This window comes from Drosophila gunungcola, unplaced genomic scaffold (genome assembly GCF_025200985.1).
Source record: "Drosophila gunungcola strain Sukarami unplaced genomic scaffold, Dgunungcola_SK_2 000136F, whole genome shotgun sequence".
Taxonomy (NCBI): domain Eukaryota; kingdom Metazoa; phylum Arthropoda; class Insecta; order Diptera; family Drosophilidae; genus Drosophila; species Drosophila gunungcola.
The window spans coordinates 16,516-155,488 of NW_026453297.1; the positions used below are offsets into that span (position 1 = coordinate 16,516).

General features: G+C 40.4%; 18 protein-coding genes and 1 pseudogene across 48 annotated transcripts in view; 10 read left to right on the plus strand and 9 right to left on the minus strand.

The window, feature by feature from the left end:
* LOC128265587 (uncharacterized) overlaps positions 1–6,900 on the plus strand; it is a 15,781-nt gene extending 8,881 nt beyond the window's left edge. For all 3 annotated transcript variants that reach the window (XM_053001699.1, XM_053001700.1, XM_053001701.1), the window contains 5 exons: positions 2,557–2,818; positions 2,879–3,036; positions 3,440–3,729; positions 3,797–4,833; positions 6,078–6,900. In XM_053001699.1, coding sequence (XP_052857659.1) covers positions 2,557–2,818; positions 2,879–3,036; positions 3,440–3,729; positions 3,797–4,833; positions 6,078–6,574 — 2,244 coding nt within the window. In that variant the 3' untranslated portion in view covers positions 6,575–6,900. The remainder of the gene's footprint in view (positions 1–2,556; positions 2,819–2,878; positions 3,037–3,439; positions 3,730–3,796; positions 4,834–6,077) is intronic.
* A 3,491-nt stretch (positions 6,901–10,391) lies between these two features.
* On the plus strand, positions 10,392–18,994 carry LOC128265588 (uncharacterized). 4 transcript variants are annotated; one of them, XM_053001705.1, is made up of 5 exons: positions 10,392–10,523; positions 15,716–16,102; positions 16,705–17,082; positions 17,146–17,305; positions 17,939–18,994. In XM_053001705.1, exons 2-5 carry the CDS (start codon positions 15,938–15,940, stop codon positions 18,646–18,648), a joined length of 1,413 nt encoding a protein of 470 aa, XP_052857665.1. In that variant the 5' UTR covers positions 10,392–10,523; positions 15,716–15,937; the 3' UTR covers positions 18,649–18,994. The 4 variants fall into 4 exon arrangements, with proteins under 4 accessions (XP_052857665.1, XP_052857663.1, XP_052857662.1 ...); XM_053001703.1 differs by having other exon boundaries at positions 10,413–10,603; XM_053001702.1 differs by having other exon boundaries at positions 10,413–10,587.
* Positions 18,995–19,477: 483 nt separating this feature from the next.
* Positions 19,478–34,512, minus strand: LOC128265568 (E3 ubiquitin-protein ligase highwire). The gene is made up of 13 exons (XM_053001656.1): positions 33,987–34,512; positions 30,003–31,116; positions 29,280–29,666; positions 27,577–28,696; positions 26,073–26,781; positions 25,864–26,003; positions 25,239–25,807; positions 23,807–24,860; positions 23,055–23,336; positions 20,385–22,992; positions 20,179–20,326; positions 19,682–19,784; positions 19,478–19,617 (listed from the first exon to the last, which is right to left on the minus strand). Exons 1-13 carry the CDS (start codon positions 34,055–34,057, stop codon positions 19,478–19,480), a joined length of 8,445 nt encoding a protein of 2,814 aa, XP_052857616.1. The 5' UTR covers positions 34,058–34,512.
* Positions 34,513–35,060: 548 nt separating this feature from the next.
* On the plus strand, positions 35,061–35,796 carry LOC128265572 (NADH dehydrogenase [ubiquinone] 1 beta subcomplex subunit 7). The gene is made up of 2 exons (XM_053001661.1): positions 35,061–35,215; positions 35,281–35,796. The coding sequence occupies exon 2, from the start codon at positions 35,282–35,284 to the stop codon at positions 35,633–35,635; it is 354 nt and encodes a 117-aa protein (XP_052857621.1). The 5' UTR covers positions 35,061–35,215; position 35,281; the 3' UTR covers positions 35,636–35,796.
* Positions 35,797–36,671: 875 nt separating this feature from the next.
* Positions 36,672–37,942, minus strand: LOC128265571 (transmembrane emp24 domain-containing protein 5). The gene is made up of 2 exons (XM_053001660.1): positions 37,818–37,942; positions 36,672–37,752 (listed from the first exon to the last, which is right to left on the minus strand). Exons 1-2 carry the CDS (start codon positions 37,824–37,826, stop codon positions 37,030–37,032), a joined length of 732 nt encoding a protein of 243 aa, XP_052857620.1. The 5' UTR covers positions 37,827–37,942; the 3' UTR covers positions 36,672–37,029.
* Positions 37,943–39,169: 1,227 nt separating this feature from the next.
* LOC128265576 (patatin-like phospholipase domain-containing protein 2) lies at positions 39,170–42,211 on the plus strand. Its single transcript, XM_053001670.1, has 2 exons — positions 39,170–39,834; positions 40,929–42,211. The coding sequence occupies exons 1-2, from the start codon at positions 39,370–39,372 to the stop codon at positions 41,982–41,984; spliced, it is 1,521 nt and encodes a 506-aa protein (XP_052857630.1). The 5' UTR covers positions 39,170–39,369; the 3' UTR covers positions 41,985–42,211.
* A 3,337-nt stretch (positions 42,212–45,548) lies between these two features.
* On the minus strand, positions 45,549–50,498 carry LOC128265565 (lipid storage droplets surface-binding protein 2). Of its 4 annotated transcripts, XM_053001654.1 has the most exons (5): positions 50,042–50,498; positions 48,084–48,521; positions 47,398–47,448; positions 46,833–47,014; positions 46,430–46,712 (listed from the first exon to the last, which is right to left on the minus strand). In XM_053001654.1, exons 1-5 carry the CDS (start codon positions 50,238–50,240, stop codon positions 46,569–46,571), a joined length of 1,014 nt encoding a protein of 337 aa, XP_052857614.1. In that variant the 5' UTR covers positions 50,241–50,498; the 3' UTR covers positions 46,430–46,568. The 4 variants fall into 4 exon arrangements, with proteins under 4 accessions (XP_052857612.1, XP_052857613.1, XP_052857614.1 ...); XM_053001652.1 differs by lacking the exon at positions 46,833–47,014 and having other exon boundaries at positions 45,549–46,712; XM_053001655.1 differs by lacking the exon at positions 47,398–47,448.
* Positions 50,499–55,891: 5,393 nt separating this feature from the next.
* On the plus strand, positions 55,892–58,084 carry LOC128265574 (microsomal glutathione S-transferase 1). The gene is made up of 2 exons (XM_053001664.1): positions 55,892–56,499; positions 57,627–58,084. Exons 1-2 carry the CDS (start codon positions 56,249–56,251, stop codon positions 57,877–57,879), a joined length of 504 nt encoding a protein of 167 aa, XP_052857624.1. The 5' UTR covers positions 55,892–56,248; the 3' UTR covers positions 57,880–58,084.
* A 517-nt stretch (positions 58,085–58,601) lies between these two features.
* On the plus strand, positions 58,602–59,967 carry LOC128265573 (microsomal glutathione S-transferase 1). Of its 2 annotated transcripts, XM_053001662.1 has the most exons (4): positions 58,602–58,943; positions 59,011–59,046; positions 59,141–59,220; positions 59,681–59,967. In XM_053001662.1, exons 1-4 carry the CDS (start codon positions 58,767–58,769, stop codon positions 59,931–59,933), a joined length of 546 nt encoding a protein of 181 aa, XP_052857622.1. In that variant the 5' UTR covers positions 58,602–58,766; the 3' UTR covers positions 59,934–59,967. The 2 variants fall into 2 exon arrangements, with proteins under 2 accessions (XP_052857622.1, XP_052857623.1); XM_053001663.1 differs by lacking the exon at positions 59,011–59,046 and having other exon boundaries at positions 58,641–58,943.
* A 678-nt stretch (positions 59,968–60,645) lies between these two features.
* Positions 60,646–61,326, minus strand: LOC128265575 (cytochrome c oxidase copper chaperone). Of its 3 annotated transcripts, none has more exons than XM_053001668.1 (3): positions 61,223–61,326; positions 60,969–61,153; positions 60,646–60,887 (listed from the first exon to the last, which is right to left on the minus strand). In XM_053001668.1, the coding sequence occupies exons 2-3, from the start codon at positions 61,124–61,126 to the stop codon at positions 60,803–60,805; spliced, it is 243 nt and encodes an 80-aa protein (XP_052857628.1). In that variant the 5' UTR covers positions 61,127–61,153; positions 61,223–61,326; the 3' UTR covers positions 60,646–60,802. The 3 variants fall into 3 exon arrangements, with proteins under 3 accessions (XP_052857628.1, XP_052857629.1, XP_052857625.1); XM_053001669.1 differs by having other exon boundaries at positions 61,219–61,325; XM_053001665.1 differs by having other exon boundaries at positions 60,969–61,156; positions 61,223–61,316.
* A 666-nt stretch (positions 61,327–61,992) lies between these two features.
* LOC128265584 (translation machinery-associated protein 16 homolog) lies at positions 61,993–63,145 on the minus strand. Its single transcript, XM_053001690.1, is given in 4 exon segments — positions 61,993–62,526; positions 62,528–62,575; positions 62,644–62,728; positions 63,084–63,145. Coding segments are annotated over 4 exon segments (699 nt in total). The 3' UTR covers positions 61,993–62,022.
* LOC128265577 (lipoamide acyltransferase component of branched-chain alpha-keto acid dehydrogenase complex, mitochondrial) lies at positions 63,066–65,718 on the plus strand. Its single transcript, XM_053001671.1, has 4 exons — positions 63,066–63,242; positions 63,891–64,574; positions 64,637–65,035; positions 65,094–65,718. Exons 1-4 carry the CDS (start codon positions 63,171–63,173, stop codon positions 65,325–65,327), a joined length of 1,389 nt encoding a protein of 462 aa, XP_052857631.1. The 5' UTR covers positions 63,066–63,170; the 3' UTR covers positions 65,328–65,718.
* Positions 65,719–67,244: 1,526 nt separating this feature from the next.
* LOC128265578 (MAP kinase-activating death domain protein) lies at positions 67,245–92,618 on the plus strand. 15 transcript variants are annotated; one of them, XM_053001672.1, is made up of 22 exons: positions 67,246–67,525; positions 71,580–71,717; positions 72,283–72,704; positions 72,954–73,521; positions 73,964–74,325; positions 74,432–74,558; positions 76,353–76,385; positions 76,951–77,045; positions 77,471–78,614; positions 78,687–78,890; positions 79,106–79,156; positions 79,767–80,136; positions 80,209–80,594; positions 80,782–81,267; positions 81,676–81,771; positions 82,083–82,340; positions 82,471–82,710; positions 82,772–83,044; positions 83,110–83,277; positions 89,668–89,740; positions 89,818–89,864; positions 91,081–92,618. In XM_053001672.1, the coding sequence occupies exons 2-22, from the start codon at positions 71,595–71,597 to the stop codon at positions 92,059–92,061; spliced, it is 6,507 nt and encodes a 2,168-aa protein (XP_052857632.1). In that variant the 5' UTR covers positions 67,246–67,525; positions 71,580–71,594; the 3' UTR covers positions 92,062–92,618. The 15 variants fall into 15 exon arrangements, 14 of the variants coding, with proteins under 14 accessions (XP_052857646.1, XP_052857632.1, XP_052857633.1 ...); XM_053001673.1 differs by having other exon boundaries at positions 72,978–73,521; XM_053001675.1 differs by having other exon boundaries at positions 72,987–73,521.
* On the minus strand, positions 74,590–76,325 carry LOC128265582 (uncharacterized). The gene has a single exon (XM_053001689.1). The coding sequence runs from the start codon at positions 75,250–75,252 to the stop codon at positions 74,803–74,805; it is 450 nt and encodes a 149-aa protein (XP_052857649.1). The 5' UTR covers positions 75,253–76,325; the 3' UTR covers positions 74,590–74,802.
* Positions 92,619–94,247: 1,629 nt separating the features above from the next.
* LOC128265581 (probable cytochrome P450 4s3) lies at positions 94,248–98,423 on the minus strand. The gene is made up of 4 exons (XM_053001688.1): positions 98,081–98,423; positions 96,856–97,309; positions 95,655–96,379; positions 94,248–94,589 (listed from the first exon to the last, which is right to left on the minus strand). Exons 1-4 carry the CDS (start codon positions 98,229–98,231, stop codon positions 94,414–94,416), a joined length of 1,506 nt encoding a protein of 501 aa, XP_052857648.1. The 5' UTR covers positions 98,232–98,423; the 3' UTR covers positions 94,248–94,413.
* Positions 98,424–108,314: 9,891 nt separating this feature from the next.
* LOC128265580 (calpain-D) lies at positions 108,315–116,954 on the minus strand. The gene is given in 10 exon segments (XM_053001687.1): positions 108,315–108,963; positions 109,032–109,174; positions 109,245–109,511; positions 109,579–110,085; positions 110,154–111,796; positions 111,854–112,185; positions 112,726–113,701; positions 114,810–115,441; positions 116,388–116,524; positions 116,527–116,954. Coding segments are annotated over 10 exon segments (4,935 nt in total). The 5' UTR covers positions 116,647–116,954; the 3' UTR covers positions 108,315–108,785.
* Positions 116,955–118,601: 1,647 nt separating this feature from the next.
* LOC128265570 (probable ATP-dependent RNA helicase DDX10) lies at positions 118,602–121,305 on the plus strand. Its single transcript, XM_053001659.1, has 2 exons — positions 118,602–119,083; positions 119,138–121,305. Exons 1-2 carry the CDS (start codon positions 118,697–118,699, stop codon positions 121,235–121,237), a joined length of 2,487 nt encoding a protein of 828 aa, XP_052857619.1. The 5' UTR covers positions 118,602–118,696; the 3' UTR covers positions 121,238–121,305.
* Positions 121,306–124,198: 2,893 nt separating this feature from the next.
* On the plus strand, positions 124,199–124,453 carry LOC128265567 (drosomycin-like; annotated as a pseudogene).
* A 2,269-nt stretch (positions 124,454–126,722) lies between these two features.
* LOC128265564 (rho GTPase-activating protein 190) overlaps positions 126,723–138,973 on the minus strand; it is a 14,481-nt gene continuing 2,230 nt past the window's right edge. Inside the window, exons 2-16 of one of the 6 annotated variants that reach the window (XM_053001647.1) lie at positions 137,342–138,634; positions 136,359–137,041; positions 135,014–135,596; positions 134,642–134,820; positions 134,335–134,577; positions 134,201–134,269; positions 133,587–133,712; positions 132,079–132,123; positions 130,696–131,193; positions 129,570–129,800; positions 129,168–129,220; positions 128,716–129,109; positions 128,515–128,646; positions 128,313–128,457; positions 126,723–128,246 (exon numbers count right to left, since the gene is read on the minus strand). In XM_053001647.1, the coding sequence (XP_052857607.1) occupies positions 128,048–128,246; positions 128,313–128,457; positions 128,515–128,646; positions 128,716–129,109; positions 129,168–129,220; positions 129,570–129,800; positions 130,696–131,193; positions 132,079–132,123; positions 133,587–133,712; positions 134,201–134,269; positions 134,335–134,577; positions 134,642–134,820; positions 135,014–135,596; positions 136,359–137,041; positions 137,342–138,624 (4,863 nt within the window). In that variant the 5' untranslated portion in view covers positions 138,625–138,634 and the 3' untranslated portion in view covers positions 126,723–128,047. Of the gene's footprint in view, positions 128,247–128,312; positions 128,458–128,514; positions 128,647–128,715; positions 129,110–129,167; positions 129,221–129,560; positions 129,801–130,695; positions 131,194–132,078; positions 132,124–133,586; positions 133,713–134,200; positions 134,270–134,334; positions 134,578–134,641; positions 134,821–135,013; positions 135,597–136,358; positions 137,042–137,341; positions 138,635–138,973 lie in introns of all 6 variants that reach the window. The other 5 variants (XM_053001646.1, XM_053001648.1, XM_053001650.1 and 2 more) reach the window with 5 other exon arrangements.

Consider the following 138,973-nt stretch of genomic DNA (forward strand, 5'->3'; position numbering starts at 1 on the left):
AACCGAAGCTCTAAATACACTTTAAAGTATTAACAGCGGATCGTTTCAATCATAGAATTCCTTCTTATAGAATCTATTTTATAGAGTTGCCTGATCATACAAAATTCGTAGAAAACTGTGATGAAGATATGCACCAAAAGATAAGATAACTTTACTTGATATTTGACAAAATGACCATTTGAAATTAGGCCAACAGAAAAAAGAAAACCCGAAGCCCTTATACCTAGTACACTTTAAACTATTAAGATAAATCAATTTCTAGGGAAACGGTTATCATAACATTATCAAATCATTATAACATATAGAAATCTTCTATGGCGGCTAATTTATGTCGTTTTCTGATCATACAAAACTCTTTGAAAACCATGATGTATACATTTAATTTAATAACTAAGAGATAAGAAAAGATTGACTATTGTTACTACTCTAAATTTGCAAAAAAAAATGGTTTGTGCAAGCGGAAAAACTATAAAAAACAGTGACTAGTAAAGGAAAAAAATGGTGAGGTGCCTATATCAAAGGCACGTAGGCACTTACACCCCCAAAGGGTGATTAACCATTAAAAATATAAATAAACAGTATTTAAAAATGCAACTCAAAGCAAAAGAGCACTTAAATTCAACACCAGAATGTACGGTAGTGCCCTTGAGTTATAGCGTTTATTGATAAGCGATTACCTTGCAGAACTCCAAGAATGTCGAAACGTGAACTTACAAGAACTACAATAAATACTGATTAAATTACTTAATTACTTAAATCTTATACATCCCATCAAGTGAATATCAATTTCCGATTTAGCTTTTTTCGCTCAGTAATAAACACAATTATAATTTCAATTCATTGACTGAATTTCATTGATATTATTTCGTTTCATTTATTTATATTTTTGCTTGTATGCCACACTATTAGTATGTGAATTCCTTTTTTATTTATACTATAAGCAATATAAACTACTTAGTAATTGTATGATTTATTGAACATTTTGTTTTTTGTAGTAAGTATTTCACCAGCCTTTGCAATTGCAGCAACAGAATTGAAAATCCGAACTTTTCTGTAAATTAACTCCAGTCTCTGGCGATAAGAATATTGAAACTGGACAGACTGAATCAAGTGTGAGTCAGTCACAAATCAAACAAAATTGGAAAAAAAGGAGCCAGATATATTACGCTGTCCAAAAGCAAACAATCTGCTTTAAAGCGATAAACCAAAGGGCGATTCATCAATATTGTTGATGATATACATAATTTTATAAAGAAATTACCGCAAGGATGAAGCACAAGTACGTGTGCAATACTTTTATTTGAATTTTCTAATTTCAAACATCGTACTGATCTTGGGAAAAAGCTTTAAACTTTTGTTTTCTGATCCCAAAATAATTATCTGTTAAAAACAAAAGAGTTACTTAAAAATGATCTACGTTTATCCAAACTCTGCTGTATTTTCTTGTCAAAATCTCTGAGGCTCTGGGATATCTTGAGATTTGCTCTGCTTTCCATTAACAATTCGTAGGGCCACGGTAATCCAGATTCATTAACGCAATGAGGAAAATCTTGGGCACTTCAACGTGATCAGCAACAAGATCATCAGCATCGTTAGCGACCGTATGTCGTGGACATCCCAGCTCGTCATCCAGCCAGCACTTTGAGTTGCAACTATTTTCACTTAATTTAATGAGAAAATTGCACCCTCGGGTGATGGTTCGAGTTTGAGTTCGAGTTCCAGTTGGGGTTCTTCAATGGAGCAATGAACGTTGCGGTCAAGTTGCCGTTGTTGTCGTCGTTGTCGTCTGATGTTGCTGCTGTTTGCGTTGTTGTTGTTGTTGCTGTTGCTGTTGCTGCTGCAGCAGCTCCTATTGTTGTTGTCGCAGACACTGCGTTTAAAAATATCACAAGAGTGAGGGATACAGACCGCAAGAAATGTAAGTCAAGCGTCAAAGCCCCCCGGCAACAGCAACTCCACAGCAGCAATATAAACAACAACAAAAAAGAAGGAAAAGAAAGAAAAGAAAGAAAGAAAGAGGTTGCAACTGCGGCAAGTGTCTGGCAACTCCCAGTTTCCCTCTAAAAAAAACCAAAAATTGCTTAACAGCCTATGAATTTCTGAGTCATTTGTGCCAAAAGAAGTGCTAAATAACTTGAAATATGTATATTTCTTCAAAACCGCACACCATTGCAAATTGCACTAAGTTTCTACTTTAGAAATTGCTTTTTCTGTCGTCTGGAGTTTTAAATAAAATTGGAATGTAACTTGTGAAGAGTGTCATTAATAAAAGGTTTTTGTAAACTTTAACTATTGTGATAGTTAATTAAATTAATAGAAAATAATATATAAAATGAAACTGCTAACTTTCAGCTCAATTGACACTGATACCTAAAAAGTATTATTTATTTCATTTTCAATGATACCTAGTATTATTCTTTGCAATTATCATGTATAATAAATATAATAATTTAATAAATATATGTTTCCTTAGTTTAAGCCTCCAGTAGTTGGTCTTAAAAATAAGCTCTTTCCCATTTTCTTATTTGGTTCTCTATTTCTGTGTACCGCCAACAGCTGTCGAGCGTTTTTAACAATAAATACGCGGTGCCGCTAAACATCAAGTACATAGAGGTGCGACTGACGGCCGGCACCCAGTTCGTCCTGCATGAGAACCTGTTCCAGGACAACCAGGTCAACTACTTCGGCGTGATCGGAGTGAAGGATAACGATCAGGTGGAGATGACCAGCAATGCCTTTTTCCACAACAAAGGCGGCTATCCGAGCATCGAGATTAGCAAGGTGTCGTCGGTGTTTCTCCAAGATAAATTCCTGCCAGGTAAGTTAGAGACTCACTTCACCCGTGGAGCAAAGCAGGAATTAACCAGTAAAATCTCAGGTGCGGAATTCAAGCTGCTGGTGGATGACGTCGATAAGCTGGTGGTGTTCCCCAATGCCTTCCAAATGACCAATTTGGACTGCACCCTCAGAAGGATCAGGCATCTGGAGCTGATGAAGAACGCCTTTAATCCCGGCGGTGCCACGTATGGGATAAATGTGAGTGCTTTGCAACTATTGATTATGCGCGTTAGTCATAGAAATGTTATGAAAGTATCACTGTCTGTCCGTATGAACGTCGAGATCTTGAAAAATTTACCATACAACTCACATAAGTCTGCAAGGACATGGTTATTGAGTATATGCTTATTCGGTCTATATCTATTGAGATACCAAAAATTTTCCAAATTGAACAATTATTTTCGAAATTATAATAAAATATTTATTGTATGTTTTGGGCAGCAGACGACGCTTTCGCCTTTAAGGTTTGTCGCGCCATCTACCGGATTCATTTTCATTTGAAATTGGTTAACAGAGTAAAGGGTATATAAAAGTCGGAACACTCGACTATTGCGTTTCTTCTTGTTTTTGTACTTTACTCAACTAAATATCGATTGTGCAGCTTCGCGTGGAGAATTCTACAATCGATCAGCTGGGCATCTTTGGCGTGTCCATGAGCAAGGTGAGCCTAGTGGGCTGCCACATCGGCAGGATCATGAGCAACGCCTTCGATGTGACCAGCATTAAGGAGCTGTTCATCGATGATTGCGACATTGCGGTTATCGAGTCCCAGGCGCTGACCAACAAGCTGCACAGTGATAAGGTGGCCATTCTGAGCACGGTTATCGGTACAATTGAGGGCCAGGCGATCAGCCAAAGCGGCATTACCACCATGATTATGTCAGGGAACACGTGAGTTGACTTGGGGTTTTGTTAGCCATAGTGTATCATGTTAATCCTTATGCTTTCCCCCTTTCAGAATCAACAAGATCTGTTCGAATGGCATTCAAATAGTGGCCGTGAACCTCTTCATTCGCAACAACACAATGCGCCACTTGGAGCCCAATTGGCTGAGTGTCGGCCAGGCCGATCAAGTGGCCATCGAGGACAATAGCTTCGATAACTATGGCCGCTGTGAGCTGAACATTGGCTCCTCGAACTGCAGTTTTCGCAACAATAAACTGCAACATCCGCAGGCGGGCAGCCTGAATTTCACGTGCCGCGTTCACCAGGTGCGCGTGGGTCGCGAGTGCACCTGCGACAAGTCCTGGCTATCGGCTCTGACCGATCACGATCTGGAGTCGGAGGTGATGTGCCAGGTGGCGGAACGGCATGGTGGATGCTTCAATGCCACTAGCACAGATCTGCGGCGATTTGTGAATGAGGCATGCGGTGGAAATGCGACGATGCGCGAGTGCATCGCTGGTCAGTGGCATGCAAAGTCGGCCAGCGATCAGTTGAGCGGCACCAGCAAATACCACATCACCTGGATAGCCTGTCTGATTGCGGGCGTTACCCTGGCGATTGTCCTGGTTGTGGGCGTGGTCTTCAGATGCTGGCACTCCAGTGGTGGTGGACGAAATAGCAACGACATTTGCCTGATTGCCGAGGACATTCGCGAACAGTTGCAGCAGAGGGCCAGTGTGCTGAAGGTTGGCGATGGCACACGGAACTCCATCATGAAACTTATAAATGGGCAGTTCAGCAAGGAGGTCTGTCATACGAGGATCATGTCATTCCTGGGGGACCTGAAGCACAAATCGCCGGAGATTGAGGCACTGCTGTTCCAGCACATTGCCCAGTGTCACATGAATCCGCCGACGGGCGATGGCTACGGGCCAGGTGCTGGTCCAACCTCACCCAGCGCACCCAGTCCGAATCCCAGTGAGGGCGGCTTCGACGAGGAGCCCGTCTACCAGGAGCCCGATCAACAGCGTCCACTCATCTGCGGCGAGTACTCATCGCCGCCGCACCATCTTGTCGAGAATCCGTACTCGGAGCCGTTTAATGCAACGAGTAAGTACGGCGGCCAGGACTGCAACAGCAATAGCCGTAATGGCCGGGAATCGGATGGGTATTCTGGCCAACTCCGGCCCCTCCTTCCACAACCCAATCGAATGTCTTAGTTGTTTTGGGTGTAGGGTTTGTATCTAACTTGTACATATTTAACCCCACAAAAAAAAAACTATTATGTGTGCTAGCGGATATTAGTTATTTTATTTATCAAAGTATTTATTATTTCACTACTGGAATCCCGGGATCAGTCAACTTGGACACAATAAAGCATCCAATCGCAGTTCCGAAATAAAAAAAAAACTGAAAAAAAAGAGTTCTATATGATCGAAGACTTTCCAAATTCAAACAACACAAGATTAACTGGATCCACTCGCATCTACACATATAATTAATTTTATAAAGCGTTTCTTTAGGCTTGTGACACACTCCATAGCAGATCCTTTTAGAGTCAAAGTGACATTTACATACTATCAAACTAAGAACTGATAGTATATCCATGCTAAATCAAGAACTACGGGACCATGTGCAATCAAATCCTTATAGTTCAGCACAAATAAGATCCAATGGGAAGTGCATACTTTTCAAATAAGAAAAGTGCACTTAAGATCTACATACGATCTGAGTAAGATTTAAATATGATCAATTTACGTGCCACTTAAGATCCATCCTTGTAAGACCCACTTGAGATCCAATTACGATCCAATAGACAACCATTTTACATTTTTTTTTTGCAAGTTTTTTTTTCACTTCAACTACGCACATGCACGTAGATTTGGCACCAAAAATTATTGTATACCCACCCACAATTAAGACACACAAACACACACAATTTCGCTGGCAGGCGTCGATCCACAAACACAAAGGCAAAATGGCAAAATCCACAAGTGCGGAACGCATTAACCCACAAAGGTACTAAAAAACAAACGTAGTTAATTATTTCCCGCAACCCTACAAACATGGTGATGGATTCTCTCTCTCTATTTCTATACAAAAGTCTTTGGTGATGTACCTATTTGTAATTTGTGACTGTATCTGTAATTGTAACTAACTTAGATATACTCCGTTAATTTACTGATTAACTGTGCAACTAGTTAGATAATCGGGTTGTAAAATCGTTTATAAAGGCATCTAAAAGTAAAGGTGTACATGAAAAATACATTGTTGCGTACTTTTAGACACTTTTATAGGTGATTTCAAACCATTTAGTTTTAAATAATCATTATTTATTGTTGTTCTTTTTTCAGATGCGAACGACATGCCACCGCCATATCAATATGCCACGCCCATGCGCATTCTCACGCCCCCACAGCAACTGCAACAGCCATCGACGATGGCCAATTATGCCACGCCCGTGTGGCGGTCCACGCCGAGTGCCACGCCCACCAGTCGACCGCCTTCGGGGTCACAGGGTCAGCAGGGGTCAGCCACAGCGCCAAGGGCAGTCAAGGATCTGAGGCAAGCTCTCCAGAATTCCCCACAATTCCATCCCAATCAGCTGACCTCAGCGCGCAACCAAAGACAGATCCTGCAGAACCTGCCGGTCCAACCGCCGCCCTACAGTCACAGTCACGGTCACGGTCAAAGGTCACAGGTCAGGGGTCAGCGGAGGCGCAGCTTCGAGTGCCTCGACGGCGCCGCCAGCCTGGCGGCCATGGAGCACATGGACTCCGGTTCGGATCACTCCGGCGGCAGCGATGTGACTGTCCAAATTGCCGATGTGATCGACTATGCGGATGCCTAAAAGTATGCAGAAAGTATAACATATATATATACTCCTATATATATATATATATCTGCCACAACTGTCACACCTGCCACCCAAAAAAAAAAAAAAAAAACTTTGAAAAAAAGAGGAAAACACCAGCCAGCAGCAGCGCCCAAAACAAAAACGATAAAACTTTGTGATATTCAAACATTTTCTCTGGATTTGCGAACGAATGGAGAAGATCTACATTTATGTAGTTATAGCTAGAGAGAAACAATCGAGAGGAGCGGCGTCAACCGCCAATAACATAAGCTAGTTTAAGTTGATTTAAATAAACGAGTCCTTCCAGACCGCTCGACTGACTTATTGTGTCCTGATCTCATTTATTTTGGCAGTTTTAATTACTGATAAATTGAATCCATATGCTGATTATTATGGATCGTCATCCAAGAAAATGAATCCCTATAAAATCTAGATTTTGTTATGTCAATTGATCTAAACTAACCCCGATTGATTTTGAAAAATTAATTTAACTTTCATGTTTCGCATTATTTATAAACAATTACATCTTCATTTTTTGCGAAAGTTGGTGAAAAACCAGCATTTATAGCTGTGAATAGCAATAAATTGAAAATTTTATGAAGAGTTCAACAAGGTAAGACATTCCAAATTTCAAGCAAAAATTTGTTGGAAACACCGATTTGTTGCAGTTTTTTTTTTTTTGCCTTTTCCAGTCTTCGCAAGAAATTCATATATTTTTCGAGAGCTTTTTCATATAACTTGGCCATTAAATTGAATTGGTCACTTATCTTATTAAGTAGATTTTATTTTGAAATTCTATAACATACTTTTACACACCAAAAATATTATTTCAAGCAATCTTCATATAGCAAAAGCTTAAATAAAAAAAAACAAGCGATGGATCCCATTTCTCTGATTTCTATCGACAGGGTGGCATATTAAATGGCAAATTTCTCAGTTGAGGCAACAAAACACTTGCGTATGAGACATAAATATTAATCGCTATTGGCTTACACAGCTGTTTTGTGTATGGCTGCCATAAACAAAACAAAAATAATATTAAAGTCCAGAGAGACAAAGCTATAGCAAAATGCCAGGCGGGTGTGCTGAAATTGCATTTTGAAATGTTGTATAACTTGATTTGCAAGCGCGATCGTCGAGCTGTTTTTGTTGCAAATTAAATGTTGTTGCTTCAGCGACTGCCATGCAAATGCGTTCTAAAAGCCTTTTCGAGTTATTAATGTGCATATATGGTCAGTAAGTCAGGCAGGCGCTCAGTCAGTTAGATCACTTGGCTCACATCTCCCTGCAGGGGCAAATCAATCGGGACACTGGGAGAAAATATGGCTCCCAAGCTAGGTAGTTATAATCAGTTCTAGTTGATGACAGACTATCTATTTGGGTATTTTAGGATTATAAGTATATACGAATTTTACAATAGAAAAAAAATATGAAAATAAAATATTGAATCCTCTGGAACTGAACTCATTTCGAGCATAAAAACGTTATATGATCATGTTTAGTTCCTAATTTTAATTTAACAAGCATTGAAAATTGACTATTTTTTTTCGTAGTGCATTTTAAACGAAATGATTTTACGAAAAGCAGCACAAGTCAGTTGAATTGGAATATTTATGACCTATGTAAGTACGTCCTGTCTCTCTATAGATATATCCAAGGTAAATGGCGTGCTTATCGACGCTTTTAAAAATAATCACTCAAATGTCCATAAATATGAAATGCTCAATTTGCCACTCAATTATTTCAGCGATAAGAATAAGTTCACCTTTCAGAAGGTTCCAGAAAAAGCAAAAGTTTGAAATTACAACTTTTCTTATGTAACTAATACCCATTAGTTTTTCGAGTTGTGGTGACATGGAGTTTATAGTTTTTTATAGAGATTACAGTAATTGAAATTGCAACTGATACTAGTTATTACCTCAAGATGTATTGGTATGGAGACTGTAAAACTAATTTAAATCATAATACAGTAATATTTTTAGGGATTTTTAAGGGAATGAAAAGAAAAGATATAAGTTTCTATTGTCTTATAATGTTGGGTGGTCGGAAATGCAATTGCTTTCGGCATACAGAAGCTGAAAATATTTTCGGGATCTGAAGAGGTTTCCCAGGGGCTACGATAAGACCGAATGATCTGAAGAGCCTCCACATAAGATTTTCACATGTTTACATAGCTGTGCCGGCGATCGGCTCTTAACAAGCCCACCGCTAAGTGCTCCATGTTTGCGTTTGGCCCGGAGTAAATTTGATTTGATTTGTGTTGATCTACTGTCCACCTCCTCCTCCTCCTCCTCTTTATCTCCCTTCTCTCTTCTTTTATCTTCTCTTTTCTAGCGCCTCCTTCTTCCCTTTCTCCTCGTTTTTGCGGGGGCTTTTTTAAGCGGCAAGTGTCAAGCGATGCGTGGCATCGTTCAATTAAGCGCCGCGCAAGCAATTTAAACTCAGATTCATATTCCTTCTCATATTCAACTTCAACTTGACATACACTAAGCAAAACCAAAAGGGCAAATACAGAGAAAAAAATTGTGTGCTTTTTATAAATACATATATTTTAGAACAAATTATTAATTGTGTATTTTTAAAAACTTTAAAGAGCAATCACAATTTATTTTACATTTCAAATATGCATTCAACAGTATAAGTATTTGTGGTTTAATATCAAAAGCTTATAATGAAGTTCGACTTATATAAGACCTTTTTTTATAAGGATTATTTTGTAAAGATCAATGCGAATTTTACTTCAAATTTATTTTGAGTCTACATCATTTTGAATTTAAATTTTAATTTATTTTAAGTGCTCTGTTTCAAAATATACATATTTATAATATGCTAAGCATTGTTATTTGTAATCGAGGTAAATTAAAGTTTGTATTTCAAAAATGTATCTGAATAATACTTAACACCAATTCTTGGTTTTTCATTGTTGACTATAACAACATAAAAATGATCAATTTAAATACATGACATAAAATTACACTCTAATTATAATTTTTTTTCGTATGCAGCAAATGGAGGCGAAAAATTCTTCACCTTTTTTGTACTTTTCTCTTTTTAGTTTTGTGTTTCTTGAGCTTGCGATCGTTTGAGAGACGCTGCCGCTAAATCGCCGTAGCCAAACTGGCGCTCGTTCAACTCAAAATCGCGCGAGAAGAGAGCAGAGAGCACGCCAAAAGAGAGAACCCAACAGTGATGCCAGGTATGGTACGAAAAAAAAACGCTAGAACGTAAAAGAGTCTAGGTTCAAAATTTTGTAAGCATTACGTATACGACTATTTGTACACAAATTGCGCATACGACTAGTTACAAAATTTGTATTTTAATATGCATTTTATGTTAAATAATTATATTCTTATTTCCGTTTTGTTTATTGAAAAATCAAAAGAGTTAGAAATACAAATTTCAAAATAAAAATATCAATTCTGTGAATTATACAAATTTTCATTTAAACCCAATATTAGTTTTAAATATCATATTTTAAAAAAAGTTCAACACAACAAAATGTAAAACAAATTTTATTCTATATACTAAACGACTTTAGGACTTGAACTTGAATCCTTATAGAAGCAAATGTGCTTCAGAAAGCACTAATTCAAAACCTTACTTATAAATTTATCTAGTATGCAACAACATATTTTTAATCCGAAAGTCTGTTCGATTCGCTACGCAAGTTCTTTTTTTGCCAGTTCTTTTAGACACCTTTATTACTGATTCTAATGGATTTAAGGCTAGAACTGAAGCTGAACGCTCAGCACTTACTACCGCTCTGCCGCCGTTTGCCGCTCGTGGCGGAGATTGGAAGTGGAGATTGAGATTGGCGGCTGGTGTTTAGCGCTCGGCGGTTTGGCGCTCAGTTTGTCATTTGCACGCGCTTACGCCGGTTGGCCGACCAACAAAAACAAGGCTACAGAACCGAACCGTCTGACCGCTCGCGTGTTTCAATTTGGTGCGCTGATTTCACTGCTAATATAAATAAATGCGAATATTTACTTGGGCAATTTACGGCTAAGGTTCGCTTAAATATATGTATATACATTTTTTTTTGTTTATAGACTGTGTCTATATTTTTCATATGTGTCAAAATCTGCGTGTGTTTATGTGTGTGCTGGAACCGCCATAAAGTTCAAAGTAATAAAAAAAATAAAACGGGAGAGAAGGAAAAATTTGTTTGCGTTTGCAAAAATGCCGAGAAAAGCTAAAAAAGAACTCAAACAAACAGAGAAGAAGAATTCTTTTCTCTCTTAGTTCTTTTCTCCATTTTTCTTCTCGGTGGTGATCATGATCACCAGCCCACGCATCAAAACCAAACAAACAAAACAGAAACAAATTAAAGCTACAAACAAGAATTTAACATCTCTCTATATGTTGCAATTTGAATTTATTTTTTTGCAATTCCCCCGGGTTAGTCTTAATTAGCAGTGTTTATTTGTGAACAAAACGCCCCCTTGTTAAATAAAAAAAAAATAAATACAAATTGGCAGACACCTTGCCATATATCCAGATTCATTATGTCCGCCGCTCGTCATCATCGTATTTTGATATTTCAAGGTTAAATGACGACGGAGAAAAGCAAACGTGAAATAAAAATCTGTTTTTAGTTTGTTTTTGCCATAAAAACTTTTTCTGATTGGCTGAAACTCCTAAGCTGAATTGGTTTAAAAAAATATGTTATTATTGAGTGTTGTTTCAAATTTCAAAACTCAAAATTTCCTAAAACTCTTTTTATATTATCTAATTGGTAAGATTCAAGATATTTGAACAAAGAGGATCAAAACCTAACTCGAGTGTTTTAACATTAAAATGTTGGAAAAGTATATCACATTAATCCATTTTTTTATTGTGTTCATATATAAAACTCGTAAAAATTTCATGGAAATAGAGTCTAAGACGTCATAAACCTTATCTTTCTCAAAATGGTTTTTCATTCCACCATTTCAGAACTATTCTCAGAACTTTTTGTTTAGCTCGAAGGTCTAATAACTCAAATTTAGCTAAATTGAAAACTAAAGGAAACTTACAGCCAACAGGGCCAAAGTCAAAGCTATTAAATGTTCAACGGAAACCAAAACAAACTGCACGAATTTCAAGTAGTAGAAAGCAAAGAGCAGCAGCTCAACAGGCTAAAAACATTAACCCCGTCAAGTGCCCTCAGCATTCTACCACTACTTTTTCGCTTTTAAAGTGGTTGGACCTTTGGCTAAATGAGCTTTTGCGGTAGACTCGCTTTTAACAATTATTTTAACGAGCTTCGGAAGAAAGTCGGTGACAATTGTGCAGCCGATAAGATTTGCTTAATTTCTGGAAAGCCTGCAGTTAATTGCTATCTTTCAAAAGAAATCAGACCTTTCGAGAGACAACATGACCAAGAAAATTTAAAGATTTTTCTAAAAATTTGTTAACTGAGAAAATATCAACGAGAAAATAATTTGCATATACTCAGATTAACGAAGAATATTCTAAGAATGTTTTTTAATTTTTATCAAAATGGTCAAATATTTAAGAAAATTGTATCTTTTTTAATCTTTGACTGAAAATTAAAAAAAAGAAAAAATCGCTTAGAATTGTGAATCTTTGCTATAAACGACAATTATATCTTTATAGATTTAACAATTGGAGCTAAGCTTAATAGATAATTTTCAATATTTACATCTTATCCATTATTTTTCTTGATATCGATAAATCATTAAGATAGTTAATTTAACTTTAACCCTTAAATTTTCACCATGACTAATTCCCAACTAACTCTCGGTCCAAAATACTTCAGTTAGTCATTAAGTTTCCATGCCGTGTAAGCTGCATGGAGTAATGCGAAAACACTTGGTAACCAAATACACATGTGTCATCCTGCAAGAATTGAGTCAAATTGTGTGGCAATCGCTCGACTTTCTGACTCATTTACAATCTTATCGCAATCGATAAAAACAGTGATAAGATAATGCTTTTAACCCGATCCGACAGCATGCAACGATATTTTACTCAGTTCACTGGGGCATTGCAATTGCAGCCTTTCGATTCGCTTAGTTGTCTTTGATTTAATTCAAGTCAATGGTTACAAGTCCATGAAATGTGCTAATTATTGTTCGCACAAATTCCAAAAATTCCAAAATGCATACATATATGCATTTGTAAAGCTTTGTTTGCGAAATAATCGAAACATTGCCCAAGTCTCAAGTGGTTTAAATGTTTCGTTAAGCTTTAGCTTTAATATTGCCAACATTTATAAAAAATAATATTCGGATTAATTAATAGTGAGTAAGAGTTTTATACTGTAAAACACAATATTTATCAAGCAAAACAGAGCACATACTTTAAGAAAATATTTAAACATTTTACCATTCTTAGCTATAGAAACGTAACCATATTATCCACTTCTTTAAATACTTTCAAAATTATGGAAGTTAAGAGTGCTGGCTAAATAATTTATAGAATTTTAAAGATATATAAGGCTATGTGCCAGTATTGACATCATAATGGACGCCTAACTGGACAATTCGGGGGGCTTTAAAGCAGATTGAGCCTCTAGTTCTGAATCCACGGATTTGACATGCGTGTATGCCACTTTTTTACTTGACAGGAAATGCAATTGCGCTTTAATTTAATTTCCTAAGCCCAAGTGCACTCAATGAACACCACTTGATTTAATAGGAATTACCCCAAAGGGTTGAAAACAGCGTCTGCGACACATCCGCAATTTTGAGGCCCCGACCCATGATGTATAAATAATGTACTTTTACAAGTCTTAGATTATTTAAGGATGACTTTATTAATTTATTTACCCTGTTAAGAACAGATAAGATAGGATCCCTAGGAAGTGCACCAAGTCACTTTGTTAAGTTCTTAGTTCAAGTATAAAAATACCGTCCATATACATATATACCCTTGCAGCTATTGCAAAAACTAAATATTCTTGAAAACATTAAAATTATGATTTACTGGCGTATATTTTTAAAAACATTGATGAGTTGGAGCTTAATTATTCGATAGTTGCTATGGCAGCTATATGATATCGTTTTCCGATTTTAATAAAATTAAAAGCGTAATTCTGAACTGTCAAAAAATTAAACAATCCAAAAGAATTTCTAAAAATATAAAAATTAAAAAAGTTACATTTTTAAATTTTTAATATTTTTATTGTTCCCATGGGAGCTTTATGTTATAGTCGTCCGATTTTGATGAAATTTAAACCGTAATTCTGAAATATTTAACCATTACCATATGTCGAAGAACTAAAATTTTTGTATCTTTTTTCCGATTGTTCCTATGGGAGCTATATGCTATAGTCGTCCGATCCGGATCGTTCCGGATAGAAATAGAAAGACAACTTTTGGGAAAGTTTCATGCAGATAGCTTTAAAACTGAGAGACTAGAAAAGTTGAAAGTTAAACAACTTAATTTAGAAAATCAGCGAACTTTTTAAGAGTGTTTGCCACCAAACTTTTCAGAAAGCGTACATTTATATGATGTTAAATCGTGTATAAGGTAATTTCCGGATAAAGCTTCGTGAAATACTTGGCATAAATGTATGTGATGGCAAACTTGGAGACTCTGGAATGCCCATTCGTGCCGGTTATTCGAATTCCTCGACTCGTGTGCAAATATTTTAACAGTCGCCACTTGAGATGGCAAGTTGACTCTGGCGCTGACTAAATTTCCTCTCGCTCAAATTGAGTTCTATAAACAAATGGAAATGGAAATGGCCGTAAACAAATAACAAAGCATAATTGCTTATGTTCGGGCTACCAGACCCACCAGACATGGTCTCCAATTCCAGGGCCAAAATGAGACCTCCGAATTCAATTAACAGCCATCGTGATTGGAGGGCAGGAGAAAACTACTGGTGAAGTGATCACAATTGGAGAGGGTGTTGTGATTCAATTAGAGCCTCGTTCACTTCCCCGGCTTGAAAATCGTTGTTGGGCAATAACGTTAGCTGATTATGATCGACACTCTCAACTGTCCAAAGTAGTTGGACGATGCTTCGCCTCGAGATCGCCAATCGATCACTCAGTTTTGGGACAGCTTGAATTTCTTGTCTCAGTTTTGCAACATTATTTCTCATAGAACTGGGAACTATTACCGAAACTATTATAAAAGCTATAGTATTACACACAATACTTGTAATTTTTTCATTTACCAATTAGAATCATGACATTTTTTACGAATTTCATTAAACCTTTACATTCTTTTCATTTGTCAAGCAATAAAAATAAAAGAATTTTTTAAAAACAAATCAGCATTTTATTGATTTGCAAAACATTTCTGAATTGTTTTCTTTTTTTAATTATTACCATACTATACTATAATATTCAAAACTTACGTTTGTGATAAAAAAAAAGGATCATCGTTAGATTAAGAACTGGCAATTGAAATCTTTTCGAGATGGAGATCATTTTTTCATTTTTTGAATGAATGTATTTAAGCGACCGAAGAAATCGCGAAAAGAACTACGATTTTAATAAGAGCCCGCCAGCAAATTTATACTGGCGTTTTACCTTGGTCTCTTAACATTGAGTATAACTTTCCTATCAAACTATTATGAAAGCTTGCAAAGGAAATGAGTCTTTTTGAAAAGTTTCATCCAAGTAGTTTATTACTACTTCACTGCGTTGCAAGCTTTCTAGTGAAATTATAATAATCCCTTTGCAAAAGTTCTGTAAAGTTTTTTAAGGATTACATTACTTTACTAGTAACTAGTATATTATGTCTCCACGACTGGTAAAAAAAAACTTTTACCTCGATTCACAGAGTTTTCACAGAAAAGTCTTGTAGAGAAAATACAATTTTTTTTTGCTTTTTCATCTCGCACAACTAAAAATAAAATTATCATAGGACTATTTGCCATAAATTATATATTATATTAAATATCAATAAATAAGTATAGTTATAGGAATCTTGAGTTCATTCAGGTAGGTACTTTGAGTTAGAACAGTTATAGAAAAGCTACCCGTATTATCTGCTGTAAAGAGGGAAAAATTGAGCTCAGTTGTGGGGTGACAAGCCAAAAGCACACACACACACACACACACACACACACACACACACACACACACAGCACAGCAGCACAGCAATTTGACACACAACCGCAAACACACAACTTAAACTCATACAACCAAATGTGTACATGAATATACTATGTAGATAAGAAACACCTTCAAAGATAAGGCTGAAACGAATCGGACTTTATCAGCATTTCCACGGAACGCTTACGGCGGAGAGCAGTGCAAAACGGAACGGATGGTAAACACAACTGAAAAGTCAACGTAGAGTGGACCGGAGAATAGGCGGAAAGAAGAGAGCGAGCGGAGAAACATAGTTTAATATGAGTGAATAATTAGCCATAGGCGGATCAGTCGAGAAACCATGCGGAATATCAGAAATCTCAAGGATCCCACGGCATGGACATGGCTCCTCCTGCCCCTCCTGTCCCCCCTGCTCCTCCTCCACTCCGTCCAGGCGGATCTGACAAAGGTGACTTGTCGGGAGTATGGAACCACCATTACCTGCGATTGTAACAACTCCGACCAGGTGAGTCACCCTACAGGCAAAATAATTAATGTTTACATTCGGTTTTTCTAATCTAAACAATGAAATCATAACCGTTTTTTAAAGCAAACATATTCTATGACCTCATCATTCCATTTTCAAAAAATTCAAAAAAAAATTTAAAAACTTGTATTTTAAATTAAATGCATTCATCTGAAAAATCTGAAAAGGATATGACAAATACTTCTAATACTTCTACGTATGATAAATAATTTGAAGAGAAAGGTGGTACACCTTATATTCATCATTAAGAGATATAGTTATTAAATAAATAAATTATGTATTTTTCTGATAATTTAGCAGATTAGTTATGCAGATTATTAAGTCTTTTTTTTTTTCTTTCTTGGCAATCAAAAGCCCTTTTATTTACTTTGTTTTGTAATTATTTAAAAACAAATGTTATACACAATATTTTCATCAGTAAGGAGGTATAATTTTAAAGCTAATTATCAAATTGAGCAGATTTGTTTTACATATCCCTAAAACTATTTTTTAAAGAAAATTTTCCTCTAGCCTTTATAAACCCATTCCCTTTTTATTAAATTGTTTTTTACATCATTTAATTAAACTTTTTTTATTTTCAGCCTATGGTTTTACCGCTCCTGCATGGAAGCGTCTACCTGGTGGAGATCCGCAATTGTCGCGACCTTGTGGTGGAGGCCAATCGGCTGGCGGACACTGTGGGCCTGCGAAAGGTGACCTTCCGCCAGGTGGGTCAGCTGGTGCTCCGGGAACACGCTCTGAGTGTGCCCCGCTATGCCAGCAACAAGGCCCTGATTGTGGAGTTCGAGCAGACGAACCTCCAGCTGATCGAGTCGCATGCCATCAACGGCAACATCGAGGAGATCTCGTTCGTGGGCGGACGGATCGAGCTGATGAAGCCCTTCGGGTTCACCACCACCAAGGACAGTGCCATATTGCTCAAATTCGACGGGGTCACCATTCAGCGCATTGAAAGTCAGGTGAGCCAAACGATACGACTTCACAGTATTCAAGGATTACTTATCCCCATATACTATTTCCAGGCCTTTAAGAAGTTTGCCGTGGAACAAATGACCATCGCCAACTGCCAATTTCTGGGTGATCTGCCCACGCGGGCTTTCTACGAACTGGAGGTGACCAACGAGCTGAGTCTGCGAGGCAATCACTTCCAGGAGGTTCACTCCCATGCCTTCTCCTTCAAACGTAAGCGTATATTGATTTTTGGTTCTAAAAGTGAATTATCGATTTTGTTTAGTCTTATAAATTTATCGATATTTTTTAAGTAAACCTTTTTTTAAACTCATTGACACGAAATAAACCTAAGATTGGCCCTAAAACAACCGACACTTTAAACTTTTTGGTTTTTTAAAGTAAAATCGGACAATCTTTAGAAAGCCCTTAAAATCTTTTTGTTATTTATAATACTATTGAAAACATTTTAATTAATTTTATGGTTGTCAGTCTAGGAAATAGTTGATTTAATCAAAATACTTTATATTTATTTACAATAGTTTCTGTTGAAATTGTAATTTATTTAACTATTTGACAAACTATGTAAGTTTTGAAAACTAAAATAGTTACTAAAGCATACTAAAGTCCTTAATTGATAAGGACTCGGCAACATTTGCCCACTTTAAGGGATAGTTTTTGCCTTTATCTAGTTCTTTTTATATATTATTTTCAATATTATCAAATCCAGTTATCTCCTTAAGATTTCGTTTATATTGCCTTGCCTTTGCCTATGACTTTTGTTATATTGTCAATTTAGTTCAATCAGCTTCCAGAAATTTTATTGATGACTCAGTAATACGACCCTTTTGCCTAACTCTCTTGCAGTTGTTTCCAAGTTGAGTCTGAGCGACAACCACTTTGTGTCCGTGGACGGCGAGTGGTTGGAGGCCCAAATACGGGATGCGGTCTCCATTCGAGGCAACGACTTCGGGGCCACCAGTGAGATTGCCTTCCGCAGCCTCACCGTCCATCGATCGTATCAACTGAGTGAGCACTTGGAGCTCCGCTTCCACAACAACAGCCTGCGAAGCTCTCGTCCAGGAGCTGATCCCCGTGCCGATGGTGCAGGAGTACCTCAGGTGGCACCTCAACCCCTGCGTTTCGACGACAGATTCAACCTGAACATCCGGGATCTTCGATATGACAATTCCTGGAACTGTGAGCAGCTGGACAGTAATGTTGAGCCAGCACTGCCACGGGCGGACTTCTTTCGAGCGCACAGTGATCAGTTGTTGTTCCATCCACCCGACTATGTCACCCAGTCCGGCGGAGAACGACAACTCCAGCCGTACAAGCCACTGCGAACACTAATCACTGACCAGTGTCGCCAGCGGAGCTACCTGGCCTACATAATCTCGGGAAGTGTGCTCCTGGGATTGTTCATACTCCTGCTGATACTCCTGCTCTGGTGGCGAGTGGTGCAAAGACGACGACGCCGCAAACTGGACGTAGTGCAGCCGGAACCGCGCACTTACAAGGAGACTCAGATCGTATACCAAATCGAGAATGCTGGCCTGCTAAAGACTGATTTGTAGATGTCAAGGAAAGACACTGGGAGGAGGTCTACTCAGAGATCCCTCCCAGAAACACACAACCCACAGAGACACAGAGCTGAATGAAGCTAGAGGAGCGGGTGGAGCACCACCACCCATCATACAAAACCACCAATGCGTGACCTTTCGCTGTACCAAAACAATAGCCTACATATTTAGTCGTTAATAATCGTATTCTATAATTATGCTTAAAGTCGTAATGTTTGTCAGCTTTTAAGATGCCCATGTAAATAGTCGCATGTAGGCTGGGATCTTGCCCAGAAATATCCAGGTGGGTTTGCCATATCCCACCAAATACTTATATGGAATAAATCATTCTAAAGCCAAACGGGGTGTTTGTATTTTATGAGGTTCATATTTATACTAAAGATTTTATTTATAATTTTGGGTGCAAGTATGTAAATAGCTTAAATATTTAAAAAGTGCAAAGAATATTCCTGGATTTATATAGCTTTAGAACTTTTCTCTAAACAAATTTTCTGAATTTTCAATTAATGAATAGTTTTTAAAAAATACAAAACAAAGTTTACAAAAAAAGATGACAAGCTAAAATTGTGTATATGGAAGATTTGGCTATATTTACAAAGTTTGCATGCAATATTTCCAGAAATTGAACACACATACATATGTTTACAAAATCCAAAAGCCTTTGAGGAAATGTCTTGCAAAGGTTTATTGAAGATTTTGTTATAACTAATGAGACCTATTGATCCGGTATTTTTTTGACGTGGCCATTCTAACAAAACACTATATATGATTTGTTTTGGACATCAGTTTCCTAAACAATATGAAGAATAGTAAGTTGAAAAACTCACCCGATGGGCAAATACGATTCCAGAGCCTGATGCACGGTCAACTGGGGTTCGGATAGGGCAAATCCCTTAGAGAGCAGGGTGTGATGGGTGTTGATGGTCTCCTCGATGCCGCTCATGTCCTCCACATCCTTGTCATCTGATGTTTTAAATAGGACATTTAGAGTATATGCTTTAATTACAGTAAAATTTAAATTATTTACCTGGCAGATTGAGTTCCTTCTTCATGAGATTGGCACTGCACATGCCGGCCAAGTAGGCCAACTCCTGTTCCAATCGAATGAGACACGAGTTGCTGGCATTGATCTGAGCGAGATGGAAAAGCATGGATTAGAAAGAGAAGGGATTATTAATGTAAACAGTTTTTGGGGAGTACCTAAATACTTATAACTAGGTACGTATCTAGGTAATCAAATATCGTACCTATAACCATAACTAAATAAACAAATTTATGGCTACCTTCTTAACTTTACTAGGTACATACTTATTTGTATGTACCCAAGAAAATGCTAAGCTGGGAACTTAGGTTTGGACATATTTATTTTTTTATTTATTTATTTTTTTATTTAGAAACCTAAAAACTGGTGTACCTTGTGCATTAACTAGGTATTAATTTTTGAAAATACCTGGTACCTTACCTAAGTACAACAAACGAGTATCTTTTCCAACAGTCTTTATGCATCACCAGGGGAATACTTACCGATGTGGGGTTGTCGTAGCCCACCACCAGACACTTGAAGCCATAGCGATTGTTGTGCGGATCCTGGGCGTAAAGTGAGGCCGTCTCCAAGGAGAATTCCACACAGTTGCCGGGCAGAATGAGAACATTGTGGAGCCAGGTGGAGGCTCTACAAGATTAGACCTTTATTTAACATCACATTCAATTGAAAATGTATTTCCACTTACGTGTTGAACTTCTTGACCACAATCCACTCCCTGTCATTGGGATCCTGGCTGCGCAGCGGAGGCATGGAACTGGCAGCCGTTGCGGATCCTGGTGCGTTTCCGCCACCCGGACTGCGACAGCAACTGGCCATGGTCAGCTGGACACTGGCGGATCGCTGGTGGGAGCTAGGTGGTGCTGTGGCTACGCCACCTCCCGCAGTGCGTCTCCTGTCCGCCCCAGCACCATGTGCATAGTTATCTGCCTGCTCCAGATAGTCGTCCACATGCGGAACAGACTGTGCCTGCTGCGAAGCCGGACGCATGGGAATCGAGAGGAGCAGGTAGTCCTCCAGTTGGGCAGTGCCACACTGCGGATCAAACTCGATGGTGAGCCACTGGACGCAGGGCGGGAATTCCACGCGATAGCTACTGATGCTGGCACTGCGATAGGGGTGCTCACTCTCCACCAGGCAGTAGTGGTTGCTTGTGGTGCTGCTGCTGCTGCTCGAATTGGACCCCGAACTGGAGTTCTGTGGCGCGAAGATGGCAGGCTCCGGCTGACGCTGGTCCTTGGACACATGCAGCTGATTCAGGGCAGCTATGTGCGGCAGGATCTCCTTGATCAGGCCGAGAATCTGGACGGAGCTCTTGGGATCACTGCAGGCCAGATTGGCAATGTGTGCATAGACCAGGGGCAATAGCGTATGGAACATATTGGAGGCGGACAGATTGAAGACCTCCAGCAGCTGCACGGCGGCCACTTGGCTGCCCACGGCACCCACACCGCCGGATTCACCGGCTATACTGGCTCCACCGCCGCCGCCGCCACCAAGAGGAGCAGCCGGAGCAGCAGAAGCAGCCGCTATGCCGGCCACCTCCAGGGGAGCCTCCTCCGAATCGGAATGCACGGTCACGGTTTGTTGCACCGGCAGCTCGGCTACCTCAAAGTCCGTGGTCCTCTCGTTCCCATTTATCGGCACACTGTGGCTTTGAACTTGGCTCTGGCTCTGGCTCTGACTCTGGCCATTCCTCAAATCTGCCGACTCCTCCACTTCGGTGGCTCCAATCTCGATTTCCATCTCGAAGGGGTTCGTTGATCGCTTGTCAAACTTAAGTGTCTCCATGAGGCCCTTCGAGAAGGACTCGATGCGTTTGCCCAAATCCCTGGCGGTGGACAGCTGCGGATCCCCTGCAGCAGGCAGCTGGGCCGCTGTCCTCGAGTTATTCGCCCAATTGATGTCCATGTGCTCCTCGATGGGTGTGATATTGTGCTCCGAATCGATGGTCTGCGTGTGATTGGAACTATTGTCCGAGGGCGAGCACGAGGCGGCCATGGCATTGCGTGCCAGGATCAATAGTTCGGTACATTTTTTGGTTATATCAGCGGCGATTTGTAGGGCCGTATCGCGGGTGGAGACCTCATGGGGGCCCAGAAGCATCAGGCGCTCCTCCATGTGATTGGCCACATTCGAGCCATCTGTACCTCCTCGTCCACCACTGGCCGCATTTCCGTCCTGTTTCATGGGTGTGCTGTAGTACAGGATGCACGGCAATTGACCCCTGGCCGGAGTGGTGCCATTGAAGCTCAGATCGCAGGCATAGAAGTGGAACTGGGCGCCACATGGTCCTCGGACGGTCGACATTCCGGCATCGCCGCTGCAGGTGCGAGCTCCCTGGGAGCACAGCCTCAAAGCGTAGCGGGCGTTCTCCTTAATATGCACCGGATGGTCGAACTTGATCTCCGCCAGATCGTTGTGCACCGCCTCCTGGTCGTAGCTCCCCGACACCGACTCCAAAGTCTCCCACTTGTGCTGCGGCTGCAAGTCCGCCGTATTGTCGTACAGCAACTCCAACTGATAGTCGTAGCTCCCGGATCCCGAGTAAACCATGGCGCCAGCTATGGCCACACCAGGTCGATCCACGGCGAAGGCGATGGCGTCGGGTCCAAAGTTACCCGTGTTCCAGGTGCGGCTCACATCGCAGCGGGCGAACCGAGCTCCGGTCGAATGGAGCGTTCTGGGCGGCATGAACAGTTTGTCGAATTCCCCCATGGCCGTTTGGTAGACGATCTCGGCCAGAACTCTGGCCAGCAGATGGCAACAGTTGTCGATTAGTCCCTGATTGACGCACTCCTTGCCACCTCCGGGATAACTGCGACCCAGACTACCCAAGCTTCGGCTGTAAATAGCCTCGATGCGGGAGCGTATGGGACTGGCAATGATGTCCAGCAGTCGCACCAGCACATCCTTGAATGTCCACGAGTTACTCAGGAAGTCGCTCTTCTCCTGCTGTGTCCGGTATATCATTTGCTCCACCAGCACGGGATACGGATGGGCGTCCGTGGAGGAGAGCATGGGCAGGCCGGAGTTGTCGCTGGGACTGATGATCGACTGGCGTTCGTTCCCGGCCGCACTGAGCAGCGAAAAGGTGGCCCTGAGCTTCACCGATGGCGAGCACAAGCCCGCCAGGATCGCACTGAGCAGGCGGGAGTGCAGTGCTCCACGATCCATCTGGGCGAGCAGATCACACAGGCAGTTCCACTTCAACGAGGAGGTCGGATAGAAGGCATCGAAGCAAGCCACAAAGCTCAGGTGACACTCGTCCAGGATCTCCAGCGAGAGATCGTAGCCTGTCAGAGAAACAATGGATCATAAGTGAATGGTTTAAACACCATCAGGAATAAAGACTCACCCTCATCCGTGGCTATGTCCTTGAAGATGTCGTCACAAAAGATTCCAATGAGCAGGGCCCGAACATTGCCAATGCACTCGGCCAGCTGGATGTTCTCCATGTTGGTCTTTCGGGTCACAGGAGTTCCGCTTCCGGTTGCCGCCGCCGCAGAAGCCGAAGATGTGGATGGTACGCCTCCGCTGCCGCCACTGCTGATCATTGCCGGGGCCACCGATGGCGATGGGTCACCAAAGTACTTGGCCATCACGGCTGCATTGCCCACAACGCGGGGGGCATTCTTGTCTGTTGGGTGAAGTTTTGAGGATTGCATTAGTATAAAACAGCTAAACAATTTCAAAATAAACAATCGGGTTTTGGGTGGCGCCCTCTGTCGAACTGCGGGGTCAACTCTACAGGCTAAGAGCTCCGTTTTTCAAATATGCTGTGACGTCATAATTAAAACTTTCCTAATAACTTTTTAAGTAATGGTTCGATTTTAAAATTTGTTGGTGTGTCGCTAGATATTGCACAAATGAATAAATACAGCTCATTAACTGACCTCTGCCATGCCTCAGAGTGACATTTTGTGACTTTTGTGATTTGTGGGCGTTAGGGTGGGCGTGGCCAAATTTATAAATAAACTTAAGGAGTGTTAAATCACAAATTTCTAAGTCTTATTTGAACAGGCAGGCAGGCAGACATAGCAAGACCGACTCGGCTATTAATCTTAATCAAAAATATATATACTTTACCTGATATTGGAAAAAACTCACCTTTATTCGTCTTGGCCTGGATCTTGGAGAGGGTGGAGGAGGCCACCAAGCCACTGCCATGGGCTGCATTGGAGCCTCCATTCGCCACCAGCGATGTGGAGGAGCTCCGCTGGGGGTAAATCTCGTTGGTGTACTTGCGCAGCAGGCGCAGACATGACTTGATCACATAGCCGAGGTACTGCAGCGACTGCTGCAGCTGCAGTGGCCTGGAGCGATCCCGCTCCTCGCGCAGCTGCAGCTTGAAGCAGTCCCAGGACCAGCTGAGCAGCACCACCAGACTCTCGAAGCACTCCCGACTCACGCTGTTGGCAAATGCCCGCGAAATTCGCTGCACCGGATCGGCGTCCATCTGCGCCGGCGTCTGCTTGCAATCCTGGGTGACCAGGCGGTACAGGATGGCCGGTATCTGGCCAGAATTGACGTCGGTGCCGTTATTGGCCTTCTTGCTGGACTTGAACGAGAAGACCACCTGATCCTCGGTCGTCACGGAGGCCTGGCCGCAGGATCCGCAATCGGAGGAGGGACCTGCGATGCGGGCCCACACCAGGTACCATCTACCAGCCACCGCACTAACCGGTTTGGGCAGTAGGATATGGTGCTTGCTCCTGGCGCCACACTCGTACGGCACCTCCTTGGTCTCGCTGATCAAGATGCCCTCCTTCTCGTAGCCTCCCCCGTCGCCGCCCAAGTCGAAGAGCTTCAACTTGCAGCTGTACTCCCCTCGTCCGCCGAACATCCCGAAGCCGCAGATCACGATATCCGTGTCCGCCGAGAAGCGTATGGCCTCCACGCTGTGCCCGGAGTAGCCCCATCCGCCGCCGAAGTTATCGAAGCGGCTGACCACCTGGAATTCCCCGGCCTGCGTCTCCGCCGACTGTTGCGTTTGCTTAAGCAGCGGCTGCTCAAAGCATCCGGGTATGTTGTCCTGGGCCGATGTGAGAATGTCCAGGCAGGCCAGTAAATTCAAAGAGGCCTGCGAGCGGGCCACTCGGGAATCCACTCGATCCGGCAAGGATAGTTCCGGTGAGAGCAATGATCGATAAGTGGTCGAGTTCTGAAAGAAATCAGGAGGTTATTAGAGTCACCAAAATACAATAAAAAAAACAAATAATACAAAAAAATATAAGAAAAAGATTAGGATAAACAAAACTAAATAAGATGTAATAAACCATAAAATCATCATCACTTAAACTAATAGAAATAAAATAGAAATATTTAACAGAAAATATAATTAAGTAAATAAATCCAGTGAATAATTTTAGGTTTCAGATTTTAATTAAAGTCTGCTTCCTATTTAATATTGTCTTTTGTTAATGTTCAGTAAGATATGATATTATAAGTGAAATTATAAGATACCAAACTTCACAGGCCAGGGAACAGTGAAGCAAGGAAATAAATAAATAAATAATGTGGTTCTAAACTAGTAACCCACCGCATCGCTCTCGTTGATGTCACTGGCCACCACATTGTGGCAGCGCAACTTCCGAGCAGCGCCATCGAAAACCCACAGGACATTGTAGGTGGGATCCATGGTGAAGGCCAGTTGTGGAGGCGATGGAATGGCCTCCGGGGAACTGGCTCCCTGCTTGCCAACGCGACGTGGTCGTGGCCCAGATCCCGCTGATCCCGGTGTGCCAGGAGGTGCTGATACTGTGGCCGCAGTGGAAGATCCCACCGGATCCGGTGGCTGCTCCTCGAAGATCTGGTTGCGTGCCTCATGCATGCTCCGCGACATCTGCTCATTGATGGGCACCCCAGCCGTGGCCGTGCCCGTCAAGGCCGTCAGAAGCGAGGAGGTGGACGAGGTGGCATGTGCCGGTGAATCCGCCACCGGGGTCACAGCCACATCCACATTGGAGTTTATCTCCGGCTGAAGTTGCTCCGGCTGTGCCTGCATTAGTTGCACGAAATTGGTTTGTCCGCGGTAATGTGCCGTGCAACTTCCATCCCGGCGATTTATGGAGAGCGTGTGAAAGGACAACGGAATGCTGGGAATGAGCACTGTTTTGGGTACAGGATTAGCATTGGAACAGAATAGACTCCCCAAAACCACTTACATATCGTCTTCTTGTTGGCCACCACATGCATTTTGGGCAGCATTTGCGCTGTGATCAGGGATTCGTCTATCTTAATGAAGGTCTGATCTCCGTTGGCGCCAATCCAGGTCACCTTTTTGCCATAGCAGGGACCCAGGCCACTAGATGATGCAAATACATAACGATTAGTGATGACTATATGCTACTATTCCAGCAGAATGTGCCCTTACAATACAGCTCCGGGTGAGCAGTTCCAGAGGAACTTTTGACGTTGGGTGAGCACTGGCATTAGCGGCGGCATCTCCTTGGAGCCACTGGGCTGGGCGACGGTGGCCGGGGACTGGGATCGTTCCGGTCCGGGCATTCCCAGCGGTGCCACTGTCGGCGATCCTCCTGATCCTCCTGCGCCATCGGATCCCACGCCCACCGGCGAATCATCCTCCTGGGGCGGTGGCTTCAGGCCATAATCACTGGGCAGCCGGCCCAGTTGTCCCTTCTGGTAGTTGCCGAATGTGTAAACCATTCCCTTGGACGTCAGCAGCACAGTGTGATTGCTCCCGGCGGCCACTTGACTGATGGCTCCGGACACCTGGACACGAACTGGTCCGCTCACCGGCTGCAGATCTCCGCTGCCCAACTGTCCGTACTGATTGCTCCCGAACGTGTAGACCTCACCGGCTAGAGTCAGCACCACGGTGTGGTGCAATCCACAGGCCACCTGCACCACCGGCGATGAGCTGGTCAGCTGCAGCAGCTGCGGTGCCAGTGGAGCCACTCGCGGTGGGTCCTTGTCCAGGTCAGTGGGCGTGGCAGCACCCCCGCCAGCGGCTCCCGTCTCCAGTTCGCCCTTGCGCTCCTTGCGACGCATGATGAGGGTTTTGGAGCGCTGCTGGCGCTGTTGCACATCACTTGGCGGCGGCTTTAGCTCTGTTTTGGCTTCTAAAAAATATAAAATGGTAGATCAAGTAAATATCCCATAAAATAATTAATTCATTAAATCACAGCCTAAAAAAATGGTACAAAACACTATACTTAGAAATAAAATGTCAGCTTATTCAGCTTTAAAAAAGCAAATCCTTCTTTTCTATACTCTACATTAAACCCAGAAACTAATTCTGATTCGCCTTTAACAAAAGATTAGAAGGTTAGAAAACATATATTACATATATACAGCTGCGGTCTTAATAATATTAGTTTTTTAGCTGTGAAAAAATGGTAAATAAAATTTGTTCAGAAAAAACTTTTTTTTTTATATTTTCGGATTGATTAATGAGAAAAATTAAAAAAATCCTCATTTCAAATAAGAATATTTAAAAATATTTAAAAAACATTTTAATTTAAAAAAAATTATTTTATAATATTTTAAAAAAAAGTTTGTTAGATTACCAAATTAAATTCTGTTAAGGGTATCATCAGTGAATTTTTACGAATTTTAAAAGTTTTTTAATTTCCTTGATCTAATTAAAACAATATTATACTTTTTTGTCATCTAATTTTTTTAGTTAAATATAAATTAACATATCTTAAAGTATTTGTTTCTTTGATCACTTTACTACTACTATTATTTGACCACTTTAATTAAAGAACTAAAATAATATAAAATATGTTTTTAGTTTTGTATCTCACCTTTTTAATCAATAAATAAAGCAAAATAGGTTAAAAGATTTTTGAGCACTTTACATTGTTTGACTACCATTTTTTTGACCGCAACTGTACAATATATATCACACTCACCATCGCTATCCTGGAGGGCAATGCAGGCGGCGCACAGTCCACACTTGGCACAGCCCGCATCTCCGTGTCCACAGGGACATATGCTGCCCGCCAAACGCTGATCCAGTGGGACATTCAGGGCGGAGACACAGCTGATATTGTAGCCAGTGCACTCCCGACAGATGACGCACACCCGGCACAGACCCTGCACCAGGTTGTGGTCATCGTAGTCGCACAGCGTGGAGAAGTCCAGCTTCAGGCGCTTGTCCAGTGGCAGCAGGGATGCAAAACAGGCGGCGGCCGTGGAGGATGAGGCAAATGGGGGCACATCCTTCACCGGCTGCAACTTGTTGAATATCCTGCCGCACTGACCCTTGTTGTTCAGTCCGAACGAGAACAGCTGTCCCTTGGCATTGAGGGCCACACAATGCGCCTTGCCTAGCGCCACCTTAGTCACATGCTGATCCAACAGTTCACTCACAAAGCCCATGGCATCGCAGTGGGCCGTATCCTTGCCGTACATTATAAGTTTGCCGGTTTTCGTAACAAATGCGGAGGTGCCATTGTTGCAGGCGGCATGCACCACCACATGGCCATCGATCTTGGTCATCTTCTTCGGCTTAACCGCCTTCGGTTGCCTCCGATTCTTGCTGCTATCACCGTCTTCCCCTCGGCGAGCTGTTCCCGCAAAGAAGACGGTTCCATCATCGTTGACGAGGAGCGCATGGATGCCATCGTGTCCCACGGCCACATGGACTATACTCGCCGCCTTGGAGATGACCAGTTCGGTGAGTTTCAGAGTCGGCGTCCGACCCACACACTTGAGTCCCAAGGCAGCTGATTTTCCATAATAGTACACCCGGCCATTGCTGGCCCGCACCAGCCCGAATTCCTTGCCACAGGCGATGCCCATCACATCCACATCCGCATCTCTACATGGAGCCGGTAGCTTTGGCTCAAAGCTATTGTGGGCCGATTGGATGCGCTGAATCTGATACTGGTTGAGCAGCTCATCCTCGAAGGCGGCGTAGCCCAGCGTGCGGAACTTCTTGCGGGCCAACTGAAGGGGCAGCTCGAAGGGCGGCGGGTCAATGTTGTAGCTATTGTGGTACAGGTTTAGCTTCTTCACCACCAGTGTGTCCTGTTTGAAATAGTGAACAAAATAATCATTAATAAATGTTTGTGGGATACGTTGGGAAGTTTAAAAATAATGTTTGACAGTTAAAAATAGTTTAAGAGGCTTGAAGTCACTTTTAAAAGAATATAAAACAATGCTAAGATGTATATGTTCAATACTAAAGTTATTTTCAACAGTTAAAAACGTTTAAAAAATAATGTCAATTGACAAAATTAAATTTTGTAGTCCTTTTGGAGAGGTTTTAAATAAACAAAAACATTTATGGTCTTTATTACGATTACAAATGTTCAAATGTGTAAACCTGTGGGTGTAAAAAATACTACATTTTTTAAAAAATTTAAAATCATAAAACGATAAATCATAAAATTAAAATATAAAAAAAACCACAGAAAAGTCAGGTTAAAATAAAAAGTGTTTGAAAAGAGCCAAAGCCTTAAGAATAAATAATAAGCCATTTTTTAAAATGACAATCATGAGCTACAAGCGATTTTCCAGGGATTAAAATCACTTATCGCCAAAGAAAGAGCTTCGATAAGCATTTACAACTCAAATAAAATCCTTTCTCAAATTGAATACGATCACTTACATCGCGGTTGCTGCAAATGGCGTGCAGTGAGTCGTCGTCCGTGAAAAGCACGTAGTTGAGACCTTCGCGCATGTGCAGCATGCTCAGTGGACTCATCGCCTTGATGGCCAGCGTGTCCAGGCCCACCATTTGCAGCTGGTCGCCTGCACTGCGGCGACAGGTGCGCCGAAAGTAGAGCTGCCCACCGCTGTAGCCCAGCCAGGCGCTCCGCTCGTGGCTGAAGTCCTCGTTCTGGGCATAAACATGTCCCTTATAGGATCCCCCAAAGCCAGTGCCGATCTTCAGCAGCGTTCCTCCATAAAGTAGGTACACGAACACTCCATCGCAGGCCATCGCCGGCGAGGTGATGGGTGAACCCGTGCTCGAGGGCGGTAATTTTAGGGGGAACTTAAATCAAATAATTACATTAGAAAGGAATATATATATATATATACTTAGGCATAACGTATGATCTAGAAACCAAATTCTTTATTAAAGTCCGACTCTGTCTTTAATTTAAGGTTCTGAAAAAAGGATTATAATTCTTTAAATAAGATTTTCTTGGTATAAGCAAGGTTGATTTATGAAAAGCAAGCGTTATTCGTTGTTCACGGACAGTCACACACTATAAATTTATTTAAACGAATTCAAGACTTCTCTGAGCTAGCTACATTTACATTTGCGATCTTAACCCTTTTTTTATTTTAGATTGGTCTTTCTGTACCCCAAGGAGTAACGACTCACCTCATCAATCAAGGAATTGTGCGGCACACCGTGGCTGTGAAAGTCCGGTCTGGTGGGCTTGTTCAGGGCCGCACTGACCACCGTGTGCTGCAGCGTGGCCAGCACCACCGGCAGCTGGACAATCTGGGCGGAGAGCTGGCGCGGCGTCATCAGCATGGCGGCGATGGCCTTCAGCATCTTGCCGGTGTCACCGCGGGCGATGCAGAGCCCCAGGAGGGCGGCACAGGCCATGGCCGACCAATTGGCCTCCGCACCCGTGGCAGAGTTGAGCGCGGCCGGCATGGTGGCCAGATCGAGGAGCAGATCGTACAGCGGATTGATCAGCTCCTCCGGTTCCAGCTTGAAGCTCTCCGGTTGCTGGCCCTGGATGACGTCGAGCAGGGCCTTCAGCGCCTTGGTGCAGAGCAGCGGATGAACGTGCCGTGCATCGGCGATCAGTTCGAAGAGGCTGCGCAATCCGGCCCCCACAATTAGGGGCACGGTGGCATAGACGGGTTCCCGTTCGGTGGGCTCCTCCGTGTCCGAATCGGCGTCACTATTGGCGCTGTCCCGTCGTGGTCGCTTCTCCGCTGGCAGACCTGGTCCGCCAACCACCACGGGCACCGGAGCCGGTACTCTACCCTCGCCTAGCACACCCACCGGTCCGCCAGGGGCTCCATTTCCTGGCCCCAATGCTCCGTGCATGGCCAATTGGGCGTGACAGGAGCAATCGAGAATGTTGCTAATCATGCAGCTGTGGGCGCACATCATGCAGCAGGAGGAGTTCAGGGGGCCGCTCCACTTCTTCGCGCCCGATCCGGACTGGCCACCGCCGCCGGCTCCACCCTCCTGGAACAGAGCGTACCGCGTTTCCGCCTCCAGAACCGTGGATCTAATCGCCGAGAATACCGCAAATTTGGACGCATTCGGATCCAGTCCGATGTGCGCCACCGGGAAGGAGGGCAGGATCAGCAGTTGCTCCTTGACCAGTGGTGGGTCTAGTGGATTAACCAGACCACCTGCGCCCGCATTCCCCTCGAGAACCGCCGCAGCAGCTGCCGCGGCCATCGCTGCCGCCGATTTATCTTTTCGACTTTTACGCTTCGTTAACACCTTGCGATCGTGTTGCATTTTTCTAAAAAAGGTTAAAAAAGTGAGTTAATAAGAGTAATTTTATGAAAAAAATTAAAATACTTGTAAAAAATTTTTAGAAGTCTAACTATACCACTTTCTGTATTCATACGCAGTACAACAGGTGCATTTAGGATACTAAGTACTGAAGTCGATGTATTAATTAAAAAAAAAATTTATAACTATTCCAAAAATATATTTGCCATACATATTATACGAAAAAGTTTCCCTGTAAATGTAATTTTAAAAATAAATTTTCTCTCATTATCTTAAAAACTATTTTAATTTTAATAATGCTCAATTTGAAAATACAATTAGTAAAAAAAAAAACAAAAGTAGTGGGTAGTTTTTCTAAACTACGAAAACTATTTCTGGTAGTGTTGTATTCTAGTAGGTATACTAAAAAATGTACTTCGTTTCTTAATTTAAAAATAAAACTGCTTTGACAAGATCATGAATACGAATATATTTAACTAAAGACTAGTTAAAAATATAATAAGTGTATATGCATTTTTTCGCCAGCACTAATTAAGGATATTAAATAAATATTACAAAATGTGTATCTGTAACTTTTTAACACTTGAAACAACGTTTATTAATATTAACCTTTGACCTTTAGTTAATTTATTACCTGTGGTTTAACTTTTAAACAAGTGTTTTAGTTTTTGGGAAACTACTGATTAATTTACTATATTTTTAAACATTTTACCATAAAATCAGTAATTATCGTGGTACTCAATTGTAAACATAAATGTATTGAAGTTAATAAAAGCATATTTTGTATTTTAGAATTTTTAAAAAATGCGATACATTTTGGAACATTTCATACAATTCACTGATCACTTTTAGTTTATCAGTAATTTCATTTTCGGCTTCACTTAGAAAAAACTTTTGAAACAAACAACTAAGAGGGAAACTACTCGAGCTATAGGTCACAAATCAAAAACGCAATTCAGCTAACTGAAGAGATGATAAGCTTAATTTGTCAAAGTCCTGCCGAACAATTTGCATTTGTTATTGTTGCCTATGAAAAGCTTTTTGCTCTTTACTTGCTCCTACCAAATTGGAAGCTTTTTGCAGGACGCTGGGTGCTATTTTGGTCGACAGCTGCACACATATAAATCGGCCAGCAAGGTGCAAGCTTTTATATGTATATACCCGATTGCATCCGGAACTTTACCCCCTGCAGTTCACAGGTGGTTTTGAACACTGTTTTGCTGCTTTTTAAATGCGGCTTCTAAGCCACAAGGCGGCAATTCGTGGTTAAAAAGGTTTGTAAACTACTCTTCTTACTCAACAATCTTGCCATGGAAATCTTAATCCCATTCCATTTGCAAAGTCGAAACTTTGGAAGATTTCTTCCATTTCAAGTGATAAGCTTCTAAAAAACTAAATAAAAATCTAAATAAAGTACCGCATAATTATGAATGCATTGACATGCGGTATTTTATTTGACCTTGAGAAAGGGTGGTGGAGTCATATATTGCTTAATTAAAATAATTCAAACGCTCTTGAAAGATAACTTTTAAAGTTTTCGTGAGTAACTTTTATAAACATTAAAAACAAAGGTAAATGATTTGCAAGACTTTTTAAAACACAGAAAAAAAAACTTTTAAAAATTCAAATAAAATAGGATTGACAAGAAAGGAAGCAAACTTCGGCAAGTTTCATGCAGATAGCTTTAAAACTGAGAGACTAGTTTGTGTAGAAACAAACGGACAGACAGACGGACATGGCTAGATCGACTCTGCTAGTGATGCTGATCAAGAATATAAATACTTTATAGGGTCGGACATGTCTCCTTCACTGCGTTGCAAACTTCTGACTGAAATTTAGTATAAAAATACTAAATATTGGCTTGTTAACTTCCATGAATAAAATATGGGTTATATATGGGTTTCCATTTTTTCATTTCAAAGTTTTTACATTCCGAAACTGTTTTAAGTTTATCCGATGAAACCTTTTTTAATTATAGGAAAAACTCAAGAAGCCATTATTTTCTTTAAATCCGACTTTCTCATGTTATTTATGAAAATATATGCAAAATTGGTTCTTAATTGTATCTTATTAGAATTTTGGTTTTCAGAATAAGTATTGAATAGTACCTATCAAATTTTAAAAATAATGGTTGAAGGCTTCTTTTCGTTCATAAAATTTGGATTTGTCTTTTAAAAAGTAGTTTTTTTTTTTTGGGAAAATTGAACCATCAATAATTTTGGGCTCAGGGATCTTATTGGAAGTTAATACTTGGAAGGAAGTTGAATGGGTGTGATATTGATTGTCGGAGTGTCTTAACGTTTGGGAAAGGTTTAAAGTTTAAATTTTGGACGAAACTTAAAGTAGGTTTTAATATGTTTCCTGCGTGGGCTTGAAAGGTGATATTATTAACGAAGCTTAGGACTTGGAATTGAATTTATACTACATATTTTTGTATACCATGTATTTATGTAGGTTTTAAATATTTTGTCTGTGATACGCTTTTATTTTATGCACAAAAACATACAAATTGTTTCAACCGTTCGGTATGGTTTCCCTCGGAACGGGTCTTTTTGGCGGCACAACAGGGGTTGACATTTTTAACACCGCACCACCCCCGTGGGGCATCAGTGGGTTAATGCAGGTCGCGGTGCTCTCGCCAATCAGCTGATTGCGAGCACCGCTCAGCTGTTCGGCGCAGGACTGTCCACTTCCGCCCGTTTCAACCCCCAAAAATCGGGGGGTGCTGCGACTTTGGGAGAGCGAACGCCCAGGGGTTGAAGACCCAGATTGGATTGCCGAGTGCAGCGATCGATTTTTTCACCCCGGATGGATGGATGGATAGGGTACCCGTCCGGTAGAGGGACATATAGTTATCCAGATGCTGGCGGGGATTACCTGCGCGTGCTGTTCGTGTACAGCTCGTAGAAATGGTCGCCATACTTCAGCGGATTGAGCAGGCCCACCATTTTGGCCCGATTTCCCGTTAGATCCAGTGCTCCAATCGATTTTTTCTATATATTCTAATGCGCTACACTCCGTCGTCTGCTCTCTCTCTTTATCTCTCTTTTTGGCTAATGATTTTTTTTATTGCACAGCGGTTATTGCGAACAGAACAAAATATATATGAATTAACAACTAGGAATTAACTATTTTGACGAGCATCGTCTGTTGTTTTCAGCGCGTTTTTCTTTCTCATTTGCCATTTGCCTTTTGTCACTTGCACGCAAAAAAAAACACACCGAACGACGACGCAACGGTACAATGGGAACTGAAAGAGAGAACTGAAAGTTTCGGGCCATCCTCTCGCTCTCTCCCCGCTCTTTCCTTCCCCTGTTGTTGTTCTTGTTTTCTGCTTCAAACCGCTTCCTGCAGAGAGAACGGCTCAGCTGTCTCCGGCCGGAAACAGTGTTGCAAAACGAGTGGGATGAAGGTCCTGTTTTGGGGTTACAGTCCCAAATAATTCGGAGATTTTCAAAAAGTTACGCCTATTTAATTAAAATTTCTCTTGAAATTTTATAAAATTTTATATTTCTAAACATAACATTACAATCGTCTTTATTTTTCGAACACCATTCTTTTAGAATTAAATTGAACATTGAAATTATTCTCACAGAAGTGCAAACAAAAAATAAAGGTTTACCAACTTTAACAATTTTAAGAAATATTGTACAAAAAAAAACACAAAACTGAAAAAGATGATAGTAATTTTATAAATTTCTCCATATAAAACGATGCATTAGTTCATTTAACTTGATTACGTTGATCAAAACGGGGTTAAATTATAATTAAGGTGTAAACAAAGCTTTAGGCGCTTTTAAAACCATTGCACAAAAGCTTTTACAACATTTTGCTTGCATGCAGTTTCTTGGTCCGATATATTTATTTTAAAATGTCAAATCTTCTTGCCTTTTCTTAAAAAGTTTCGTTAAAAAGAGTTATCACTTTTCAAAATAATACCTGATTACTAACACTTACCAGCTGTTTTTTTAGTGCTGCAAAACACCCGCGCCCCGCGAGCTGGCAACCCTGGCGAGCAGCTGTCACTTGCAACAAAAACAACAGGGACACGAAGAAGAAGACTTTGACAGCTGGGCCGCAACCGAAATCGAAGAAAAACATTTTACGTAATTTAACTGTGCGAATATCGGGCATTTGGCAGGCGACTAAACCATTTTTTCCACGCCAGCAGGATGGGCAACGCGCTGACACACTACCTGAAGCCGGACGTAATGCCCGGACCGGATGTTGTGACCACCTTTGACCCAATGCTGGGCTTCGAGTCGCGCAAGGAGCGTGTGATGATCGCCACCCGGGAGGAGATGGAGTCCGCCAAGCTGCCGCTGGACGCCCGCGACTACTGCGCCCACCTGGCCATCGCCTACCAGGCCTGCCGCACGGACACCTTCCCCTTTGTGTACAAGTGCGCCCATCAGAAGCACGAGTACCTCACTTGCGAGTACGAGGACTACGTGCTGCGCATGAAGGAGTTTGAGCGGGAGCGCCGGCTGCTGGAGCGCCAAAAGCGCCTCAACCAGGCCGCCTAGGCTAAGCTACACACAATACACACCCCCCCGCTCTACACCTGTGTCTGCTGTGGCGGGCAGAAGGCGCCCCTGGCCGCGGATCCACTGCCACTGCCCCATCTTGCAAGCTAGTTTCCAGCGGAAATGTCAATAAACAACTCCATGCTAGTTAATAATGCGCATCTGCTGACCATTTTTTTTTATTAGCCATTAAACGATTGAAAACTGTTCTAAAAACCGTCGAGTGTCTAGTGGATCTTGGTGAGGACATCGATTTTAAAAGGATTTTGGTGTAAAAAATGCTAAGTCATTGGAGGAAGGATATTCCATCTTCTAAAATCTAGTTTACAGCGGAAATGTCAATAAACAACTCCATGCTAGTAATAATGCGGATATGCTGGACATTTTTTTATTAGCCATTAAACGATTAAAAAGCTTTTTGAATAACCGTCGAGAGTCAAGTGGATTTTGGTAAGGACATCGATTTTAATGGATTTTGGCGTGAGCAACACTAGAAGAAAGGTTATTGAGAGGATCTAGTTTACAGAGCTCGCATTTAAAAACTATTTAACACGGTTCGATCTTGGTGACCACATCGGTTTTAAATGAAGGAGAAAAGCATAATTCAAATTTATTTTGAAATTTTCCGTTGAACACATAATTTCAAAAACTTTATAGCGTTTAAAAAAAGAAAGATATTTTACCCTATAACAAATTATTATTTAACATTCAGTGTAGTTCTTTAATGTATTTTTTGTGTTCACCTTCAACAGTAATTGGAATGCAATGGCAAAATGTCGGTCAGCTAGTATTCTTTATCTAAGCACTTAGCAATCTTGAAAAATTGTTAAAACATGAAAAAGCAGTGATACATTGCCCAGAATTTAATTTTAGTAAAGTTTCTATTTCATTTTAAAAGGGTTAAATAAAGAATTTTAATGGGGAAAAAATAACAGTTTACGATAACTTTTTTGGTAATTCCTTTAAAATAATCTCCATTTTAAGCAGAAACCTAAAAAACCCTCGGGTATATAGTCAAACGCTTCTTTTACACTAGTTCCTGCAACTTTAAATTTATTATCAAACTCATCTTCTGGCTTAATCGTAAAATTGCTTTCGTTTAACAATGCCTACACACGCGCGCACACACAACACACCACGCATATCACAAGCACACACCCGCATATATATAAATATACGGCTACATAGTACATGATACATAAATACAGAAACTAACGAACTACAGATGATGGCAAGTTTTTTGTTTTTTTTTTAAATTCTAACTAGGGGATCCAGCTGCCGGATGGCAATTATATGAAGGACATCAACACTATGATCAGTAAATGCATCCTGTTGGCTCCGGCACGCACATCTTTGGTAGAGGCTTCGGCTTTTCCCGGCCACCGGTTGACCCATCAAATGCCCAGTTTGCGCCAAAGATTGTGCATCCGTCCGCCGGTGGCGAAGATGCTGCGCAGCATGAAGACCTGGATGATACCTACACCGATCATGGCGCTGATCTGGAGCATGGACCAGTGGTTAACCTTTTGGAAGTTCGACTCGGCGAGATTGCGATCGCGTGCCTCGTGTGACCGCAAGACATCCTGCAGTTGGCGGGCCTTGTTCAGCTGGAGACGGATGCGTCCGATGAAGTCCATGATGTCTTGCACCTTCATGTCGTAGTACTCGTCGCGGGACAGCCCCGCCAGCTCGTCCACCTCATTCCACTGGGTGTCGCCGCGGAGCTCCTCGCCCTCCCGCTCCACGATGAGCTCGAAAAAGACCGTCTTCCGGTTGAACATACTGAAACTGTTGTCGAAACAGAAGCGATAGTCGCCCTCCTTGGCCACCTCGTGGCGATGGATGTTCTCCGGCTTCTTGTAATCGCTGACTATGACCAGACCGATGGGATCCAGCAGGGTGAAGCTGATATCCAGGTCGCCGTGCCCGCCATCTATCACCTGGTACTCGAAGTCAATGGACTCGCCCAGTTTGACCGTGTGATACAGGCACTCCGTTTTGCCGGCGTCCACATAGACGGTCATCTCCTTATCATACGCCTGTGAGTCCTGGACTCCAAGGAGCACTAGTCCGGCCACCAGGAGGAGGAGGAGCAGCGCCGGCATTCCCCGCCACATCTGAGCAAGTCACGCAAAAGTTAATGAGTAATAGGTGTGCTAAATATAGCCGGCGTTTATCTTACCGCCTGCATTGTTGTGAGCTGCTTTGCTTAAAATTAAAAAAAACAAAATGCTAACTCGGTGTGCACGTTTGCCGCTCAAAATACTGAATGAAAATGGCTGGTCACACTTCTCAGGATTTTCTGTGCTCTCATCCTAGCCTTTTTATACCCAAATTCCGCCAAAAATTCTGGCGATTACATCTTTAATAACTGAACAATATTGAGGGTATTCCCTAAGTCAATGGGTGTTCGAAATCATTATCATTTTGAATATGATTTTTTGTGAAAATTGCAAATAAATAAAAATGTTATGCTGTGAAATCGAATGGAAATTTTACAGCAAGTTCAGCGTGGTGTGACATTTGCAGTTTCGGTCAGTATTTCACTGGTATTTAATGCAAGAACCATATATGGGTTATTTTAAGAAATTTGACGAGCAAAAAATGTCGTTTTTTCAACAGTTTTTAATGTAACTTTGCCAACATAGGACGAACAGTCTAACGACTGATCGTTTTGAAAATGTTACATTTTAAGCCGTGAATGGTGATTGCATGCTATAAGAATCAGAGGAATGAGACTGACTGGCTTTGCGTAGTTCATTTTGTTTTTTATTTCCAATTTATGTCAAAAATACTAATTTCTGCCTGTTCTTGCCAATCAAATGTAAATTTTACTAAGAATTCAACAATGTATACCATTCATTTTTTCCTAAAGTTTTTGAATAAAACAACAAAGCTTCCTATTTATTTTCGTTTTCAGTTTTATGATAATAAGGGGAACATTTAGGGAATTTTTGTTTTCTTACTAGTTGAAAAATTCTGTTTTGAGCATTGTTTTTCTAAAACAAAATAATGTTAGCTTAAGAACCCCTTTTCTTGGGGTTTGTTATTGAAAATTACATTTTCTGTTATTTTGTTCTAACTTAGCCAAAATAAGTGAATTCCGCTAATTTTAGCTATATCCCATAGCTAACTCACCAACATCAAAAGCAGGAGTTGTCCACACTTCTAAGTTAAATGTAACGGATTAATGTAATGGGCGGTATATTTAAAAAGGAAAATCAACAGCGTTCTGGAAATTAGCTTAAATCGTAAATTTCTTTTTTAAAAATTAAGCCAGCTTGCATATCATTGGATCATACAAATATTCTAAAGTTTCAATAATCTTTTGTCATAGGTACAAACTAATTTATTAATAATAAGTAATTATATATAAATATGTAAAGATGTATGTATTTCAAATGTTATAGAAAGTTATAAAAAGCTTTCGATCTTTCTAATGATTAAGCTTTAAAGATAAATCTATTATCATTTTGAAATCAACGCATTTAAAAAACAATTTGAAAAACCTAAATGGTATTTTTTTGAATAGAACACTATTTTCCTACCATTGCAGGGTCACACTGTCCAGGCCAAGAATAAGCTCGAAAGAAAACTTGGAAAAATAAAAAAAAAGTCAACAAAAAAAAGGAAACATCAGGCGGAAAAGAGATAGCTAGACGGGATTGCATGTTATTTTTCCGCGGTGATCACGTGAAAAAAGCCGTGCCACGAAGAGGTTATCCCACCTAGAAATGAAGATCCGAACCAGGAGGAGTCTTTCTTTTGCCGGCTGTGGATTCCTTGGCATCTACCACGTGGGCGTGGCCGTTTGCCTGCGTCAACACGCCCCCCAACTGTTGCTGGAGCGGATTGGGGGCGCATCCGCCGGAGCCTTGGCCGCCTGCTGCCTGATCTGCGATCTGCCGCTGGAATGCATGGCCGGTGACTTTTTGCGGGTCGTCCAGGAGACGCGGCGCCACTCGCTGGGCGCCTTCAGTCCGTGGTTCAATCTGCCGGAGTGCCTGCTCGAGGGGATGCACCGCCGTCTGCCGGAGGACGCCCATCGACGGGCCAGCGGACGACTCCACATCTCGCTCACCCGCGTCAGCGATCGCCGTAATGTGGTCATGTCGGAGTTCAGCTCCCGCCAGGAGCTCCTCCAGGCCCTCATGTGCTCCTGCTTCATTCCCGGACTATCCGGACTGGTGCCTCCACAGGTGAGTGTTATTTATTTATTTATTCAAAAAATCATAGATTTTTTTATTTTAAACCTACTCAGAAAATAACTAAGATAGATTTTGCTCTCATAAATTGAAAATAATATTAAATTTTGATATACCTTAACAAATTTGCATAGTTTTCAATTTGCAATAAAGTTATGTGCTTTTCTTTATATTTCCACCCAGATAATAATTAAGATTTAAATCTCATAATAATAATAATATTACTTAGTTTAAATTTATTTAAAAAGTTTTTATAAATTTGGGAAACAGTTGTGTTTTTCTTTATTTTTTCCAAAAAAAAACTGAATTTCTCTTCTTAAGCCCACCCAGATAATAACTAAGATAAATTTATGGTTAAATGCATATTACTATTTAGTTTGAGTTAACTTAAAAATTTTGTATTGTTGGAAGAGAAAATATCAAAGATAATTTTCTATCTTAGAGGATATATATTTCTATTAAGTACCTATTTATAAAAAATGTTTTCAATGTTTCCAATTGCCAAAAAGTTATGTATTCCTTTTACATAAGTTTTCAATGAACAGGAATGTTTTTCCTAAAAACTTCATTTTATGCCTACATTAAACTAAACTAAACCTTTTCCCATCTTATAAAATATATATTACTGTTAAGATTAAATATACTTTACAAGTTTTCACATTTTCAAATATGCATAAAAGTTATGTGTTTTTCTTAAGCTTTCAAAAACTATGATATTTCACGATTTTAAACCTACCTTGAAAGCTACTAAGATAATTTTCCATCTTTTAAGATACATATTACCATTAAGTTGGCAATTTGCAAAACAGTAATTCTTAAGTAACATTTTATGTTAAAAAAAATGTATCTAAATAAGTAAATTAGTATAATTTTTCATCTATTAGATACATAAATATTATTATAATATTATTACTATTTGATCATAAAAATCACTTCTTGTTTTTATTATTTTTAAATGTTATTAAATTAAGTGCAATATGTAATAATAAGTACCCCTCATAAAAAATATAAATAAATACCTTAGATTTAATTTTTTTCTGGAACCGTTTTTAAAAATTGTTAACCAGAATAAGTACATATCTTGTCAGGTTAGAGGAGTTCGCTACATGGATGGCGCCTTTTCTGACAATCTGCCCTGGTTGGACGAGCACACTGTGACCGTGAGTCCCTTTTGCGGGGAGAGTGATATATGCCCGCGGGATCAGAACACCCATCTACTGCAGCTGAATATCAATTGGGCGAACACTTGCATCCGGTTATCCAGGAGAAATTTGCGGCGTATTGTGCGGATTTTGTTGCCGGGAAGGGCGGATTTCATGGCCAACTTCTGCCAGCAGGGCTACGATGACGCGATGCATTTTCTGCGCAGAAATAGCCTGTTCAAACATGGATTTCAGGTCCAGGAAAAGAGCATGATAAGTTGGATTCATGAGCAGGAGGAGAAGGAGAAAGAGATCTGGGAGAACAAAAGGAATTTTGAGGCAGAGCAGCGACTTCTAAGGCTGAAAGCTATTAAAGAAAAGGATCAAAAGCTTCAAGATCAGCAGGAGAAGAGGCTACAAAATGAGATAAACCAAGTGGAGAACAATAGAAAGAATCGAAAGTCAAAGCGTCAAAGGCAAAATCATCAGAAGTCTAAGAAAAATCAAAGGGAGAAGACAAAGTATGAGAAATATCCGGAAAAGGAAGCCAGGAATCTGGATAATAGCAGCACAAAAAAGAATCACGACCACCTCGAAGGGACGCAGGACAATCATCTGGAGAGAAGGAGAAATCCCTTGCCTCATGAGGAGCCCACCCACCGGGACCACTACACCAGTTCGCTCATGAGCTCCACCTGGTCCCTCCTCCGCCGCGTGATGATAGCTCCGCCCCTGGCCAGGCACATGGTACAAATGATCGCTCGTCGCCTCAGCCGGAGTCTCACGCTCTGCGAGCAGCCGCATTTTGATCTCGCGCTGATGCAAGCACCCTGCTCCTCCTCCTACTCCACTTTCTCCTCGTCGAGCACCTGCTGCCCCTCATCGACGCCACTGGGTGATAGCGATAACGACAAAGTCAAGGCCAAACGAGTGTGCGAGGCCAGTCAAGTGGAAACGGGAGATCAGGTGGCCGAAGAAGAGGGGCAGACCGGCGTTCATTAGGCGCCATTAGCTTTATCAGCGATCGTCAATCGATCAGTTCCCAATTTATTTTTATGTCTGTTCTCGCAATCACTTCAATTTAATGGGCCAACGATTCCGTGTTTTCTTTTCTAAAATATCATGTTTTTAAGTGTTTTTACCTTGTGTGTTAATAATAACTAATGTGACTTAAATAAAGATTTGCAAATAACAAACAAATTGGATTTTCAATTATTTTAATGCATTAGAAAAAAGAATATGTCCATATTATAAAATTGTAAGGTGGTTTTAAAGCTAAAAAACACCACTTCTAAAATGACTTTCGTAGAATGGCTCAAGATAAAGCTAGGATTAATACTAGTTCATTGAAAATCGATACCAATACTCGCTAAAAAGAATTTTTATCTTTAAATTATACTCATTCCCTACTTAAGTTACTATGCCGATTGGGAATTTTAAGTCCGTTGAAAAAAAGAAAATAAATCTTCATGCTAAATGCATTGCCCAAAGGGCGATTAGTTTACAAAACCTGGATAATGTCGGTGCCCTTATTTTAGCTACCCGCTGTGTAGCACCCAATTCATCTATCCGAATAAACTAATATATATAACCTCCAGATGCGATTCTCTGACGCAGGTTCCAGTCGGCAAAGTGCAACGCAAGAGAGAAAGGTGATGCACAACGAGATCAGAGAAGTGGTCATAATTTACACACATATGTATGTAATACCCATATACCGCACAATATGCCATACTCAATAATCAAAAGCGAGAGAATGAATAATAATAAGAATCACGCCACTTTCTGCACTTTGCACTTCGGCCATCCTACTCGCACTTGTGCTGATTGAAGGATGCCACGCCTCTTCCGCCGGGGGCGGGGGCTCATCCTGAGGCTTTATCGCCCTTTCTCTCTCTCTTCCCTCTCTGTAGACTCTCTTTTTTGTGTTTCTATAAAGTCATCCAATTTTTATACCCTTGAAGAGGGTATTATAATTTCAGTCAGAAGTTTGCAACGCAGTGAAGGAGACGTTTCCGACCCTTTAAAGTATATATATTCTTGATCAGAGTCGATCTAGACATGTCCGTCTGTCCTTCCGTTTCTACGCAAATTAGCCTCTCAGTTTTAAGGCTATCTGCATGAAACTTTCCCAAAAGTTGTCTTCCTATTGCAGGTAGTATATAAGTCGGAACGAGCCGGATCGGACAACTACAGCATATAGCTCCCATAGGAACAATCGAAAAAATAAATGAAAAAAAATTATATTATCATAGCTTCAATGTTTTTAAACATAAACGCAAGTAAATCTTAATTTTAATGTTTGTTAGAATATTACATTTTTGCAATAGCTGCAAGGGTATATGAACTTCGGCTTGCCGAAGTTCGTTTCCTTTCTTTTTTTTATAATATTGTTGATTACGTTTATAGTTATAACGAACGCTTTTATGGATCCTCCACCCCACTCGTTCTCGTTCCCTCTTTCTCCACGATAAGAACAAGTCGTTGCCAACCGAAGATCCAGACCTCGTCATCGTCGCTTCGGGAAGAATCTGGAGGGGATCGGGTTTGGGATCGATAAGCACAAGGTCCAAAGTCCGGGTCCATTAACATCTTTACACTCAGGCCTCCGGGTGGGTACACCTTGCGGTTGGCATTTCCATTACATCAAGCTACCCAATAACGATCATTACCTCCATGATCATTTAATGGTTTGGAAAAAAAAACGGTCAGGGCATTGCACTTACACAGAGGATAAAATTGGAACAATCGGATTTCCTTATCAAAAGGGAACTTTACAATACCCGTAACATATAATATCAATGCGGCTCTTTAATTGAAAAGCCCCTGTAAGTTGGACTAGTTTCGGAGACTTTAAGATTCTTAATATTAGGACTGTTCTTCAGTTGAAAAGCCTCTATAAGTCGGACAAGTTTTATGGACAATGGTATAATAAATTAAATTAATCGTGTTTATTACCAAATGGAACTTTTTTTAAGTCAAACTACATTTTTAGTTATGGTACTAATTATTGGGGAGAATCTTTCATTAATTAAGCACTTTAATTTTTTAAATATAATATAACAGGGTATTAAAACTGAAGTTAAAGATCATTGATCTCTATAGTTCCAATGCATTAAAAAAAATTTATTTTAAAACTTAACTTTTAAGCATCAAATTCTATACAAAATTATTTAATTTTTATTATTGACTACGTTTTTTTTCTTGTGCATAATATATATTCACTGTCTGCGGTTTTGGGAACCCGTCCAACAAGTCATGCGTTCCATGGGTTCCACAAGAAATACCAAGACCCCAGCGAAGCCCTTTTCTGGCAAACCAAACTCATGAATATTTCGGCCCCAAATGCATTTAGCAAAACTCAAAATTATGCCAAGTATGCTGGTTTATAAGATTGATTCCCGAGGCGGACAAACTGGAACTTTGTCGAGACGAGGGACAGACTTTGGCTGTGGCATGTTCCTCTCTTGTCGGGCTCGCAAATTAAAGCGGTCGTCCAGACACTGAGCATACAAATGAGGTGGAGATTCGGAGGAAGTGGAGTGCCGGAGCCAGCTGAAATGAAAAGGAAATTCAGAGAGGCCGACGCCGACGTTCTTTGCCCAATCTGAAGACGGATAATTGCACGGCCATTAACGCCGTCATTATCGACAGGGACAGAGTCGCAAGTCCACTGGGACTTGTACTAGCAGTACAGTACGGTTCATGATTATGGGATCCCAGCATGAAACTAAGTGAGCCCCCAAAAGAATATAACACTTCGCCTTATTAGGTGTTAATTATTGTGAAACATCCTTGACTATTTAATGGTTTTTAACACATTTCTTAGTTATCAAACTATGAACAAATTAGTAAACGCTATTTGCCTTTAAAAATAAAAATAAATAAATATAAAAATAAATCTGGAGTATTTTATAAAACCCAAAGATTGTTAGGTTAGGTTAAAAAAAATAGGAAACCCCACTTATGCGATTTCCGATTAAAATTTCAGCGCTGTTAGTTACTAACTTTTTTAATTGAATTTAATTTTTGTTTTTTGTAGCAAGCCATTTAAGATTCTAATGAAAAACGTAAAACACATATTATTGGGCTAAAAGTTAATTATATTTGATTAAAAAGCTATGAGCTATTAAGCAACCGTCTTTAATGTGTAAAGCATTACAAAAATGAATGACGAATTTTTATATTTAACAAGCCTGACTACCCCAGACATAATAAATAGTACGATAGAAATCAAATAAATTGTATTTTCAAGCAGAAAATCCGCGAATTCCGACCAGCTTTTGATAGCTGCATAACGCACTTTAATATCACATGTTCGTAAACACATATGGAAGGTCTTATCTTGACAGCGAGTGCTCTATAAATTCATTCGCTGCAGCGCTCCGGCAATTACGAGGACTGAACTCTACACTGAACTCTATATAAATCAGCGGACCGGGGAGTGCTGCCTCGATAAGGCGCCTAATCAGATAGGGGGTATAGAACCTATAACGTTCCGTTCCTCTCCTTATCGGTCACGTTCTTCGAGTGGCAAAAATAATTGAAAAAAAATTCGTAGGCAACTTTTCTTGTTCTTCGTTCCAGTTTTGCGTTGGTTCTTTTTATTAATATTTAATATTATCAATCTAGTTGTTTAAAGCAAACATTATGGCTAGGTTCTCCATACAAGTGTGTGTGTGTGTGTGTGTGAGGGTGTGTATTGTGTGTTGTATATATATGATAGGCATAATTCATTTTCATTAGCAATTAGACATCATCTGGTTTGGGCTCCCAGCGAGTGTACAATGGAAATTAAATAGAGATAGAAATAGCATTAGGTATTAGATTACGTATACGTATAGCTAAACCACACTATGCCAACGTGTGCGTAGTACGTTTCTTTATGTTTATATATATATTATATATCGTGTGTATATATTAGGCATATATAGGCGTATATATTATGTATAATTCAATGCATGCGTGGCACTTTAGCACAGCTAAATTTGACGAAAAAAAACACGCTCTTACACTCCCGATCTCTGCGACTACTATATCTTACAACTATCGTGGTGAGGGCTATACTTCAAATAAATATTTACAAAGCAGGGTGCGCAGGGGGGAGGCGGGTTTTGGATTTCGGGTGCGTGTTTAAAAAACCTGTTTCACTTTTGGATGATCCTCTATGGGAAGTACTACCTCTTGTATAGGCGATAAAGTACTCAATGAAAAAAAATTACGCAAAAAAAACGAAAAAATAAAATACAATATAGAATGGGCGGCGTGGGTGGGTTTTTTGTGTGTGCGTGTGCGAAAGAGGATAATGTCTAGCTACAGATATAGTTTTATATGGGCTTCTGATTTTCCACTACTGAGACGACACCGTCGCCGCTGCCGCTTTGCTTTTAGCGACTTGGGGCTTGGACACAACCGCCGCGTTCTTGCTGGAGGAGCTGGTGGTGGCGGTGGCGGTGTTGCTGCTGGAAGTGGTGGCTCCAAATGGCGAACAGGTGTCGCTGCTGCTCGACTGCTCCACATTCGTGCCCATCGATGAGTTGATAAAATTGATGTACTGGTGCAACTTGAGGGCGGCTATCAGGGAGCTCAGATAGTCGTTGATGTTGCCCTTCTGGACCTGCTTGATCTGTCGGGAGACATTTCGATAGACGCGACGCGAGATCTTGTTGGAAAGCCGTCCAACCGTCTGAACTGTGTGGAGGACTGGATCCTCGCTGGCGGGAACTGGCACTATAAAAGCAAAAAAATGATCATCATTAGCAAAAAAAGGTATAGTAGCCAGAAGTATTTAGTGGTTATAAACAAGTTTAAGTTAGTACAGGAGTGGCTGTGCGGCTTGTGTGTGCTTACCATAAACTTGTTGAGTTCCCTATCGATAATGCCTATGATCTCTGGATTTCTTCTAACGTACTCAACAATTTCGGTTATGATTTTCAAAGACATGGACAGAAATACCGTCGAGGCGGCCACTAAGAATCTATCATCAATCTCTTGATCGTGATCCTGGTCGTAGCTCTCCCCAACAATAATAACTAACAAATGGCACAGAGAAAGAGAGATAGAGAGAGAGAGATTAATTTAGAAAATTAGTGACAATTTTTTGTTGCGAAGGGGCGGTTAATGAAAGTTAGGGGACTGGGGACGGGACCAAGACCAGGATCAGGATTTGGGTTCTGGGTTCAAGGGTTCGCAGGCTACTTCAACATTTATCCCTCAACTAAAAGTCCAAAATATTTCTGTATATTATAGCCCCGTTTTGTTCTGTTTTTGTGTGTAAAATTATCGCCATGCTTTATTAGTGTCATGCTTTTTTATTTACTTGTTATTTTTATGCTTATAAGACGGTGTGTTAGTGGTGGACAAGCAAATAAACGATCGAACGAACAAAAGATCGGATCAGGGATCGGGAACTTACTGTCATTTTCAGAACTCTTGCCATTCTGCACGACGGCATTTTGTTTATCATCTGAGAATTAAAAATATTTACGATTTATATTTAGCATTTTGTTTACACAGCGCTCAAAAAAGAGTAGGTAGCAGAAGGCAAACAAGCATATCCAATTTTTGTGCCATCAGATGGAAATGGAAGGAGGCCAATAAATAATGTTCTTCCCCATCCGAGGTTTTTAAATACAATTATTTTAGAAATAACTTGGGCAATATCTCGAAACTGAGACTCTGGACTCAAAAATTAAGAGAAGGGTTGATTCAGTTTTTAGTAATTATAAAGGAGTGAATTTAACAATTTTGTTTAAGAGTTAATTAAGACATTTAACTAGATGTGTGTACATTAATAAATGTAATTTTCATTTTTTTTAACTTATTAGTTTTTGTGAAGTTAAAGATGATAATGTGAAATCGGTTTAGGAATCTGACATTTTAGGGGCTAACAACATATAAACCATACAAATATTTCTATTCGAAAATCGCCGTCAAATATTTTAATTTTTATATAAAAAAAATACAAATTTAGCCCCTAAACGATTTTTATTGCATAAAAATGGTAAGACCCAAAAGGGTAAAAATTAAGAATATTTACGGTGGATAGATAAATCCCTTATTTTGGGCTACTATTCTTATTCATGTGAAAGCAACACTCACCATTATCCTCCTCCACATCAGACTCGCACTTGGGGAAGTAGTACTCCAGGAGCCGTTCGGCCAGCGCCGTGGTGGTGTCCACTCCGTTGACAGCCAGGCTGCCGTACTGGGTGGCCAGCACCTCGTTAGCCTTTTGCCAGGCAAGGTCCTTTAGCGAGGCGGCCTTCTGTTGGCCGGCGGCCTTAAACTTGACCACACGCTCCAGGTGCGGCTGGACCACATCGATCACCTTACTCTTGGCCTGGTTGTAGATCTCCTGGGGCGTGTCCTTGATGATCGGTGCCTTCACCTCCAGCTTGTCAATGCCCTTGACCAGGGTTTGGTCTACATAGGCGATGGGTCGGTCTAGTTTGGTGACAAAAGGAGCTGCCGTTGTCACCGCTCGGGTCACACAATCCTCGGCCGCCGTTAAAGCCCATTCGAAGACTCGGTTTTTGCCTTAAAAAAAAAAAAAGAAAAATGTATGATATAGTAGTTGTATTTATTTATTATAAGCCATCTCATCAAAAATAATATGGAAAATGTTAATGACCTACGCATTTCGATTAATATCGAGCTATGCGAAAGCATAATAATTTGGTTCGGATCCTACTAATCTGTTTTTTCTGGAATTTCTAGAATTGTGTATCAGTAGTTTTTCACACACATGTGACAAAAACACAGGGAGTTCGCTTATCAGTTGCAACCGTCATAATAACAATAATAATAATAAGAATAGCAATTCTGACTGATAAGAAACTGCGCAGTTCACGATCCGCATTGGCCCTTTGACCCCTCTTCTATCTGTCTGGGCCCGCGAGTTTAGACTTTGAAAGTTCGTCACTCGGCAAACACATCATCCAATTTCTATTCCAATCCCAATCCCAACAACTGCAAAAACAACTATGAAATATCACAAACAAGTCGAAAGTCCAACTACAGTTGTTATTGGAGCCCCCAGAGAGTCGCATAACGGCAGTGCTGCCAGCTTTATTTAGTTTCCAGCTAAATCTAGATTTTAAAGGTGAATTAGCAATTTAAAAAAGTTTTATACCAATTAACTTTGGAAAACTATAAGAAAAATGTTAACAAAACAGATGAAAGTTTATATAAAAGATTCATCTTTATATCAGAAGATTCAATTTAAATTTAATTCCCTAAAAATTGTTGTGTCGGTGTGTATATCAGTCATTTTATTTTAAATTGTATGTATGTGGAGAAGAACTTCAATTAACTTCAATTTTAAATATTTGTTGGCAAACTTTATTTAAAAAAAACAACTAATTGTGGTATAGTTTTTATGCTGATGTTAACTTGTTATTTTTCTAGCTATATTTTCGTGCCATTTTAACTTTTTTTGCCACACTTGACAGCACTGACTTGCGAGAGTGTCAGTGGCGTGGCCATTGGGTCTGCCTTGCGTTTTCTGGCAACGATGGAGGCTCGCCCCAGCCCCTTTTCGTTGTCGGCGCCTCTGCAACTGCAGCCTACGTGCGGTGGCCTTTTTCGACCGCCCCTCTTTTTTTCGCACTCTCTTTCGTTTCGTCGGCCAAGAGTTTTTTTATTATGTAAATTTCGAACGAACTTTGAACGCGGCGCGTCACGAGGGCAAAGTCGCTTTTGTTGCTAGGTCATGGTTGTTGTTGCCGCCGTGATTTCGATTATTGAACGCCCGGCAATCAATTAGTTTCAATTGAGCCTAATTCCTGGCCAATTAAAAAGACTTGCCCTCGATGTGTTTCGACTTCGAATTGCAACTCGAATTTAAATGGCGAAGTCAAGTCGAAGTCAAAGCAACGGTTTCGGTTTCGATTGCGGTATTCGATTGCATGGGCTGCATTTGTTGTTGCTTTGCTTTGCTGCCTTCTCTTTTTTTCTTTGCCCCCCATCTTTTCGCTTCTCTATTTTATGTGTGCAAGCAACGGGACTCGAGTTCAATGCACTCGTTTTATGCACTTTACACTCACACTGGCACTCACCTTTTACTTTGCCATAGACATCCTGCGATTTGTCCCATGCCGCATTCACAACGGGCAATTTAATGATCCTTTCGAGGGACTCGAGGTGCGGCAACAGGTCCTTGGCATCCTTGGGCTGCTCCACGTCGTTTATGGCTCCATTGCCGGTACTTCCATTCCCGGTCCCGGTGGTGGCGTGTTTCTGCTCTGCGCTGGCCATGATCTTTTTTTTCGGACTTTTTCTCACTTTTTCTTTCTTTTCTCTGGGTCTTTCTTTCAAGCTCTTTTGCTTGCCACCGCACTTTTTGTTTCTTCTTTTTCTTTTCTTTCACGAACAAAAAAACAGCTCAACGTGTGTGCAATTGTGTATGTGTGTGACTGTGGGGTTTGTATGTCTGATTGCTTGGGTACTTGGAGCACTTTTTAGCACGTCTGCACACGTCTGTTCGCCGGGGCACTCTGTCTGATTTGCGAGCTGCGCGGCTGGTTTATTATACAAGCGAGTGCCGTCGCCAGTGCTGCCAGCGCCGAGCAGCGAATAAGCTGAGAGCGACAGATGTGCAGCTGCTGGCTAGAAATAGCTAGGCTACTTCTCGAAAAGCTAGCTGGAAGGTAATGTTAATTTTTTGTATCCTAACAAAACCTTTACCAGTTTTTTCCATGATTTTAAATTAAAAAAAAAAGTTTTGACAAGCAAAGAGCGTTGATAATAAAAAAAACACTATAAATATTATTACAATAAGAGTAAAAATAAAATAAAGCTCATTCTGCATATTAATAATGTAGAAATGCATTTAAAAAATTTTAATGTCTTAATAATTTGTAACATTATGGATTTTAGCCTGCAAAGGCTAAACAATATTTACAACAATATTTATATTTATTACCAGAGGTTCTCCATTGAATTTTAAGGTCAAGGTAAAAGTTGTAAGTTTGAAATCTACTCTGATCCACTAACAATCTAGGTGCTATTCATTTAAAATGATAACAAGTTGAAAAACAAGTATTAAATGCTTTGAAAGTTTCTTAACGGGAACGTGATGGAATGTTTGAAGTTCAAGCAATCTTATCTCACTCTTTTAAGAATCAGAAGCTAATAGTCTTATTTTTTTGTCGACCCTAGTAGTACAACAAAAAAGTGCTTTATTATAACATTTTTCAAATAAACACATACTTCTAAAAGCAATATTATATAATTATTAACTTATTTAATTTGTATTAATTTAAATTGTTTATTTTCTTTCTGACTTTAATATAGCTAGACTGATAACACTTTACAGATATCCGTTGATGCAGAGAGTAGAGCTCCTAAGTAGCGAGAGATTTAAGATAACAGCTCTCTTTGGGGACCCCAAAAAATAGAAGATATGATTAACTGTTAGTATTCTAGCTTTTTGACCAGTAAACAAGCGAAATGTTATACAAAAAATACAAATAAGTAAAGAATTTTTCATAAAAAATATAAACTTTTTTTCTTATTAACATTTAAAGAAAATTTTTAAATGATACTCTTGAAAATTTATTATGTTTAGTAGAACTGAGGAAGTTTTAACGTTCCCTAACATATAAATAATGTGTCTATTCTATTTAATTAATGGTTAAAATCTAGTTTATATCTATTACGAAATTTATGTACATACATATGTATGTGCATATAAAGATGTGTAAATTGTTCTTTAAACAGCAAGTTGGATACCGGTTTTTAAGTTTTCTGTGATAAAAGATATAAGATACAATTCAATTCTTCCTCGTTATCCTTCGTGAGGAGCAATTCTTTTGCCTAGGAAGCAAGAAAGACGAGGAGAAAGAACGGAATTTGGGAAAAAGAAAGAGACAGCGCCTATGTTTGATCGCTATGCTTGACAACTAGATTAATTAAATACGCAGTGTCGGGCGCAAACAAAGTTAAGATTGAAGTACATTTCAATAAATGTATGTACATATGTAGGTTTGTGTTTTTGTGTGTGGGGGCACTTCCATTATCAATGGCCAATGAACACCACCACGCAAATGCTTCGTGCGACCTTTGAACCCCTGCCACCGCATCGATAATACGCCACTGAACATTCACACATCTTATTCTACGTAATACTCACCGAATGCTGTGTAATTTGCTTGGCATTCCAAAGTCCGCAGTGTGACAAAACGAAAACAAATTACGAGAACTACAAGCGAAACGTGCCCGTCCCCATCTCCATCCCCCATCTTGGGAACCCACATCCATTCCCCCCATTCTAAACCTATTTCTTAATATGATTAAAATCATGCGTTCGTTTGATTACGTTTTACTATGTATCCATTAAGATGGGTTAAAACTTTAAAAATGTAAATTAAAAAGCTGCCTAGGTAATAATTACAAAACTCATGTGATCAAAGATCACCTTTTTTTACTAAGTTAAGAATATATCTTATAATAGATCTGTTAAAAAAACAAACGGTTTTCTAGATAATAATTTGCAAAATAATGTGTTCAAAAATATGATGAGAATACTATGTATCTGAAACCAAGAAAATTTATATTTTTTCAGTTTCAAGAAAATCTTTTATATAACACCATTTTCACTCTATTTTATCCTCCGAAATCTCTAAAAATATCCGTAATATTATACCAGAATGGGTTAATGCCCTCCGCTTATTATGCGCTATATAAGGCAATTATGTCTGTCTGATAAGACTTAAGCAGCTAGACAATCGGGCCAACCATAAATGCGCAAATAGACCAGGCCCTCGAGTTGGGAAGGCTAACTTCTGTTTAGACCGTAATCCAAAGTCCGGCACTGTCGTCACTAATTTGTTTATGTTGTAACAAAGACCAGGTGCCGGGCTTATCTTCACTTGGTCTGGTCGGGCCCCAATCGCCGATATCGCTCATAAACAAACCAATGTAACCGATTCCACCTTTTTTATAGAGCCATATTTATTTGTGGACTTTGTAATCGACGGTTATATTACATTGAACGGATGAAATCACTTCAACCATGTTTGGTAAACTGATTTCGCTAACAGATATCGATTAACTAAAGATAACATGGTGTAAATATTGTTATGATCATTACGAAAATATTATGAAGCAACAATATATTACCCTTTTAATGGAATAGTTAAAAAATTGTATATCTATGCTGGAACAGAATTGTTTGCTTGCCTAGCAATGTAATTTTTAAAGATCAAATTACGTTTTTGACGAATTAATTTGCCATAGGCCTCAAACAAAATAAGTCTTTAAAATTAAAATTTATTCAGAAATATTAAACTATTGAAAATTGAAATTAGCTGAATAATACTTTAGTTTGGATTGTCTTTTAATTTCCATAGCGTTTGAAGATCCCCATACATATTTTACTGCGACAGACATAAAAGTATTGGAATAATTTGCTCGAGAGCTGCATTTCAAACCGATTAGCAGTTGGCCGCACGTAGACAAGACCCAGACCGCATATAGTACCATAGTCTCAACAGGCCCCGTCGTGGCATCAGTATATATGGGCTATATATGTATACCTATATTGCTTTCCGTTATCGGGACCCAAAGAGTGTCCGTCTGTGGGTATTTTCCCGAATGATCGAGCCTAGAATTCCATTGGATTTTGGACAGATTATACATTCGGGCATTGAGCGCACAACTTCAGAGGCCTAGGCATGATCTATATATAGAAGGAGGAAACATTCAGGTAACTATGACATATAGACGGACTTTGAATCAGCGGCGTGAGTGATTTTTTCTATATACTGGTGCAATACCTACATGTGAAAGGCGAATGAGTCGCTTGCTGATTTTATTAAGTTTTTATTTCCTTTTTTGTTTTTTTGTGCGCTGCTTTCTAGATGGATTGTACTTTGCTGATAAGGGGGTTTTGAATACTTTTTTATTATCTGCTTCATTCATTTAATGCCTTTGTTTTATAATTGTCGCCGGTTATCGTTATGAGGTATAAGCCTTAAAGCCACTTATTAAACAAAGTTCGCTGTGCTTATCGCAATCTAGTGACACACGGGTTCAAATTACTCGAGAGTCCAATTGAAGGGGCGATTAAATTTCTGAGAATTATGGAAATAGGTGAAAGATAGATTTCAACAATAATGTACGTTCTTGCAGTTTCGAAGTTTGTAAATCTTAAATAAATTCTCAATTTAAAAGCTTTATTTACATATATGTATAAGCCCAACAATTGGCTTCTGTATAAGAATTTGTTGTATATTTACAAATACTTGTACAAATTATGGTAATAAATTGGGCATGTTTTCCATTTATTATTACTATTCCAGTTATAATCCAGTCAATTTTCTTTGATTCTTAAAGTCAGGTAACCAAACCTTTAACTTAGTTTGCTGTCCAACAATTTGTATAAAACATATTAAAGAGTTATAGATGAGGGGCAGATTATGGGTACTGGGGCATGTCTGCTATGTTCGACTACGTGTATTAAACCCAATTCGTCATGGGCCAAAAAACCCAGAGAAGACTAGAAGGAACAGCAACGACGACACCACAAAAAGTGGTCTGGCGGTTTGGACTTTGGACGGTTTACGTGATGTCGTCGTCATGACGCCGACTTTGACTGCGGCTGAGAACAAATTCGATGTGTTGGAGCGTGTATTTCATTAAAAGCAAAAAAAGAAAAAATAAAAAAAAAACAACAAAAAAATAAAATAATGAAGGCAAACCAGAATCAAAAAGAACTCTTTGACTAAATTTAGACGGGACCAAAGACCATTTCTTGCGAATACGTCATCGCTTGTAGATAAATGTGTTTTTATACAGTGGGGTGGCAAAGTAAGTTCAAACTTGTTTTACCGGCCCAAACTAGTTATTAATCTTTTTTGAACATTGCAACTTAATATTATTTATTTTATATATCAAGGTATATGAAATTTTTGGTGAAAATTTCATTGGATTACTGGGAACTAATCATACACAACTTGACTGCTGAATAAGTAATCTCAATGGAACTTGGTTAACAACAGAAATATAACAAATAAAAGATGAATAGACCGTAGTTACAACAGTCTTACGCAACTTGTATCTCTATGCATATAGAAAATTAAGCCTTATGCAATTATTTGAAATCCAGATCGGGGATCACAACAGCCATGTTTCCAGTCCCAAATGGAGTGGGTCTTCATTAAGGAGCAGACATCTAATCAGACGGCGGAATTGCCTCGTTTCAATTCATTTTCGTCTGGCTGAAAGACGCTGACAAACTAAAGACTGTACAAACACACCCATATGCGTATTTGTATATATATTTTAATGATTTCAGTGGTTTTTGTACACAAGCTGATAGTGATTATATAGTTGCCCCCACGCATTGAAAGCGTGAAATGCTCGCTCTCTTTTTCACTATCTGTCTGCTTCCGTTCCTCCGGCCTTGTCTTCGAATTAGTGATAAATTCCCTTAAAATATCAAATTGGTATTTAATTCCAAGTGAGTTAAGTACATATTTACTTGCATTAAAAATAATTATAATATTATAAATAAATTGTAACCGATTAGATTAAGCTGCCTCTTGGGCAGCAGTGCGCTAGTCACATTTACATTCTAAAAAAAAAAATTAATATATTAAATAAAGCGCACCATTAAACATTACTTTCTTATAGCACTCTTCTGGGCTGCAGTTTTTTTTCATGCCACTTTTTTTTTCATGCCACTTCAAAAGCTTTGCCTGCAATTGGGCTGTGGTTTTAAAATGTGGTTTAAAAACATGTAAGTTTAAGAAAATTTTAAAAATTTGACTGCAAAGTGTAACTGTAATGGCTTATTTAAAACTAAAATAAAACATAATTAAATGACTAAATACCTACTAGAATATTTAATTTGTATTATATTTGAATTCTCTTAATCATTATGTTTTTGTAAAATATAAATTTGTTTAAATTGAATTAGTTGACTAAGTTCTTCTTAAGCTAGCGATTAAGTGAAATATATCATGTTTATTTAGGCTACCCCTTTACTTAACACAAAAAGCATTATTCAATTCTTGTTTTCACTGCGTTTCTTATATTATATAAATCGATTTTTTTAAAGGGGTAAATATATATTCTTTGCGAAATAACTAAAAAATATGGGGCTAAGTATTGGGCGGTATTTCCATTCAATAATTGAGTAATGATAATGTGAAATTGAGGTCAGTTGAGGGAACCGCGGCACCTGTTGTGACCCCTGCGGCAATTGAGTACCTGGCCAAGGCAATCACCTGCGAACGGCCGAAGGAAACGGAGCTTTTGCCATGGACAATGGACCGACTGATGCCACGCCCACTACCGCCGCCTTCCGGCTGGTGCTGCTGAGCAAATCAAATCCCGTGATGGGCTGCTACATGTTCTGGACCAGTCTGCTGGTGCTCAAAATGCTGGTGATGTCGCTACTCACGGCCCGTCAGCGGATGAAGACCAAGACGTTCGCCAACCCGGAGGATTTGCGAATCAGCCGGAGCCCAGAGGTGCGATTCGGAGACCCCGGTGTGGAGCGAGTCCGACGGTAAGTTAAAATATACCTAAGCCATGTAAATTTAGTAATCCACTTTTTAGTTTTGTAAATATCACTTGACTAAATTTGAACTATAGGGTTATATTTTTATACAAGGATTTATTTATCTTATCGTACAAAATTTCGACCTTAAATATATGTAACGTATATTTTATTACTCAAATATAGCATTTTAAACAAGAAAGGAAGCAAACTTCGGCAAGCCGAAGTTGCAGCTATTGCAAGAATTAAATATTTTTGAAAACATTAAAATTATGATTTACTTGCGTATATGTTTAAAAACATTGAAGCTATGAAGATTTTCAGCTCATTTATTAGATAGTTATTTTATATATTTTTATTATTTCTATGGTATAGTCGTCCGATTTTGTTGTAATTTAAACCTTAATTCTAAAATATTTACCCAATACTATATGTCGAAGTACTAAAAAAAATTAAAATACAGCAAAGCTATAATTTTTTTTTGTATTTTTTTTACCGATTGTTCCTATGGGAGCTATATGAATTATTTAAACCATTACTATATGTCGAATAACTAAAAATAAAAATAAAAAACAGCAAAGTTATAATTTTTTTGGTATTTTTTCCGATTGTTCCTATGGGAGCTATATGATATAGTCGTCCGATTTTGATGAAATTTAAAACGTAATTCTTAGTTATTTAACCATTAATATATGTCAAAGAACTAAATAAAAAATTAAAAAACAGCAAAGTTATAATTTTTATTTATTTTTTTTTCGATTGTTCCTATGGTAGCTATATGCTATAGTCGTCCGATCCGGCTCGTTCCGACTTATATACTACCTGCAATAGAAAGACAACTTTTGGGAAAGTTTCATGCAGATAGCTTTTAAACTGAGAGACTAGTTTGCGTAGAAACGGACGGACAAACGGACGGACAGACGGATATGGCTAGATCGACTCGCCTAGTGATGCTGATCAAGAATATATATACTTTATAGGGTGGGAGATGTCTCCTTCACTGCGTTGCAAACTTCTGACTGAAATTATAATACCCTCTGCAAGGGTATAACAATTATAAGGTTTTAATTTTACTGAACTTAGATATATGTGTATATAAAGTACTATATTGTTGTTTTAATCACGACTTCTTGCAGAGCCCATCGCAACGATTTGGAAAACATTCTGCCCTTCCTTTTAATGTCGCTGGTCTACGTGGCCAGTGGACCAAATCCCCTGACCGCCCGTTTGCTCATCCGCATCGGAGCAAGTGCACGGCTGCTCCACACGCTGGTCTACGCACTAATCCCGGTTCCACAACCAGCCAGAGCACTGGCCTTCTTCACCACCTTCGCCATCACTTGCTTCGAGGCGGGCTACGTACTCTTTTGCTGTATTAAGTACATTTAGACCGGTAGTGACCCCCACTTAGCCAACTTTACTACTCACCTCACTCTCGCATATTTAAACAGCACCAGTGGTGTTAAGGGTCCAGGTACAGATTTAGGTACTATTGTTCAGTACAAGTTATAGATGTGTGCATAGTTTGAATTTATATATATAGGAATTTTTCGCACATTAAATCATTTTTACAAGCCATTAAATGGTTCCGTAATAATTTTAAAAACTACCATAACATTTTTTCTATGAATATTAATTTTAATATCCAACCAATAGAGAAAAAAATATAAATTTTTTACTTTAGGAGCAGATTATTGAAAAGCCTTTATTTAAGGATTAAAAAATAATCTCTGATTCTTTGTCGTAGCAAATATAAGGATTTCTAGAAGCTAGAAACCTTTTATAATTATAAGGTTCGCTAGATGAATCTCAATTTTCTGTTTTAAATAAACTGACACTTGAAGAATGTACGCACAAAAAATATTTATATTAATTGTACTTTGAATACGTTTCAGAAAAAATATTAGTCTCGAGGACTAGACTAACAAATCAAAAGGACAATTTTAGATAACATAAGTAATAATTTTATCGGTACAATAAAAAAAATTCCTTCCTTAAAAGGAAAATAGTTTTGTAATACTTCGTTTAGAGATATATATTAATTCTAAAAAATAGTCTAAGGAACTTAAACATTTTAAATAGTAGTATGGCTCACCATCTGGGTAGAATATAAATATTACCCGTCCCAATGCTGCACAGCACCGTAGATTCGGTTCGACGCAATTCGTAACCAGTTTGGTCGCGTGTTTTAATGATCTTCACAATGAGCTGAGTGCGGTGCGGGCTTTATCATTTGTCGAAGTCGGCTCAAAGCGAACGCACATACCTCATCCGCCATGTCGACCCCAGTTGGAAGTGGAAATACAAATGCCAACCAGACGGTGAGGCCGCCCGGCGAAATGTTTACCCTGGAAAATCCCGTCTTCTGCTGCTACCTTTTTTGGGCCACGGTTCTGGTGGTGAAGATGCTACTCATGTCGCTCCTGACGGCAATACAGCGTTTCCGGTATAAGGTAAGCTTAGCCATTGTATCGCTGCACTTGCTCAAAGGTAGCCACCAATCCGACATTCCATTCACAGCTGCTGGTATTCGTACCGCTGGCACTGCGACGCAAGGTAAAATAGCCACAAGTCATCGTGATCACCCTAGATTAATTCGCTTAACCTGTTTGGCGAGACTCTAAAAATGGTTGTTTTTGTCGTTTTTTAGATATTTCCCAACCAGGAGGATTTGTTCTTCAAGAATCTTGAAGTGCAATTTAATGATCCGCATGTGGAACGCGTTAGAAGGTGAGTTGTTATTATATTCCTAATCTGTAATTCTATAACTCAACGTATACCAAGCCTTAGGACTAATCTTATAAAAAAATTCATTAAGTAGATGAGTTTGCACAATACAATCTTCGAATCTTTATCTTTGATTGCCCTGGATTTTGTTCGAAATAATATTTCTTATTACACTTTACGATTTAACTACTAAAAACATAAGGGTATTAAAACAAGACTTTTAAATCGGTATTTGTGTGTCAATAACTAACGAGTTACTCTGCTAATCATCAAAATAGCTATACTATTAAGTATCATGATTGACGACTTAAATTAGGCTGAGGCTCATTTTAAGGTACTTAAAATACAGCTTGTAGTCCCATAGCGATTTTCAGCTCACCCTCAAAAGAGAAATCTTTTCTTGAGCATCGAATAGTATTTGTATTTTACAATCATTTAATTCAATTTTTACCCCACCTTTCAGAGCGCATCGTAATGACATGGAGAACATTCTGCCGTACTTTATCATGTCCTTGATTTACATCAGTACCAATCCGAGTGTCGGAGTTGCCTGCAATCTGTTTCGAGTGGCATCCGTGGCCAGGATTATCCACACTCTGGTCTACGCCGTTTATCCGGTTCCGCAGCCGTCGAGAATCTTGGCCTTCGGTACTATGCTACTGATTACCTTCTACATGGCCGCCGTAGTCGCCCTGCGCACCCTTAGCTTTATCTAAATAAACTCTAGTCCCTATTGGCTTAACCCGTAAATGCTTCAAGCTTTATTTCTGGTTTAGTTTTTGGGTTTAAAAATAAACTATTTAAGTTAAAAATTGAAAATCGCTTTTTAGATATTAAACGAGAATCAAAGGGTTAGTAGATTAACAACTAATAAATCAAAAAGGTTCAAAAACACTGTGCTTCTAAAAGTTCCTCAATCTCTATAACAGTTCTAAATAATTGAAATAGTTAGTTTAAGAACTTATAAATCAAAACAACTAAATAAGTCTTTGATTCGAAAAGTTTCTATCTCTATAAGAGTTTTTAATATTATAAGATCTCCGAGTTGGAAATGCAAGTAGTTAGACTATACGATTTTTATAAAAAACAAACAAATTCAATTAGGCGCCTGTTAAAGATAACAGTTACTTTTCCAAATATAATGGGTTTGCCTATAGGAAATAGACATTTGACCATTTACAATGACAATAAAATATTTTCAAAGTCATGGTCAATAAAATAGGGAAAACTGCTTTTAAATATAAGTCTTACCAAATTAAGGGGCTATCTCAAAAAGAGCTTAGATTTAGCCTAAGCTCATTCTAAATCAAATCTTAAAAAATTTATGTTTAACTGAGAATCTGATAAACAAATTAAATTAGAAAACCACATACTTCCACAGGAAATGCGAAGTAGGCGCTATGCAAGAATAAGAACATCACAAACCGCTTGATTTTCAATTAATTTAGTTCTATAATTAGCTTGAGATGCAACAAAAACAAACAGTGGATGTGGAGAGGGTATCCGGGGAACTGGGACCTGGCACTGGGAATCTGCAGGACTAGCAGCCTAGTCCCTGAGTCTCATCCGGGATTTGCCAGGTTAATTATATGTTGAAACCGGCATCGCGCATGCACTTCTTGTGCGCCTCGATCAGCGCGGAACAGTTCTCCTCACCGTTCTCCACAATGCTGGAGGAGATTCGACGGGGAGACAAAATATGTGTTAGCCATGTGGTTGCGTCATGTGGCATTTTTGTGGGGTACACTCACCAGGCGTCACGTGCCCTTTTGGTCTCCGGACAGGCGCAACAGGCCTTGCAGGTCTTGGGCTTCTCGCCGGCAGCTGGAACGGCTGCGGATGCGGTGGCCACCGGCTGAGCAGCCGAAACACTTGGAGCTGTGGCTCCCTGGGACATGTTGTTGCCCATTCTTCAATTCGGTTGCTTCACTAACTGCTGCTGGGGGAACCAATAGACTGGGCGTTACAGAAAACTCTTCACGTTTGTTTATATAATAAAACTCACGTTTCGAGACGGATATTTCACCACAATTTGGTTTATCGGCGCACAGCACACAAAAATAACTAAATTCAAGTTCACTGAACAGGGTTGCCAAAGGTCTGACGTACATCGCTTTAAAACTAGAGTTGGTAGGTATCGCCAGAACTATCGTTCACAGTTTATTTTTTTGTTCGGCTCTTTAATTTTATTTAAACCATGCAAGCATTCAGGACAAAATTTAATGTTTTTACAAATTCTGGCTTATGATGTTTCTTTTTTTTGAAAAAATTATTTATTTGTTCAAATAAGTTAATCTTTGTATTAATATATGATGAGCAACTAAACATATTGTGACTTAAGAGATTTTGTTGTATTACTCTAAGCAATTTTATAGCCAACGGCAAACATCTATATTTTGACATACAAGACCAACTAAAAAATCACATTTTATTAATGTATATTGACTTCATACTAATGTCAAATTATTTTTGAATCTGGGTTATTTTGGCAACCTTACCACATAGTGTGTTTCAGCATTTTGTATTTCCAATATGTTTTAATAGCTGTAAAGACGATTGCCGATGTGCAATTAAAATAAACTAGAAATACGAAATCCTTTTTTTTATATACTGTGAACTACAAATGTATGGCAAACCCACGCGATGGTTTTTAAATCCATGAGATAGCTTTCAGGACACGCGACAGCCCTGGCAAAGAACATTATACAACACAGAACAGCTGTGACCCATCGACATCGAACAGTGTTGCACAACAGCCGAATGCAAATGTCAACAAAGGATTTTGGTTTTTATTTCTTATTTATTTCATGTTTCCATTTGCTCGCTGTTGGCGGCCTGCTCCTCTTTCGCTGACTGCTCCACCTTGAGCCGCTGCAGCATGTTGTGGGACACCAGGTCGAGTTTCAGGTGCTGCACACTCAGCGCACTGCCGTCCCACTCGCGCAGCGTTTTCAACTTGAGCGGATCGCAGAGGTTCATCAGCTCCAGGCCGCCGCTTCGGAACTCGTTGCGCTCCTTCTCCAGCGTCATGGTGATCACATCCTTGCGGGCGGCATGCTGATTGGCCCGATGTTTGCCAATCGACTGCTTCAGGTTGATCTGCTCCAGTTCCTCGTCGAACCGGGTGAAATACAGTTCGATTAGATCCTCCAGCTCCTGTGGAGTCAGCGGTTCGGTGCGACCCTCATCGATTTGGCCCAGAAACCAGCTCAACTTCTCGCCGGTTATGTTGCTCTTGATGGCATGGCCCAAACGCACTCGGTGCTTGTGGTTCTGGCGCCGGGCTTTCTTGCCCAACGCCTTGGTTTTTTCGGCTATTAGGGTGCTTGCATTTCTCCAATTCCTTGCGAAGATTCGTCTGGTGATTGTGGAGTAGTAAACCTTATTTTAGTTCTACATCACGCACTATATTTAATGCATACTTACCATTTTTATGCGAAGTTTCACGTTGTTTTGATTCAAGTGTTGGTAAACGCTGGCGGGCACATGCTGCTCGCGATCAGCTGGGTCACTAGTGGCGGTTACTTTTAACGATAGTTTGAGTAAACCGATCCTTAATTTCAACTTAGTTCCTACTCAAATATTTTCTTTATTCTAAATCTTTATCTAATCTTTTGTTCTTCCAGTTTAATCATCATGCATTTTCTGAAAATCTTCAAAATTTGTTTTCTTTGTTACATGTTAGCCTTCATATAAAGCTTCATATAAAATAAATAGTTGCAAAACTAAGAGACAAATATAATACCCGTGTTTAAACTGAAATGTACTTATGCCAATATTTTATCCAATGATCGTGCAATAGATATCGATAGTTTCCAGTCCATCTCCAGACAGAATCATATGTTTTTGCACACATACACACACACCTGCTCGATCGCATGAGGCTAAAACCCACGATCCGAACCGATCCGCGTCTATTCCCGTGCATTTCCAGGCCCCAAAGTCCCCGCTAAATGGCAACACACCTGCTCAGAAATGGCGCTACCTGTTGGCTGCTCAGGAACTGCATTTCCCGCCAGGCGACAGTAAGTATTCCCAGAAAACTGCCGTCAGTCCATTCCTTGGCAAAAGAAAAACAACACCGCCGTTATGTAATCTCAAAAACACCTAGCGTGCGTTCGAGCAAGAGGGAAATACTTATCTCCGCACTCTTTTAATCGGAGCGAATTTGTTTTCGTTACACGGAAAAAAACAAAATCAGAGATCAGAAGGTTTCAGGTTCTTTTTTGGATCTTATTTTTGATTTATATTTTTTGATCCGAATTTTTAGATTCCATTTTTTTAAATTATTTTTTTTAAAATTGTGTTGATATTGAGAAATGTTGCTTAGTAATATAGTTATGAACATTTTAAAATATGACTCTAAACTAAAACATAAGTACTTTAAAATACATATTTTATTATACAAATGTAGCTTATCAAATTATTTAATTGTAATTCTATTGCAAAGTTGAAACGCTTTTGTTATGAAGATGCTTCAAATTGTAACTTTAATATAAATTGAATTTTGAAAAAGTTAACTGGCGTATTAATTAAGCATAACTAAAATAGTTATATAAATATTTTTAGCTATGAATACAAAAATGTGTTGTCTCAATTAAAACATTTTCTTTTCCAACTTAAACTGCTTTCTAGTTAATATTAAACTAATCAAAATGTTTTTTCCCTCATAGTTGAGACGCTGCCTGCATGTGACTCCCAGTCTGGACAAGACGGTCTCCTTCCACCTCAGCGACATTGGCGAGGGCATCCGCGAGGTGACCGTAAAGGAGTGGTTCGTGAAAGTAGGCGACACTGTGGAGCAGTTCGACAACCTCTGCGAGGTGCAATCGGACAAGGCATCGGTGACGATCACTAGTCGCTACGATGGCAAGATCACCAAGATCCACCACAGCATCGATGAGATCGCATTGGTAGGCAAGCCTCTGGTGGATTTCGATGTGCTGGACGAGGAAGGCGATGACGCGGATGACTCCTCTTCGTCCTCCACATCCTCTGAGAGTTCTGCCAGCGAAACGGAGCAGTCGCAAGCAACGGGAGCAGCTGCCACTTCCACTGGCGGTCGTATGATCACACCCGCCACGCCCTCCGTTCGTCGCCTGGCCAAGGAGCATCAGTTGGATCTGGCCAAGGTACCGGCAACGGGCAAGCATGGTCGTGTGCTCAAGGGCGATATACTGGAGTTCCTGGGACAGGTACCACCGGGCACAAATGTGCCACATCCCACGCTGGTAACCAAGAAACCAGGTGCTAGTGCTGCAGCTGCAACTGCTCCTGCTGTTTCTGCACCCGCCGATCGGGTGGAGGTGCTCAAGGGAGTGCGCAAAGCCATGCTCAAATCGATGACGGAATCCCTGGTAAGTGGTCATAATGTTAATTGCCATAAGTATCCCAAATAAGCATTGTCTTCTTCCCCCAGAAAATTCCGCACTTTGCGTACAGCGACGAGATCGATATGTCCCAGCTGGTGAAATTCCGCAGCCAACTGCAGGCGGTGGCCCAGGAGAAGGGAGTGCCCAAGCTTACCTTCATGCCGTTTTGCATCAAGGCCGCCAGCATTGCCCTGTCCAAGTATCCAATTGTTAATAGCTCACTGGACTTGGCCAGCGAGTCTCTGATCTTCAGGGGAGCCCACAATATTAGCGTGGCCATTGATACACCGCAGGGTCTGGTGGTGCCGAACATCAAGAACTGCCAGGCAAAGACCATCATCGAGATAGCCAAGGATCTAAACGCACTCGTGGAGCGCGGACGCACTGGCTCCCTGAGCCCAGCGGACTTTGCCGATGGCACCTTCTCGCTCTCCAACATCGGAGTTGTAAGTAGTGTTAAGTTGTTGTGTGGCAAACGTTATGATTACCTTGTGAATCCCTTAGATTGGCGGTACCTACACACACCCCTGCATTATGGCGCCTCAGGTGGCTATTGGAGCAATGGGAAGGACCAAGGCGGTGCCGCGTTTCAACGACAAGGACGAGGTGGTCAAGGCTTATGTGATGAGCGTGAGTTGGTCCGCCGACCATCGCGTCATCGATGGCGTGACCATGGCCAGTTTCTCGAACGTCTGGAAGCAGTATCTGGAGCAGCCTGCTCTATTCCTGCTGCACTAACTCCAGTGCTCCAACTCCAACTCCCACGCATAAGGCTGTACACTGTACTGTACCCCATGCATTTATCTAGACACATAACTAATTTTGTAAATTGTACGTCAATCCGTTTTGCTCTGGAGCATGTGCCATGTGCCGCCGCCCATCCCCGAAACGTGCATTTATAGGAGGCACGCTGCTCTGAGCGGCTCCTCGATTACTTTAAGCTCCTGGCGCACATGGCTGGCTTCCTTATATTTTTTTTGTTAACCCCTGCATTTATACCGCATATCACTTCTTTGTAGTTTGTTAAGCAGCAGCTTTAGCGTACAGTTCAACTGTAGTGTGTGCATTTATTTTAAAGCTTTGTTTTAATGGCTGTCCAATAAATATCCAAAACGGTTTATGTAAAGCAGCACCATCTTTTTGCATATTCTCACGGCACCTAAGTCAGTTGTAAAATATTTGTAATTGGTCTACAGCTTCGTCTCTGTGGCCTTGTGTCGGCTTTGTGTGATTGGCCCACCTCTTGCATCCTTTAAAACTGGAATTAAGGTCAGTTAATTTGATGTTCCGGATGTCCTGGAAATCTCTTAAGCTTAGAGTATTGTATTTAAGCTTTTGGTATAAGAAGTAAAATATAAAATAATTGGCAAAAACAGTGCTCATATAAAACGAAGAGTAATATAATCTCAAAATTATTGATTGCTACTCTTTTAACTTCTCTAGGGTCCATTAAAAGTCCACAAGTCTAACTTTTGATTTAACGCCTTCCAAAATGTCCCTATCTACGCTTAATGGCCCTGCTGTTACAATCAGAAAAAAAAAAGGTTTTTAAGAACACTGTTGCGTAAAACTCGCATTACTTGCTATGAGGGTATGCACAATGTACATACACGTATTTCAACTTTGTTTTGCAGCAAGATTAATTTAATTTTAGCATCCATTTGACTCTGCTCAGTTGCTGAGCACGTTATTTTCCGCGTGGCGGTAGGATATCAGTGTAGCCAGGTGAAAGCTAAGCTAAAAAAAATAAAGCTAGATCGGCTTCTAATATATGAAATTATAACACTGTTCATTTTGCAAAAACCCTTTGTTAAACTAAAACAATTACATTAAAAAAGTGTACATTTTCAGTAAATTTCGGTGTGCTAGATTAGAATCTGGTCCAGAAAATGTTTAAATAAAAAGTCTAAAGCTATCAGTAACTCCATACTTATCGTTGCCAAAATGTGTTGTCTACAAAATATTTTCTAATGTTTTCAGAACTATTTTGTAGACCACACTTTTTGACAACGATATGTATGGAGTTATTGATAATATCGTTCTATATTTTCCAAAGAAATTTTATAGTTTATTCAACTGCTATTTGGTAGAGCTCACTCCAACTCTAGATTGACATCAATAAAGATCTTAGATCTAAATGGACTCAGTACACAACATTTATATAAAGCAATTAGACCCATGAGCGGTTTTGAAACTAACTAATGTTTAAATGTCTAGAGATTTATGTGAGTTGTTGTTATACTTTTCCCTCTTGTGTACATATAGCGTTAAGTACCCGAAATATAACGCTGAATATATCCGTTTAAAATCCGTGATGCCATCACAAAAGTAGAAATCGCGGGACATGCGCAGTGTTGCTTCAGTCAACGAGAATCCAACAAGTGCGGCATGGAAATGTGCCGTTCGTCTCCGGTCGTGCGCCTTCGTAACGCTTCGTAATGCTTCGTAATGCTTCGTATCGCTACGGCACACTTCCAGCCCCCCAGAGCAGAGGAATTTCAACACCACCACAACGAACATTGCAGTGGCGCCCGAGCAGGGACCGTGGGGGAGTCGGAGGTATGTATGTATGTATGTATGTATGTATGTGGGTATGGGGTGGTCGGCTCGCTGGCTGACTGGCGTCCTTTGGTTTAGCTGCTTGGACCGTCGGCTAGAAAATTCAGTCATACCACGGCCAGCGCGCACTCAGCTACAGAAAAACAGGAGCTAACGAGCTGCGAAGAGGGTCCTTCGGCTGCAACTGACCACGAGAGCTGGGCAAAAGAAGAAGCCTACTTTTTTTTGCTGTTTGTACAACTAAAAAGACATAAACAAAAGTGATTGTCCCAGTGAATATTGTGGGCTGTGCTGCGCCATGTCAACAGAATGCAAAACTCAGATGGCAAACTAAATTTAAATTAACTGAAACAACAAACAATAACTAGTGAACTAAGGTAAGTTGTCCAGTTCAAACAATAATTGCGAAGCTATAGAATCCCAAAAAAAAATGAAATGAATATGAGTGTGTACACTATATATCATTGTTGTTTCTATTCCGCTGTCGAGTGTGTATTTTTTTCGTTCTTAACGATTTTTCCAGTGACCTTGTTGCGTACGCCAGAACGTACAAATTCTGCGTGTGTGAGTGTGTGTGTGTGTGTCATTGCTGCTTAGCCTTGTCCTCCCCTTTTTATCCACATTCCATATATACACACACACTTATTCATACATCTGTGTGCGTGAGTGTGTTCTGCGCATATATTTTTAGGCCGAAATTTTGGTAGCATACTTTTCGGAATTTATGCGCGAGTTTTTCGGGGACGATAAACCGAAATTCAAGGCATTTCACTTAGCATATTGCATGTTCCCGGGTTTTTGCATTCCACGGATTGTATATACAGCCACAGCTGCGGTCAAGACAATAGCCCCGAAAAACATGTACCCATTGGCCAACTTTATCTACAAGCGTTATAAAGCAGGGGTTGTTCCACGAAACTTCCAATTAAGAACAATTATACAGATGACTAATTGAAAGCAAGATAGGAAATTGAGGTTAACATATATAAAATGTATTTAAATGTTTATATAAATAAGTGAAGTAGAAATTTAATTTCAAGATGCAGACTTACGATTTTAATAATTGGAAAACAAGGAAACTAGTACTATATATACAATATCATTCTTTGTATAGGATTTTAAGAAATGTTATCTCAAAGTGGCCCATAAAGACGTAGTATGTTTTTATATATATTTAATATTTCATTAACAGTTTACTAAAAATAAATAAATTGCTAAAACCAAACATCAATAAATAAGAATATTATGATTAAAACGTAACTTGTGAAATCTGTGGTCGTTATACAGTTACAATAAAAAAAAAAGTTTCAGGAAGAACTCTCTTGCAAACGAATACCTTTTGTTGGGAACTTGCATTAAAAAGCAAATATTTAGAAACGTCTAAAAAAATCGAAATTATTAATTTGTATTGAAAAGCTAAATAAAAGTTAATTTTGAAAATCATTGAAAATAACATTTTTATGGCCTTAGAATAAATATTATTTATTAAATATATTTTCTAAGAGTAGATTAATATCTAGCGAATAACTCTTACAGCCTACATTGTGAGTGCTATTGTTCTGAGCGCAATCGTATTATTCCCGTGGAATGTTAATACCCGAATGATAAGACCATTGGGCATCAGCATTTGTGGCCTGGCCTTGATGTACGACTGTATCTATGTGTGCGCTGTGCTGATGATGTGGCTTCAGACTGTTGTCAGGGAATGCAATTGCCGAGCCCTTTATTGATTTTATGATACCACGACTAGAGGAGAAGGACCCTCCGTCCACGAAACACTCCCCCTTTAGTGGCACGTGCAAAACAACAAAACAAGTGCGGCAACAACAAGTCATTCACACCATCGGAGTAGAAGTAGATGCAGATGGGTACAAGGCAAAAAAAAGAAGGCATGTCGCTACACAGAACTAAAAAAGGTGCAATTATTCAAACGTCAACAAATATATTTTAAATTCACCATCGAATAAAGTAATAAAGTAAGTTCGAAGAAAAATGGTACTTATTAGGTTCTTGCTTTGAAAATACTTTTAAATCAAAGTGTCCTGAGATAAAGGGAGACCTGCTGTATTTCGGTCATGTTGTCCCGCTTTTGCAAATTTTTTTCTGTGTAGAATTGTGGGTGTTGCATGGAAATTGCAAGACAGCAAAGCTCGACTCACTGACAGACATGTTCTGCCTACTCTAAGTGGCTTGAGTGGTGACAGGAGAGCTTTTACAAAGCAACAAAATAAATGCACCAGATGAATCCTTCTCCTCAGCTTCCTTTTGCCTTTCCCTTTTGCTTCATCACACGCTTAATTCAGCCAAAGAATTCCATTGCATTCCCCTTTGTGTCCTCATCCTAAAGCGTTTTTTCTTCGTCACACGCTTAACTCAGCCAAGAAATTCCATTGCATTCTTCTTTGCGTCCCGAAGGCGCTCCTCAAGCGATCCTAGGGCGCTCTGAACGACAATAAGACGGAATTGGGCACCAAACACACGTGGCGAAACGCTTTATATGCTTTATCATGGCTTGAAGACAAAACCGATTGTTATGAGTTCTTATTGTGAGCCGATAATACAATTCATAAACTTCCTGTTTTTCCTCTCTCCGAATTAAGTTGTTGGTAGTTCTCAAACTTTAGAAAAACTACAAATTTTGTTATGACTTGAATACTTATATTTTATTAACTACTTCAAGCGCATTTTTTCTTGAGTTTTCATAAACAACGTATACAAGGTAAATTTTTTTAATCCGTAACAGAGAGTATAAATATTAAAACTTTTAACTAGATTTAGAGAGATAGACTTTTTTAATCAAATTTAACTCTTATAAATTAAATATTTTATTATATGTACAATGCTTTTCATTTAATTTATAAATTAATTGGAGTTGTGAGAAGGCTATAAGAGCTTCGAGTTAAGCAGAAAGTTTCAAGTGTCTTGTCAGAGAGTAAGTTGGGCGCCAATAAAACGGCTTTTTGTGAAGTAAGCCACTGCCATTAGAGCTCCGAGTCTCAAGTGACTGGTCCAAGTTCTTAAGACACTCGAAACCACGCAATCAAACCAAATGCCACGCGTCACATCTCCGATTCCGATGGCGGATGATTTCATAATACTCACGCTGCCACACCGACGTTGACAATTTTTCGGTTAATGACAGTTTCGCCCTTATCCCCGATATTCTGGACTATTTTTAACCTTACTCGGAATGGGAATGGGAATGGGGATTGAGATTGGAGCGCCTGTCACGTCCAGGCTGATGTCATTTCGCGGAGTCTGCGGTTTGAGGATGGCAAGGGGTATCCTCAAAGTGGCATATTTTCGATGAGTTTTCCCGGGACCAGAAAAAGCGTAGGAGGAGGGGGTTTTGGGGCTGCATCTACAGCCTTGACATGATTCGCCCTGACATGTGGTGGGAGGTGGACTGCATGACTGGTTGACCAAGAGAACGTGCGATTCCATTGTTGGCCATCTTTTCCATACTCTTACACATAAGAAAACAAATTTAACAAAACACATTGTATATTAAAACTTTATAGAAGCTTAAGCTACAAATCCTCAAAGGATTTTTTTTTCAAAAGTATGTATAATTTGGCCCTATTTTGAGATTTAAATACAAATAGAGTATATTGAGAAATTCTTGAGTTTTTTATATGAAGGAAAGCCTGTCCATAAAGTGAGATTAATTTGTGATGACTGCACTGATGATGGTTGAATTGTATGTTGATTGGGACTTTGCCTCGCGTTTTTTTAACTCACCCCCCATTTTGCCTCTGGCCTTGGGGCAACTTCCACGTGGCGCCTTACCGAGGGATTCGCATGCCAAGTGCGCTATATTGGCATTCTTTGGACCGCCCACGGGAAAAATGTGGCCACCTTAAGAGCCCCCAACATCCGACAATAGCTCGCCACTCCCACCACCACTGACGTCAATGGGGATTTGCAATTTGTGATTGGGGAGGCACTTTAAAGTATTTGTGCTTTGACATTCAATTTACTCGATCTGGCTTTGTTTGCTACTCTCAGTTGGTCTTCATTGGCATCCCGCCTCCTTTAGCCCGATTAGTTCGCCAGCGGCAAGGTCATGAGCCAACAAAGAGAAGGCCACACCGGGTTGACTGACTGACTTTAACCCGAAATCTGCGAAGGTCCGGAGGGAGTCGCCATGACTTGATTATTGTGAATCAAACAAGGAGATGCATTAACTATGAAGCCATCTAGTTAACCCTAAAATCATCTTTATACTAATGTAAAGAAAACTTAAGGACAGTGGCAATGAAGTTACACTTGGATGTCCCTGAATGGGGATTTCACTTTTTAATAAGCCTTGGCTTCGTTCTAATGAGTTTAGCCCTGAAAATCTTCTACACACAACAGTCCTTGGATAAATAATCCTTACTGCCATGGCAACTAATGTTTTTCCCACTTTCCCGTGCCTTCCACTGACAGCAAACACAATCCAGGATGTCGGACCAGCAGAAAGCCTCCCTCTGTCCCCGTTTGGTGGATTACATGGCCATAGTGGGTGCACATACGACGCCACCGATGCCAAAAGGACTGCAGGGCCTCAAGGCCCCGCCAGTGCAGGTAAGTCGGTCATTGATTATATTGGTAGTTTGTTTTATTTACTGTGGAGTACTGTAAAGAGGGCATATTTCACTTATGCGAATTTAGGTATATAGTGCTTGTGAGTTTAATTTATTTAATGTTTAAAATGTACTTCAATTTATTGAAGTATACACTAAGGCAGCCTGAAAAGTGTTTTTAAATAAATAAAGAAATTTACAATTGTTTGAGGCCTTTTTAATTATCAAGGTGAATCAATTAGCTACAATTATTAAAGTTTTAAATTAAAATTTATACAATAAATAAGCTGTTTAAATAGGTTGAAATTAAGAGTAAACTTTATTAAAGCATACTTTTTGACACCAAAGGCATTGTTTTCCAAATTCCTTACATTTTTTGCGTGAATTATATAAATTACTTTTGGACTTATTGAAAATAAAAAAATTTAAGGGAACGCAATTATTATTTCCAAACGCTAAAAAACTAAGACAACTTTTTAACATGGATTGGATTTGTAGGTTTTTTAAAGTTTCCCAAATGCGAATGATTGTGGTATACATTTTTTAATTATTTTTTTTAATTTAAGGTGCCCGATCTTCTGCGTCGCTATCCCCCTTCGGATCATGCCGACTTCCCGCTGCCCCTGGACATGGTGTACTTCTGCCAGCCAGAGGGGTGCACCAGCGTGGGTCCACGACGCACTGGCTCCGCCATCCGGGACATGACGTCCTTCGTCTTCGCGCTGACCGACAAGGATTCGGGCAAGACGCGTTATGGCATATGCGTGAATTTCTACCGGCCCATCGAGCGACCCAGTTCGGTTTCCGGTTCGGCGGGAGCTGGCCACGATCGTTCGGGAAACGGAGGACCCGGCGGACATGGTGGCGGCGGTGGAGCGGGAGGAGGCGGAGCCGGAGGCGGTGGACGCGGGGGAAGGCGGTCGTCAGCCTTCAGGCGAGAATCCTGGCGCAAGAGCATGGAACGCAGTTCGGATTCGGCATTTAGCAGGCAAGTGTTGTGTGCCATGATGTGGGATTATATACAGGGGTGCTCTAAGCTGCATTATGGTGTTATGGAGAGAAAGGAAAATGTTTATTTTTTACGGAAAAAGATTACTCCTTTTACCGACATCTTTACCATCTTTCTTGTCAGTGGGCAATTCCAAAAAGGCATGAGCACCCCTGCCTAAGACAAATTAAAGCCTTTCCCTATGTTAAAGCCCGTCGTCTAACGCATCTCAAACCATTTCCATAATAGTTACGGCCTCTTAACTTCTTCTAGCGACTACAGAAGTAACGTAGCGCCTAGCGATTCGGACCGTGAACTGACCTCGCGTCGCGACTCGGACCAACAGCGCCTCCACTCGCAGCACCACTCGCATCAATCGCACCACCAGTCGCACCACCAGCCGCACCACCCGTCGGCGGGTCCGGCGGTGCCCAAGCTGGGCCTGATGGCCCCCTCGGCGGACTCCGAGTCCGGTGGCAGCCACTCCCCATCGCCGCGCGCCTCCCGGAAAAGGACGAAGCTGCGCAACCAGTCGCTCACCTCGCTGTGCATCATCTCGCACCATCCGTTCTTCACCACATTCCGCGAATGCCTCTTCATCCTGAAGAAGCTGATCGATGCCTGCAATGAGTCCTCGTCGCCAAAACGAGTGGGTGCCTCCCAGAAGATCAACCGGGATAATGTGTGGACCGTGCTGACGGGCCATGTCAGCGATGCCACGCCCTCAATTGTCTTGCACGATGTGAGGGAAATCGAAACTTGGATCCTTCGACTGCTGTCCACGCCAGTTCCGGTGCCGGGATCCACACGAGTCGAGGTGAGTGGTTAGGATTCATACTATTAAATAAGTTCATAGAAGTCATCGTTTTCTGAGTTAAGTCTAACATAAATGATAATCAAACAATATCTATAACTTTAAAGTCGTATAGACTATCAAAGGAATATTAGACGCAGAAGTCAGATAATTAAAGTATTTTAATAATAATTTAATAATAAACCAGGCCTACAAGAGTTATTTTCAAGCAAAATGTTTTGACAAGGTGATTACAAAATGATCTAATAAAATATAAATAGCTTAAGAAAAAAAAATGTTCACAATTACTTAAAAAACTTATCTGTGAAACCCTCAAACGATTAATTACCTGAATTTAAAAATGTATATGGAAGGGACTAATAGGAATTAAAAGACTTGTCACAAAATGTTGTTCACTACGTTCTCAAGATGATGTCCCAAGTTAAATGAAATCGCATTCTTCCAGGTGGAGGTGCTGTCGCCAACGGTTCATGAGCCACTGCTCTTCGCGCTGCCCGACCATACCCGTTTTTCGCTGGTGGACTTTCCGCTCCACCTACCACTGGAGCTCCTCGGCGTGGAGACATGCCTAAAAGTTTGGACTCTGATCATGCAGGAGAACAAGGTGCTGTTTCAGTCGCGTGACTACAATGCCCTCTCCATGTCGGTGATGGCCTTCGTCACCATGCTGTATCCGCTGGAGTACATGTTTCCGGTCATCCCGCTGCTGCCCACTTGCCTCAGTTGTGCGGAGCAATTGCTGCTGGCGCCCACGCCATTTGTTATCGGGGTGCCCGCCTCGTTCTTGGTCTACAAAAAGAACTTCCGGTAGGATTATGTCTTAATCCCATTTGATTATATGTATTATTTCCATCTAAAAAAGTGGAGAAATTTGTTACAATGGCTAATTGTTGTTTATATTTTATATTGTTAGGTTACCGGATGACATTTGGGTGGTTGACTTGGACTCCACCAAACTTACGCCACCGACTGGCGGTTACGAGGAAATACCTCCGCTACCTGAGCCCGAGGGCACCATTCTGAAGAACCACCTTAAGCAGGTAAGCCACAGACCCTCGTCCCTGAACCCGTGTATATAACTTGATCTTAAAACTATATGGATGCATTCGAAAACTAATTTTCTGAACTTTGGAAATTCACAAACATTAGAATGTTGGGATTTTTAAGTGTTACCTCGACTGTTTTTAAGGGCAATTAAAGCTGCATTCGTATTGTGATTTTTGGCACAATTTAATTTGACACATGCCAAACGATAATGGGAATGGCAACATTTGACTTGATGGCTTAATGTATATTGTCCAGAATGAGCTGACAGTTCTTGAGAAGTTTGCGACAATGGTCGTAGAGTGCAGTGTCCAGCTGGCGCATCTCCTGCTCTTTGTCGCCGTCAAAGAAGCGATTCAGCTTGTCCACTTCGTTGCGCATTTTGAATACGATGTCAGGCACCATGACCTGGGCCTTCTTGACCACCTGCTCCTGCACATGCAGACGCCGCTCGGTAACTCCCTCGCAGCGAAAGCGCTCCAGGCGTTGCAGCTCCAGCTCCCGTTCGTGGTCAAAGTGGGCCTTCTGCTGCTGCAGGTGCTCCAGCACGGCCCGGTAGACGATCATCTGCTCCACACGCGGATCCGTAAGGGTGGTATCCGATGGGCGGCGCTGGAAACGCAACTTGGCCGGGTGACGGGAGTCGTTGGCCTGCACGGCCGATAGAAGGGCAATGTGGGGACTGTACATGGCTTTACTTATAAATATATGTATGTATGCGACGACTTCAGACTAATGACAGCTACTGAATTATGCTTTACAAACAAACTATATTGTGTTTTGACTAGCCACACAAAGCTTTCTTTCAATGGGGTTTCAAAGAAAAAACAAACCACTTTTGTCGAGTTTTTAAAGTAGCGCCCGAACAAAGACACTGGCTAACCACCAATTAACATATTGCGGTCTATACTCAGAGAACTTTAAATAGACTTGAAGGAATAAAATGAAACTACCACTTTATCTTTGTCGAATTATTTTAGTGGCGCCCGAGCAGGGACTCACGGAAACCCTACCATTTTATCCTAGAAATATTAAAAGGGACAAAAATATAAATTGCAATTTGTAAAACTTTTATTAGGAATTTATACAATTGAACTTTTCCTGTTTTAAGGAGTATAAGTTTGTGGGATAAGTGAATTTCCATAATTTCAGAAACGTGTATTGCTTTACCAGTGTTCATGTTTAATCACTGCTAAGCGGTTCCGATTCAATAAACGCTATAAATTCGCCTGTAAAAAAAAACTGACTCAGGGCCAGAGTCTCTTTTCCATGTCTATTTAACCGATGCCACTTTAAAATGTGCCTGCTCTAAGGGAGAATTACCTAGAGCAGTAGCTATCGTAATCGCTGTCATATAATCCTTATCATTGCTCCATTTAATTTTGATGTGTGACTGCTTTAATTCGAATAATATATCTAAATATTTTTGGAGTTCTTTGTTCTGTAACAAAGCTAATATCAAGAGAGCACCTCAGCGATATTTTAATTTTATTTAATTTTTAACCCCATCGAAAAACTCTTCGAACACTTGTACATCTCTCTATCTCTCTCTTTCTTTCTTTGTGTTTTTTTGTGTACCCACTGCCTCTCTTTCTGCCTATCGATGTGTGTCCATCTCTGTCCTCTACTCTAATGCTATTCTTTTGACACTCATGCATTATCTGTTATATGAAATTTGTTATACTCGATCACAACTTTAACTACAACAACAACAACTACTACTACAACAACAACAACAACAACAACAACAACAACAACAAATCGAATAACAACAACAACAATATCTGCAGGCAATGCTATTGATGGATGAAGCTGGACTTGGTGTAAATATCGTTCGCAAAAGTGTTACTACGTTTGACTTATTGTTTATCGCTATATTTGAGTTGAAAGCGTTTGTACATACCTTACATAATCCATAAATAATATACTATCTATATGTGAATATCCGTAAACGAAGAAGTACTCGACATAGAACATAGAACTAACCGCATGCACAGTCATTCTACATAGTCATAACGGCCTACTCTTGATGTTGAAGTTTTGTCTGAATCGAATCTCTAAAAAGGGTTTCCATTTAGCTAGGTTACCTCTTGTCCAAGGGCAGAAAATTTCGTATTTTCCATTCGAAGTTTCTATTACTTTCTCTGCCTTTCTATCGCTGTCTTATAGTGTTACGTGTTTCGTGTGCATGCTCTGTCAGTCTCTCCTTCTCCCCCGTTTTCCAACTTTTATAAATAACTAACTGAAGTGGCCTTAAGCCCCCCAAAAAGCATTCCGATAATCCCCAACACCCCAATCTTATATATAGTTAGCCAAGTTAAAGTCCTCATTTAGATGGCCAGATTGATAGTTAACCCTGCTAAATGGTTTTAATCGACTGTTCCACAGGCACTCACCTCTATGACGGCCACCAATACGGCGGTGTCTTCGCAGCAACTGTTGCCATCGGTAAGGGACAGTCTCCAGGAACCACCGTTGCTCGGGTAAGTAATATTCTCTAATAATATTTCGAAATGTATCTATGAAGATGTAGGTGATAATTGTCTGTTGCTCGTTATCCGTTATTGATTGTCCGTTGTTGATTGTCCATCGATGACTGTCTGTTTTTGATTGTCCGCTATAGAATGTCCGTGTTCGTTGGTCGTTGTATGTTGTTCGTTCCCGGTGTTCGCTGTCCGTTTTTCATTGTGCATTGTTCCTTGTTCGTTGTCCGCCTCTCTCCATATCTTTTGGTCTTTTTTCGTATCTATAAGCTTTGTCCTTGGCTGTTTATCTATCAACGCCAGATCGGTCAAACCTATTAGATGACAAAATAGTTTTTCCAATACGTCTGGGTTGAAAGATATGCTTGTCTACCTATGCACGTCTTCCTGATTTCCTAACTATACTTTTTTTCACTTTCCAATAGGGTTTCGCAGGTGCGATTGCCACTACAGACGCCGCCGCACTCGGCGCAGGCTAGTCAACGGAACTCGATGTCCGCCCAGGGAGGGATGAGCTCCCGGCAGCCAAGTCCGATGAATTCACCGGCCCTTAATCCATTCGTCTATGGCACAGATGTGGATTCCGTGGACGTGGCCACGCGGGTGGCGATGGTGCGGTTTTTCAATGCCCAAAATACGTTGGCCAATTTTGCTGAGCACACGCGCACTTTACGGCTATATCCACGCCCCGTTGTGGCTTTCCAGATAAATAGCTTCCTGCGATCCCGACCGCGAGCCTCACAGTTCCTGAATCAGTTTGCCAGGACTCAGGCGGTGGAGTTCCTGGCGGAGTGGTCTCTTACGCCCACAAATGTGGCCTTCCTGCGAGTTCAAACTGGGGTCATGGATCCCATGCAGGTGGGCGATAAGCCCAAGTGGTTTGCCCACGCCCTGACTCCCATTCGATTTTCGGTCTGGGATGATGGAAGCTCGCTGAATGGAGCTTTGCGATCGCTGAAACAACTGGAGTGTCAACCGACGGACGAGAGTGGTTCGGATTCGGAGGGAGCGGAGAGTAGCAGCTCCTCGTACAGTTCCCTCAGTGATTTCGTCTCGGAAATGGCCTCCTCGGATCTATCGCCTAGTCTGCATGACGTCTTCGGCTCGTACAATCGACCGCACGTTGTGCCCCAGACACTTTCCTCGAATCTGGACCCAGCCTTGGTCTATCATCCACCTAGCAAACTGCAATACCCCGAGGGCATTGCCGATGCGGCGGCCAGCAAGGCGGAGGAGGATGAGGAGCGAGCCGATAGTCCGGTGTCCTCATCCTCAAGTCGTTCGGATCTGAGTTCACCGAGCTTCAATCGCGACTCAGAGTTTGATTTCCAGCCCAAGGGGGGACAACAAGCTCTGGGATCGACAGCAGCAGCAGCAGTAGCAGCTGGCGGTGGAGCGAGTGGACCCAGTTTCGAATTGGCCACTCCGCTGGCCATGCGACTGGAGGCCACCATTAAGATGGCCAGCATCGAACAAGAAGCGGATACGGTATCGGGCAAGATCATGGCCACCGCCTCCAAGCTTCAAAGACATCCCAGTGATTCCGAGAGGCCCGAGAAGAAGATTCCGGTGAGGAGAGCGTTTACATACTTCGGAAGAATAAAGGGTGTAATTTTTTTAATTTGTATTCTTCCAATAAAGCCACCGCTAACACCACCCATTAAACAACCGGGTGTAAGTAACATTCTGGCGCGGACCGGTAGTTCCGGCTCAAGTTCGAGCAGTCCTGGACGGCAGAGTTCCCAGAGCTCCCTCTTTGAGAACTTCGCCTCCCATGCCAAGGAGCTGGTAAGGGAAACCACGCGACAAAGTAGCCAAGAGGGTCTACTGGCCCATGTGGATAAGGTGAGTTCAATTCGGGGAGTCAGTCCGTGGGCAGGTTTTTCTAACTCGATGTGCTGTTGTGCTCTGATCGTTGATCTGTTTTTCTTTCCATTCCTTTCTTTCTACGTCGTTTTTGTGGTTTATTTGTTAAAACTTTACCATTGTTTTACTTTTACTCTTTTGTTGGCGGTGTTGCGTTGGTTAATTGAACCTGATATGAATGTACCGTACTGTAGCATGCGATGGACGAAGATCTTGACGACAAAATGCGTCATACCTTCGAAAAGGTTGGTACTCCCGCCGCACTTTCCCATCCCACCCAGAACCGATCCACCCATCACGTTATCATACATCGCCTTAACCTAATAACATTTCTCTAATCATCACACTGCACTCTACACAAACGTATCACTACACTCATTAACTAAATAACGTGAGTTCTTTTCATCGACTTCTAATCTGTTAAGCCACAGGAACAAAATTGAAATCACCTATTTAAAAACTGTGCACTTATTCACTACATTACATACTTATTAATCTGTACACATCACATGGCACGCGAATATAAAAACATAGAACACTTGCTTATAATTTTTTCTGTATTACGCGATCCTTCCTATTAGTTTAAAGTTTCACAGTGCTTTATTAAAAAATTCGCACCACAAAACCCTGCCCAAAACATCCTGCCACATCCACATCCTCACCACACCAATCCGCTGATCTTTTCATGGGATTTGTAGTGCCATTGTAGATTGCTGAAAGTAGACCTCAATCCGGTAACTGGTGGGTTGAGGGACTCAAGCTTTGATTGCTAGCACCAACTAGGCGGTTGTGTAGTTTCGGAAACACCCACCTTAAAGGTCAAATACTAAAACATATTCAAATTTGGAACCGTAGTTTACACTGCACGCGAAGAAGGCGGCCGGAGAGGCTTCGAAGCAGGCTCTGGAGGTTTCCAAGCAGGCGGCTGGGGTGAGCAAGAATACCCTCGAGGATCTCACCTACGTGGGCAAGTCGACGCTGGGAGATCTCACCAAGACGGCCAAGGAGGCGGCCACCAAGAAGGGCATCATCAAGATCGAGGAGCATCCCACGGCCGTGGCAGTAGCGCCGCCAAAGTCTCCTGGCTCTCAGTTGGCTACTCACAAGCAGGTGCAACAAAGTGGCGGATCGGGTGGCGGCAACAACTTTTTCTCCTCCATTGGCACTGATTTTAATGGTCTAGCCTCCTCCACATCCACCATGTTCTCGGGCATGTTTGGTAAAAGTAAGTTACCAATGAGCTTGAAAGTACTATGAACGAACTTACCTAATCCAAAATGTCATCTGTATATTGCAGAGAACCAGCAAAAGCAGGTTCCTATGCCACACAAGCCAACTAGTGTATCCTCGGGAAAGGGCAAGACAGGCATCAATTTTGATCCGTTTCCCGGACGCAAAGGTCTCGTCGAGCGGACGCCGTTGATCAAGCACTCGGGTCCTAGGCAAACGCAGGAGGAGCTGACCCGTCAGCAAAACCAGGAGCGATCGCATAGCAATGCCGAGAATCAGACTTTCCTTAAGGACGTCACCAACCAGGTGCTCGCTGGAGAAGGTGTTGGTTGGCTGAAGCTCAACCGGTTCAGGAAGCTCATGGAGGACGAGTCATATCGCACTCTAGTACTCAGTAAGCTCAACAAGACCCTGGACAAGAAGATCGCCCCAGATGATCACATTGACGACGTGGTAGGTTTAATTGTTCTACTTTTTAATTTATATAACTATTTTCAATTTTTTTTTTTTAATACATTTTTTTTTGTTTTCATTTTTTTTTTTTTTTATAATTTGTTAACTTGATTTCCTAGTCCAACAAAAACAAAGAAGTCCAAAATCTTGACATGATGATGGCTTACCCTTCCGTTTTTCCTTACAGTGCGTGACGAAGCCCGTGTGGAAGGGCATGCTCAAGTGCGTCCAGGCGATTGCCGGCGGATTGGATGTGACCTTTTCGAATTTCGGTCTTGGCGGTATGGCCTCTGTGTTCCAACTAATGGAGGTGGCGCACACGCACTACTGGAGCAAGGAGATTAACGAGGGCAGCGACATGTCCTCCAGCCTGCTTTCCAGCCACGCGGCCAGTCCAATGGGCAGTCGTGAGAATCTGCGGTCGCCCAGCTCGCCAAATGGTTCCCATTCGGCCTTGGGCAGCGAGTGGGCATCACCGCAGGAGTCGCGCAAGAGCTCCACCCAACTGCCACACGGTGGACCGGGTGGTGGCTCTCATCCAGGAGCACCGGTCAACCGGCGGTTGTCTTCAGCGGACAGCCAGGATGGTCAGTCCACGACGGAGATGTTCAAGGATATGCTGTCACAGAAGAGAAGTGCCTTGAAGAACATGCTCACCTCCTTCGATTCGGATGTAAGTTGTGTAGTTCCATAGTGCCGTACCTAGTCATATTTAAAATCGTCCATCCCATCATGCCGATTGTGCTCAGCTTGTTGCCAAACCAATTCTTTATATCGCTCAGTGTATATATCGTATATCGTATCGTATGTAGAACCGCTTATCAGCATCTCAGTAAAACTAGCTAAATCAGTATCAACTAGCATTTATCAGTATGTTACATATATATAAATATATATATATATGTATGTCGCATCGCGAGTGTCAATCGATGTAGTCTGCCGATCTCCCCCCCACCGTAGCCTCAACTGTATTATCTATATTCGTACCCGCAATCCACCGTCCCACCTACATCCCGTATGTCCAATATACACGATTCTAGAGTTCTCTAACACTCCGTGTGTGTGTGTATGTTATCCGTAGGCTGCTGGCTCTACGGGGGCGCTCTCAGTTGTCAGTTTGGGTGTCCGCTTGCCCTCCAGCTGCCGGTCCACGGTCTCTGACACCGAGTACGAAAATGTAAGTACCCCAGAGGTTCAAAAAACACGGCATTACAAAAATAAAATTTTTTTTTAACCAAGTTACCATTTCAAAAAAGAATAGATTTAATTCCTATGAAATTATGAATGAGAAGTCTGGGTGCAGCTCTTTTAAATCTTCTCAACCCTATCTAGGAATCGCCTTTCCATGTAAAATATAGGTGCACCATTCCCCGTATTGAGCTGTGTATAAATTTTAAATCAAATTAAGTGAATATCTAGAAAGTCCCTCTCTCCGAAGTCAGGCCCAAGAAAAAACCCGATCCAATCTAATCCCATATAATTTTCCAGACGACCACCTCGAAGGACTCGAAAAGAAGCTCTGGCAATCTGTGGTCCGGAAAGTCGACGCTAAGTGCCGGATTTCGTTACACTGGCGGGCACCTGATAAACACCTCATCCTCACCTTCGCCAGACAGTCCGCGGGTGTATCTCTTCGAGGGTCTGCTGGGCAAGGATCGGCTCAATCTTTGGAACCAAATGCAGTTCTGGGAGGATGCCTTCCTGGACGCTGTTAGTCAGGAGAGGGATATGATTGGAATGGACCAGGTAATATCGGTGGATGATGGGAGAGAGATCTTTAACAGTCAAGTCACCACGAAAAAACTCTTCAAAAATATGGCAGATAAATTAAAGCCATAAGATATAGTCATCGAATTTGCAATTTTCTTGAATACAGGGTCCCATTGAGATGATGGAGCGCTACAAATCGCTGAGCGAATCGGAACGCAAGCGTCTTGAACACGACGAGGACCGCCTGCTATCCACAATGCTCTACAACCTGACAGCAATTCTGGTCATGTTGAACGTGACCAAGGACGAGATCCGACGAAAGATTCGCCGTCTTCTGGGAAAGAGCCACATTGGCTTGGTATATTCCCAGGAGGTGCACAATGTGGTCGATCAGATCAATAATCTGGTAAGTTATCGAGCTGACAAGGTTTTATTTGAATAATGTACAAATTCCTCTTTGCTTTCAGAATGGCAATGACATTGATCTAAAGCCTTTAGGTTCACGATTGTTGCACCGGCAGAGTTTCACCGTCCATCAGGGCACAGATGTAAACGGACCTCTGCGATTCATGGAGGTGCGGGACGATGGCTTGGTACTGCGATCGGTGGATGGCACCATTGTGGAGCGCTGGTGGTACGAGCGGCTGGTCAACATGACCTATTCCCCAAAGACCAAGCTGCTCTGCCTGTGGCGCCGCAATGGTGGTCATACGCAGTTGCACAAATACTATACGCGGAAGGTAAGTTTTCAAGGGGTTTCCAGAGTGTGTCTAGGCGTTTAACCCTATCCTATTTCTGTGTGCAGTGCAAGGAGCTATACAACTGCATCAAGGAGGCCATGGAGCGCGGCGGTACGCCCACCAATGTGCCCGAACTGGGTGGTGAATTTCCCGTTCAGGACATGAACACGGGTGAGGGCGGCCTGCTGCAGGTGTGCCTCGAGGGTGTCGGTTTGTTGTTCTCCAACAGCAAGGTGAGTGCTTGCGAAAACTTGCCATATGTCGATCCCCTAACACCAACACTTGGCACACACGAAACATACAACATGGTTACACCCAATACTCATACACAACCAAGCTTCATCTCCGAATGCCTCAAACTACTAGTAATCGTCCTTGTGTACACCACTCCTCATCAAGCAAAGCATCTCTATTTCCCAAAACGAATCCCCTCTCCAACCAAATCCTTGATAAGAGTTGAGTACTGATACACTGTTAGCTCATGATGATCTTTTTATCCCCCAAAATAGTCGAAAGCCTTGACCTTTTTACCTACTTGTTGTGGGTCACAAAACAGCGATTAGATAAGATAAAACAGGTCACTTTAATGGTGTTGATGGGACTAACCCAATAAATGGCACACCAGATATATTGAAGATAAACAGAACAAAAACAAGAGATACCCGTCTGAATTGGGTCACCAATAACCCACTTGGTGTAGGGGTCACCATTCACTCGAGAGCTACACCCATTTTGATGTCAGGATCAGTCTTTGTCAGATCCAACATGATGGCTATACATATGCGCGTGAATCTATCCAGATATCGATACATACTCCCACTGCCTACGTTTCAGTGTTTCGTTTCCAGTCGTTACGTTTCATTTCCTTTTGATTCAGTTGTTTTTTTCAGTCTGGCTTTCTTTGGTATTCTTTCCTTACAATATTTTAGTTCGATCGATTTCCAATAATTTCCTTGTTGTGTGTGTGTATCGACTGCATCAAGATCAAGGGCCCTCTCAATATACATATATATGAATTAATATATATAAATTATGTTTGGTTTTCAGTACATGCTTTTCCAAAATGTCTAACCTATGTAATCGTAATGTGAATGATTCAGAGACACAGATTTTCAGGAGACGTAGGTCCGCCCCAAAGTTTATAAGCGAATCTAAAACTGAGTAGCAGAATATATATGTACTTGTATATTCCAGAACATTCTGGATATTATAACCGTTTCTTTTCGGGTCTTTTTTTTGTTAGCCCCAACCGGAATCCAGCTCCACCTATCCAACTATCCAAGCTAAACCCAACTACGTATTATACTTTACCAAACTTTCTCTCTCTCTCTCTCTCTTTATCTGTCTGTATCGCTCAAACCCTTTCGTTTTTTGGCTTTGGTTTTGGCATTTTATTTTGACTCGCCTTCTTATATATCTACTTATATTATTCCTTAGTCATTATATAATCCATAATAAATTGAAAAATCAATTGAATCTTTTATCTTATCCAATTTCTAATCGATCAAGTGAAAGTATATATGAACAAATAAATATATATATGCAGAAAAAAAAACATCTATATCATACTCATATATTGTGCTAGTGAATGTACTGAATGCTGTATTCATTATACTCTCTATTTTATTTATTACCTAACCGATTCAATGATAACGCCATCAAAACCAAAAGCAAAAGAAAAATAAGAAATTACCGATTCTCCTTTTCATCCTTTTTGATTACGATTGACATTCTTACGATCCTTATGTTTGGTTACTTATACTCACCGTTTGATATGTTGATATTGTCATCTGAACCTCATTTTGATTGTCTTGATTATCGATTACTCTGACTACCAATTACCGATTTACGATTACCGATTAGTATCGTTCGTAATAGTATTCCATAGAAAACTAAATCGATCTTTGTATTTACCCCTGAAACACCCAAGACAAAAGTGTCCCTGATCTAGCCCAAGAAAAACTATAAAAACAAGATACTAACCTGACTCGATTAGGTCCCAAGAAAATTGTTGGAATCCAGCAACTTTCTGCTTTCATAACCTTGGCAAAGTTAATTGTTTTACTGTAAATATATAGCGTTTCTTTCTCCGTTTAATCTGGGGCACTGCGACTCAGTGGTCAATTGGGTTAAGACTAAAATGTATTGTTCGTTTTTATTTTTCGTTTTGCTCATTTGCCTTCTATTAACCTTTCGAAGCTCATACTTAAAAAAAAATTAAAACTCTTCATATATATTCATATATATGAATGAAAGAAATATGAAAGAAAAAGCAAAACAAAGAAAGAAATAATGCGAGAAAGATAAAGCAAAGAAGTATTCTAAGCTGGTTACTTTTGAGATGGTCCTTGTGCAAAATCCTCTAAAGTGCTTTGTTTGTTTCATTTTGAGTTTAATTTCGATTTTCATTATTTGATTTCCTAGTTTTCTGTCTATCTCTATAAACATATATGCGTATATACATATATAAATAACTTCTTCTCTATATATTATATAAATATAAATATATATATATATATATATATATATATATATATATATATATATATATTTATATCTGTCTCTGTCTGTCTCTCTTCTAACTCCTAACTCTACCTCTTTTCTGTGTTACAAATGCGATATATAAGAAGTTTTTTCGTGAGCTCAGAGTTTTCTGCCTTACGCCATTTTCAGTTTCAGTTTTATTGTTCCATTGCGTTCCATTTCGATTCGATTGCGTTCTTATTTTCCGTTTCACTTTTTGGTGACTTCATGCCAAATTTTTTCTCTTAAGTATAACAACCAAAAACAACAACAAGTACAAACAACAAATGTAATTTAAGCTATAGTCCTACCATGTCCTACCCATGATATTTATCACAGTTTCCGTTATAATGTCGATAAACCGAAACCGATACCAAAAAAAAGAAATTGAAAGCCCCAAAAATGTCCCACCGTCTATAAGCAACCGACTCTAACATAACAACAACAGCAACAACAACCACATTTCATATCGTTTCTATTTAGTATTATACAAAAAAAAAATCCAAAATATACAAAAAAAAAAAAAAAAAAACAAATTTGCCAGCAAATTAGAAATTGAACAGAAAATAAAATGCAACTTAAACATTTGAATGAACAGTTTAAAAACCCGTTTTCTCAACTTTCCTTTTTATAATTTTCTTTGTTGTTTGTTTGATGTTCTCTGTCGAACGCGGATCGCTGCACCGTTGCTCGCTCTCCCTCCTTTGTGGACCAACCAAAAATCACGTTCCGTATCCGGAACGAACCGATTCGAAACTGAACCGAACCGAATTGAATTGTATTATTCCAATGATTGGTCTACTTCTCAAACGATAACGAAAAACCCAAAAAAAAAAAAAAACAAAAACAAACCAAATCAATAATATAACCCAAAATCTATGATAAAACGATCTGAAAATGTCTGAAAAAACGATAAAGGATTTCGAGGTATTGCAATGAACAAATTTCTTGTTATATTTGAACTTAAATTTATAAGCAACTATTGTTCTTTAAATGCCCTGCTATCCACCACTCAGCCACACCCCCATCCCCAGTCCGCCGTCCTCTTCCTCATCCACCCACTAACCCACCCACCCTCTTGGCCGTCACATAAAATAAAAGAAAATAATAAAATATATTTTAGTTTGCGTTGCTCTTCAGTTTTAACTTGGACTCTTTTGCGTTCATAACACTTGATTTAATCTTTCACTTTCACCCAACCCAAAAATAAAAGTAAAAACCAAAAAAGTATGCAAAATATTCTAATATGGCATTTAACAGCTAACAAAAAAAAAATTATTGTAGTTAATATTGAATTTAAACCATAAGCCGAAAATAATATATATCATAATGTATATTATTTACCGTTATCTTTTGTGTTATGATCTCTCTCTGTCTCTCTAACCCAACTGAGATTTTCGTTTTGAACTGTTGGTTGATTGATTGGTTGGTTGGTTAGTTGGTTTGTTTGTTGAATTGAACTTGATTGAATTGAATTGAAACTGAGCCGTACACTTTATATACCTTAATGCCGATTACCGATTATCGATTGTTGATTACTATTATTGATTAACGTTAATCTTACCAGCTTATCATTTGTGCCCCCAGTTCTCGACACTTTTTCGATAATTCCTCATTTCCAGCCACCAGCTGTTTTCTTTTATTTTCGGTGTTCGCCAGCACGCACACTAGACGTCCAAAGCATAGATGGTCACACTTTTCGCCCAAAACCATAGATGGTCACGCTGTGGTATAAACAACTCCAGACTTCGAACTTAAGCATGCCCAAGCACTATCAACACCTCAAGTGCAATCACTTTACAGTCCTTGCCCAGGACGGCACCACAGTTCACCGCAGCTTACCATTACTCACTACACTTGTCTGTCCGAAAATTCATTGAAGAAGTTAAAAACCAATTAAATTAAACACATTCACGTATTCAATTGTGTGATAAGTTTTACAGCAATTTTAAAACCAATCACCAGCTCAGAACTTTTAGTATACACATGTCATATTATTTTTTTTATCACTTTTTGTTCTATTCCGTTTCGTATCGTTTTGTTTCTTTGGTTGCGGCCTAAGTTAGATGTACCTTTCACTTGGAGGGAAAGCAGCCCCATAATCTCTTAAATTAACCCCTGAAAATGGTTCAGGGTTCGTTTTTCAGTGATCTCCAATAGATTTCCAATCGGGAAATAGAAAAAAATCTAAACTGTTAATCACAAGAAATTATTAACGAACCCTGTGTCCGAACTCCTTTGTTTTTTATGCTTCGTTCTATTTTTTCTATATAGTATGCCAGACAATTCACCGATTTACCAACAATAGACCAATAAAGTTTCCTTAGTGTTGATTTTGAGTTTGCTTGTGTAGAGTTACTTGTTTAGCAAAGACTTAAACACCAATCGTAGTTGTAGTTTACTAATTAAGAAATTAAAGAAAAGTATTAAATAAAACGTCAAACAAAAAAAGTAATTGAAACCGTATGCCTAGCGGAAAAATACCCACTAGCAAACCCGTAAATATATTTGTAAGCTGAAAAATCCACAAATGCTGGAGTTTTCTTTTCAAAATCTATAAGCTATCGCTATCAGTCTGGCTTTCCTGCCTTTCTTTCCCATTCTCTCGCTCTCTATCTGTTTCTATTTCACTGATTTTCCGCCTCTCTCTACCTCTTTTTGCCTATTGTTTCGTTAAACTTTTGATATTGAGCCAACTTAAGGAAAGCAACTTAGCTTAGAGTAAAGTGAGCAAATAACGATTCTTTTCCGATCGTAACCACTGTTTTTTTTTTGTGGTAGTGCCACATGCTGCATGCTGTTACATGTGTTTCTCCCCTATTCCCATATCTTCCCATTCCCAAACGGCTCCCATTAACTCTCTTAAAATCACAACAATGACAAAGATAAACGATTTTTGAAAGCGACTGTAACCAACGATCTCCACCATTTTGTCTTCACTGCTTTTCAGGGAATAAGAGGGTGGCTTAAAAGCTGTTCCATTGCCAAGCGTTCCCGACATGTATCGCATTAAAAACCTCTTTTTCTAGAACCCCCTTATAAACAAATAAAATATTTGGTTAATATAATTTTCTTTAGTGTTTTACCTTTTTATATACTAACAACTTCTTTAGAGAAGTACACTCACTCGGACACCGAACACTGTAGCTTAATTTAGTTGTTTTGCGTTTGTATTAGTGCGAATTGGGGTTGATCAGGTGAACAACTCTCGTAAATATATACCAATAATTTAAACGACCATCTCACAAGTGCTAATTAGAATCCCCTTTTCCCCAAATGAAAAATTGACTTATACAAATTCCATACTTTATATAAAAACTGGAAAAAAATTAAAATCAAGTAAACCAAACTAATTACCAAACTTTCATTTGATTTTGCTGCATTCTCTTTCTGTCTTCTGTTGCATTTTTAAGTTTAACTTGCCTTTCCGTTTCTTTTTATTTAACGTTCCGATTTCGTTTGGTTCTGTTTTTAATCCTGAGCACTTATTACTGCTAAAAGCACTTAATGCTTGCCGTGTACATAAATGAATGTCGTTAGCTGTACTTGGTGTCCTTGTCTTGCTGCCCGCCCCCAATAGATCAATATAAGTGACCCAAGCGCTTGCGTAGCATTTAGCTTTTGTTTGCCTGCCCGTCTGCCTGCTTGTTCGTTTCGTTTCGTTGGGTTGGTAACTGTACTTTTGGCCATACACCTAAATAGAAAATTAAAAAAAAAAACATGGACTACTACTTGCAGAATCCAAAATCGTTCTCCCTGCTTTGATTTGTTACACCTTACTGCCCACGCGTATACGCTATCACTTTCCGCCCTCCGACTATTTACTATAACGCCCAATTTGCCTATCAACCAGTTTCTTCCTCTGTTAAACAGCGTTTTGTGTGAAAGCTTTTTGGTTTGGACCGCCTTATGAGTTGCATTCCGTTATCGTTCTGTTTAGTTGCGTTACATTTAGCTTGATTTCCTTTCGTTCCGTTCCCCTTCCGTTATGTTCCATTCTTGCGTTCCGTTCCGTGACGGAGCCTTGAAGCCGAAGAAAGAATAAAGGTGTCGGCTGGCATTGAAACTTAACTGACTCTCTTCTCCGCCCGTAATTTCAGTTCTTCGTGCGTTTGGACCATATCCGCAAGTGCTTCACCCAGAAGGGCGGCATCTTTGTGCTGGAGGAGTACAGTAAGTACTGTATAACTAGTGGCATTCAGTTACTACATTGAACTCGAGTAATTCCCTTGTGTTTTCCCCACTTGCAGATCCCAAGACGCGCAATCTTATCCAGCGGAAATACCAGTCGAGCATGGTGAGTAAAATTAAAAAACCCAAATCCACCACTGATCGCCACCACAGTCATTCAGCACTGTTCACCACTTGTTCCGAGTTGCATCCCGTTCCGTTCCGGAACTATCGTCTATCGATTAACTGTACATAAACTTGCTTAAGCCTGCCAAGTTATGCAAATTTTTGTACATCATAATCAATTGTGACCCCCAAACCATTTCTATTTGTATATGTTTAAACATATATATGTGGAGTTTCCAAAACTTTTTTACCACTGTATGATATGGCACACTCAATTGCACCGACAGTTTGTATATACAATATTGAGATAATCTCTTTGATTTCGATTTTTCCTTTTCTTTCCTTCCGTTTCCGTTTTCGTTTTCCATTTGGTTCTTTGCATTCGTTTTTTGTGAATATATTTCTATGTCAACGACAACTCAACTACTCAACAACATACAATGCCTGCAACAACAACACACAAAACACCAATAACACCACTCATATATCATCAAATAATAAACAAACAAAACAAAAAAAAACATTACCGAAATATAACCTTCACCAATTGAATTTAAAACTGTAACCGAAAAACAAAAATGTGTAATTGAAACCCAAGGCGTCGGAAATTGTCCTAAGCTTTCATCGCGTGACCTCCGTGCAATTTGCCTACATCTGTCACCTGAATGGCCTCCGAGGTACAGTCGCCGACAAAAGCATAGCTGGAACGATGGAACCGGCGGAGATACCTAAGCCCATGGAAACACTGGAAAAGATGGACCATCAACCGATGGCGGGAACGATTAAATAATGTGCCTAAAAATGAAATCTATGTAAATAAAATCAAGAATCCTTTTTATGTAACTCCTATGTATGTATGTACTTCCTGCAACATCTAAAAAAAACAACACAACAACAATTAAAACATAGACAACAAAGATAGTTTTTTTTGTTCTGGCTTATTGTGACAGTGTTTTTTACCATAATATGTATATATTTGTTCCGTTTCTTTTTCCTATATTTTATCTTGAGTTTTGGTTGTTGTCGTTCCACTTAACATGTTGCAAAATTGCATGCTATTTTTCTTCTGCCATTCTGCCTTGTAGTGTTGTGCAAGCACCATTAAAAAAAAAACACCCAAAAGTCCACACACTTCACACGAAAAACACTGTTCATTCTGAAGACACAAACAAGTGTTTATGGTAGCAGATATTTAAAATTACGTATACGCTCCGTAGTCCGATCAGATTTGCTACTCGGTGCTGTGCGTTTTCTCCTACGTGGCAGCCGGTCAGGATCAGAAGAAGAATCCGGTGGTTATCACGCCGCAAATCCAGGACATCCATGCCCAGCAAAAGCAGAAGCACCAGCAGCAACAGCAGCAGCAACATCAGACATCGCCAGTGCCGACAGGAAGTGCCCCAGCGGCTCAGGCCAATCCCAGCCGGATGATGAGTGGCAAATCCCAGCCAGGCAGCATCACCATCCGCCACACGGTGCCCATGCAGAAGCCCACCATCACCATGTCCACGGTTCAGCCGCAGGCCAGGATGCCCGTCCAAGTGGCCACAGCTGCTCCAGCAGCTGCTCCGGTGCCGGTGCCGGTGCCAGTGCCAGTGCCAGTGCCAGTTTCAGTTGTAGTTCCCGTGCCAGTAGCCCATCCCTCGCCCAATCCCGGCAATCTGCCGCAGCTGCCGCCGCGTGTACCATCGCAGCCATCCACTGAGAGCCTGGCCTCGATCTCGTCACCGCCGCCAAAGCTTAGGACTGCTATGACCGCTCCACCGGGACCGCCGCCGGCCATACCGCCACGCACGGGGGCCATCGCCCGGAGCGGATCGGTTCCGGCGGCCCGTTCCTTTGTCCGCCAGGCGTCGGCGAATTCCACGCCGCCGCAGTATACGCCACAGCCGCCACCGCCCTTTGTGATCCCCAAGCGGCACGGTGGACTGGCCAGGGCCTCCACTTTGTCATCGGGATCAGCGGGGACAGCGGGGTCATCGTCATCCGCCTCCAATCATCCAGGGCATTCGCAGTCGCAGCAGCGCGCCAGCCACGGCAGCGTCGCCGCTGTGCTGCAGTCCATGCCGGAGGCTGAGCCCGGAGACGGGTCCGGATCCGGATCCGGATCCGGGTCGATTTCCGGCTCCAGTTCCGGCTCCGGTTCGGCATCGGGCTCCATTGCCAGCGCTTCACCGCAGGTCCATCGCAAGCACTGACGAAGGAGTTCGTTCTTCAGGTTTGGAGGAGGAGGAGGAGCAGGTGGTGGCGGAGGTGTCGGAGGTGGAGGCGGAGCAGGGTCCAATCCAGGATCAGGCGGCGGCGGTGGAGGCGGTCAAACGGGCGAGGAGCCGCACCCACATCCCCATCGACGCGATGTCTGCCGCACCATCTGCATACCCTGGCTGTGATCCCGGCAGTCGCCCGACTAAAGCGGTTCAGCCATCTTTAAAGGGCTTTCCGGATCCTTGCATTCATCAAGACAGCCAGTAAATCATGAACACTACCACGTTTGTGCGCTCGATGTAAATACAGCGAACTTCTAGAACTTAAGAACTTCCATAACTTGATGACCTCTCAACTAGAAAGAAAGCAAACCAGCTATTCCGAAAATTAAGTATTCTATGAAACGACTTAGAACTATAAAGCTATATCGATTTTCCGTTGGATTTTGCGGTCATTCCTATGGCAGCCATATAATGTCGTTGTCCGATTTTTATGAAGCTATACCGTAAATCTGAAACAGTTAACCATTACCATGTCTCGGAGTATATTTATATATACCTTCTGCATGGGTTTACAACTTAGCAATTTCAAAGGGGTATTTAAAAAATTAGTTCCGTATAATACCATTTCTAACAAAGCCCAAAATAAAGACCATCAAAATATTAAAACTTTAAAATACTAACTTTTCATAAAGCTTCGAATGAAATAAAAAAGATTTTAAATCATTGAAGCTTTAGAAATTAACAAAACAAATTTACAAATTTTTTACTTTCAATACAAACCAGTCTAGAAACGAAATTGGAACAAGTTCAACCAATAACTTTCAAAAAACCATACTTTCTATTGTTATATTTGTTTATTGAGTTATCTGAAAACAAGAATGAATGAATGTTTGGATTAACAACAATATATTGAAATTTAAAAAAAGCCCTTTGAAGTTCCTTATTCCTTTGTTGTCAAGAAACACTTTAATCTTCCTTAATTTTCAATAATATAACAAAAAAAACAGAAGTTCGCCGCCAGTATCTAAAAAAAAAAACAATCAACTTGAAGTATATATGTGAATATATTACCTCTAAGGTTCAAAAATGGAGAGCAAATTAAAAGAAAGCAACGTTCTGCTGTCTGTTTGTAAATATAGGATGTCTACTAATCAGTAATATTAGCAGATCAAATATTAAATCTTGCGCATAAACGTAGTAAATAAAGAGGGGCTTAGATATAAAGCCCCCAAAAATTATAGCCAAATTGCAGTATTCCCCAGCCTTCCTCTTCTTTTGCAAGGATCCCGAAAGTCCCGTGACCATCCAGTTATACTATATATATATACAGATGTATTGTATTTGAGCTATATTTACTGAATCTTATTCTAGCCAAATCATATCATTAGCCGCCTCTAACTAAGTCCCTAGACGAATTGTTTCCTGCTAAGCTTTAAGGCAGAAGCGCCAAACACCAAAAACAAAGAAAAACTCGCTTACACCAAACTATATAGATAATGACAAATATATATATATATATATACACACAGATCGGGACTTGACTTCATTGAGGGCCCAGTTAAAAGGGCACAAACAAACGAAACACAAACAGTAATTGAAGGCAATCTAGTTAGGGATATAGTATTCCATATACCATACCAACTAAATACGAATACTAATAATACAAACAAACGTATATGTGAATATCAACTACGATCATACAAGCATCCAACAAAAGTAAATATACATATATATTTGTGGTAAAGGAATTTAACTAGTTGTACACAAGAAGTCAAGTGAAGGTATTGGAGTGAAAGTGATCTTAAGTTGAGATCGGATGGGATCGTTAGTATGTTAAGGAATTGTCAGGGAACATATGCACGGATCAAATGGAGAGTTTTGGGTTTACGGGGACTCTAAGGAGAGCAATAAGTAAATGTCTGTGTATGTAGTTTTGTAGGGAACGTGAGATCGGCGTACACACACAATATATATATACATATAAATATAACTATTTTTTTGTTTGCTGGTTCTGGATGTTAACCAAATAAAGCCCAGCATCTATATACATGCACACATATGTAATATATATATATATATATATATACCTCTCTAACCGTGTATATATGCATAAGATTGATTGTATTTTTCAAAGTTCAAAGCAAAAAATAAACAAAACAAAATAAAATACAACAAAAAAATATTCCAAGTTTTTATATTCTATATGGCAAGGTCCCGTAAGTGATAACAAGAAGGCCCCCAGCAGATGTTTTCAATTTTTTTCTTTAAATTGTTTAGTTTAACTTAATCTAGACATGGTGGGGCCTACAAAACTAGTGATTACAATTGGTGGCGATAATGGCACTATGCTGAGGTTCCGTTCCCATCGCGTGGCAGAATCCGAAGTCTGATTCCATTGCCACTCTTAGTCACCAATTCGGCCAAAGGTCTTGGCTGGTGATCCTCATCGGGCAAAAAGCGATAGCTTCGCAGCAGAGTGGACAGCGTGGTCTTCAGCTCCAGCATGGCAAACTTCTGGCCTAAATGGTCCAAGTAAAATAAAACAACTAAATTAGAGCATGTTTAAGGATCAAAGGAAATGGGTAGGTACATTATGTTTTCGCAATTCAAGTTGCGCAATTCCCCAAGCTTATCATTAACTGCAAAAGTGTTTTTCTAAATGGATTCCGATTGAACTTTGATTCGTGACGATCTAGTGATTTGCAATGAATGGACAGATGTTCACTTGTTTTTAGTTCTTGATTAGTATATGTTAAGCTAGAACAAAGCTAAAATAATTTAATTTATTTAATGACCTTTCTGTAGCACACTACTTTAACTATTTTAAATTATAAATCAATAAAAGTATATGTACATATTATGATCATTTGTCTAAGTAGGTTTTGAAGTGCTTAATCCATACAGACTTTAAAGCTTAATCTAAATACTCAATATCTAAATAAATTGTACAAGGCTTATCAAAAATTTTAGACATTAATCAGTACTCAAATAATAAATACACTAATACATTAATTTAAAGTAAATATGAGAATTTGTTTAATGGGAACCTAAAAATCCAAAAATATTCCATTCTTATCAATTGTTTTAATTATCAAATATTTTGACTTTTGCACTGTTTAATTTTAAAAATTTAAATGGCAATTTGCTAATTATATTTTTGGTCTTTGAAAGTTCATTGAAATGTTTCTCTCTGTCTATTTTGGAAGCAAAACAATCATAAACGCTTATCTTATAGCATTGTTGACAAAATAGACCGGTGTTCGGATTGACGTGGAACGTTATCAAAAACTATGCAAAATGTGAACTGTACGTAAAAGCAAGTCGCTTTTTTTGACGAATTATTTGTCAAGGGCGTCTTTTTGGGTTTTCCTTAAAGTGATTGTATTATTTTGGTAACTATTTATTTTGTTGTTCATTTTCTTGAAACCTTTTGCCTTACTTTTAAAGTATCCTTTCTCTTGATACTTTTTAAAACAATCAAAATATAGCTTTGATATGTTTAAATGATTTAGAGGCAATTAAAGTATCGTTTATTATACGGATATTTCTGCTTTCTTTGGATGATGTTTGTAGAGTGATCTTACCTATGCAATTCCTGGGTCCAGCGCTGAAAGCTGCGAAGGCGAATGGATGCATTTGCTTTTCGTTGAGCAGGAAGCGATCGGGATCGAAGCGCTCGGGATCGGGAAAGTTGTTGGGATCGCGGTGGAGCATGTAGATGAGGCAGCTGATTGAGGCGCCCTTGGGCACGGTCAGCTTGCCCACCTGCAGATCCTCGAGGACCTTCCTGGAGAAGAACGGCACCGAGGGGTAGATGCGCAGCGTCTCCTTGATCACCGCCTCCAAGTAGGGCATCGGTTCCTTCTCCCTGCCCTCCAGTTCGCTGGCCTCCTCGAAGGCCCTCTGCTGCACCGCGGGATTCTTGGAGAGCAGACTCAGGGCAAAGGCGATGGCCGAACTGGTGGTGTCGTGGCCCTCGAACATGAAGGTGTCCACCTCCTCGCGAATGTCCGTGTCGCTCAGCTCCGCCCCTCCGCCGGAGCCCTCCATTTGGGCCAGGAGCAGCATGTCCAGGAAGGCCAGTCGCCGCTTGCCACCCACATCGTCCTGCGGCTGCTGCTCCGATTCTGGGCGGGACTCGTTGCGCTCCTGGATCAGCTGCGCCCTGCGCAGCCGGATCACCCGGTTCGTCTCGTCGTGGAGCACCTTCAGGGCCGCCTCACGCTCCTTTCCCGGCTTGGAGTGCTTAAAGAATATGTTCAGGCGCTGCCAGAACGAGAAGCTCTGCTTGTGCATCACCCGGCAGATACTGTGGGTGAAAATAATATAAATATAAATATTAAGAAATAAAAACGTTCCTAAATTAAACAATTTGATGTATGAAAAGTTTCAAGTGTCTAACAGTTTTCAAATTGTGGGAATAAGAAATCAAGAAAAAAGCAAGCATTGAAATTTATGCAATTAAAATTACCCCAAATAAAAAGTGTTTTTAAATGCATACATCAAAGCCAAACAACAATAAATATCCCAAAACAAAAGAATTTTTGGATACACTGATACAAAAAATTGAGTAGTAGTTTAAATATTAAATCATAATATTAAATATAATGCATATTTAAAATAAAATATTTTATTTTAATATATTTTATTTTTATTTTATTTATTTAATATATTTTAATTAATGTGGAAAATATTTAATTTAAATGAATATGGTTTTAATGTTAATTAAAATTTCAGATATTGAAATCAATTCCCAAAATTGAATCGAATAAAAAATATACTTACGCCTGAACAGCCTGCACATAGTCCGAATCGCTCTGCAGTTGGGCGTGCTTCTTGATGCCCATGGCCGTTTCACAGATGGCGTCCAGGGCGAAGAGGGTGATGTAGGGATAGATGTCGAAGGACTCGCCATTGGCCTTGGTCTTCAGGCGATTGACCAGGATGCGGCAGTTCTCCTCCATGGGTTCCTTGAACTCGCCAAGGATGCGGAAGTGGAAGCCCGGAGTTAGCAACTTGCGCCGGCGGTGCCAGGATTCGCCTCCATTCGTGAGTAAACCCTTGCCCAGCCAGGGCTCCAGCAACTCGTAGTTCCGCGACTTGGTCAGCAGCTGATTGTTGCCCAGCAATTGCTTGATGTCCTCCGGATCCGTGAACATCACCATCAGATCCTTGCCGAACCAAATGCGAAAGACCGAGCCATGCCGCTCCCTCAGCTCTTTCAGCCAGTTGAGAATCTCTGGGTTGAACAAAATGATATGAACATTTGGGCTTAAGCAAACAAATTCTTAAGATAGATCTATAAGGAAGGTATTAATTTTAAAATTAGCACTTTAATATATAAAAGATTTAACTCTCTCTCTCTCTAAAAACCATTATAAAAAAGTTAAAAAAAAGTTAAATATTATATTTATATTTATGAAAAGTTTGAGTGCCTGACTTGACTAGTCTTTATTTGCCAACCTGTTAAGTCATTTGACAACTACCAAGGGTGTATTAAATTTAAATGAAAAAAAACTAGCTTGACAAGCTTAAAAATTAACAAATTATTAACCATTTAAATTAGGTTCTTATTATGCTTTTTTGTTTTTATTTTACCTTTACTTTGAGCACCACTTATATTAATTTAACGTTCACATATATTTTAAATGATTCATTCAAAGAAAATGAATTATTATAATAGACTACATATTAAATCGTAGGAGTAAAAATTGTTCATAATTATGACTATCTGTTATATTAAATAAGTATTATTATTAAAGCTGTTATGACATAGCATCTAACTTTTGTTACCTAGCTATTAATATTGCAGACAACTATAATACTCATTTAATTTATAGTTAAATAAATGTAAGCAAAGCTTTTTCTTACAGTCAGAAACTTAATGTAAATAGGATAAGCTAGCAACGTCAACGCTGCGTATGCGTGATAAAATATAGTGCTATTTCGAGGGCATTAAATGCTTTTCTTCTATGCCTCTTTTGTCTGGAGATCTTTGAAACAAACTCACCCCCTTTCTTGACATTCTCGATCAGTTCACCAATCGATGGACCTGGCAATGTTTTAGCGAATCTCTGAAGCCTCAGGAAATTGAGGATCTTTGGTAAATATAGCAGGAAAAGTGCCCAAAGGACGAACGCCAGCAGTGCCAGGGTGCTCATTTCGCCACCGATTTCAGACTTATACTGGCTCAACGACCCCAAGCGACGGCGACTTTATAATAAATCAAGCATCAACCTGTTAATGTGACGAGTGGCACTGGATGACTAGTTTGCGAGCATAAAGTTTTGCGCGAACCGCTCGACGTTGTTGCTCGATTGCTACTAATTCGCACTCGGATCGCAGCTGTCTGAATTGGGGTCTGGGCTATATGTGTGTGGTTTATGGACCGAGCTCTGCGCCAAGGTGTGCAACTCTGGATGCCCTCCGCCTGTTGATAAGACGCTGCCAGGTTAGACGCAACGGAAATGAGTCCCTAATTCCGGACAGCTGCTCCTTATCAGTGGTTTTTATTAATAGATCCATTTTTTTTTCCCAAGATGAAATAAAGACAACTTTTCGCATCAACAAAGAGCGAAAGGGACAATATTCAAATTATTTTGAAAAGTAATATATTTGTTTCAGTTAGGTATTCTTTTTATATTTCTTTTTGATATTAATTTTTTTTATATCTATTTTTATATTAATATTTTTAGCCAGAACTACATTCTTTAAATATAAATATAATCAGTTCTTGAAACACTTTTTTATTTAGCAAAATTTATTAAACATATAAATGTTAAATAAAGCCAGTTATATAGCAAATTATGAAAAAACATAATATTATTCAAATATGAATCATTTGTAAATTTTCTATGCTACTTCTTTTTTTTAATATTTTTTTATATATTTATAACCTTAGAGTATTATTAGCCAGAACTACTTTATTTTAAAAAATGTATAATCAGCTCTTTAAAACACTGCCTTTATAAATACATAAATATTTCTAGGTTATCCTTATTTTGATCATTTAATTTTTGTTTATTTTGTTCTCTAGTAGATAGTATTCACTTATTGACCTAGATAGAGCCAAAATATTTCGTAGGCAATCTGATTAATTGTTCAAAGTACGCACCCCAAACTAAATAATACCCATTTGGGTCATAAAAAAAAATTCCCAAGTGCTTGAAACTAGATTATGGCAAAAACAACCCGAAAACATATCATGAATTAGCCCTAATTTTTGCGTTATCTAAGAACTAAAACAGGTAATTTGTTTGTTTGTTAAAAGATAGAGCTTAGAAAAATATAGTTTCACAACCATGAATTGGTTGGATATTATTCCCAAATGTAAACACAATGTAAATTAGAAATATATGTATAAGATCTATAAATTTTAATACTCTTTCTTTGCATATTAAACAAAATGTTAGTTGGAAATATATAATGGAAGTTATTTCCTAATAAAATGATTAGCATCTTAATGCTTAAATTAAAACTTGATATGATAGTAATAAGTTCACAAAAGTATACATTTTAATAAATATTTTTTTCCTGCGTGTGGGCAAAAGGTAAAGGCTCTTAAAAAATACTGAACAGCAAAGAATTTAAAATACATGTTCCGATTTAATGATGTCTTGGAAGGTGTGCATACGCTCGATCAGGTGTAGCGAAACTCTCGCCAAATTGGGGATCCCGTGGTGGTGGGGCTGGCATTGGAATGGATTGGCCAGACCCAAAAACGAGTTCTATTACAACGACGATCGTACGAACAGCAGCTCCAACGTTGACGTTGACCCACATAGAACATTTGTGTATATTATATATATAGTCACTAAAAAAAATAAAACTTTTCAGAACTGGTTACTTTGCACACCCTTTCGATAAAAGATATTATCATTAAGCTGCTCTTAATTTGCCTTAAAAAATGTTGCTTATCTCCCAGAAGAATAAACTAACTAACTAAGTAAATCGAAATGGACTTTGTTTTACATCCTATTATAAAATGATTTTCATAATTTGTCTTACCTTGTCTATTTGTCTATCTTATCATGCACCAACACAAAAAAGGAATTATTACAATTATGAAACTCAAAGTTCAGCAAATTGCGAAAACTGAAGTTAGCAAAGACCCCACCTGACAATCAGACATTATAATTGTAATATAATCCATTTAAAAGTTCAAGTTAAAGGCTGATTGATTACAGGTCAATGGATTAAATAGACTCTATTGTTTCCATGCTTACAGTTTTCTAGGTTGCTTTATATTGTCGGCTTATCTTTTACCTTGCAGCTTGCATTTGATTAGAACTCTAGTGGGAAGTAATTTTACTTAATGCACTTGAAAAACCATTTATAAAATAATATTTAGTTTTACAAAGCTTAGCTGTCTTTTTATACCCTTGCAGAGGGTGTTATAATTTTAGTCAGAAGTTTGTAACGCAGTGAAGGAGACATTTCCGACCCTATAAAGTATATATATACTTATCATAATCAGTCGACCTAGCCATGTCCGTCTGTCCGTCCGTTTCTACGCAAACTAGTCTCTCAGTTTTAAAGCTATCTGCATGAAACTTTCCCAAAAGTTGTCTTTCTATTGCAGGTAGTATATAAGTCGGAACGACGGATCGGACGATTATTGCATGTAGTTCCCATAGGAACAATCGGAAAAAAACTATAAATTTGCTGCTTTTTAATTTTTTCGTTTTAGTTTTTCGACATATAGTAATGGTAAAATATTTCAGAATTACGGTTCAAAATCATCATCAAAATCGGACGACTATATCATAAAACTCCCATAGAAAATAATATATATAAAACAAGAAGGAAAGCAAACTTCGGCAAGCCGAAGTTTATATACCCTTGCAGCTATTGCATTAATTAAATACTTTTGAAAACATTTAAATTATGATTTACTTGAGTATGTGCTAAAAAAAAACATTGAAACTATGATGATTTGCAGCTCAATTATTAGATAGTTATTTTATATATTTTTATTATTTCTATGGGAGCTATATGCTATAGACGTCCGATTTTGATAAAATTTATACCATAATTCTGAAATAATTAAATATTGCTATATGTCGAAGAACTAAACAAAAAATTAAAAACAGAAAAGTTATAATTTTTTTCATTTATTTTTCCGATTGTTCCTATGGGAGCTATATGCTATAGTCGTCCGATCCGGCTCGTTCCGACTTATATACTACCTGCAATAGAAAGACAACTTTTGGGAAAGTTTCATGCAGATAGCTTTAAAACTGAGAGACTAGTTTGCATATAAACGGACGGACAGACGGACGGACAGACGGACAGACGGACATGGCTAGATCGACTCTACTAGTGATGCTGATCAAGAATATATATACTTTATTGGGTCGGAAACGTCTCCTTCACTGCGTTGCAAACTTCTGACTGAAATTATAATACCCTCTGCAAGGGTATAAAAATTAGAGATATTAGAGAAGTTACTTAAAAAATTTTTATACCCTTGCAGAGGGTATTATAATTTCTGTCCGTCTGTCCGTCTGTCCGTCCGTTTATATGCAAACTAGTCTCTCAGTTTTAAAGCTATCTGCATGAAACTTTCCCAAAAGTTGTCTTTCTATTGCAGGTAGTATATAAGTCGGAACGAGCCGGATCGGACGACTATAGCATATAGCTCCCATAGGAACAATCGGAAAAATAAATGAAAAAAAATTATAACTTTTCTGTTTTTTAATTTTTTGTTTAGTTCTTTGACATATAGCAATGTTTAATTATTTCAGAATTATGGTATAAATTTTATCAAAATCGGACGTCTATAGCATATAGCTCCCATAGAAATAATAAAAATATATAAAATAACTATCTAATAATTGAGCTGCAAATCATCATAGTTTCAATGTTTTTTTTTAGCACATACTCAAGTAAATCATAATTTAAATGTTTTCAAAAGTATTTAATTAATGCAATAGCTGCAAGGGTATATGAACTTCGGCTTGCCGAAGTTTGCTTTCCTTCTTGTTTTTAAATTTTTTTGATATGTTTATAATTTGACAGTTCAGAATTACGCTTTTAATTTTATTAAAATCGGAAAACGATATCATATAGCTGTCATAGGAACTATCGAATAATTGAGCTGCAAATCATCATAGCTTCAATGATTTTAAACATATATGCAAGTCAATCATAATATTAATGTTTCAAGAATGTTAAATTGTTGCAATAGCTGCAAGGGTATATGAACTTTGCTTCCTTTCTTGCTTTTTTTGCACGTTTTTACGCTTTTAAGAGATGAATCACAGGCTGTGCCCCAGCAAGTTACTCCTCAATTTAACGTCGGGAGGACAATGGCCTTGAGGAGTCGCAACTTAGCCTGAAGGCCGGAAGACCTGGTCGAAGAAGCCAGTCCATTCTGTCCAGTTTTGATCTAGTTGAGCATCACAAGCGGTCAATTTGTCCTAGTTTTTGATTCTTTGAGTTTTCCTATTGCAATATGAAAAGATTGGAGAAGTATTTTTATGAGGTTTTTTTATAACAAGAAAAAGTGTTGTATTTATTGTTTGACATAGTGTTGTTGTATTGTAAATGATTTTTTGGGCGTTTTCGTTGCCTTTTATACCGATGTGGGTAGGCATCCAAATAAATTTTATTTATGGGAAATGCTTAACAATTAGGTTTCCTATGGTTAATGGATAGTAGGAGTGGTTATTAACACTTAGTTCAATAAGTCTCCCAACTAACTTATTAAAACACATTTTTTCCGCAAAATTACTTTTATTCATCAACATAGTGCCCTTTTAGAAAGGTCAATCATTTCAACGCTTTTTCAATCTTTCTAGGTATACCGCTTTTATAGAAATATGCTTCAGTCTCGACGATTACTTCCTTTTTTACCAAGGAACATATTTTTGAGTTCTGCGAAGAGCCAGTTGTCGCTGGGGGCCAGATCTGCACACAAAAATATAATCGTAAAGTTCAATTTGATAACGACTGTTCAATTTGATATTTACAAGAGATTGTTATTTTAACCATTGAAAAATGTGATGTTGTTTTTCGGTGATTTGACTTTAATGTGAGAAGACATCGGTAGTGCGTTTTACAAGTGGAGCGCAAGAAAAGGTGAGTAGTGATTTTTAAACTTTATAAATATGTGATTAGTGGATGATAAGTTATGATTGTAAATAACTAGTTAAAAAGTTATTGTTTTACCATTTAAAATTTCATAACTCAATTGTGTTGTGTGTGTGAGTGTCTATGCTGGCCGGGAAAAATGTGACTGTATGTGTGTCTATCCCAGACACACACGTTTTTGAAATATAAGCCAGAAGTTTAAGTATCTGCAGAAACCGCATATATGTACATAGGTACGATTCAACCACATTTTGGAAAATTAATTTTCAATAGAAAAAATAAGTATTTATAAATAAATGAAAGCATCATATATATTTTAAGTTATTTCTAAAACAAATGTACAGACTTTTAGCAAGTGTTAACATAATTGTTAAAAAAAACATTCTCGCTTCTGCTTCTACATTTATTTTAATAAAATATTTAATACACAATAATATCAATTTGTTTTTTTTTTAATATAATATATATGCAATAATAAAGTTTTGATATTAAAATAGGAAATTTACAACATGGTAGATTCAACATTTTAATAAAAAACAAGAAAGGAAGCAAACTTCGGCAAGCCGAAGTTCATATACCCTTGCAGCTATTGCAAGAATTAAATATTTTTGAAAACATTAAAATTATGATTTACTTGCGTATATGTCTAAAAACATTGAAGCAATGATGATTTGCAGCTCAATTGTTAGATAGTTATTTTATATAATTTTATTATTTCTATGGGAGCTATATGATATAGTCGTCAGATTTTGATGAAATTTAAACCGTAATTCTGAAATATTAAACCATTACTATATCTCGAAGAACTAAACAAAAAATTAAAAAACAGAAAAGTTATAATTTTTTTTCATTTATTTTTCCGATTGTTCCGAGCTATATGCTATAGTCGTCCGATCCGGCTCGTTCCGACTTATATACTACCTGCAATAGAAAGACAACTTTTGGCAAAGTTTCATGCAGATAGCTTTAAAACTGAGAGACTAGTTTGCGTAGAAACGGACGGAAAGACGGACGGACAGACGGACATGGCTAGATCGACTCTCCTAGTGATGCTGATCAAGAATATATACATATACTTTATAGGTTCGGAGATGTCTCACTGCGTTGCAAACTTCTAACTGAAATTATAATACCCTCTGCAAGGGTATAAAAAATGTTAAATATATTGATACTGTTTTTGTTTAAAATTGATATTGGTATTGTCGAAATGTATATTTTTACATTTCTATGATATCAAAATGATACGTCCTGTATCACGCATAAAATGATATGGAATTTCATCAAAATGAGTATCCTTTCTTACCATTTTTTCTGTGTGGAGAAAACGGTGGGTGCGGCAGTAATTCGTAGCTGTAACGAACAATGTTGAGCTGATGGGATTGCAAACTGTTAGCCCTGCACGCGTTATAATCCGGCTCTAACTCAGCGAATGTCGTGGTGTTAATTTTATTAAAATCGGAAAACGGTATCATATAGCTGCCATAGGAACTCAAATAATTGAGCAAATTGCAAATCATCATAGCTTCAATTCTTTTAAACATACACGCAATTAAATCATAATTTTAATATTCAAGAATATTTAGTTTTTGCAATAGCTGCAAGGGTATATGATCTTCGGCTTGCCGAAGTTTTCTTCCTTTCTTGTTTAAATTTTGTTTTATTGTACACAGGTATTGTTTAAAACTAGAATGTATAATAATTTATAAAACTTTAAAATTTTCATAACTTACAAATCGTGCGATTTCAATTACAGTTCACAGTATTGGTAACAAAAGGCTATTAAAATATACTTAAATTGAAAATTACAAATTTACTCTTTAACTTCACTGTGTTCTTTTTGTTTGTTTCATAAGAAATATTATTGTTAGCGTTCAGACATTTTATTTAGTATTTAGTTATTTTTCTGATTTAGAATTTTTTTTTTTAGCGATAAATTAGCACTCGATCAAATAATTGCGTCATAAAATTTCGTATAAGACTCAAGACCTTTGAATTTGCCGAAGGGTATTAAATTGGTCGAACTTGGCTCACCTGAGATATCCCACTGATAAAATTTGTTGGTGGTGTTGCTGAAAATTTGTAATTTATATTTTTTTATTGATTTTAATTAGTAGAACTTAACCTTATCGTATAAGATTTTTATGTCTTCACTGGGTATGGTATGGTATTTTTTAACGATTTTAATTAGTAAAACTTAGGCTTATCTTATACGATTTTTATGTCTTCACTGGGTTTTATGTTTTTACTTGGCGATTTAGAATTTACTTCATTTTATTTCCGTGAACATCTGGGTTTGCTTTTACCTTTGTGTTTACATTTTGGTTTGCGTTTGCTTTTATATATGCATTTAGCTTTTCGTTTACTTTTGTAATTGCTTTTAGCTTAGCGTTTACTTTTGTAATTTCATTTAGCTTTGCGTTTAGTTTTAGACACTTCACTTTGGGAAATACTGGGATTTATTTGCTTTAGGCCATAGCTTTTGATTAGCAGCAGACGGATTTAGAAACTCTTTTTGGCTATGCATTTTAATTGATTCGCCAGACGTATGATACCAAAAAAATGCACTGTAAACTATTGGGGCATGCTGTTGGCGCTGGCTATGTTGACTTCCTGATGGGGTTTCCTTCTGCTCGCTGCACCGGGATTTAAATGAAGGCTAAGACGATCTGAGCTGCCCACTTGGAGCTGCAATTTATGCTGATGTGTTCGCCTCCTCTTGCTCCGCGGCAGAGGTACTCGGAGACGAGGGTTGGTAATTCACCGTCTGGGCCAAAAATTCGTTCATTGCCACTGTAACAGCTTATGCTGCGCAAAAATGTGTGCAGTGGTGAGCTGCGGCCACAACCTTTTTATTTTCAGGTGTATAATCGCTGTACTTAAGCAAGCTATACAACCGCTGTTACAAGATGGGTTACAACCGGGGTTAGAGCTGGGCTATCTCTAAAAACGTTAACGCTAATGCAGTCCTACCTATTGACGATTAATCTCCCACGCATAAGGTTGCCATTTATAGCCGATACATATGAGCATATGATCTGTGGTCCTATACTCCACTGCATAACCCAATTCATGCATTTTTGCCATCGTTTTCATGTCACGGTGCATAGTCTTTTCAGAAAAAGGTTTTTTAAACACAAAAATTCTTGGGTTCTGGTGAATACACTGTACAAAACTAATTGAAAAAAAAAATTTTTTTTTGGTAAAATAAATAATAGTTGTCACAAAATCTGATATCAGAAGTTTTTGGAGTTAAAGGTGCGTTCGTCCCGTTAATTTTACCAAGTCAAGGGGTGTTTTTGTTAGAATCATCAGGTTTTGGCCATTTCTATGGGGTTAGTGGTTGTATTTTGGGTGAGCGGGTTGATAAAGTCTACATAAACGAGTAATGTTTGGGATGTGAAGTTTAGATTTAATTTTTGCTCTTTAAGTCCAATGATTACACAAAACATGCAAACAAGCAACATGAAAACAAATAAATAAAAAAACATTCTTTCACGACCGAAAAACAAAAAAAGACTCGAATTTACCTACGTTTTAATTATGAATGGCAAGTCGAGGGGTGAATTGTTAGATAATTAATCAAAAAATCTATTTTTAAGGGAAGGGAGACTCTTAACACAAAGTGTCCATTTGTTACAAAAATATTTAAGTAAGAGTTTTAGTTTTGAAAGAAGTATGTTACAGTTTTGCTTTATTACATTTTTACTAATTGAAAAATAAATATATTATTTTTGTTCCATAAACATTTTAAAAATATATACATAAATAGCTGCAATTCTTACTGCTAGATTTTTTGCGTGTTCATGAAGATTTATCTATAAAAATATGGCAGACGATAACTGTCCAATGTTATTCTTCAAAGTGTTGTTATGCATTATCTTAATGTATATATACTGAAAAGGTTTATGGTTAGAATTAACCGATTTATTTCAAATAAGCACCACTTTTTTCTACAATCGATTGCCATTTTGATGGTAATTTCATGATACCCCTCTCATAAAATCCTTCGTCCTTATTAACAAAAAAATGATCCAGTCGGTTTTCACAATCCTCTCTTGTAGCTAATTTGACACTATCCAAATCGTTCGACATTGATAGGAAAAGGTGGTAGTCACTTGATGCGATGCAAAATGACCTCCCATCCAAGCTTTCTGAGCTTCTGGTGAGTCGCTATTGATGTGTGTGGTCTAGCGTTGTCCTGATGGAAAACAATTCCTTTCCTTTTGGCCAAAGGGGGGCGCTTCTGGGCAAATGCTTCCTTCAGAAGGTTCAATTGTTGACAGTAAAAAACCGAATTAAGTGTTTGGCCATCGGCGAGCAGCTCGTAGCAGATAATTCCTTGCCAATCCCACCAATCACACAGAAAAACCTTTCTAGCCGACAACGACCGTTTTCGCCTTAAGTTGTCGTAAGTGAGCCACTATTCATCACCAGTCACCATCCGCTTCAAAACTGGTCGGTTTTGTTGCGATTCAGCAGCGATTTGCAGATCGAAATTCTTTTCCAAAAGGTTTTTTTTATAGCTCATGTGGCACCCAAACATCGAGCTTTTTTGTGTATCCAGCCTTTGTTAAATGGTTTCAAACTGTTTTTTGAACAATGTTTAGCTACTGGGCAATTGGTTTACTTCTTGAATTTTCAGCTTACTGGCTTGCGTTTTCGCCTTTGTCAAAGAAAAATTGTAAAATATAGCTAATTTTTTCTTTGCCCGTCTCCAAATTTATCAAGCTCTCAAAGCGTTTGTGTTATCGATCACAAAACTTTTCTAAGAAGCTACCTACTAAATTTAATCGGACTTATACAACGCAAGATACAGATCACTAAAGTCTTCTATCGTTTAAATAATGGATTACTTTTTACTTGACCTTATATAAGATATGTCAAAACGTGATTTTCAAAACCCCCCTCACGATAACAAAAGTTATGTGCCGATCATTCTGAGCTTTTGTAGACAAGTTTAAAGTCTTTCAACCTGTTCCCTTAGCCTTTTTATTAAGCAAATTTTTTTTGATAGAAAAACAACAAACTGGAGCTAACATTCGCCATTTTGGACAATCTTTAAAAAACTGTTTTAAAATATATAACAAAAATATGTATTCATACTCCAAGTTTAAAAACGGAGTTTGTTAAAAATATTTAATTACTGTAACTTTGTTGGCTTTTATAACTTGTAGTCTTTATTTTTAAAACAATACACATATTAATATTGGATGCACTTAAATTCACAATACATATCTATATAATCCATAATCATCAGCGCCGAAATCAAAACATATATCATTTGATCTCGAGGGAATCGTGCCGAGATCCTGGGACTCCGGATATCGTCTTCCAGTCTCCGCCGTATCCCAACCGATCTACTCCGCTTTTCCGAATGCGCCTTAGTAAATAAACACGTATATCATATCTGCACGGATCTATACACATTAATATGATTTGTTTTGTTGGTTGGTTGGTTTTAGCTTTTGGTTTTTTTGCTGTGATGTGATACGTTTACAAAACATCGACTAGAGTACGGGTAGAAATGAGCGGAGACGCATCGAGAGAGAACATCGAAAGGAATATGTGTGGCCGTCGCTCCCCATCTTTCGCCAATCACGATCCCAAGTGCCGGTCCCGTCCTAGGTGATCAGCCGCGGGGCGTGCAGCCCATGCACATTCTCAATGGGCGGGCAATGGGTGGCACCGGGTGGTCCCCAGTCGTGAAGGCCGCGCGAGTTGGCCAGCCGATGGGTCAGCCGGTGGGCGATACTGAAGCCGCCACTGCCCTCCAGTTGGGTGAGCACGATGATCACTTGTCTATGTGCATAAGAAATAATTAAGCAATTGATTAAATAAACAATTTGGGCAGCAAACAGAGCACCCACCTCTGCAGCGGCGGCACCGAGTCCACCGTCTTGAGTTCGCCCCGTGTGGACACCACATTGTAGCTCTCCTGGCAGTCGCACTTCACATGGATCCACTTGTTCTCGTGCCTGTTCTCCACCATCACAACCAGACCCGCCCAGCCCTGCACAGGAATTCGATTTTGTTAATATTACCAATCCCCAAGCTTCTTGGTTTTGCCTGAAAACACTTGCCTTGGTTAGGTAGTAGGCGGTCATGCCCTCGCGCCCCTCGTGCCGCTGACCCTTGGTCAGGGTCAGGCTTATAATGGCATCGGCCAGAAGGTGCGGTGAGGGACTAATCTGCTCCACTAGCAGCCGCTTGGAGCTGTGTATCGCCAGGATGCACTGCGGATATTGGTGCGGGTCCTCGATGCCCGTGTGCCAGTGGTTAAAGGCCAGGCACACAAGCAGGTAAATGTCACGCTCCAGCATCTTATGGCAGCCCACGAAGCCGCGCACCTGTGGTGCGATACCGATTTATAGCAATAGCAATGTAATTATAGGAGGTATAACAACGAATATTCACCTGCCGCTTGCTGTGCTCCACCAAGCGACCAATTTCCGGTGCCGCCGGAGAGCGGGTGCGGAATATCACAACGCACAGGTCCAGCTGCGAGCGCTGCGACTTCTCAGAGTTGCGCTGTCCCTCCTGGAAGAGCGTGAACTCCGCCTCCGTCGGCTCCAGCACGGTGAGTAGCACACAGGAAATGGAACAGAGGGGCTGCAGAGTGCCCTGCAGCCGCACCTCGTTCCAGCCGGAGCGCACTTTGCAGATGTCGATGCAGTCGAAGTAGTTGAGCACGTCCTCGAACGAGATCCAGAAGACGCCCTCGCTGGCGCCGTGGGGCATTAGGGCATCGCGAAGGTCGTCCGTCCACAGGGTGGAGTCGTCGGACCAATCACCGCGCCACGAGTAGTGGCCCCACGGATTGCGCAGTTTGAGCAGCCGATGTCCCTGGATGTCCTTCACGTCGAGCACCGAGTAGGCGTGTCGCGGGCGCAGCCCCTTCTGCTGGTACTCCTCCTCGTCCACCTTCGGTTGCATTGGTATTTAACGATTTATATGATTGTATACACACATATATGCTATAGAGAACCCACCTTCATGTTGCCACCGCCGCAGCTGGCGCCCATGAGGAAGCGCACGCAGCGCGAGCTTAGCAGCTGGGCCCAGATCAGGTCCTTGTCCAGCTCATCCTCGCTGGGCATGGGCAGACTGCTCGCCTGCAGCGGTATGCTCTCGCAGGGCGCTCCAGTCAGCGTGGCCAGGCCCTCGATGGCCCGGCCGGAGACCAGCGCTTCGTAGCAGCCGTGGATCTTGGCCACCGCCTTCTCGATGAGCGGCACCCAGAGCTGCTTGCGCTTGGCCTGCGAGTAGACGAGATGGCCCCGCTTGTCGCAGGGCAGCAGATCATCCACCAGCACCGTCGTCCACTTGCCATCCTTGCAGAGGCGCACCTGGTAGGCGCCCTGGCCGCATATCTCCTTCGTGACCAGCACCTCCTTCACCAGATCCTCGCGCTCTGCCAGCACGGCCAGGGCACTGAGTAGCCAGCAGTTGCCCAAGACCCCCTGGCAAATGTCCGAGGGCAGCGGGGTGCGAAACACCGCCCACGGCGGGTACGCTCCTCCATCGCAGTTAATCTCGTGCGGTCGTCGCCACTGCACCACGGGATTGCCCTCGGCCGCTCCGCCCGCCGGATTGTAGTACAGGCTCTTTGGCGCCGGCGGAAAGGAATCGTCGACGAAAAGCTCGCTGTTGTCGCGGCAGTACTGGATAATGTTCTGCCACTTGGTCAGCGCCTCAGTTTCCTCCAGCTGGCGCAGGTTCTCCATCAGCTTGCTCTCCTGCCGAATATCCGCCGGGGTGAGGGCCACTCGAATCGACTTCCTCGCCAAGGCCTCGCCCAAAACAACGCTGGCCAGGCCACGCGGACTTGAGCATATTTCGCACACCACGGAAGCGGCACAGTTATCGTACGTACACGCCGGGCACTGCCACTTCTTTGAGCTAGAGCTAGAGCTGGAGCTGGAGCTGGAGTTGGAGCTGACCACGACTCCCGATGCGGACACCACCGATGCGGAGCCCACTCCCTGGCCCTGCTGCAAGTTGTAGCTGGCCAGACCGGCGATGGAGATATTCCGGGGCACAATTGAGCCGCCGGTGCTGTGCCGTTTGGGTACGGCGCCCGAAGAGCTGGAACTCCTCTGTTGCGGCTGCTGCAGCGAAGGCAGTGGCTGCATCCTGGGCGAGGGACTGCGAGAGCCACGCAGTCCGGCCGCCGACGTCGTTGGAATCTGCAGCAGCGGCATGGGCAACGCCACCGAGGCCAATGGGAGATTTAAAGCTGTGGGTGCTTTAACCTCGCTGGCGCTTGTCTGGTGGACACTAGCTCCGCTGCCTCCGCCTCCTCCTCCAACTCCTACTCCTCCCCCAACGGCTGCGGCCGCGGCATCCTGCTCCTCGTACGACTGACCATCCGGTCGCTCCCGCACTGCCTCCATGGCAATCGAGAGCTGCGGCTGGCGGTGTGACTTGCAGGCACTGCAAACCGGCAAATGGAGCGAGTTCTTCAACGTACAGTGGCTGCAGGTCCAGAACTCGCCCTTGCGCAGCGTCATGTCCTCGATGGAGGAGATGCTTTTCAGCTTGGAGCCGCCGCAGACCACGCAGGCCATTGCCGTCGAATAGTTGACCAGGGTGCACTTCTTGCAGGTCCACGGCTCGTCACGGGAGGTGGTTTCTGAAAACGAGCATTGTGTACTCTGATTTTGGTTCACGAAATGCAAAACAAACACACCTGCCTGCTGTTGCTGCTGCTGCTGCAGCTGCTGCAGATGGTGTTGCTGCTGGAGGTGCTGCTGGAGGTGCTGTTGCTGCTGCTCCGGCTTGGCCTCGCACATCTCGCAGGTCTGCAGCCAGAGACGGTTGTAGGCATAGGAACATTTGACGCATGTCCACATCTTGCTGCGGCTGCCGTTGCTGTTGCCCAGATGTGCTTTATTGTCGTGGCGAGTGGGAGCAACTCCCGCTCCTGACGCAGCAACTATTGCTCCGACTCCCGCCGCTCCAGAGGATGATGTAGCGGATGTGGCAACTGTGAGGCGACTGCTGCTCCCTGGGTCATGCGTACTGCAAATCAAAGAAAAACAAAACAATCAATTAGAATGCAATCAAGTTCAAAACTTATTCAAACGGGAGATAAACAAAATCATAAGTGATGAAAATTATTGCTGACTTGCCACACAGGTTATCATTACGGGAGGACTACTTGTCTGCCTTAATCATAATAGAAACACACTACAATTAGCACAAGCTTTCTTTATAATAACACTAAAGAATTTTTACTTTTGAAAATTTCCTTGGACACGTTATGAAAATCTCTTAGCATGTCAGCAAGTCATATACATAATACACAAATAGTAAAGTAATTTGCTTAAATAAATAAAACAGAACTTAGAACAAACAGAAAGAATAAGCCGATATCTGGAAAAAGCGAAGTAAACCAAATATAAACACAATGCCCAAGTGACTAAGCGCCACGCAAATTATCAGCAAAAAAGAACTAGTTAACTGATAAGCGGCGAAAACCAATGCGTTTTTGTTTGGTGGGATAGGAAGTTGGATGGGTGTGGGTGGGTTAAACTCCCTCGCCCGCTCGCTGGCAATTACATTTTCGATTCGGTCGCCTTGCGTGGTCCCTTCCAAACCTTGGCATAGATGGAGTGCTCCTCCACCTGCGACTCGGATTCGCTGGCCTCGCCGCTGCCATCGGTGCTGGTGCTGGTGCCGGTGCCAATGCCGGTGCCAGTGCCAGTGGCAGTGCCAATGCCAATACCAGTGCCCAATCCTGTGAGGGAGTCACTAACCGCATCCGTGGTCTCCCCACTGCCATTGTTGTTCGTTTGCGTTTCGTTGGCTATCTGTTGCTTCTTCTTGAGCTTGTGCTGCTTGTTCACCTGCGCATAGATGGGCATGGTGGCTTGTTGTGGCGGTGGTTCCTTTCCAGAGGGCGAGCTCGCAATGGCCACCGCCGTGGCGGCTGCCTGTGCCGCCTGGGTGGCAGCTGCTCTTAGTTGCTGCTGGGCCAAGGCCACGCACTCGTTCTCATACAACTTGTTGCCGCTGCTGGAACTGCTGCTGTTGTTGTTGATGCTGTTGCTGTTGCTGTTACTGCTGCTGTGATGGTGATGATGGTGATGATTGGAGCTGGTGGAGCCGGAGGAGCTGTTGGCCGTTGGCTCCGACCACTCGTTGACGGCTATGAAGACGCCGTTCCGCGGAATGGTGAACTGCGTTGGATTCATACTCACTGCTGCTAGCTCCCGTTGGGTCTTCTTCTGCAGCTGCTGGGGATTCGCTGCCGTCGCCTTCTGCTGCTGCTGATCCTGCTGAAGGTTCTGATTCTGATTCAGGTTCAGATTCAGATTGAGGGGCTGACGCAGTGGCTTCATCTGGCCCTGGCCGGCATCTTTGGCCGCCGACCGGGAGAGCGTGGTGATGGTGAAGTTGTACTTTCGTCTGGCTCCGCTTTCTCGCACAACTTTGTGGTTCTGGTTTTTGTTATTGTTGTTCTGTTTGCGCCGGCAAAACGTGTCATTAGCGATGGCAAAGCGGGAGTTGCTGCAGGCGGCCACGGGTGGAATCCCTGAGAAAAGAGTGAAATTATTGACGCACAAGTGTTAGTATCTATTTAATTGTTACTAAAAATATCTTGGGAAAATTTAAAATGTTACTCTATATGCGACCCTGACTTTCAAATATATTATATACCCTTTTCTCTATAACAAATTGGTCGTAACGTATCTATATTCTTAATCGGGTAATTCAGCTGAGTCGTGCTACTTTCCCAAAAGTCTTTTCCTACTGTAGTCGGACAGAATGTAATCAGTCGACTATATGATAAAACTTCCATGAAAACAGTCTTACATTCAATTGAAAAAAAAGGATTTAAATTTAAATTAATTAAATAGTTTCTGGAAATAGGAAATTAGGTATATGAAGTAGAGAGCCAAATCTAAGGAGTTGACACCCCATTACAAGAACATATCAAATCAAAGAATGTATGTGAATTTCTTGAGCTTAATGTTTCATTTACTTATACGTTATTAGAAATCATTAGTACTCTTATCTTCAACTCAACGATCGACTGCCATTTTGAACACAACATTTAATTAAATTTTGAAACTTAGCCTTTTAGATACCATATTAAACCAATATTATTTTGTTATTGTTATTTTCTTAAGCTGCATTTGTCTATTATGTTTATTATTTCCTTAAGCTGTATTTATTTCAGCCTGTTCTGTCCGCCGCAATTGGATATAAAAAAATAAATAATTACTACGTTGTTAAAAATATATACGCATAATCCTATATTTACCAACGAAAATATCTAAATATGTATAACAAACGAAGCAATATGTTGTTCTTTGGTATACCAATGTTAATAGCTTGAGAGAAATTATTTTAAAGACTCAAGAAACATTATTTAAATTTTATAAAAATCAAAAGACTACAACTTATATTAAATTATATTAAAGCGGACATAACTCCATTGTTTTTGTTCATAAAAAAATCGAAATATACAGTCGTTATATAGAACAAGACTTTTTTAATTTGATTTAACATCTGCAAGGTTATATAAACTCCGGCTGGCCGAAGTAAGCCCCCTTCTTGTCTATTTTTATATTTTAATTTTTACTTTTGCCTTTTGCCCTTTCTATTACAACCCTCAATCAATCAGCTGTGAAACGCACCTGTCAGCTGCGGCGCCGGTTTGACCTGCGGCAGATTAAAGATGTCCTTGCTCTGGTTGTTCGCATAGCAGATGTGGCAACTGCGCCCGGAGGCGCTCTTGTCGATGGCGGTGCTCAGGCTCTGGGTGCGCCGCAGTCCAGACCCCGATCCAGATCCAGATCCCGATACAGATCTACCTTTGAGGTGCCTCTTGTGCGAGTGCTGGGAATGTAACTGATGCTGGTGATGCTGGTGATGATGATGCTGATCCTCCAGCTCCTGATGGAGGTAGTGGTGATGATGATGTGGGTGGTCCGCTGCCAGCAGCTCGCCACGATTGCCCAGACTTCCGGCCAGCTCCTGGCCGCGATCGGCAGCAATGGCGTCCTTGTAGATGGGCGCCAGATAGCTGACCGTGTCGCAGATGAGGCAGTGCCAGGTGACCGAGCTGTTGTCCGTGCCGCAGGCGTGGCACACCCACCGGCGGTTCAGGGCCGGATTCGAGAAGTGGCGGTACAGCTCGATGGAGCTCTTGATGTACTTGCGCGTGTCCTCGCAATCCACACAATTGGCTGGCAGGTTCTGGCTGTTTCGTTGTGGCCTTTTCAAGCATCCGCGCAGCAGGGATTTGTAGACATGCTTGTACTCGCTCCTGCAAAATAGGTAAATGGGGTTTTTCGATTTTGTCGGGGCTCGTATGGGACTCTGTGTGGTGTTCCCGACTTTCTGACCGCAAAGGTTATCTCAATGACTGGGCATTTTCCTACTCTCCGCTCGCTCGTCCGTCCGCCTCGGGAGTTATTCTGCTGTTCTGCTGTTCTGCTCGCCGAGCGAGTTCGCGAATCGATAAACTTGTAAACAATGCTTCCCTATCCAAATCGATTTTCCCCAATTCTCGCTGCTTGGCTGTTTTGTTGTTGCTTCTGCCGCTGCTGTGTATACATGCTCTCTCACACACACACACACACACATGCTTAGGGACAATCGCCAGTGCTGACATTTTAGCTTCAAAAGCTTGGTTTTATATTTTTCACTAATTACCTGAGGGTAACTCAGTAAAAGAGATATATAATTTATATTTTGTAAGTTGACTTTCGTTAAAAACAAAATTAATTTTAACCAGCTTATAAGATTAAGTTAGAAGGTTGTGTTCTAATAGTTTTCATTGTGCTTAATCCAGAAATTTGACTTCAAAGTTTTAGCAGTTGGATAATTGAAGACCAACACTAATCAGTGTCCTTTTCGCTAGAAGCTGTAGTGAATATCAACCAGTTAAAAAAAACCTTTTCCTTTTGTTTTTTTTTTTTGTTTGATCTTTTGACATATAACGTAGTTTCACTTAAAAACTGTTTTAAAAGTATGCATGATGTGCGTATTTTTTACAATTTTTTTTTGCATATTCCCTTATTGCCCTACTTTAGGTACACAAGTTATTTGAAATTACTAGGGATCTGGGGATTTGAATGGCATGCTTGATAAACTTTTAGCTAACATTTTTTGTCCTCCACTGGAATGTCAACACTGGCCCTCTCACACACACACACACCGTCACCGAACTGGCACAGGCTGTTTGTTTTTGTGGCGACCGCTCCGCTTACCTGGCAACCGCCGCCCTGCCCTTCTCCTTGTCCTTGTCCCTCTCCTGCTCCTTCTCAGCCTGTTCCTGCTCCAGTGCATCATCAGCTGTCCAGGAGGCGGCGAGCCTGCGATGCTGATGCTGCGACTGATGCTGCTGCAGTTGTTGTTGGGGAACACCTTGCGCACAGTTCCGCAATTAAAGCACTTGAGCGATTCCGTGGGATTGATCGTGTTGCACTTGGTGCACGACCATTGCAGTACGGATGAGATGGTGCCCATTTCGCAGGGGAATTGCAAGAGTTTCGAGATTGGAGTTGCTCGTTGCTCCTGATGTTGTTGATGGCTGGCTGGCGGGGGAGTGGATGTGGAGCTGGCAATGGAAATGGTGAGTTGGTGACCGGGCGGAGATGGAGATCGAAAGGAGGACCAAGACCCGGGACCAAAACGAGGACCAAGCGATGGCTTCCAACAGTTTCACGCCGCGGAGACGTCGCCGTTTCACACCATTTTTTAACTGTTGCCGCTAGGGTTGTCGACGTGCGCGAACACCTGCAAGACAGGGTTGCCGGAGTGTGAGACCCTGCCGTTCAGGGCTGTGTAGGCAACCCAGTTGCGTTTCCCCGCGTAGCCAGTGCTGTAAAATGACGCAACTGTCACTTTAAGAATATGCATAATTTGGGTTCTCGGTTCATATTAATTGTGAGAGAAAAACACACATTTTTCAAAAATGTCTGTCCTAAAGACAAGTTTCATTGGCAATTAAAAATATTTCAGTCGAAACTTCAAGTTGCGGTAGAAATCTGATAGTTTTTTACGCATGTATTGGAAAATGTACTATTTCGTACTAAAAAAAAATCAAAAGCAAAATAAACTAAAATATTGTAGTATCTTAAGAGGTACACTTGGTAAAAGCACTAACCATACAACCATGTTGTATGGTTAGTGGTAAAAGGTAGCGACTTTACTACTTACTTACTTAGCCAAGGTAAAAGTACCACGAAATTATATCTCGGTACGTACCTAGGTAAAAGTAGCTAGGCACTTTTAAGTTGCGGTTAAAAAACAGTGCACCCATAATTAAAGGTGCCTATTAATTTTAAACTACGCTAGCTTACAAATTTAAATCAATGAAATCCTCCATAGATCAAACTTTGAATTTCCGGAACTGATGAGGGAGTCCATTTAAAAAATGATACTCCAAATTTTGTTGTATGGTGCCAGTTTTTTAAAATTGTAAATAACGTTTTTCCTTTTCTTTTCATGCCAGTTTTATTTACGTTCCCATACATGTTTTAAGGATTGGTTTCCTTATATAGATGCTAGATCTTGACAAAGTTTTAATAAGTTGCTAAAACTGAAGTTCCGACAACATTAATTAATTCTTTAGAAATACACTCCTGAAAACCGAAAATAATTTTATCACTTTATCTTGAAGATGGAACATTCACGACTAACAAACTTCTTAAAAACGCTTGTTGTAGATATTTCAAATAATTATTTGGTAGCGGACTTCTTAAAAACGTTTGTTATTGTATATTTACGCGAATAGGTTAGCGTCTGGGTCTGTGAGGTTAACAGGTTTTAGCACATTTTGTGAATCGTCACCGAGAATCCAAAATCCAAAACAGCTTCGAGAAACATGGTCAATATCTTAAATGAAACAAAAATATTTATCGAAGAAAATTTTTTTGTTTGATTTTAAATATTTTTTAAAAATATTTTATAAAAATTTAAATGCGCATATATTCGCTTCTGCTTAAGCTAGGATGCTAAATGAAAGATGACCATGAGACTTATTAATTGCAAAAAGCATTCCTAAATTATTTGGCCGTTCTTGGAGATATAATCAGACAAAAGAAAACGTGATTTTCATAATTTTAAATTACAGAAATTACCAGAGTTGATGGATCATAGATGTAGTGGGAAACTATGCTTAGAAAGCACCTAATTTACCATAATCATACGCTGTTGGGCCTACCTTAAATTTCTGTTCGTCGATCATTTCAAATATATTTTAGCTGAAACAATTTATGTCCTTTTAGCTTTGGAAATGAATTGCTCAACGATTTGGAATTTTACATTGTTTATGTTTAATTTTACGTTACATTTGGAGTTCATATCAAAATATATAACGCTTTGTAACAGTATATTTAAACTGCAAGTACGGTCACACCGATTTCCACTGGAGATGGCAGTAGATCGATATGTCATTCTAATTTAAAAACATCGCACGATTTCAAAATCGATTTTGCGTCCACCTATAATAGCAACCGCGTGCAACTTTCAACTCGGATCGAGTTCAATCCATTTTGGCCATTTAACACAGGGAATGCAGCGACAAAAACCCAAGGGACCGGGAAGACCGGGTCCGCGATCCAAGCCGGGATCCGGCAAGGGCAAGGGAGCACCAGGTGGCCGTGGAAGCGGGGACAACAAGCAGAAGCGTCCGCGGCCGGAATTCAACAAATCCCGGCTGGCCGCCACCGATGCTGAGATTCGAGAGCTGCAGGCCCAGTACGCAGAAATAGATGCTCCTGCCATCAAGAAGTTCGGCCAGTTTCCGCTGTCCAAAAAGACCCAGAAGGCGCTGGCGGAGTTCAAGTTTGTGCATCCGACGCAGGTGCAGCGGGAGAGCATTGGACCCGCGTTGCTGGGCAAGGATGTGCTGGGCGCGGCGGTCACGGGAAGTGGCAAGACACTGGCTTTCCTAATACCCGTAAGTGGGAAGTCCTTAGGATTCGAAGGTATATAACGCCCCAATCTCTTGCAGGTTCTGGAACACCTGTTTATGAACAAATGGTCGCGCACCGATGGAGTTGGTGCCATTATTATATCGCCCACCCGCGAGCTGGCCTACCAAATCTTCGAGACCCTAAAGAAGGTGGGCAAGCACCACGACTTCTCCGCCGGCCTCATCATCGGCGGCAAGAACCTTAAGTTCGAGCGGACTCGCATGGACCAGTGCAATATCCTCATCTGCACACCAGGCCGCTTGCTGCAGCACATGGACGAGAATCCGCTCTTTAATACAAGCACTATGGAGGTGCTGGTCCTGGACGAAGCAGATCGTTGTTTGGATATGGGTTTCCAGAAGACACTCAATTCCATCATTGAAAACTTCCCACCCGTGCGTCAAACGCTGCTTTTCTCGGCCACGCAAACGAATACGGTACAGGATTTGGCAAGGCTCAATCTAAAGGATCCAGTCTATGTCGGCTATGGAGCGGCAACGCCAAGCGAAGAACCCTCGAGCTCCAAGAAAAGTCCGAGTACCGCTGTCTTAGCCGTGCCCGAGCTTCTGCAGCAGAGCTATGTGGTGCTGAACCTGGAGGACAAGATCACCATGCTGTGGTCTTTCATTAAGAACCATTTGAAGCAAAAGATCATTGTGTTTGTGTCCAGTTGTAAGCAGGCCAAGTATCTGTACGAGATCTTCTGTAAACTGCGTCCGGGTAGCCCGCTGCTGGCTCTTTACGGAACCCTCCACCAGGATCGCCGCATTGCCATCTATGAGGATTTCCTGCGCAAGAGCCACGTGGTAATGTTCTCCACCGATGTGGCCTCACGCGGACTGGACTTCCCCGCCGTCAATTGGGTGGTGCAGTTGGACTGTCCGGAGGATGTCTCGCAGTATATCCATCGAGCGGGTCGTTCTGCGCGAAATAAGACACGCGGCGAGTGTCTTTTGGTTCTGACACCCAGCGAGGAAGAGTACATGATTGGTGCACTCAAGGAGCAGCTGAATATTGACATCCGCTGTGTACAAATCGATCCAAAGAAGCTCTTCTCGCCGCGCGTCAAGATCGAAGCCTTTCTGGCCCAATTCCCTGAGCTGAGGGCCACCGCTCAGCGTGCCTTCCTCTCCTACATAAAATCCGTTTTCCTAATGCGCAACAAGCGGCTGTTTAATGTCTTTAGCCTAGATCTGGATGCATTTGCGCAGTCGCTGGGCCTGGCGGTCACGCCGCGCGTCCCCTTCCTGGAAAAGTTCCTCTGGCGGCAGAAACAGATGCAGCAGCAGAAGGAACAGGGAGATGTCCCAACAGTTAACAATCCAGTTCTCCCCAAGATGACCAAACAACAGAGCTTTGGCGGCGCCAACGAAGACGAAGATGATAGTGATGACGAAGACTTCATCAAGGTGAAACGCAAGGATCACGATGTGGAGGGAGAACCAGTAGAACTGGACGAAGACGAGGGCAATGAGGACGAGCCAGAGGCCCCTCTGGTGGTGCCCAAGCGCGAAAAGCTGGTCACCAAGGCCTCGCTGGCTAAGAAGGCTCTAAAGAAGAACCTGCAGGTGAACTCCAAGCTCAAGTTTGATGACGAGGGCGAAACGGTGGCGGATGATCGCAGTCAAATGAAGGCGCTGAGTGCCAGGCAGCGAACGGAAAAGCAAGACGACGACGACGGGGGCATAAATCTGGTGCTGTCGAAGGCTCTTCTAACCGAGGAGGATCAGTACGACAAGCAGCGATTCCGGGAGCTGGTCAAGAAACGTCACAAACTGCAGCGGGAGAAGTTGCGCAAGAAGACGGAAGAGGTCAAGGGAAGCGACGAGGAGGAGGACCAAGATGCTGATGATGCCGAATATGCCGAAGAAGCTGACAGCGAGAGTGACCATTCAGTGGACCTTTCGTGGCTGCCAGATCCCGACAAAATCTACAGAAATAAGGCTAATGCGTCTGATCCGGATGCGGGTGAGCCATCTTTATCTGAATCAGAGAAAGGAGATGCTACCGACAATAATGACAATGACAACGTCGAAGATAGCTCCGATGAGGAGCCCGCCTACAAAAAGTCAAAGCTAACGGATAAGATGACTTTAATGGACACGGAGGCCATTGCGGCCAGTCTTTTGGGTAGCTAAGTTAAGGGCCCGACTGTGTAAATAAATTAATGCCAATTATTTCATTAATAATAATTTGTAATTTAATAGACGTTTGTTTTTATTGATACTAATTTAATGATTTTATAATTAATGGAATTAATCAAAAGCAAATAATTTGTGTTTCATGGGGCGATACAAATTTAGGGTAAACCTGCTTATTTTAATGGTATATGACCTTAATTGAGATTCAAACGTATCCGATTGAAAATATTAAAGTGTTTTTTCACTGAAACATATGCAGGGCAATCATGACATTTTATGTATGTTTGGCGAGTACTGCTTTAGAATATTAATTAGATTAAATTGCATTAATTTTTGTTAATATGTGTTTTTGTTCTTTTTGGCCATGTTTAGGTAAATGTTCTAAAACGATGTATATAATTTATTTTCTGGAGAGAATTGTATCACGATTGACCCCTCATTCGCAAAAGCAAAATACAGACTTTTTAGGGAAAAATAAGTTATCAAGGGGTTTTGCCTGTGTAACGAGTTAAAAAAATAAATTAAATACAATATGTGGACAAAAGAATTGGTCAATGCTATTTTTTTTAGAAAATAACAAGATATAAAATTAGAAGTATTGCTATAGTCGACTTCCCCGACTATTTTCACATAAATAGAGTATATCACCAAAAAACGATCGGGTTTTATGTGGCGCTTTCTGCACTGCACATTGCAAGCGAGAAGAAAAGTTTGGAAAAAAACCTGCTGTGTGTAGGCATAACTAGAATCTGAATGTTAAGTCCCAAATCTAGCTTAAATAGTTTTCGAGATCTCTAGACAGACGGACATGGCTATATCGACTCGGCTATTGGTCCTGATAAAAAATATATATACTTTCTAGGGTTGGAAACACTTATTTCTATCTGTTACTTTTCAACTAACACAATATTCCCTTTTTCAATATTTTCAAATAGTCCTGGTCTATCCTGAAGCTTTAGCCGTTATATGCAGAGGGTATTATAATTTCAGTCAGAGCTTTGCATGAAGTATATATTCTTGATCAGCATCCGTCCATCTGTCCGTTTCTACGCAAACTAGTTTCTCAGTTTCAAAGCTATCTGCAAAAAATACAAGTATATAAGTTAGAACGAGCCGGACGACTATATTATGAAGCTCCCATAGGAAAATCGCCAAAAAAAAAAATACAAACAAATTATAACTTCGCTCGCTGTTTTTAAATTTTTTTGCAATGTTTTTCAATGTAAGTAATGGTTTTATATTTTTAGAACTACGATTTTAATTTTATAAAGCGACTATATAAAAACTACATACAGCTCCCTTTAAAAAAAATACATTTTTAAAAATTATTTTTTTTTATGTAGTAACGGTTAAATATATACCGGACGACTTTATCATATAGCTCGTATAGGAACAATCAGAAATATGTATCAAAAAAATTAAATTTGCTGTTATTCAATTGATTTGAATATAATTCAATATATAGTAATATTTTATTATTTCAGAATTCCAGTTGTTATTAACGATATCATAAAGCTGCCATAATAACGATCGAATAACTCGTCATAGCTTCATTGCTTTGAAATAATTTTATTCGATTATGAAAATAAAAAAATGAAAAAAAAAAAAAAAACAAAATAAAATCTAAATTTTGTATGAATTTTAAAGTCAATTTTTTAACGAAAAATAAAATTGAATTTGAAGCGATGAAAAAGAAATGCAATTACGACAATTACAATTGTCTTTTGAAATGTGTATCTGTCGCATGAAAGCTACAATCATAATGTTTATAAAATAGTTGGTTTTTTTGTTTTAGGGGACGATTAATTACGTTACAGTGTATACGATGGAGATACTCCATAGGCGAGACGATAAATATGTGGCATCCGTATAAACAGTATAAGTGTTGCTTTGGTCTTGCAAAAATTTTTAAATACTTTTTAAACATGTATATCTAAAATTTCAAAACGTTTTAACTCAATAGTTTAATTTTACTTGCTGTCGGAAAAAGATAAGTTACCTAAGGACTTTATGAAAAATGGAATCGAAAGACACTCTCAAAGTGTTTTTATGTTCAAAGTGTCTTGCTCTAAGACTAAGGATTTCGGTTTGCTCTGTTCAGGAGCCCGTTTCCTAAGACACTTTGCTTTTCAGAATCTGAAAAAAGTGTCTTTTGATTTTAAAATTGTTTTAGCTTAGTACTTAAAAGATGATTACACCTATCTGGACGCCACATTACAAATTTATATTTTTTCTTATATTAGTTCAAAAGGAAAACAATAAAGGGTCGTTTTTAAGCCTTTAGGAATATAAATACATTAAGGTTTTTGCTTATGCTTGTGTTACTATCCAGGACAAACGCAACAGTTGAAGTTCTTCATCAAGTGAGATCAAAAACCGCGAGTTCTTCAGAACATGATGTACTCGTATATAGACATCTCTAAATCATTTATATCGAATCAGATGATGGTAAATATTCGTACACAGCTACAATAATAGTTTTTTGTTATATACGTTTAAAAACCGCGAAATCTTTAGACGATAAGGGTCTATATACTTACTTATTATTTTAATTTAATCCGAAAATCTAAATTCTTTGTAAGTTGTAAGACTTCATTTCTTTAAAAAAGCATTATAAATTTATATATTCTTAAACGGGTGACTCATCTACTTCATTTAAGAATGCAATATTAACACCTTAATGGCAGTCAAACAGAAAAGGCGGTTTACTTCCTTTGTATTGTCATAGCGCCAACAACCAAAAGAATAAGATGAGACCAAGTCGATTTTCCCTCTTATCAACTTCAGATAAGAATCCATGTTTATTTTCGCATTTTATTTACGATGAAAAGAAAACAAAAGTCGTTGAATTATAGTGATGCAGTTCGCTGGAAACCTCGAGTTCCTATATATAAGGTCCACTACGAGTTCTCGAGATCACACGTTACCAAGAACTCAAATAATTTACCACACTTATAGAAAATACCAGTTGCAATGGTGCAGATCAAATTCCTGTTCGCCTTCCTCGCTGTGTGACAACTGTTGTCCTGACCGCCAACATGGCTTCAGCCACGGATTGTCTTTCTGGAAAATTTAGCGGTCCCTGCTTTGCTTGGGACGGAGAACTTTGCAGACGCCTCTGCAAGGAGGAAAAGCGAGTCAACGGTCATTGCAGTGCCGGCATGCAGTGTTGGTGCGAAGAATGCTGATCTCCCAGTTATTTTGAAGCATTCATTATGCTCGCAAGTAATCAACACATACATATAGGTACATATATGTATAACAATGTTTAAGGCACCTCTTAATTAAAAACAATTATAACTTTAGACACGTTCGACTAAATTGAATGAAATTTTTACACACAAATCCATTAACGCATTACCTATCGAATGAAATATATTTTGTATTTTTATATTTAATATTAAGAAATTTTCAAAAGACATTTTCAATAAAAAATTGTTTGTTAAAACACCAGAGTTATGTGAAAAATCATTTTATTATTATTTAATTATTTTTTTTCCCAAACAATTTTTTTTTGCAAGTGCGCAGTGTCATACCTGATCATAGACTATTATACCATTATCGAGTAAAATTTTTAAAGGATTAAGTTCTTCACATACGATTGCGCACTTCTTCGGGTCCATACAAATCGAACCACTAATTGTAAATTTTTACTAAGTATGTTATGATTTTATGTCGCACGTGGAAAGTTTTACAAAACATTACGATTGTTCTTAAAAAATTATTTTTACTTTTATCTCAAGTGAACTATGTACAAAAAATTGACAAGCACAGAAATGGGAAAATACTTGCTTGACCAAAATTCGCATACGTGTCGTATGAGTAATTTTTATGGAAAATTTAAGATAATACCGTAGGGCCTTTGCACCAACATCTACCATTTAGAAGGGTGAGATTATAATTCCTTATAAAAAAAACCGCCCTTTTGTACATACATACGCCTGTCTCAACGTCGATTTGAATTTAGTTTAGTTTAAAGTCGAATATTCACCGAGTGTTTAACAAAGGGCCGTTTTGCTTTTTCCACTGCCTTATGCAGACCAATACCAAAATATAAGAGATACTAAATTTAAAAAATACAATCTCAACAGCTGAGAATTAAAAATGAATTTGCAAAGAGGTCAAACCAAAATCCAAGTGGAGCCAATAAAAAAACAAGGACAAACGAACAAGAGATCAACATGCTTTTAATCAAACTCACCAAGTTAATTTGACTTTCTAAATTTACTCAGTGGAAAATGCTACGCACATGGACTTCAAAAATATGGACAATCGTTCAGAATTCACCCCGTGCCAACCTACAACTGTGATGCATCGCGTAGTTTTGATAAATCGAGGATTAAGGCTGTGTGCATTTTCCGCTGAATACTTCGATCTATATCTCGGAGTATATTTGTATAAGTTAACAATTAGTGTTGTTATAATAGTTTTACATTTTTACCCGTTTTTAATTACCTGCAAAGAAAGAAGAGTTTTGGGATAGTTTTATCCATTTAGTTTTACAGACGAATGATGCATAAGATAAAAATTAAAAAAAAGGTCAGGTATATTTTAAATTGGTTTTTAATTTACATACAATTTAGGAATCCCTGGAGTCCACCCCCCAGAAAAAAAGTCGCTTTCCAAATGCTTCACAAATATTTGGAAAATGCCCACAAATTTATTTTTGTTTTGCTTGATTTGATTTCATTATTTTCTCGTCTTTTGGTTGGGACACACATCCTCCACATCGCAACCAGCCCTTTGGATGCAGCCCAGGAGAAGTGGCCGCCATCTAACATGGGGGATCCGGAGCGTGGGAGTGAGGTGGAACGGGGCGAGCGGGACGGGGAGAGGCGCTGCGTTCCGCTCGGGAAGGGCGCTTTTGGGGGGAGTCCCCTTTTCCGTTAAAAAGGGGGCGTGGCTGCTTGGCATGGGCGTGGCATAAAATTTGCTTTTAAAAATATCATTACACATCACGTCAATTACAATTTTTTTGTTCGTTTTGTTTTGCATTTTTTTCGGTTCGTTTAGACATATTTGTTTTTTTTTTTTCAGTTTAGCGTATATAAATAAATGCATACACATATATACGGTAATATATAGACAGTATATATATGTACGTGTACAAATAATGCAATAGACACACATCTATACAAATTATACTATATAATGGTTAAGTTTTTCTTTTCTTTTTCTCTCGTTATTTGTTATTTGTTTTAAATTTTACTTTGAGTGCTTTTTTTTCTGTTTTTTTTGGCAACAGATCTCGCGTTATTTTCTTCCTTTAAGTTTGAGGTCCGTTTCAGACACAAGATACACAATTACATAATTAAGTTTCGGTTTTTATATAAAAATTAATGCTCAATTACAAGGAATAACACTTAGGCGTATGTTGTCTATAATTTTTTACGTTTTTTTTGTTTGCCTGTCTGCATTATTTTCTTTTGCTTACCTTTCTTGAATACCTGCTCCTCGTTTTTAGTTAAAATATATGCGTACATGGGTAGAAATTGTATAATTTGTTGTTTTGCTAATTTGATACAGTACACACACACAATTTGTTTTTAGAGAGACAGATAGAGAGAGAGTATTACATTAAGGATTATATGCCTGGTTAATGCAAATATCAATTAGACAATCAGTGGAGATTCGAGTGTGGGGGAAATTTTTGTTTTATTTTTTTCGCTTTTTTGTTTTTTAAGGGAGATTTCCATTGCCGTTTCGTAGTAATTATCATTTTGCTTATACGGTAGCTATATAATTATATAGTGTATATCTAGTTGGATGACAAACATACATGTACAGACACACACACTGAGATGCACATTTAGTTTAGCTCGAAAATTAGATTTTGCTCGGTTGTTTGTTACTGGTTTTTATAAAGGTTTTTGTTTTTTCTTGCTTTCTTTCGGTTGTCCTTTCTCCCTAAGCCTCCTCCTCCTCCTCCTCTACTTTCTCCTACACTAGACACACAGACATTTAGTGGTATTTAAATATATATTATATATCTAGCATTATCGCTATTTTGTTTATATGGAAATTTGTTTGCTGATCGCGCATTATTTTTAACATACAATTACAATTACATTTATAACATACACAGATACACAGTAAATTTTATTTAACCATTTTCATACTAGATATCATCTCTCCATGCGTTCATCTAATTCTTGGTTTTTTGTTTTTTTGTTGTTTTTTGTGCGTTGTCGCTGGCGCCCCCGCCCCGCCCCTTTCGTGGGAGGGGCGAGTTTGGGTGGTGGGTGGAAAAAGAGGCGCAGACGATGTGGGCGGAGGGGCGGGGTCTGGGGGGCGGCGAGGGGAGGTCTCACTCAATGGATTCAACGACAAGGGACGCACTACACAGAGAAAATACTTGACGCGTTTACATATATCACGGAAACACAACAAAGCCATCGATACAAAATATATATTGTATATATAAAAAATAAATATACCCTACTTAGCCAAGTTCTGTTGTCTCGCTCGCACACACAATCACTAATCACACACTGCACACAATAGACCCACGTATATTATATACTATTATAAATATGTATATGCCTGGCTGCTGATCCTCATTTGAATGAATCGATCGATCGATGGGCTGCCTCCTGCTAACGCTTCCTGCCTCCTTTATCTCCTCCTTCCTATGGCTATTACTAAAATGCTCTTCAGATCACCCAAAAAACACAAAGCACACATGGCACTGGCGCCCACATTCATACCATACACAAACGCACATTGAATCTAACTATCTCGTTTTGGCTTCGCGTCCGGCGGTCAAGTAGAAGTCCAAGTGTGCCATGGCCTGGCGGGGATCTAGGCCTAGACCATGACAAAAGCGTCCTTGCCGCAGAACAGATACGGGAACTGGTCAATCATTGTCTGGACAATGTCCTCCAGATATGGCCGCAGCTGCTCGAAGTGGCCCATGTCGGTGAAGTCGATGGGTATGAGTGTAGGCCACCAGCAGATGGCCAAGTTCTTGCTGTCCATGCTATTTAACTTAGAGTTGTCCGAGACGCTGTTGGAAATTAACGAGTGCATTGAAAAACCAAACAATAGGCAATTGGTATTTGTCCGAACTTACTGCACAAAGTGCTGGAATATGTATTTGAGTATGGCAAAGTTGATGGGCGGCAGCTTCTGAAGCAGCGATTTTAAAGCTATCAAACGGCAACTCCGGTCCGTTTTGACCTCCACATTCAGTTTGGAGTTGCCCACACCGCGGGAGCCTGCAAAAGAAAGGTTTTAAATAGGTCCATAAGGAGGTACTCTTATCTGCCACATACCGGCAATCTCCTCCAGCTCCTTTATTATATCCTTGCTAAACAGCGGAGGGAGACGCTTAGAGAAAAAGTCCTTCAGTGCCGTGGCCACTGCGTTGACGGGAATGTCCAACGCGTCAATCTCAGTGTTAGTGTCTGCGCAAATTTGAAAAATTTTAACCACATTCTATGTGTTAGACCATTAAGATTTTAAGGAATTCTTACCCTCTTCGAATCGCTGGAACAGCATGTCGACGTGTGCCCTGCTTCCGGGTACCCGATAAATGCCCTCGGAATCCAGGCCCTCCTTCTCTATAAACTCCACGCACTTGTTGAGGAAGATGGGGATCTCGCCCTGCTCGGAGCTTATCATCAGCTTGCCGAACTGAGCCTCCGCGGATTCAACTAGGCCCTTGGCATTTTGTTTGAGCTTGCGCTTGAGCTTTTTCTCCTGTTCCTTCTCCTTCTCCTGGAGCTTGCGCAGCCTGGCCGTTTCCTCCTTGATGCGCCGCTTCTCCAGCTTCTCAAAGTCCTTCAAGCACTTGGCGTTCATGTTGTATTCGGGCAAGTTCTCCGCACCGAAGATACCAGCAGCTGCCAGCTCCGGCACCATGGAATACTGCATGGCAAGAGAGAATATTATAAGCTGAAGTTGTAGAAAAGTTGTAGTAACTTACCTCTGGCGACTTATCGCTTTTCATGAACTCCGGAACGCCGGTTTCGGTTTTCTCTATGGAAATTCAAAGGAAAGCCAAGGAAATTAATCGTTAAGTTGAAATACATCCATGTCAAAAGAAAGGCGTTTTATTCAGATATTAAAGAAGTAAATTTGCTTGTTAAGGTGAACTAAATACCAAAAATAAGTTGTAAACGGTGCAACGGCTGCCTGACAGAATACTAAAACACTTTGACAAGAATTGTGCACCTGTCGCTGCTCCGTTTAGAAATTATTTAAATGAATGATTGCCAAATCAGAGATAAAGACAGTCCTCAGCTTCCGATGAAGATCCCAGCCCCTGGGGCAAAGGCTGGGGAGCAGAGCAAAATAAAACACAAAGCACGACACATACTTTTCTCACCTAGCCCGCCGCCGCCGCCGCCAACGGCCATGCGCTGATAGTGCAGCGGAATCTCCGGCGGACTCACGTAGGAGCCGAACGGAGGAACACGCGGCGTTTGGACCGGAATGGCCACCTTCTTTTTCTTCTGCTTCTTGGCGGCTACCGGCTTCTTGCTGGCCTTATAGTAAGCATTCTGCTGGCGCACACGTCGCTCCGTTGAGCTGGCACAGCTATCCGACTCGGTACAGTCTGGGGACGAAATGGCAGATCGGTACAAGGTATGAGTTAGAGGGTTCTTGGGTCAGGGTTTATCGAGGTGGCGCAGAGTGAGAGGTGGTGCAAAGGGACACAGAGGACAATGCTTTGGTCGAAATTGGATGATTTGTTTTCTTACCACCACAAGGAACTGTTCTTAACAAGGCATTTCAAATCTTAATCTCAATGTGTGGAGCAAGCCTGAAGTTAGTGTTACTAAAAATGTAACAAAATTTGTCATTACACTCGATAATTTGTCTAACTATTGATCGGAAAAAACAATGCATTGTGTAAAAAAAAAATAATAAATAAATAAATAACTCTTAAAAATATACTATGAAAAATTCAAGCGTTTTAGAACTCTTTGATGTATAATATTTCAAGTAATTAATGACATTTCTCAAGAATATCACATATTTACGATATTTAACATTAATGCAGAAAATAAATTAAAACATGATTGTTTTGATCTAGGCTTTATGAAACATAATGGATTAGTACAAGATATATATCCTTTTTTGTTCAACGTGTGTGTCAATTTCCGGATACCTACAATTTTTTAGATATCTTAAGTTATACAGAATGCAACTAAACTACTCATTCAAAGTTCGTCACAAAACAACCGCAAAATATATATACTGATTTGATATATTTCTTATATTTTTTCATTGATGCTTTCTTTTGTATGAAAATTTGAAAACTTTTGAAAACCTCTTGCTCATATATATATAGTACTTAAATTCTGTCTGTTAATATCAACAGTTCATGGGGTACTTTTGTTTTCAGTGCAGGGTGAGTGATTCGGGTGAGTTATTGTTATTGGGCGAGAAAGGGTTAGTCCTAGCGAACCGATGATGGCCCGCAAATCGGGTTGATGCCGGATCAATACCTTCGTTTTCGTAGATCTGCTCGTACTCGGCCAGCTCCTCGGAGTCTTCGTCCTCGCCATCCAGCTGGGCATGGTCATAGCGCTTGCCATCCTTGTCGATCGGGTCCAGATATGAGTCCGCCATGCTGCCACTGCCGGTGCCCAGTCCCAGGCCGAGCCCAGTGCTACCCGATCCCGAACCAGAGCCCGAGCCCGAACCGGAGCCGGTGAAATTCATCTTGGCCACCGCATCGCTGACCAGCTGGAAGTTCTTCATGTTGAGCTTGCCCGGCTGCTGGGTGGGCAGGGTGAAAGTGGAGGAGCTCATGACCGGGCAATTGCGACTGGGCGTCTCGCCCACCTTCAGGGTTTGGCTGGGCCCCTTCGGGCGGATCTTGTTCAGATTGGAGTCGATGTGCCGGCGACCGGTGGTGTAGGCATGGGTCGATCCGCTGAAGTTATTCCAAATCGAGTTCTTGTTCATGTTGCGCCGCCCGTCGCTTTTGTCCTCCAGCCACTCTAGAATGGTTAGCCACGTGGGGAAAGAAGCAGAGATTCACAATTAGCCCAATCGCAGGAGATTGCCTTCGCGGGACTTCTCAAAACTATAAGTGGTACGGCTGACGGTGGACATCGGTCTTAAGCACAACTTCTCAAAACGAATGAAAACTTGTAAATATTCAATTCTGGCCGTTTGCGTCATGTTTATAAACTTTCTTTCTACTTTTATATAGACTGTTATCGGGCTAATTTTGTGATGCGTATGAGCAATACAAATATTAAATCCATATTAGTATACAAATTCAAAATACAAAAATATGTATGCATCTGTATTAATTTCCTAAGGGTGAAGTATTTCTTTATTTATTCACAGAAGATAATGAAATTATTAAGTTAATTTTTTCCTAATACTTTCTGTAATTTATATATAATGTAATAGCAATATCATTAATTTAGTACTTGTTTTTTTAATTTCCTAAGGGTGAAGTATTTCTTTATTTATTCACAGAAGATAATGAGATTATTAAGTTAATTTTTTCCTAATACTTTTCTGTAATTTATATATAATGTAATAGCAATATCATTAATTTAGTTCTTGTTTGTTTAATTTAATTTGATAGTGAAGGATTTGAAGGTACTTTGTTGGCAACTATTGCAAAGCAAGGCTGGCTTTATTTCTCAAATAAAAAATAGTTTAATATTGTTAAAAGAGTTTTAGCATTTAACCAATTTCCACCGTACTCAAAGTTAAAAATAGGGAGAGATGCAGGGGCAGGCAGCAAAATAAGCTCAATAGATTCGTGCCGGGGAGCTGGGATTTATTTCAGGCAGTGCTTCGGTTTCAAATGCAATAAACAAAGGGCTAAACTTATGTCAGCATGATAAGTGGATCGTGAGATTAACCTGCATCGTGGGTGGCCAGTGAGTCCTTGGACCCGCTTACATCCGCTGCTTGTCGGGAAACGAGAAAAACGAGAGCAAACACACGGGATCTATCAGATTTGAAAAAGATTTAAACTCCGACGAGGTATTCACAAAAAAACAGAGAGAGCAAAGCAAAAGGAGAACATGGGGAACAGCAAACGAACGAAACATCTGTACAATCGATACCCATCGATGTTGGGCTTTGGATTTGTTTTTTGGTTGGGGTCGTGGGTCAGGGACCATGGAGATATAGAATATATATATATATTTATATATATATACATATACAGCTTTGCTGGCAGACAGTACGGGCTCACGAAACAGAAGAGTTTACGGAAACCAAGGAGTAAAAACAGCAACGAAAAAGGGGGAGGAAGCAGGTAGAAACATCCAGGTGGTGGAGAAAGTGGAAGTGGATTGGCTGATTGAGATCCTCTGGCCAGACCTGGTGAGATATCCTTGCAGAGACAATTTATGTAATCGTTTGCCATTTACTGGCGTTCCACAAATTATACTTATACAACCAATGCAAAAAAAAATTTTTTTTTTTGCTTGTTTGCTGTATCTCGGATACAAATTATATAAAATAATCCTCCCACTCATAAAGATTCTTCTTTCAAAATTGTTTATGACCTTTTCAATTTAAACGTGATGTTTAAAAATATACCTTAAAAGATGTAATATAAACTAATTAAAAAAAAGTGTATGCTTTTTTTACGCAGAAAGTGTGCGCCAAGATGAAATCTAATTGGTAAAGTAGTTTAAAAATGCCGGTCAGCTTACTTTTCAATCGTGGTTTTGGGAAAACGGCATTAAAATGTTGTTATTTTAAATATTATTTAAACATTGAAGAATAGGTACTGGGGGATTTTTGTACTAATTTCTAATGAAATAACTAAAAATATTAATATAACACAACAATTCGAACAAGACTTCAGAATATATTTACAATTTTCTCTTCGTTTAGTAATTTTTAAACAAACTGGTAAAAAATCTCAAATCATTGTTAAAAATATTCATCAAACATTACCGCAATTACTTGTATATAAGAGTATATGCAAAACCAAAAATAATTGGCTTTTATGAAATATAAATATAGTACAAACTATTTACAGAATTTTACAACCAATCCATCATAGTTCGAGCCTATTCGCATCCTAGTTGGTTTCACATCAAATTCTTTCTCAAAATCAAAGAAAAATTCTTAAAGCCCAAATATATGGAAAAGTCGGTATAGCTTTATCTTTAGGAATATCGCCAGCTTCAGCCAAAGGGAGGGATTCAAAGAGGGAGAAGAAAAGGTTAGGGAGTGAGAGGTTTGTGAAGTTTCGTTGGTGTTTTTTGAGTGATCACAATAAAGAAATCAAATAAATCAAATAAACAAACAAAAAAACCTCTTAAGGATGATAACGAGATAGAGAGAGACAGATATAGATAAGAGATATAAACGAGAATATAGGAGAAATATATTCAAATAGTTAGATTACATGTTATTTCTTCCAAACTTGATTCTGAAGCCGAAACGAATTGACTCTTATATGTGCATGTAATGAGCTGATGATCTGGAGGGGCTGGCTCTGGAGGAGTTGTTGGAGGAGGGAATATCTGGAATCCTTATATATTTTCGTTTTGTTTTTTGTTTTTTTTTTTTTTTTTTGATTGAGTATTGTTTGTTTGAGAGCAAATAATTTGATTTGCAATAGGCAAAACGACAACAACAAATACACACACAGAGATAAATCGATAAAAAATGGTTAAGGTTAATCGTTAATTAATAATAATCATTATAGAGTATATATAGATATGGCGCATATAGGTATGGTATGGCATGGAAATGGCATGATCTCGATCTCCACGAGTTGGCAATGGAATGGGTGAGTGAATGAATGAATGAATAGTTTGGATGATGAAATGGGTGAGTAATCATACATGGATATATATATCGTTAATGGGTATGTAGTAATATATATATATATAGTTCATTGGCTATGGAGCACGAATTCTGAATGAGTTTGGTTTCTTTCTGTTTTTGGGTTTGGTTTAGCTCTAGGTGGGGCTTTTGGCATGGTCGTTTGGGATCAGTGGCCATCATGGAACTTACTTTGATGCAGGTGCTTGGGCTTTTCGTTGTTGTCATCGTAGATTTCATCTAATGATATATCTCTTTCTTCTGCAATTTGCAAACAAACACAACGATTAAAAAGAGTTCAGCGGATTTCGAATCGATTGGCCTACCATTTAATGAGTTGAGAGATCGGGTAGGAAGCATTTCGTAATTTTCACTGCCGGAACCATCGGTCCCCAATGTATTGGACAGCATGTAGCTCTCGTGGCGCGGCGGCGGACGGGGCATCTGGTTAACCGAGTTCTCCAGCGTGCCCTCGCCCGAATCCAAAGTAATTGACTCCTCCACATGCAGGTTCTCCACCTCGTACTTGTTGTCCCAGGCTGTCTTCAGGAATGGATTATAGAACGCAACTGTGTTCGGACAATAAAGTTCACAATATGGTTCACAATCTAATTTGTTCAAAGATTCACTTACACTTGACATACTGATCCGCCGAAAAGGTCATGAAGCTGCCCTTAAACCGATCAGCCACCGCATTGCCCTCGGTGATCAGAAACTGACAAATATCGCTGTTGAAAAAGGCATTTACGCCCCCGCTCTCGGTCACCGCGATAATCTGCAATGGAATATTGGCATTCTGTGCTGCCAGGATGCTAAACACAAAGAAAAAATTAAACAAATTTGCCAGACCTTTGAAAATCTTAAATTTTAACTATGAAAAAGCAAAAAAAGTCAAAATAAAATCTAATTTTTAATGTATTATTATTATTCCCTAGCTCTATAATTGGTTAAGATGTTGATTTTGGTGCATTTTTTGTTTTGTTACTAGTCTAGAGCATAACTCACCTAAGATTTGCCAACGAGGATCGACGCTTGGCGGAGTAAAAGTAAATATAGCCATGGATTAGCTCATCGCGATACTGGCTAGTTCCGTGATATGAGGAAAGAATAAACTCGACCCGCCGCTTGGCATCGCCAATAAAGACGTCGACGATTATAGAGTGTTCGCTGGCCTTGACCAGCGTAGATTCCGCTACCAGCGGCTGGACAATGTTTTCAATGTCGTACTGATCGCCACAGAAGATGCAGCACAAAATTCGCAGGTCCGTGTGATTGGAGGGATATGGCTCGTAGCTCTTCATCTCGGTCAGCTTTAGCGACAAGATGACGATGTTGAGTATATCGTAGACGTACTTCTGATGATTCTGCGTATGATCGATGAAGTCGCAGTGCAACATCTCCGACAGGCGCATTCCTTCGTTGCGCAAATACTCCACCTCGTTCTCCTTCAGATCCTGCGGTTGGTAGACCAGTACTATCGGCAGGTTCTCGAATTTGTCCTCAAGCTCCAGGTTGCAAAGCAGCGTTCGCTCCAAGTTATCCTTGAGCGTCTCAAAAGATTGCTGGTTGGAGTACACGCAAATGAGGCCTAAAAAGAAAGTTATTTAAAGAATTGAGTTAAGTTCGCAAATAAATATATTCAAATATTATAATATTCATCTTGTCGCATTTTATTATAATTAACTAAGATTTTCTTTAACAAAAATGTAATATATCATAAAACAAAAATAGTTTGGATTTTATGCATATGTATATAACAATGAAGCTATGTGTATATATGCCGCTGAATTAGCGATCATACCTCTGACAGATTTTAATAAAATTATAATTATTATTATTTTTGAGTTCGTAAATACTACTGTATCTCATAACATAAGGGTAAAATTTTAAAATTAAAAATTCATTTAAGTTAAATTTTTAATAACAACTGATTATTGCGTTATGGCAGATAGCTGAGAGACTTGGTTGCCTAAGATAAGATAAATTTAATTTGATTTCGTTTGATTTCTCGTCATTTGGGCGGGGAATCTATTGTTAAGGTAGATATCAATAATTTTGTATTAACAATAATACTTTGAGTAAAAAATAATAATTTTAATAGTTTAATTTAAAAAAAATCGTCATTTAGTTTAAACTAATAAGTTTTAAATCGCGTTATTATTGATTGCAATTCTACAGCAAACAATTACCTATTACAAATTAGTAATTCATAATCAAAAACCTGTGAGTAAGCAATATGATATCACTTGTCGTATAAATAAATTTTTTAGTCTGTTAATTAACTGCAATTAATTGAGCAACGTTTGCTCATTATAGGGTACAACCCCTGTCTATGAAACGGCTATCTTACCACTTGAGTAGACATCGATGGCCTTGAAGGCCTCCATGTCGCCGTTAGCGATTCGGTAGTTGAGATAGTATGTCTGGTTCTCGTAGATGTACTCGCCCTTGCTCCCAGTGCAGATGCGAATGTCGTTGAGCAAATCGCTGGCCAGGTGCTCGGAGCCCACGATCAGCAGATTGAGCGTGCGGTCAGTGCCGCTGCCGGAATTCTTCCAGCCACCGCTGCTGGGCGTCTTGTGGTTACTAGCAGATTTGTCGGACAAGACCTCCTCAATTAGACTATCCACGCAGTTGTAGAAAAACGGACAGTGATCGCGAATGGGGCAGTGGATAAAGCGCAGGTGCTGAACAAGCATCACCCGCCTCTCCTGGTCCAATCGGTCAAGCATCTTGTAGCGCGAATCCTCCTGGATGACATCGGTGATCTGGCGGACATCCTCCTGCGTGATGTTGTCCACGTTCTTGAACTGAAGAAAGTATTGAGCATGTTCCAGCAGCAACTCCACGAAGTTCTGCTTGCTCTTCTCGATTATCTCGTCCTGGTGGATATCGTAGATCTGCTGGCAATCGTGCTCCGAAAGCGCCTCGAAGCATTCGCGACCCATGAAGAGGACACGCACCTCGGAGAGCTGCTTGCCGGGGGTCACAAAGCCCGATTCTTCCAGCAGCATTTTAAATTGCTGCTTCCACCTAGAAAAAAATACAAAAATAAACAATTTTTAAATGGTTTTAAAAACAATTTTTGAAACAGCATTGTATTCCTATAGCGCTTTGGGGTGCTTAGTGAACTTAATGTTGAACTGAACTGAAATGTTGTCAAACTTTGTTAATAAGTGTTTCAAGTTCTTTGTTTTACTTGTTCCTTTTATACACAAACTTTGTTAGTTTATAAGTGTAATAAGAGGAGGCCAAGTAGAAAAAAGAACTTGGATATGCCATCAATAAACAATAAGCTTTTGAGTTTCAAATCTTGTGTAAGATAAGACTCACCCAATCTTTTTCTTGTCCTGCTGCACCGAGTTTAAGTAATTACGGAAGACAGTCTCCGCCTCGGAAGTCTCCAGCACATCAAAGGGAATGCGGGCCTCATCCTCCGCCTCGTCCATGTCCACCAGCTCCGTCCACGATGCCTGCGGGTACTCAAAGAAGTACTGCTCGAACTCGATGTGATTCTGCAGATAATTTCTGGCGCACTCCCACGCATCGTCATCGCTGATATTTAAAGCCCCAATGTCCGGCAGGAGGTACTCCAGGGCCAAGGCGAACTTGTCCAAATACTGATGCAGCTTTTTGTTGAGATGGTCGTCGCGCAGCTTCTTCATGTGCCGCCGGAAGAGCTTCTGGCCGGCCTCGTGACCAAATATGTTGAGGAACTCGTTCCACTCGCGGTACTGCGACAGCATCTTGGAGCCCTGCGACCATAGGACATGGTAGTCGGTGATCTGGTTGCGAATTAGTCGCGTTACCGCTTCGGATCGGGTGTCCAGGAGTTCCTTGCGCGACTTGGCCGACTCCTGGTAGGAGATGATTTTGACCCGGTTCTTAACCTTGTCGATCATCTGGGCGAGCAGGAGAAAGGCCAAGTCGATGTTGATGCTCTCGTGGGCCGACGTCTCAATTAACTGAACGGTGCTCTTGTAGTCCTTTCGCTGGCTAATCTTCTCCGCCTCGCGAACATATAACTCGTAGGCGTCGTCGTTCTTCGTGGTAACTAGCACCAGTGGCTTCTTGTTCTTCAGTATGGTAGCAATGACGTTCTGTACGAACTCCACCTGCTTCTCCACACTGCGATTGGGCACGGGACTCACGTCGAAGACGACAACGAAGCCATCGATACTGAGTCGGCCATCGGGCATTACCTTCTGTTCGTACTCCTTCTCGATGCCCAACTGATTCTTGCATATGTACATTAGTTTTTCCGCGGAGAAGACCTTGGTGGCCGTGCAACGCTTTGAATACGGATCCATTTTTCCCACCTTAAAGGCTTGGAAGGTGGAATCGTCCATGAACTCTGTCTGTTCGATGATGTTAAACTGGTACTCGACGCCCTCGTCTGTCGTCTTGCGCACATCGCCCCAGTATAGAAAGTGATCGTTGTTCACGATCCTGCCGCTGAAGTCGCTTTGGCTCAGCACTGATATGTGATCGATGAAGTAGTCGTCGGCCATCGGCCGCATGAATCTGTTGCACAGGCATGACTTGCCAACACCCACCTGGCCGCGATCCTTTTCGGTCCCGGATAGTCCAATGACCGAGATGTTAAACTGACGCATCTTGACGTACCTGCAAGGAGTCGAAGGCAATTTATTGTCAAACGTTGGTTATAAGAGGTGGTAACTACCGACTTAGTTTTTTAGTAGAATGCATAATAAACCCTCATATAAACCCTCACATACATTTTTGCGTGTTCGAATTGTACACCGAGTTGAGACAATATATAAACATCATAAAGGAATTCCCGCATAAATTAATTTTAAAAGATTTTAGGATTGACATTACTTAATTAGCACTATAAAAATATAAATTGATTTTTTTTAGAACATAATCATAAATTATTACTTTGAACAAGTTTTAAATTTCATCATATCCACTTAATGAAAGGTTTAATATTAAAATATTTTC

Coding starts and splice junctions, on each gene's coding strand:
- LOC128265582 (XM_053001689.1), bottom strand. CDS start 75,252: ATGTACAGTCCCCACATTGCCCTTCTATCGGCCGTGCAGGCCAACGAC.
- LOC128265576 (XM_053001670.1), top strand. CDS start 39,370: ATGAAGATCCGAACCAGGAGGAGTCTTTCTTTTGCCGGCTGTGGATTC. Junction 39,835..40,928: donor CCGGACTGGTGCCTCCACAG/GTGAGTGTTATT, acceptor ATATCTTGTCAG/GTTAGAGGAGTTCGCTACAT.
- LOC128265568 (XM_053001656.1), bottom strand. CDS start 34,057: ATGGTGGGCCTGCTCAATCCGCTGAAGTATGGCGACCATTTCTACGAG. Junction 19,785..20,178: donor GCTACGACAACCCCACATCG/GTAAGTATTCCC, acceptor CATCTCGCTCAG/ATCAATGCCAGCAACTCGTG. Junction 19,618..19,681: donor GAAGGAACTCAATCTGCCAG/GTAAATAATTTA, acceptor TTAAAACATCAG/ATGACAAGGATGTGGAGGAC.
- LOC128265565 (XM_053001652.1), bottom strand. CDS start 50,240: ATGGCCAGCGCAGAGCAGAAACACGCCACCACCGGGACCGGGAATGGA. Junction 48,522..50,041: donor TGTCTATGGCAAAGTAAAAG/GTGAGTGCCAGT, acceptor TTTTTTTTTAAG/GCAAAAACCGAGTCTTCGAA. Junction 46,713..47,397: donor CAAGAGTTCTGAAAATGACA/GTAAGTTCCCGA, acceptor TTGCTTTTATAG/TGCCAGTTCCCGCCAGCGAG.
- LOC128265578 (XM_053001672.1), top strand. CDS start 71,595: ATGTCGGACCAGCAGAAAGCCTCCCTCTGTCCCCGTTTGGTGGATTAC. Junction 78,615..78,686: donor GGCCCGAGAAGAAGATTCCG/GTGAGGAGAGCG, acceptor CTTCCAATAAAG/CCACCGCTAACACCACCCAT. Junction 83,045..83,109: donor ACAAATACTATACGCGGAAG/GTAAGTTTTCAA, acceptor TTCTGTGTGCAG/TGCAAGGAGCTATACAACTG.
- LOC128265577 (XM_053001671.1), top strand. CDS start 63,171: ATGGCAACACACCTGCTCAGAAATGGCGCTACCTGTTGGCTGCTCAGG. Junction 63,243..63,890: donor GCATTTCCCGCCAGGCGACA/GTAAGTATTCCC, acceptor TTTCCCTCATAG/TTGAGACGCTGCCTGCATGT. Junction 65,036..65,093: donor CGCTCTCCAACATCGGAGTT/GTAAGTAGTGTT, acceptor TGAATCCCTTAG/ATTGGCGGTACCTACACACA.
- LOC128265574 (XM_053001664.1), top strand. CDS start 56,249: ATGGACAATGGACCGACTGATGCCACGCCCACTACCGCCGCCTTCCGG. Junction 56,500..57,626: donor GGTGTGGAGCGAGTCCGACG/GTAAGTTAAAAT, acceptor GACTTCTTGCAG/AGCCCATCGCAACGATTTGG.
- LOC128265570 (XM_053001659.1), top strand. CDS start 118,697: ATGCAGCGACAAAAACCCAAGGGACCGGGAAGACCGGGTCCGCGATCC. Junction 119,084..119,137: donor CACTGGCTTTCCTAATACCC/GTAAGTGGGAAG, acceptor AATCTCTTGCAG/GTTCTGGAACACCTGTTTAT.
- LOC128265588 (XM_053001705.1), top strand. CDS start 15,938: ATGCGGAATATCAGAAATCTCAAGGATCCCACGGCATGGACATGGCTC. Junction 16,103..16,704: donor ATTGTAACAACTCCGACCAG/GTGAGTCACCCT, acceptor TTTTATTTTCAG/CCTATGGTTTTACCGCTCCT. Junction 17,306..17,938: donor CCATGCCTTCTCCTTCAAAC/GTAAGCGTATAT, acceptor ACTCTCTTGCAG/TTGTTTCCAAGTTGAGTCTG.
- LOC128265575 (XM_053001668.1), bottom strand. CDS start 61,126: ATGGGCAACAACATGTCCCAGGGAGCCACAGCTCCAAGTGTTTCGGCT. Junction 60,888..60,968: donor AAAAGGGCACGTGACGCCTG/GTGAGTGTACCC, acceptor AATCTCCTCCAG/CATTGTGGAGAACGGTGAGG.
- LOC128265572 (XM_053001661.1), top strand. CDS start 35,282: ATGGGCAACGCGCTGACACACTACCTGAAGCCGGACGTAATGCCCGGA.
- LOC128265581 (XM_053001688.1), bottom strand. CDS start 98,231: ATGAGCACCCTGGCACTGCTGGCGTTCGTCCTTTGGGCACTTTTCCTG. Junction 96,380..96,855: donor TATGTGCAGGCTGTTCAGGC/GTAAGTATATTT, acceptor TTTCACCCACAG/TATCTGCCGGGTGATGCACA. Junction 94,590..95,654: donor TGGACCCAGGAATTGCATAG/GTAAGATCACTC, acceptor TGGACCATTTAG/GCCAGAAGTTTGCCATGCTG.
- LOC128265573 (XM_053001662.1), top strand. CDS start 58,767: ATGTCGACCCCAGTTGGAAGTGGAAATACAAATGCCAACCAGACGGTG. Junction 59,047..59,140: donor CGCTGGCACTGCGACGCAAG/GTAAAATAGCCA, acceptor GTCGTTTTTTAG/ATATTTCCCAACCAGGAGGA. Junction 59,221..59,680: donor CATGTGGAACGCGTTAGAAG/GTGAGTTGTTAT, acceptor CCCACCTTTCAG/AGCGCATCGTAATGACATGG.